At 47.1% G+C, this 144,179-nt stretch overlaps 1 protein-coding gene across 1 annotated transcript; it reads left to right on the forward strand.

Moving 5' to 3' along the window:
• The first annotated feature begins 293 nt into the window (after window positions 1-293).
• Window positions 294-112,406, forward strand: LOC147692487 (avidin-like). The gene is made up of 4 exons (XM_086938697.1): window positions 294-429; window positions 85,539-85,752; window positions 105,175-105,295; window positions 111,138-112,406. Exons 1-4 carry the CDS (start codon window positions 406-408, stop codon window positions 111,175-111,177), a joined length of 399 nt encoding a protein of 132 aa, XP_086794823.1. The 5' UTR covers window positions 294-405; the 3' UTR covers window positions 111,178-112,406.
• Window positions 112,407-144,179: the final 31,773 nt, after the last annotated feature.

The raw sequence follows: 144,179 nt of genomic DNA on the forward strand, positions 1-144,179 counted from the left end.
AGTACTGTTTTGGGAGGGTGATGTTTTAATGCACAAGTTAAAATTAAAACCACAGCACCCACCCTCGGTCAGTTCACTGAGACCATTTGCTCCACGTAGATTCATGCACCCATCTAACTATGCATTCATTCAGCCATGTATCCCTCCATTCAATGATTAGACAAGCTTCAATATTTTAATAAAAATGTGGAGGAAGAACCTCCCTTAACCCCTTTTGCAGTGGCCGGGCAGGCTGGCTTCTCTTTGTTCCCCAATCCGGCCCATCCCCACCCTGGACAAATAAACACGCAACAACTACAAACCGAAAGTAAAACTGGGCGCTGCTGCTTATAAATACTCGGGCTGCATCAGAGAGAGAGGAGTTTCCTTTCAACCTTTGGAGAGCGGTTCTTCACTCTAGCTGCGATGTCCCGTTATTTCAGTACCCAGGTAAGGGACGCGGGTGGGTGCCTTACATTTCTGGGCTCCGGCGCCACTGCACCTGCTTTACGATTGATGCACCGCTCCCGTTGTTATACTGGGGGTGGTTAGTAAGTATTAAAAACAGACTGAACTCAAGATATAAAGATGTGTTTACAGTGAGAAGTTGTTCTTCTTAGTAGTTTTTACCAGCGCTTTAAATAGAAAAAGAGACTAGTCGGATCCTACCAAATTGATTCGAGTGGGGGTCTGGTAGAGGCGTGTCTGGGAACCGGGCTGCGAGGCAATTTATTTACTATCTCGGCATTTTCTTCTTCCACGGAAAGCGCCCTAGTGCGCTGCCTTCGGCCAAGTTCGGCTCATATGTGCAAGGCACAGCCAGTGCTTTTTTTGCAGCTTTATATAGCGCGAACTTGGCCGGAGGACAATAAAGCGCTTTCTGTGCAAATGTTTTACATGAAAGCATAATTTCTGTTTTTTATGGCGTGGGTAGATTAAGTTAAGAACGTTGAGCCGACGCTGGGGTGTGAGCACCCCATGCCATAAAAACAAAAACAAGTTGTATGCTTTCATGTGGAACTTGTGCTTCTCATTAAAAGCGCTTTAATGCCCTCATGGTAAGTCCGCGCTTTAAGTACAAATAACGCCCTGCACGCGTGAGCCGAACTTGACCGAAGGGTGTTAGGCACTTACAGCGCTACGTTGCTGCTGCAGTTCTATACTCTAACGGACAGCGCTACAGTTTCAATGTCTGACCACGCCTCATTTCAGTCGCGTTGTAAAGCTGCAGCTGCAACGCAGTGTGGAATAAACTGGATCTGGACTGTCAGACGGGCGCATGCGCGACTCTGAAAGCCTCGTTTGCTGCACAATCCATACCACAGAGCCTGAGCCCAGCCAGCAGTCACTAGGGGTACTGGTACTCTCCTAGCTCAATGAGAAGTTCCGGTTAGGGTGACCAACTGGCATGGGCGCAAATTCAGGACAGTGAGTGTAAAATATCAGGACAAAGGGTCAAAATTCAGGACAAAATTTCAGGACAGGTGGTCAAAATTCAGGACAAGAGGTAAGGTTTACAAACACATCAGAGGAGGTTGCGCAATAGTATATAAGTAAGTAAACACAACCACTTAAGTACAAGTGAAAATAAGTTTATATTAGGTTGATACAATTATGCACTTCATGGTTTTTCAGTATGCGTGCAGCTTTAAGCAAATGTGCAGGTATTTTTGTGGTAACAAAACCGCTGCCCCCACCCCACCTTTCCAGCTCCCAGAGAAAACGCCCGATGCACGATCCGTCCAGTCTGGCCTTGCTACCACCCTCCAATGGCGGCCCTCATTTTCACCTAGACCCCCTCTCTTGTGTATTTAATTTCTTTTATAGTGCTACTCATACCAAGTATATAGGGCAGAGTGTTGAAGTGCGTTACTACACACATATATTATATAGAGACAATCAATCATATAAATGTGAAAGTCAATGTATAGGAAATGTTGCTTAAGATAATGGGGATTAGAATGTGTAATCATACTTTCATCCATCATTCAGTGTTCAAGTTCAAGTTCTGGAATTTGTATAGCGCACTACTCACCCATAGGGTCTCAAGGCGCTTGAGGGATTGTGGGCGCATTATTTGTCGAATAGCCAGGGGCAGGGGACCTGAGCAAAATTGACCACACGTGTTTTCAGGTGTGTTTCACCAGTGTAAACTAATCCCTTCCCTTTTTATTTAACCTCCCCCTTTAAATTTTGTGGAAAGACAATATGCAAATGTGGGCCACTTTTTTTTAGCGTGCCCGGACCGATTTTTAATTCCAATCCAACCCTGCTGAGAAGTGCCGGTATTTACAAAAATTCAGTCAGACAGGCCTCTCAGGGTCGAGTACTGTAAGGGGTCCAACCAACGGTAAGGATCGGTATGCTGTCGGGGGTCAGTGTTTGGCCAGAGTGAGTTGGGACCAATACGGAGGTTGCTGAGGGGACCACAAAAGTAAAGATAGGTTGAACGCTCAGCGGTGAACTGGGGGTTGTTAAAGTGAAGGCATGGTGAGCTCTCCTGTGGCAGGTTAGTGCTGCTGTGGGAGCTTTTACAGTGAGGCTGGGCTGATTTTAGATATGCGCTTTCTTTGCCTGAGTGGATTTATATCACTATTGGTTAGGCCTCTCCAATGCAAGCTTAATCTCTATCTGTTGACTCTCTCCTCAGCTCAGAGTGGATTTAGCAATTTAGCTAGGGGCCAATTGTTTCTGGGCCCCTCGCCCGGCTGCACCTGCAACCAGGTGCGCAATGTCCATTGGGCTCACCGGGCTTCAGCCGCCCCGTGGTCTTCTACAGCCCGGGCTAAAACCCTTCCCAGGCGGCGAGTCACCTCCCCCACCCTTCTAACTTTCCAACTGCGTCCCTTTTAACCTCTGACATACACCAGTGACCACGTGCTTGGTGCCTTAAAAAGTTGCAGTTAATTATAACATACACATATATACATATTGCCAATTTCCTGCTCATGCATAACATCATGCTGACATTTATATTCTCTTTGCATTTATAGTCCTTTTAGTCCATTCTTGTTTATTGTCTGCCTTCAGGCAGGCCAATCTCTAGGGAGGGTCCAAACCACCTGGGCCATTGTTTCTAGGGTGTTAGGCTTCAACTTGCTACCGATTTGGTGGGTGTCCGTCAGGATCAGCCCGGGCTGCAAGTGCCCTCCCACTCGCCTTCGCCCCCCTTCTTGGCCCCTCCCTGCTCTTCCAGGTCCCTGCCGTGTGGCATCCCAAGAACCCTGGGTGAGCACTCCGTCTATTCTGCCTGGAGCGGAGTTCTAACACCTCGGGCCCAATCCTTGGAGAAGGTCTCAAAAGTGCCCCAATTAAATATGTCCTTGTATTAAGTGCAGCTATACTGCTTTAGTGAATTCCCGAAAATTTACAGAATTTACAGAAGTCGGACCAGAAATAGTATTCCTGGGAAATATTTGTGAACTGCATTTTAGCATGGGCAAATATGCATGTGTAGATCTGCTCCTGCGAAACTCTGAAAGAAGGTTTACGTATGCCATTGTCAGGTGTAATCCTCAAACATATCTCAGTATAGAAAAAGATTAGAGAAGAGGCCCTTAAATCATGCAAGATAGTAGGTTTGCACAGACTCAAAGAGGGGGCATTCTCACCCTCGAACTACTGCTTCCCACTTCCTTTGACCCCAGTATGTAGATCTGCGGAAAAGCAGCAACATAAGGTGATTGCATGTATTCAAATCTAATAAAGTATGAGCCCTGGCCTAATCGGAGAGGCCATATCAGGCCCCTTATGTACTGAGATTGCTGCCATAATCTGTTGCCGCCCTGCACGGCCCCAGCGGGACAAGTGGGGTTTGCTACAGGAACACTGCACTGGGCTAGATTTGCTATTCCTATTTACGTCTTTAAGCTAAGCATCTTTTGGTTTGTTAGCCAACTTCAATGGTGGGAGCCTGGTAACCGAGCCCCAGAGTCTATACATCAGGTGATTACTGTTACCCATTCCCTACTTATAGCCTCTGGGGGTATTGTTACCCTAGAATGTCACCTTGTAGTGGTGTGATGGAGGTAGCAATGTGGCGCTGTATTTGATTGCGCTGGCACTGTCCACTGGTGGTGCAAGCTGCGCTGTTACTGTGTGTAACCTATCCGTTTTAATGCTGCCGCTCTGGGACAGTTAGGGATGGGGCTGGGGTTGGGTTCTTTCTGGAACAGCTGCCTTTTTAATGAGCTGCGATTCTATCATTGTCAATTTCTATTTGTTGCTTAGCATTTTACATCACCAGGGGCAACTTAAGGGGCGGTTGTCAGCGGTCGCCAGCTAAAAGAACATGACCCTTGAAAAGCAAATGGATATATCTGTAGTACTTCATGTCCAGCAGCTGAATCAGCCTTTTTTCTCACTGCTTCCACATCCCTTGCTGTACAAGCACTTTGGACAACAATGCACGTCAGACTAGTGAACCCCAGAACTGCTCTTTTCACTGTTTCCCCTTTACTGAGATAGGACACTATACTCAAGAGATCTCTGTTGGTTGCGGGCAAAAGTGAAGTCCTTTACATGCTTCTGTCAATTTAAAGTAACCAACCAGGTCAATCGTCTCTGGATGACATGTGGAGCCATCGTCATCATGGGAAGATTGCACAGCAGGGGAAAGGGATGGCCAGTGATGGTGACTCTTATGTTGTAAAGGAAATCCTGCTGGCGTCATAGCCCAGGGTGTACTGTCTGTGCACTTGTATGGATGTGAATTCCATACAAGTGCACAGACAGCAAACCCTGGGTTATGACGCCAGCAAGAATTCCTTTAAAAAGGAAAAGCAGCACTGGCCATCCCTTTCCCCCTGCTTTCTGTGCACTTGTATGGAATATACATCCACAGTGCTGCTCACCAGATAAATGGTGAACAGTGCCATGGATCTGTTGCTTTTTTGCATCCAAGTGCACAGACGAAGAAGCAGAGGAGTCCCAGGCAAGGAGAAACCAGGAGAGGTTTGTCCCACATCTATCTACACAGTGACACCTTCAGGATGACAGGGCTGTTGATCAGAAATTGGCAACAAGGAGAAACGTGGAAGTAAATCTGTTCTGCTTCATTTGTTACCAAGTCTGTATTTTAAAATATTTTATGGGATTAAGACACCTGCTGCAGAGATCTTTGTGTGCCAGCTAAATCTCAGGGAAAAATAATAAAGGTAAGCTAACACCTGGAGCACAGGTACTCATAGTACTTCCCGCGGGCCGGCAGCGGCCCGGCAAGCCTTCTGTGGCGGCCCACGGACCATGAGACATCATTATACCCGTGTTTTAAAAAAACATTTTCAAAGAGTGTCTGCAAACACTGCCGGTTGCAGAGACACTCGGCGAGGCCAGAGTGGAGCTGCAGGGGCGCTAAGAGGAGGTGAAATACAGCAAAGCCCCATTCACATGCAAATGGTCTTTTTAAAGACCTGTGAAGTGCTCGGGTGGGGCTTTGTGTATGTGCACGCTGGGGAAGCTGTCTCAGCCCGGGCACACACAGGCAGAGTGAGATGACCGAGGGTGACAGAGGGAGACAGAGGGACATAGAGGGAGGGAGGGAAAGGGAGACCGAGACATGGAGACAGAGAAAGGGAGACAGACAGAGGGAGGAGGGCGACAGAGGGAGGAAGGTAACAGAGGGAGACGGAGTGAGGGAAGGGAGTGAGGGAAGGAGAGTGAGTGAGGGGATGAGGGAGAGAGTGGGGGAAGGGGAGTGAGGGAGGGAGTGAGGGACGAGAGTGAGGGGGGAGTGAGGGAAGGGGAGTGTGGAAAAGTGAGGGAAGGGGAGTGAGGGAAGGGAGGGAGGGAAGGGATGGAGGGAGGGAAGGGGATGGAGTGAGGGAGGGAGTGAGGGAAGGGGAGTGAGGGAGGGAGTGAGGGAAGGGGAGTGAGGGAGAGAGGGAAGGGGAGTGAGGGAAGGGGAGTGAGGGAGGGAGAGAGGGAAGGTGAGTGAGGCTGAGGGAAGGGGAGTGAGGGAGGAAGAGGGTGAAGGGGAGTGAGGGTGAGGGAAGGGGAGTGAGGGTGAGGGAGGGAGAAGGAAGGAGAGGGAGGGAGGGAGAAGGAAGGAGAGGGAGGGAGAGGGAGGGAAGGAGAGAGGGAATGAGACAGTCAGAGTGAGTGCGACAGAGGGAGACAGAGAGAGGGAGATAGAGGGATGGAGGGAGGGAGGCAGATATATATATATATATATATATATATATATATATATATATATATATATATATATATATATAGGGAGAGAGAGAAAGATAGATAGATAGATGCCGGATCTGGTAGCTCAGTGGACGAAGGCGTCCGCTGCAGGGACCTAGGTTCATCCTCAAGGTCACAATTTTTTTTGTTGCTCTAGCCCTGCCCCCTCCCCCACTGACCCCGCCCCCACCGGTGCGGCCCTCGGACACAAACCACACTGTAAATTTGGACCCTGAGAGAAAGTTTGTGAGTACCCATGCTCTGGAGGATAACGTATTTGTTGTAGAGATCTGTGTTTTGTCTAGTCCTAGTTTTGAATCGAAGTAGCATAGAGGGTTATTATGTCTCCTGCAAATAACTTTATGTAACATGCAGATGACAGAATTGATATTTTCTATAAATGGGTAAGTGGGTTGCTGCTTTTAACACAATCTGCATTTGCATAGTACAGCACTGTCACCCCTAGGGGGTATCTGGGTACTATGGGAGCAACGTCTCAGTCAAAATTGCAGGTCTTGAGTTTCTTCCTGAAGTCTGCCAGTGAGGGGGCTGTTCGAAGATGGAGGGGTAGGTAGTTCCAGGTCTTAGTGGCGGTGTAGGAGAAGGAGTGGGTGCGGCTCCAATAGATTTGTGGGGGAAAGGCATGCATGAGGACGTTGAAATGGTACCTCTTCTGGATGGAAAGCCAGTGACGTGACCACGCCCACTAGCTGTATTTGAGCGCGCGCTGATCGAGCTCGCGCGTTCAAAGAACTCCACTCCTGAGGCGGAAGCCGGGAGTTAGCACGCTCACATTTTTAAAATTGTACTTTGTGTATTTGCTGTTTCTGCTTTTAAAAGAACTGCTAATTTCCACCTGAATCCAGCGCACTCGTGGCAGACCGTTCAGCCGATCCAGGGCTGACACGGCATCCTGTTGCTAGGGCAACGCCGCCTCACAGCAGCGGACACGCCAAATCACGTGACCAATCACGTGACCACGCCCACTAGCTGTATTTGAGCGCGCGCTGATCAAGCTCGCGCGTTCAAAGAACTCCACTCCTGAGGCGGAAGCCAGGAGTTAGCACGCTCACATTTTTAAAATTGTACTTTGTGTATTTGCTGTTTCTGCTTTTAAAAGAACTGCTAATTTCCACCTGAATCCAGCGCACTCGTGGCAGACCGTTCCGCCGATCCAGGGCTGACACGGCATCCTGTTGCTAGGGCAACGCCGCCTCACAGCAGCGGACACGCCCAATCACGTGACCAATCACGTGACCACGCCCACATCCTATGCCAGCCTCGTAGACATAAAAATGTGCTGTAACCGGAAGCGCAGCGGACGAGCGCAGCGGGCGCGACGAATGCGCGCCGAAGGCGCGCATAAGGCAAGCTCGTCTGCGCTCGTCCGCGCCGAGGACGGGCCCATGGCCACCCCCCCTGCAATTCCAGACTCACGGCCTCCTTCACTTACGGTGAGATTAACCTATTACGCCGACGAATTACGACAACTGAGACACCTAGCGGATCAACCGCATATACTCCCTCATTTAAGACACTCCAACCACATCGTAGGCCCACTGTTATGTCCAACTTGCATCAAATGTTCCGGTAAACTTTCAATAAATAACATACCTTCTATACAAGCAGCACTAATAAACGCCAGATCCCTCCCTAAACACAAAACAGAAATAGCCGACCTGATCGATGCGTATAAACTTGACCTACTGTTTATCACCGAGACATGGGGCGATGAGGCCTCAGGACCCGATTTTGCAGAAGCCACTCCCATCAATTACAATGTTTGCAGACTTGACAGACCAATAAAAAGAGGTGGCGGCATTGCCATCATTTATAAAAGCCACTTCAAACTCTCGACTAAACCACATATTTGTTCAGAATATGAGTCCCTCACATTCACTTTAGGCTTATCAGCAAAAGCATCCTTCAAGGGAATGCTGATTTACCGCCCTCCAGGCTCAAGAGCTAAGTTCTTAGCTAACATAGGTAATCTAATGGAAGCAGTCGTTGATGCCCCTCATTTTACGCTACTAGGTGACTTTAATTTTCACCTTGAGATTTCAAATAACCATGATACCACGCAACTTATCTCAGACCTTGAAGCTGCAGGCCTAACACAACTCATTAATTTTCCGACTCATCAGGCCGGTCACACATTAGACGGAATATTTACAAACAGTCCTCTTGTAAATATCACCCAGATAATCCCTTTGATCTGGACAGACCATTCAGCTATTTGCTTCACAGTGCAAACAACTGCCACTAAATCGAACCCTGTTGCACCAGCTCGCTCAACATACAGAGACTGGAAAAATATTGATATATCACAATTAGCAGAGATGATACAGGATAAATTTATCCCCATTGAGCATGACCCTACCAAAGCATCTTCAAACTACCTGACCAACCTGGACATGGCCTGTAACAAACTAGCCCCACCTAAATCATCACACCGAAACAGAACAACTCCTTCAGCCCCATGGTTCACGGAGGCCCTACGCATGCAGAAACAATACTGCAGGAACCTTGAAAGACAATGGCGTCGTAATTACAGCCCGGCAGACAAATCCAACTACAAAAATGCCCTCGCTATCTACAAAAGAGCGATAACTACCGAGAAAAGTCATTACTTTATCACTCAGATTAATCAGGCAAAAAACTCGTCAGGAGAACTATTCAGGGTAGTTACCACCTTATCCAACCCCCGACGCCGCCCTTAGAGGCTTCTCAATCACTGACCGATGCCTTGGCCAGCTTCTTCGAGGAAAAAGTTAGTTCCATCTTCCAGACTTTTTCGCGATCTACCCCCCCACAATCTGCGAGTCCTCCCCCTACTAGCACTTCACCAACTTTATTATCTTTCAACCTCGTAGATAAAGATCATATTCAACGTCTAGTAGCCAGTACCAAATCCGGCTCCCCCCTTGACCCTTGTCCCCCTTCTATTCTTAACCGCATACCGGAAGCAATTTCCCCTTCATTATCCACCATATGCAATGCTATGTTCACAACGGGAATATATCCTTCAGTCTGGAAAGAAGCGATCATAAAGCCATTGCTGAAAAAACCCACGCTAGACCCTCTTCTTCCAGCAAGCTATAGACCTATCGCTTGTCTCCCATTTCCAGCAAAGATTTTTGAAAAATCCATGAACCTGCAGCTGTCAAAATACATCAATGACAACAACTTGCTAGACGACACACAGTTCGGTTTTAGGCAGGGACACGGGACAGAGACGGCACTACTGAAAGCCGCGGACGAAATCAGAACAACCATGGACAAGGGAGGATCAGCTGTCTTGATACTCCTAGATCTCTCCGCTGCATTTGACACGGTCGATCATATCACCTTGATCGACCGTGTCGCAGCCCTGGGAATAGGAGGAACAGCTAAAGATCTGATTGCTTCGTTCCTCGCCAATCGGCCACAGACTGTCAAAATGGGTAATTTCACCTCCCAGACCTTCTCTCTCCCCTGTGGCGTTCCACAAGGCTCCTCGCTAAGTCCGACGCTTTTTAATATCTATGTATCGGACTTGGCGAGGGTGATAAAATCCTACGGCATTGCACTGACTACATACGCCGATGACACGCAACTAGTGCTGTCGGTGTATAATAACGGAGCTAGCGTAGCAGCCAACTTCCAGGAGGGTATGAAGGCAATAAGCTCCTGGATGTCATCAAACTGCCTCAAGCTTAACTCTGATAAAACAGAGGTGATGACATTCGGGAGCTTGAAACCAGCATGGTCCCCACAATGGTGGCCACCGGAGCTGGGACCCCCCCCCCAACCGGTGACTAAGGTTCGCAACCTGGGAGTCACCTTCGACAACAAACTGACTTTCCACCACCACGCCAATGCCGTCGTATCATCTGCATTCTATACACTCAAAAAAATCAAGAAACTTCTTCCATATCTACCACAGTCAGCCGGCAAAACACTTATCAGTACTCTAGTGTTTTCAAAAACGGACTATTGCAACTCTCTGCTTCTTAATGCGCAAGAAGGAGTCCTCAACAAATTCCAGACCGTTCAAAACGCAGCTGCAAGAATCTTACTTTCTATCCCCAAATTCACATCAGTATCCCACCGCATCAAAGAGCTCCACTGGCTCCCAATCAGGAGCCGAATAAAATTCAAGGCTCTTTGTATAGCCTACAAGACCCTTAATTACCCAGGGCCTAAGTTCCTAAAAATAGCTCTTCATCCATTGGAGCATCGCAGAACACTTCGATCCTCTACAACCTGTATGCTGTCTGTCCCTCGGACAAAAAAAGCCACTTGGGGAGACAGGTGCTTCACTACAGCCACTGCTAAATTATGGAACACCCTCCCATTGCATATCAAAACTGCCCCCACTCTCATTAAATTCCGAAAGAGCCTCAAGACATGGCTTTTTTCCTCTGTTTAACTACCCTCAAAGAGTAAGGAGTTCTCTGATCACCAGCGCCGAGACACCTGTATTGGTATTTGCGCGCTTTAAAAATAGCAAAAAATAAATAAATAAATAAATAAGTGGAGGTTTCAGAGGTGGAAGGTGATGAGGGTCCGTTTGGGGAGGTCCAGGATTGGCCTGGCTGCATCATTCTGTATGGTCTGGAGTCTTTTTAGGAACTGGGTGGAGATGCTGGCGTAGAGAACGCTACCGTAGTTGAGGTTTAAACAACAAAGGGAGGGACGGTTGGCCTATTTTCCACTCAAGGAGGAGTGGTGAGGTCCAGCATAAAGGAGGCCTCAAATAAAGTACTGCAACAATGGGTTTTATGCTGTTCCGCTATCAAAGGTGCTGGTTGGAGTCACAACTGACTTGGTCTCACTGTACCCTAGAAAGAACATACGTGGGGATCCATATGTTGGATCATAATGCCCTCACACACCCTTGCAGGTGTCATGCTTTATCATCTGGGCTGCTCCTCGTTGGGTCGGCGGTGCAATACCCAACGGGCTCCCTAAAAAGGGGCTCTTTGTCAGAGATCTTCTATCCAAATGCCGCGTCGTGAAGTGTGGGTATGGGACCTGGACTGTGTAGACGCAGTGTAGTGATGTAAAATAGGACCGGGAGTACCTAGAAGGACACATTTTATTCTGGGGGTCTCCTGCCCTAATTAAAAACGGTGTACAAGGCACTCACCCAAAGAGTTTCCACGCGTGGTGGTGTCCTTGTTAAAATACGTGGGTCAACATGTTTCTCGCTAATGGTATAGTAACCCTGCGATTCTTCAGGACCTTAGAAACAGAAAGCTATCTACAATTAATGGTAAGAGGCATATAGTATTGCACACTCGGATAATGTCTTTACCCAAAATTACCTTTAACCTGCCTGGATCTACCTGTTGAGGGAGAAAGAAAGCGGTAATGGAGAGAAATGTCTCATAGTGACTCCAAAGCATATTAATTCTAAATGTGTGTGAGCGCCAGAGGCGTATGAAGGACAGTTTAACAACAGTTACAAAATAAAAACCGCTGTGGTGATTGTCAGCAGTGAGCTATGGTGACTATTGCCCCTATGGAAAAACAAGAAATTAAACGATTGGCAGAAGAAACATTTTCAAGAAGGACTCACCCACTTATTGTTGTCCCCAGGCTTCATCGGTGCCAGGTGGATCCACACACAAGGCTTTGCTCCGGTGTGTGAACTGGTGTTTGGGAAGATAAAAAAACATGGTAGTACAAACATTGTAACCGGTCCATTGTTTGAGCCGTGGCTTGACACCACTAAGCTGTCATAACGAGGTGATATAAGATTGTGGTGTTTGTTAAAGTTCACATTTCAGCATTGCTAAAGAATAAAACATTACATCTACACTTAGTCTACCAGAAGTTGAACTGCATTCAGGTAAGTCCTACACTGCTTTAGAGTTTGCCTGTGGGTGTAGCACATGATACCCACTACACTGTTACCCCTATCACTTGATGGAGTTGTAGGCTGGCATACGGAAAGGCAAAGCGTGTGGTTGATTTAATTAGGCAGGACTCGCCTTGTGGTGGCTATTGGGAAGTGTTTAGCTTAGGCAGCAAGCACGCACACGGGGTTACAACCGTGAAAGGAAGATGCATTTAGCAAAAATTCTTAAACCATGGAGAGGCACAGTTTAGTCAGAGTGCCATTGCGCTGTTACATTTAAATGCGTGCTTGGAAAATACCGTGCTGGCTTGTTTTGACAGCCCGCGGTTATTAGTGTTTCCGTCTCTATATTTTATTATGCCATCCATTAACTGGAGGCATGGGTGTGTCATCGGTCTAAGAGAGAAAATACATTAGCAATGGTGACTTGAGTGATGTGGCGGGCAGGGAGAGCGGTAGTCCATGAACCCGCAGTGTGTCATTTAATCGCCGAGTGTTAAAAACCGTTTTGGAATATATCTGCGTCGGTGTGTTTACGCGTTTATTACCGTGCCGTTCTCTGCCCGGACATGGATTAGCCATAGAGTGCGGGCAGGACGGTACTGCTAACAAAGTCTAATGTGTGACAGTGAGCGTTGAGAATACTGGTGTCTGAACGGCCATGGTGCGCAGTCTTAAACTAGGTGACAGTTCAAAATTTGCAAACATACGTGACAAGAATTTTCAATTCTATTAAGGACAAGGAGGCAAACTCTACTTCGGGTCTGAACCTGAAAGAGACATATAGCCGTAATACCCAAATAGTGCAAGAGAATAAGAATGCAAACCAGGGGGGGGGGAACAAGGAATAAGAGAGTTTTGCAATATCATCAATACAGATTACAGCAATAACAATGCAAATCACTTACAATGGGTGGGATAATCCTCCCCTCCTTGTCCTTAATATAATTGAAAATTCTTGTCACGTATGTTTGCAAATTTTGAATTCTATGTCAGGACAGGAGGCTCCGATTATGCTTGTTCAAAGCTGATCCACCACCACAGAAGCAATATGATCAATTCGTTTATAATAACACGTTTTGAAAACTGAATCAGAGGACCAATCTGCGGCCTTCATATTGTCAAAAAGGGTGACACCGATGGAGAAAGCTTTAGGAGCCATCGCCACTCGTGCAGAATGTGCACCAAACACAGACACATCAATACCAGCTTCTGACATGAGCCATCGTACCCAGCGTGCTAAAGTAGCTGGGGTCACAGGGCGAAATGGTTTCTGTAAAGCAATTAACAATTGACCCTGCAAATCTGAACGGAAAGAAGCAGTACTTACTTCGTAATCCTTGAGACACTGCACAACGCAAAGGTTGGGATGAGTGGGAAAAGATGGATACGTAATCAAAGCAGTATTAGACTTAGTACGTCAGGAAAGACGAAATGTAACACCATCAGGCGTAAAACTGCGACCCGCAAGATCCAATGCGCGGACATCCGACACACGTTTACAAGAGACAAGACACAACAACATGGTCAACTTAGCAGACAACTGCTTGCGGGACAACAACGGATTAGAAGGCCAAGCCTCCAAGAATCGCAAAACGATGGAAACATCCCATAAAGAGACATACTTAGTAGTGGGCGGTTTCGAGAAACGAATACCTTTAAGTACTTTGGAAATGAAGGGGTGCTCACCAGCAGGCTTGCCATCAATCTGGATGTGGCCAGCCGAAATAGCGGAACGAAAATTATTGACTGTCCTATAAGCTAGACCTGAAGAGGCTAGGGACGCCAGAAAATTAATGATCAAGGAGACATCTGCTGAAACGGGATCAACTTCCCGTTGAACACACCAATCACACCACCGCTTCCAAGCACCTTTGTATCGTTTGTGAGTGTAGGAGACCAGGCCTCACTAATGAATTTGGAAGCGTCGCTAGAAATGCCTGGGAACGTCCAGCGGTCCCTGAGATCCGCCAGACCAGCAACTGGAGAGATCTGGACAGAATCGGGGGATGCGGATCTTCGAGAGGATCCAGCAAAAGATTCCACTTCTGGGGAAGAAGGAGAGGAGCCTCGCAACACATTTCCAGGAGAACCGGGAACCACGCTTGAGCCCTCCAGAGTGGAGCAATCAGAATCAGATCCGCTCGAAACCGTTTGGCGAAAGCCAGAACCCTGGGGATCATCATGAATGGGGGAAACGCATACCACAGAGTCGATGGCCAAGCCTGAAGAAAGGCATCCGTGGCTAGGGCCAGCGGATCCGGTCTCCAACTGTAAAATAGCGGAAGTTGCGTGTTGAGGCGAGAAGCAAACAGGTCTATGTGATACTGGCCCCAACGCCGAAGAAGGGAGCGGAACACGCGAGGGTGAAGCCTCCAGTCGCTGAAGTCCCGAAGATGTCTTGAGTGCCAATCCGCAATTTGATTGTGGCGACCTGGAAGATACTCCGCAATAACAGTGATCTTCTGCTGCAGGCAAAAATGCCAAAAATACTTGGCTATCTCCGCAAGCACCCTGGACCGAGTCCCGCCCAGCTTGTTGACATAGCGGACTGCCGACACGTTGTCCATCCGGAGAAGAATGCAGCAATTGGATTGATGGGGAGAGAAGCACTTGATCGCAAAGGAACCCGCTAGGAGTTCCAGACAGTTGATGTGGAGAGAACTCCTGAGGAGACCAACGGCCCCCCGTCGAGACAGGACAGCATCGGGCTCCCCAACCCCAGCGACTGGCATCGGATTCTATCACTAGTTCCGGCGACGCACCGAAGAGAGCTCGACCATTCCAGGCCTCCATGTGGTCTAGCCACCATTGCATCTCCCACCTCACTTCCTCCGACAGAGGAATCTGATCTGAGTACCTGAGGCCTTTCCTGAGGTGTTGGATTTTTAGACGCTGCATTGCCCTGTAATGCAGAGGTCCCAGAAAGATCGCCTGAATGGAAGACGCTAACAGACTTACTACACGTGCCAACTATCTCAATGACACAGTCTGTCTGGAAATAACAGACGTCAATTCCCTCTTGATGTAACAAATCTTCTGGTCGGGCAAGAGAAGCTGGCAGGCAACCAAATCTATCTTGAAACCCAGAAAATCTATCGATTGTGTCGGTGCCAAAACCGATTTCTGAATGTTGATCAGAAAACCGAGAGATTGCAAAAGACCGATGGACCACTCCAGATGAGTCAGGAGCCTGAGAGGGCAATCCGCCATAAGGAGAATGTCGTCCAAGTAAATAATCAGCCGTACACCCCGAGCTCGAAGATGTTCTACAACCGACCTCAGAAGCTTAGTGAAGCACCACGGTGCTGATGAAAGGCCGAACGGGAGAACCTGATACTCGTACCAAACACCCTTCCACTGAAACTGGTGGAACCGATGATGGGGCTTGAAGATCGGAATCGACAGATATGCGTCCTTGAGATCCAGACGGACCATCCAGTCTCCTTCGCGAAGGAGATCCTGCAAGAGATGGATGCCCTCCATCTTGAAGTGTCGGTATACGACCCCTCCGTTGAAGTCTTTCAGGTTGAGAACCAGGCGAGACCCGCCTCCTTTCTTCTCGACCAGAAAGACTGAGCTGGCAAATCCCGTCGGATGACGGGCAGTTGGAAGAATCGCCCCCTTTCTGAGAAGAACCTCGATTTCCTCGGGTAGGCAAGCTTGATCTTAAAGGGAAAAACTTACAGGAGGGGGAGAATGGGTCTGATGCAGAGGGTGATAGAACTCTATCTTGAACCCTTGAACGGTTTCTAGCACCCATGCATCGCTGGAGATCATGCGCCAGTTGTTGAGGAAAAACTGTACTCTGCCCCCCAAAATCACATCGCAAGCATGAATCAGGCTCACCTGCAGAGTTGGAGTCCTGGTAATGGCCCTGTTGTTCTCCGGAACGGCCTTTTCCATAGTGTCCTTTCCCCTTGCGGGAGGGATAGAAGTTCGCTCTGGTGGATTATCCTGAGTCGTGGCCTCCTCCACGTTGAGAGGTGTTACCTCGTTGGGACTGTTGATTTGACCCTCGGCCGAACGAGCGTCCAAGATGTCGTCCGGCCTTTGCAAAAACCGGACGCATAGCCCGGTGCAATGAAGCTTGCGCTTTATCGATGCCACTGAAGGTGGAAACAAATTTGGTAAGCTCCTTCAAGAAAGGCTGCCCAAACAAAATACCTTTCGCTTCCGGACCCGGCTCAGAGGTGGATAGCTCTGCTAGTTTTGGGTCCAATTTAAAAAGAATTGACCGGCGCCGCTCTGAAGATACAGCACAATTGGCGTTACCCAATTGACAGACAGCCCTCTGTGCGCTTGGAACCCAAGATCCAGAATTTTGGTCAGTGGACCAAGCATATCAAGCAATTTGTCTTGGCAAGACCTCCAAGACCCTTTTTAGGGTCCTTAGCGTACTTTTTTAAATAGGTGACCATCATGGGATCGACCTCTGGCGTATCCGCCAAATGATCCGCGAGATCAGGCCTCGGACATTCAGAGCGGAGTCTGGCTCTAACAGTGGCATCAAAAGGTTGACGAATGTGAGCCTGAACATAAGCTGCGACTGCAGGTGAAGGCAACCAAGATGAGGAATTAGGGTGGTGGATATCGGCGGGCTCAAAGTTCAACACTGGGGGACGCTCAGGAGCGTCAACAAAATGTTCCTTGCAGACACGTTTTCTGGGCGGGGGAGAATCATGATCTGAAGAAGCTGAAGTATGAACATTATCAGATTCGTCGGTATCCTGAGGCGCAGAAGACTTGGAAGCCTCAGCCGCCAAAGTTTTCGCCAGTTTCTGGAAATCAGACCTGTGGGGATTGACAGGAGACTTGGTGGACTTTTTAGTCGTAGGCAACCAACCCTGTTGCGCATATTTGTTCAAATGACGCTTGAGAGGATTAATGGCACGTACGAGTGCCTTATTTACAGACTGCTGGACACCCTTGTCCAATTCCTCCACCAAATTATGTTCCAAAGAACCATCATCCTCGTCCCCATAATAATAGTCATCTTCAGCATCATAATAGTCTGCCATGATACACAAGTGTAGTAATTCAGAGCCCACAAGATGACTTTAAGAAATGTGGAGTGTCAAAGACACAATGCAGGGGGAGTGTGAGAACCCCACAGCAGGCCAAAAGAGCAGGCACAAACCTGACTCTAAACGAAGAAAAACGTGGAGGGAGATACGCCTGCTAAGCCCAAAACACACTCTAGGCAAAGCCTATGCTACAAAGTAACTACCGAAGCTCTCACTGAACTCCAGCGTCATACGGGGTTAAATTTCACAGGCTGTGGGCGTGGGTGTTGAAAAACGACCTCTCTCTCAACCGGCGCTGTGAGGAATGTCACAAACCGGAAATGTGGCAATGCGCATGCGCGACACCGCCGCCCGTGAAGACACGGCTCGAGAGCGCTCGTGCTCTCTGCACAAGCAGGCAACCCTTCTCCCGCTCCACAACCAGCAACAAGGCAACACACAGGCGCCCAGGCACAGGGAGGTGAACACACGCTCCCACAAAGAACACGCCGCAAGAACGGGCGGAACGAGAAAGGAAACGGCAACGAAGGCAACCGGAGCTGGAGCGCTCCAACAAAGCGCAAACACAGCGCGCTGCAAGCGCCAAAGCGATAGCTCAAAGTAATTGAGAAATATGCAATATAACAGCGATTAAACAATAAAAGACATGCAAATACTGATAAAGGCACTTAACTGGCTGCGGAGCAGCAAAGAAAGAGGAAGAAGGACTAGCATTATGACCCTTTATACTGTATACTCTATGGTTGTTCCCTAGTGTTCATGGGAAATGTAGTTTTTTGTTGCATTATTGGCTGCTGAGCATTTCATTAAAGAAATGAGAAAAGCATAATCGGAGCCTCCTGTCCTGACATAGAATTCGCCTCGTGTCTATTGTAAGCTAAAATGTCTAACAGATCATAGAGCCCTGGCGGGTTACTCACGGATGCTGCGTTGTGCATGTGTCCTTTGACCTGCCCTCATTCACCGGGTCGTGCCTGTGTAGCCCTCGGTGAGATGTTAAAACAACGTTACAGGGGTCATGTGATGAGCCACATGGTGTAAGGAGGAGGTGGGCGGGGGCGGGCTTAGAAAAGGGAGTGAAACTCGCCGCGTTAAAGTGGTGGCCCTTTCTCAGTGGGAGAGTCTGACTGAGAAAAAGTAAAAGCCGGGGTGGTCTGGGATTATGTGTGTGATTTAGAGTTTTCCACCACTCGGTGTATCACTAGTCACACTCATTATAGCAATACTGTCCATTCATCTCGGTGCCACCTGTATCTGTTTGTGTTATATCATAAATGGTTCTGTCTCCCCCTAATTATGTCTCATGCACCAACCTAAACTCTAGAGTAGTATTGTGTTCTTTAGATTGTGTCTCATATGGATGGTTGGGAGCACGATGTGTGTGGTGGGCACTGCTCCGTATGTACAGAGTTAGTGTCCCTGTGGACTGTGGACTGTTTATATGGAGGTGGCCATTTTAACCTAGTAGTGTTATCGGTTTTGTAACTGGTAATAGATACCTTAGCCAATATAGTCACACATACTTTGAGGTATTATGGGCATATATATCAGGAAGTGTGATATCTATCTAATGCTTGCAAAAACTTCATATTCAATTCCCTTATTGAACTTGAATTTCTGTGCAGCTTTTGTAACAGATTCACAGGGAGCCCCAGGATATATCTTCATTTAAACCATAATGGTGTGTCGATAGACGGTGTATTCATCTTTGTTCTCTGAAAAAGAGGTTTCTCTTCGAGATATTAGGGGAGGCTTCCAAGATGACCCATTTGAGGGAATCTGGTATGTTAATTTTTTCCAGGTAGTGGGTACACATCTTGGTGTTTGTCTTGTGGCAGTGAAAATTTCTGCAATGTTCAGAGATACGTTGTTTAATGGGTTGTGTCGTCATCCCTACATAGTAGAGGTCACAAGGGCATGTGAGCAGATATATACAATTTGCAGTGTTACAATTTGTGTGGGTGCGCATTTCCCACGTAAAGTTGTTATTCAGTGTGATGTTTGATGGTGATTAGGGCCTGAGTGACGGTCTTTCTGATGTTGACTGGAATACTTCTGAAGATTCTGCGGGTTGTGCAAAGGGTGTGGAAGCAGGTGGAGGCACTGCTTTTACTTGTCATTTCATGCCCAATTTGCTGTCGAGGATGATGCGTATGCTGCATGCATGGTCTTTAGGTGTGGGTGTTTGTCAGAGTTCTGCTGGCTACCAACTGTTGTCCCATACAGTTGTGTTCTTCCCAAAGATCAGTAGTTCTGTCTTGTCGGAGTTGAGTTTGAAACAGTTGTCTCTCATCTATGTGGCTACGTTTGTCATGGCGTTGCAAAAGTTGATTCTGTTGGTGGAGGGGTATTCAGTAAGCGAGAGAATGAGTTGACTCTTGCCTGCGTAGAAAATATGCTAAGGGCATGAGATCTGATGATGTCTTCAAGGCGGGTCATGTAGGTGTTAAACAAGATTGGCTCAATGATGATCCTTGGGGTACACTGCATAGGATGTCCTTGGGTTTGGAGGTGAAGGGAGGCAGCCCAATGCTCTAGGGACGTCCTATGAGAAAAGAGGCGTTTTGCTGAATGCTGATGTTGTAGAGTCTGTTGATGATAGTGTGATGGGAAATGATGTCGATAGCAGCAGTGGGGTAGAGGAGGATCAGGGCCACAGTCCCACCCAGGTCTTGGAGAGATCTGATGTCATCTGTGGCAGTGATCAGGGCGGTCTTAGTTCTGTGGTTGGCACGGAATCCTGATTGGGAGGTGTCAAGTAGGTGGTTCGGTTCCAGATATTCGGTAACCTTTTTGTTGATGGCCTTCAAGAGTACTTTGACCAGGAAGGGGAGCAGGGAGATCTGTCAATAATTTTTGAGTTTGCTGGGGTAAGTGGGGGGTTTCTTCAGGAGGTGTCTGACCTCTGTGTGTTTCCATCTGTCCGTGAAGGCTGCTGTGGTGATGGGGGTGTTGATGATGCTGTTGAGTTCCGTGCTGATAGGGTCTGTTCCAAGGTTGAGAAGACGGTGGGGGCAGAAGTTGGTGGGTGCCCCTAAATGAATGGATTGCATGAGGGCTGTGGAGGTCTGAATGGTGAGTGGAGACCAAGTGGTGATCATTTGGCTGATGTGTGCTGGTTGGTCGAGGCTGTTGAGGTCGAGAGTGGTGGGTTGAGGGTCGAAGTTGTATAGATGGTGGCAATTTTGCTGTGGAAGTAGTCTGAGAGGGTGTCACAGAGTTCTTGAGAGGGGTGGATTGTGTTCTCTGTAGCAGGTGGGTTGGAGAAATTCTTGACTATTTTGAAGAGTGTTTTCATGTGGTTGGCTGCTGTATCGATGCAGGCTGTGATTGCTGTTCTCTTGGCTTTCTTGATGCACTGGTGGTAGGTGCTGAGGGCTGCTTTGTGAGCGGCTCTGCCGGAGGGGTTCCTTGTGGCGCACCACTGTTTCTGTTTCCTGAGTCGGTAACTGTTGTGCTCAGTGGTTCTGAGCTCTGGGGTGTACCAGCTGGCTCGTTTTAAGATTTTGTTTGTTTGTGCTTGGTTTATTAGGGCAACTCTGTCGGTGCACTTGGTGATCTATGCGGAGAAGTTCTAGACGGCCTGGTCAAGGTCTGATAAAGCATTGGGTTGGGTGGCGCTGAGGGCCTGTGTCCACTATCTCTCTCTTACCTTGCTTTAGCTGTTTTGGGAGGAGCTGTGATGCTTGGGCATGGTGTGCTGAGCGTGGGAGATGGTTAAGTGAAACATGGCAGGTCAGTCGAGGTGAGTTCTGTGATGTGGATGAATTTGATTCTTTAACTGGTGAACATGTAGTCGAGTGTGTGTCCGGATTTGTGTGTGGGTTCCGTAACCAGTTGGGCGAGGCCGCTGTTGTTCAGATTCTCCAGGAGGGCGGTGGAGTTGGCATTGTTGGGGGTCACAGAGATCCTTTTGTTACCTGCAGTTCATAAATTGTAATCCTTCTAATATAGCACAGTGAGCTATGAAGGACAGGTAGCTCCTATGCATTGTAACCGTCACTCTCTTATGTAACATATACTGTACATCAATTTACCCACATATGATGTAGTGTTAACGTATAATGTGTACATGTCATGTAAAGCACTTAGATACCCTGCATTGGAATGAGTAGTGTTAAAGCTCCATAAAATAAATCAAACAAAACAGTGGGATTTAAATTATTTGTATGAATACTGGACAGACCAACACATCTGAGAGTATTACAGTGCATGCATATCTCCTATATGCAGGCCTGAACCAAATCAAAAGCATGCCTCTTAAGTACCTGTGAAGTGATAAGCTGTGAACCTTTGTTTCCCCTCCATTATATCTAGGTGTGTAACTCCTGACAACTCACTGCCAGGATACTCCAACAAAAGGAGGCCTGATGGGCCTTTAACTTTGGCTTTTGTTATGGGTGCAGCTGAAATCTCATAAGCGCTTTCCTGCCTGCACATTGCTACTCGTAACAGAAGCAGACAACGTTCAGGCACTACTGAAATTGTTCTGGTGCCTGAAAATTACACCTGAACAAGATGTTAGCATATTTCTGTGGAGCCCAACCTCTTGGCTGGGTAGATGGCGTCCACCCTAAGAAAAAAGTGGGTAGATGCCATCTACCCGCATGTACTCTTGACTTGTGCCATGTGCTGCACCAATGGTACCTATTACCCGGAAGAATACATACTCTGCCCACAACACAGCACCTGCTGTACTAGCCTAAGCAATAGTGTCGGATTGGGATCACAATTTGTCTCGAGCACTGACTGAAAAAGTGGCCCACTTCCACGGGGCGTGCACTTTCATAAAACACCATTTGGTTACTCTCAGAGGTCTAATTTGTAGAGACATGTGTGGTAAATTAGACATTTTAAAGCTTATGGAGCAAGTACCATTGGTAAAGACTAGTAGCTCTGCAGTTCTGAAAATGGAATACTTACTTGCTGTCTTAACGACCTGCACAATGTAGTTAGATACTCTTTCTCAACCATATATTTCCTTGACACTGATCATCACATAAATCAGAAATCTAGTACAAAGTCAAGGGGAAATGTTAAGGCGGGAATCTCTGGGAATAGAACATGTAAGAACAAAAGTAAGACAAAGAGCAGCTCTGAACCTCTACCTTGGAGAATAAAACTCTTTTGACAAACAGTAAAGAAATACATTTTGCATATCAGCCATAAAAACATTTTGCAAAAACCTCAAAAGAAATTAAATCTAGCTCCCTCACACATTTAGCACTTTTCCCTGAACTTAAATACCCTTTGCAACCTTGTCCTACCGCCCCACTTTCTTTGTGTGCACTACTCTAGTTAGGCAGTGATCCCCAGTTCTACTGGGTAGTACCAACGGGGAACAGCGTTTACAACGCAACTTTTACAACGCAGTACCTTTACAACGCAACCATTACAACGCAAGTCATTACAACTACTTGTGCTGGGGCGTGCTCTAGGATAGGGAATAGTTTTAATTTACTATCCAACACCTTCCCTACTATCCACGGGGACTGGAGTTGGAATAGTAAATTAAACTATTCACTATCCAGCGCCCCCCAATGCAAGTCGTTTTAACGACTTGCGTCGTAAAGGCATGCGTTGTAAAAGCATGCGTTGTAACGATGTACATCCAGTACCAGCTGGGGGAAAAGAGGAGGTGAACAGAGAGAACTAGAAATCAGGTACTGATGGGTGGGATGGGTAGAGGCATAAGATAAAGACAGAAAGATTGGGTAGCCAGAAGAAAAGGTACATAGCTATATAAAGAGGAAGAGGTAGGTAGATAATAAGCATAAGAGATATAGGTAATACTTTATGGTCATAGAAAAACACATACAAACCTGCAAAGTGAACCTTCTTCACTTTTCCAAAGAGAAAATGTATCAAATGCCGCACAGAATTCAGAAGAAGCAATAAACACCCTCTGTTCTCAGAATCATGGTTCAAATGACCCGCAGACTACTAGTGATTTTGGTTTAAATATTCTATCTGAGTAACACTCCCTCCCAATTCTTCACGTGCCCTGCATGTGTAAAACATATGACGTTGCACCAAAACTGAAGCACTTTTTGTGGGCTATTGCCAACAGCTGCTCAACCTTATAAAACGCGCTTTGCACTACATGGCATTTAATTTATTTTTATTTACAGATTATTTATTTACATATTTTTTATTACACCTGTTCACCTCTTCCGCCTAAAAAATGGATGCTGCACCGTGTGCCACGAGCGCTAAAACCAGCCCTGGTTGTCTTTGTGTTTCTGGTACAATGTTTTCTGTAGGTGCATCTGCAGAAATTTTTCCAGGGGGGGCTAACCTGGCAAACGAAGGGGCGTGCCTAATGTTAATCAATAGGGGCAGGACTAAAATGGCAGACAATCAGGATCGGGTAATGCTCAGGCCAAGCTGAGAAAAAAAAGTGGTGAATTCCCGATTTGAAACAGGACAACAATTAGAGCACACTTATGAACCCTAATATTACCCCCCTGGCCCCTTAAAACTCATACATTCACTGATCCCTAAAGTTAGCCCCATGGCACCCCATAACCCATACCCGCCCTGACCCCTAAAATTGTCCCCCTGGCACCCCAAAACCCATACCCGCCTGAACCCTAAAATGTCCCCCCTTGCAACCCAAAACCCATACCCACCCTGAACCCTAAAATTACCCCTGGCACTCCAAAACCCATATCCAACCTGAACTCTAACATTTTCCCTGGCACCCAAAAACTTATACCCGCCCTGAACCCTAAAATTACCCCTGGCACCCCAAAACTCATACCCACCTTGAACCCTAAAATTATCACTGCCACCCCAAAACCCATACCCACCCTGAACACTAAAATTACCCCACTGGCATCCCAAAAGCTGAACGCTACGGGCAGATTTACAGGCCAACTGGCATGGGTGCAAATTCAGGCCAGTGAGTGTAAAAATTCAGGACAAAGGGTCAAACTTTGTGACAAAAATTCAGGACAGCGGGTCAAAATTCAGGACAAAAGGTAAGGTTTACAGACATACTGTTGCACAACCTTCTCTGATGTAAGTAAGAAAATAGGGAACCACTAAAGTGCAAGTGAAAATAAGTTTATATTATGTTGAGACAATTGTGCACTTCATGGTTTGTCAGTATATGTGCAGCTTTAAGCAAATGTGCAGGTCTTTTTGTGGTAACAAAACTTCCCCCACCTTTCCAGCTCCCAGAGAAAACACCTGATGCCCGGTCCGGCCAGTCGGGCCATGATACCACCCTCCAATGGCGCCCCTCATCTTCACATAGACCCTCTCACATGTGTATTTAATTTCTTCTATAGTGCTACTCATCCCAAGTATGTGGGGCAGAGTTTTGGAGTGCGTTACAGCACACACATATTATAAAGAGACAATCACTCATATAAATGGGAAAGTCAATGTATAGGAAATGTTGCTTAAGATAATGAGGCTTACAATGTTTAATCATATTTTCTTCCATCATTCAGTCTTTCACCATTCATTCTGTCCTTCCATCTGTGCGCCCAACAATGTCCATAATAATCAATTTACAAACCTATCCATCACGTTTCCTTCCAACCATCATTTCACTTATCTATCCCTCAATTCACCCTTTTACTCATCCATCAATCTACCCTTTCACCCTATCCATCCATACACTCATCCATCCACTCTTCCACCCATCCATCCATTAACTCATCCATCCAGCCATTCACCCGTTCAGTCATCCATTTACCCTTCCCCTTCCTCTTTCAATTCCCCTTTCACTTAGCCATCCATCCTTCCATCCACCCACCCATCCATCTATTCATCCACTCATGAATCCATCCATAGAACCTATCATTCATCCATGCTTTCACTCATCCATCCACCCTTTCACTCATTGATCCATCCTTTTGTCCATCTAACCGCCCTTTCACTCACTCATCCAGCCTTACATCCACCCTTTCACTCATCCGTCCTTCCATTCACCCTTTCACTTATCAATTCATCAATCCACCCTTTCACATATCAATTAATCAATCTATCCATCATTTCACTCATCCATCCACCCATTCACTCGCCCGTCATCCACCCTTTCACTCATCCATCCATCCATCATTTCACTCATCTATCCAGCCATCCATCCACCCATCCCTTCACTTACTTACTCACTCACCTTTTCACATTAATTATGAGACCTATCAAGAACTCCACCATTGCTGTAGTTCCTAAAGCAAGGGGTGGGGGTGGGCAGGGTTCACTATGCCCCTGCACATAGGCAATCTGAAAAAGTGGAAGGCATGAATGGTGTTGTTTCCAGAGCGTTAAGTGGGAAGAAAAAACTAGGGGGGTCTCTCCACAAGGGTGTTTGATGTAAGAAAATGCATGGCTTAAAACACATAAGCTAAAAATCTGTGCTTAATATAATGTTCCGCCCGACTGGTATTTTTGATGCTTCTGTCATTGCATCCAGATATATAATACAACAAGTAACGTTACACTTGGAACAAGTAACGTTACACCTACAAGCCAGAACTATTGGCTTTGTCTATGGTTGTTAGTTGCATAAAATAAAAACAAGCATTTACAATGCAATGGTTTTGCCTTTGTTAAAGTTAGAGCTATTGCCATTGCTCTTGACATTATTTTTATTTATGTTTTTTTAACATAAATAAATGGCATTGTCATTTACAATGCCACTAGCTTTATCTATCGCAAATGACACACACAAACACACACAGAGCCGCCCCACACACACCCCCACACAGAGCCCCGCACACACAGCCCCCCACACACACAGCCACACAGAGCCCCCCACACACACAGCCACACAGAGCCCTCCACACACACAGCCACACAAAGCTTCCTACACACACAGCCACACAGAGCCCTCCACACACACCAACACAGCACAAGCAGGCAACAGGGGCAGACGGAGGCACAAGCAGGCAACAGGGGCAGACGGAGGCACAAGCAGGCAACAGGGGCACACAGAGGCACAAGCAGGCAACAGGGGCCCACAGAGGCACAAGCAGGCAACAGGGGCCCACAGAGGCACAAGCAGGCAACAGGGGCCCACAGAGGCACAAGCAGGCAACAGGGGCACACAGAGGCACAAGCAGACAACAGGGGCACACAGAGGCACAAGCGGGCAACAGGGGCACAAGGAGGCACAAGCGGGCAACAGGGGCACAAGCAGGCAACAGGGGCACGAAAACGGAGGCACAAGCAGGCAACAGGGGCAGGTGGAGAAAACACAATTTTCAACAGCCCACTTGGCTCTGCAACAGTTGCCTTTGAAAAGCAATACGGCGTAATGGGCATGATCAAATCCCGTCCCCTGCATAAAAAAAAACAACAGCCTGAGGCGACTGCTAACACAGATGTAGTACAAGGCATTACACGGCAAGGGTGCTGCTGCCGGCAATTATCCTGGTATTTAAACAAATCTCTCTCTCTCACACACAGAGCCGCCCCACACACACCCCCACACAGAGCCCCGCACACACAGCCACACAGAGCCCCCCACACACACAGCCACACAGAGCCCTCCACACACACAGCCACACAAAGCTTCCTACACACACAGCCACACAGAGCCCTCCACACACACCAACAGCACAAGCAGGCAACAGGGGCAGACGGAGGCACAAGCAGGCAACAGGGGCAGACGGAGGCACAAGCAGGCAACAGGGGCACACAGAGGCACAAGCAGGCAACAGGGGCACACAGAGGCACAAGCAGGCAACAGGGGCACACAGAGGCACAAGCAGGCAACAGGGGCACACAGAGGCACAAGCAGGCAACAGGGGCACACAGAGGCACAAGCAGGCAACAGGGGCACACAGAGGCACAAGCAGGCAACAGGGGCACACAGAGGCACAAGCAGGGGCACACAGAGGCACAAGCAGGCAACAGGGGCACACAGAGGCACAAGCAGGCAACAGGGGCACACAGAGGCACAAGCAGACAACAGGGGCACACAGAGGCACAAGCAGACAACAGGGGCACACAGAGGCACAAGCAGACAACAGGGGCACACAGAGGCACAAGCAGGCAACAGGGGCACACAGAGGCACAAGCAGACAACAGGGGCACACAGAGGCACAAGCAGACAACAGGGGCACACACGTGCAAAAGACACCCACAAGCTGACAGCCCAATTATCTTGAGCCACAAAATGTATACAGACCCTTAATTCAAATGTCATTTTTAATTTCAAAATTCCCACTGGCCAGCAGATCACGTTCTGCTTCAGGATCTTAGAAATCTCGCATCTCTTGCCCATCCACAGTAAGAAAATGGTGGCCCAGCCTCCAATTAAATCCCGTTACTTTATGGGAATTCTTTGGACATGGGGGCTTTTAAAACCTCTTCAGGTTACACTTCATATCGTTAGAACATGGTTCACACATTTTATGCCTCAAAAGTAGATTCATTGGGGGTGGCGTTGCCAACAGCATGGCCGGTAAAGACTCACATCTCCGCTCCGGAGAGATGATCTGAAGCAGACGTTAGGAATTGCCTGAAAAGTCCCGATTTCGGGGTAAATAGCCGGCGGAAGGTCTAGACGCCACTGGAGGACCGACACAGGAATACAGCCGCCTAGAACCTGGAAACACGGGGGCAGTAAGGCCCAAGATGGCGGCGAGGGGCGCGTAACCAGCAGAGAGGTAAGGGCCAGAACAGACACCCGAGCAGCCCCAGCCGCGAGAGCCAGACTACACCACCAAGACGCGGCAGCAGACAACAGCATAGGGAGAGAGGCACAGCGGCCGACCGCCGACACCCAGAGCTGCGCCCCGGGGGCAAAGCACGGCGCGACACAAGCTAGGCAGGAAGAGCGGACGCAGGAGCCCGACGGTGAAGCCAAGTGCCGAAGCGGGTGAGCGATATGGTCCAGACGCACAATTGAGCTGGTGTGAGGGACCCAGAGGCACTGAGGGAGTACAGCCGCCTAGAACCCGATATCACTGTGGGAGCAACGGGACGGGACAGTCAGCTGAGCAGCCCTAACCGCGAGAGCCAGATCGCCGGAGCTGCGCCTCGGGGGTACCACACGGCCCGACAAAGCTAGGCCTGAAGATCTGACCCAGGAGCCCGGCGGTGCAGCTGAGTGCAGAAGCGGGTGAAAGACATTGTCCAGGCGCATGACTGAGCTGGCGTGGAGCCCCGGAGGCACTGAGGCGATGGACGACGGGGGGGGGGGCTGTATCTGGTGGAACACTCCAGGGGCACCACGCAGACGGCATCATCGGGAGTCTTCCCACTGCGGGAAAGAGGGTGGACGTTTTCCTGAGCTCCTGCCCGCCGACCATCGTCATTGCCCGACGGTGAAGCCAAGTGCCGAAGCGGGTGAGCGATATGGTCCAGACGCACAATTGAGCTGGTGTGAGGGACCCAGAGGCACTGAGGGAGTACAGCCGCCTAGAACCCGATATCACTGTGGGAGCAACGGGACGGGACAGTCAGCTGAGCAGCCCTAACAGCGAGAGCCAGATCGCCGGAGCTGCGCCTCGGGGGTACCACACGGCCCGACAAAGCTAGGCCTGAAGATCTGACCCAGGAGCCCGGCGGTGCAGCTGAGTGCAGAAGCGGGTGAAAGACATTGTCCAGGCGCATGACTGAGCTGGCGTGGAGCCCCGGAGGCACTGAGGCGATGGACGACGGGGGGGGGGGGCTGTATCTGGTGGAACACTCCAGGGGCACCACGCAGACGGCATCATCGGGAGTCTTCCCACTGCGGGAAAGAGGGTGGACGTTTTCCTGAGCTCCTGCCCTCCGTCCATCGTCATTAGCATCGTATAGGCCCAACGAGAGTGGAGAAGCCTGATTTTGACTTCGGAGAGCTCCCCTGTGCCGTTGCTGCCCTTGACGCCCGCTTTGAGATCCGGCGGGGGCTGAAAGCAGGCAGCGGAGCCCATCGGAGACGACAGCGTCCTGCCTCGTGGAGATTGCAAGGCGGCAGCGACCTCGCTTAAGCGGCGGCCCGTAGCGACGAGTGAAGGTAGGAGACAGGGGGAGAGAGGTTGGGGCAGGAAGGCAGGGGAAGAGAGGAGGGGAAAAAAAAAAAAAAAAAATCGACTCACCTGCACCTTGCGACGGCGGCACTTCTCCGGTCTCCCTCTTCGGCATGGGAGACCGGCAACGTCGACGGCGGCAATCTCTCTGGCACTTCTCCGGTCTCCCTCTTCGGAATGGGAGACCGGCAACGTCCTCCGCATCTCCCGGGGTTCCCTCCAGGCCACGGGAGCCCCGCGGGCGCCGCCATACTTCTTGCCGTCTTCCTTCTTCCCCCGGGCTGCGGGGGGCGGGCACTTCCGGCCGGCCGCGCTAGGATTGGCCGGCCGGCCAGTCACGGGGCGGGAAACGGGGGAGGAGAGACACAGAAGTGCCGGCAATGCCGGACCAGACTCGGGGGCGTTCCCGGCGTCGCGTGACGTCGGCAAAAGCCAAAGAATGTCGGGAACGCCCCCGTGTCTGGTCCGGCATTGACGGACAGGCCCCTCATCCAATGGCTAGGCTCCATTTACGGAGCCAGCCAATGAATGACGAGGGCCGACCCAAAGCACACTACAGTTCTCATCAGGTTTTCGCCTGCGCGAAAAAGATGCGCAGAGCGCATCTTTTTGGCGAGGCAAAACCTAAAAAAGCAGCAACCATGGCTGCTATAATAGAACTATAATCCCTTCCTTTGAACTTTCACCGCCTTCCTTAGGTTAACTAGATTCTCACCTAGCAGCAGCATGGGCGTTTTTGCACTTCCAGGTGACAGAATGCCCCGCTCTGGACTGAGGCTGGAGAAGGCCACCGCATTCTGTGCCAGCCCAGACTGACCCATTGTCATTCTTTATGTGGCAATCAGCCCCACACAGAATGATAATGGGCGGGGTGGGGCTGCTCTTGTGCACAGGGGAGTGCACGACGGCCCAATCAGGGAGCTGAGGCCTTTCACAGGGGAACAGCTCTGTTCCCTGCAATGCCTAAAATTAAGGCGGACAATTGGATGATGTCCTGCCCGAAGATGAGCCCCGGCGTCAGGCCTCCCTTCGGGATGCATTTGTGCACATGGGCATACGCAGTGGGGGCTAGGCAAGCCCCCCTCCTTGCCCCCCCTTGCGAACGCCCATGTGCATCTGTATAGAGTGCAGATGGAATATGTCCCTCTTTACTGCTTCCAGCTAGTTGTATCCCTTCACTTCCCTGAAACGTGAAACCAGGGATCTGGGAGAGGCTGGAACGACTCCTCCACACTGGCTCACAGCTCCTTAGATTTCCGTATAATGACGCAACGTGTTTTGAGAAGTTTACATTTTATCATTCAAACTGCACGTTTTGTTCCATATCAGTAGTGCAAACCAAATCTATTTGATGCTACTTGGCCTTTAAAAGGAAAGGGACATAGTGTCTATTTTAACAATCGGGACCAGAGGGACAGGTGAAACTCTCTCATCTCCACCAATAGGAGAATAAATGAAAGAGTATAGAAAGAAGGGAGCCACCAGTGCTTTAGTCTGCAGCGATCAAGGGCCAGATGTAGGTAATCCCACTTTACCGACTCTTAAATACTGAATCATAACGATTCAGTATTTAAGAATAGGTAAATGGGATGTGGGTAATTTTTTGTTAAAAATTACCGAATCGGTAAGTTTCGGTAATTACCGAATCGGTATGTTCCGATTCGGTAATTGCCATTCATTCCTATGGGCCAGGCCCATAGGAATGAATGTCAATTACCGATTCGGTAAAAGGGGGAAACATTGAAGGGTGGCAGGGTGTCACTTTGACACCCTGTTGCACCCCTCAATTGTGTATGGGTGCACATGTTGCAGACATACATGCCCTAAGGGCATGTATGTCTGCAACATGGCACTGTTGGAAAAGCAAAAAAAATGCTTTTTCAAAGGTTTTCATTATTTACCAACAACTTCTAGTTGGTGGTAAATAACGAATCCTTAACTGAGGAATACACTAACTTGAGTGCTCCCTACATCCTGGATTCGGTAATTTACTGAATCGGTATGTTAAGAATTCTGTATTTTACCGAATCCTTAAATTACCGATTTGGTAAAATACCGTATCCTACAAAAATGCCACCTACATCTTAAAAGCCCAATACCGGTAGGTAACGGCCGAAATTCGTTAATTTCAGCCATTACCGACCGGTATTGGGCGACCTACATCTGGCCCCAAGTGTGGTGCGACCCTCACACAAGAAACCAAGATCACACCGTGCGCCGGCAGTGGGAGGGTTCGCCATCACACCATGATCCACGAACGCACGGTGGACCGGCATTGCTCTATAGGTAGCTGAAAAGCCTGGACAACTGATCTTGCACCGCTCTTTGCCTCTGACTGTGACTGTAAGTTTCTGAACTTGGGAGGTACCGTTAGGTTTTTTAACAAGTATTGGAAAAGCCAATGTCTGTGATGCGAGAGTTATTGGCTTTGTCAATGTTAATGTCTTTTACTACGTAGCCCAAGAGCACACCATTTAAGCTTTAGAAAAGCCAACAGTTATCGCCTTTGTGACCAATTGGCTTTGCCAGTGCTTGTTGTAAATAGTGATCTTGGTCCTAAGAGTATTAACCTAAAAGGGTGAAAAAACTTGCCTGACTTTCCATAGTCAAAGCTATGTCTTGTAGGTTTCATGCAGATTTCATTACATTTACCCACTGAGTTATCCCACGGCTGCACTACCTGTGGAAAATAAAGAAATGTGTCCCTCTTTTCTGATCAGTCCGGGCTTGGTTGTGTGTTCTCCAGTGACGCAAGTGAGACTCTTATGTAAAGTTTACACTGCTAAAGGGAAAAAAGCATGTGGCCTATCGCCGCTGCCAGCAGTTGTTTATTGTCAACAAGTAAACACGTCCAACTGTAGGAACATGAACAAGCATTGATGAGTGGACATTGGAGAAGGCAGGCTTTGAAGTGCTTGGTTCCAGGCTCCTCGTTGCTGCACACACAAGAGGTGACTGCCAGGTGTGTAGAAGAAGCAATGACACATGTTGATGTAGGATTTTCCACGAAAAACAGCAAATGCAGAAAATAAATGATTGCAGACACAAGGCAGCCAAAGAACAATATTAAAGCCAATAGAATAAAAAATACCGACAGTATCAATAATTTATGAACATCAGGCTGACGACAGCACATATCGTATTACTATTTACTGTGTCTGGCTTGTGTTTCTGTGGCCTACGTCGCCCTCTAAAAATATATATTATTTATGTTAAAATGTTACTCCTAAAAGTATAGTAAAATCGAAATAGAAGACGTGCGAGATCATAAGTCCCACAAACAGAGTTCGAACAATTCAGCTTGGCAGTCTGGCTGGGGTTGGGATGGTTGAGAGGGGGAAAGAGGCAACAGGAGAAGAAGGACGGGGCGAGTGCAAACACGAGCACTTATTTCGAGTTTTCAAACACAAAGCAAAAAGTAGCTCCAAAAACGGGAGAAGTGGATGCAGTGGCAGCCGCCACAAAATGAAAGTGGGGAGGATGAGGTTGACGGGGCATTTAGGGGAAAATAATAATTTGAAAAACGTACCTATCACTGCCGCTGCCTCCAGCGCCGACGGCTGCCTCTGTGCATCTCTCCCAGCAGTCTCTGGGAAAGGACAGGCTCCTCACCCAATCCAGACGCTGCTCTCATGCTATAAGAGCAGCGCCAGGATTGGTCGAAGCGGCCTGGTCTGCTGCTCAGACAGTGCCTGGGAGTGTGTGGCTTTTCTACAACCCGGCTGTGCAACACAGCTGGGTTGGAGAAATAGAAGTGCTCATGTCTGTTTGGCCAGCCTAAGACGGCCGGCCAAACTGACATGGGCACTTCTAAGTGTCCACTACTCAGCCCTGTCATGGCTCAGCCATGCCATACATGCATGCCCAAGCCAGAGCCAGCCAACAAAAAATACAATGATATTGTTTTATCATTATTTTATTTTTCTGTGACGAGTGGGCGATGCTCCTCCGCCATTATGGAGGAGCCGCTCCTGAGTGGATGGACTTGAATACTTGCTCCATGCTCAGGCGGAAGGGCTAAACACAAGAAGAGGCACAACACATGCATGCCATGAACAAACGGGAACAAAGGATACAAGAGTGCGGATGGCGAGAACAAATGATCCGTCCACTGTATTGTAAACAACATGTCTCTTTGATGCGCATGTGCTAGCCGAGATGTAAAAACCCCTAGCACAAACCAGCTCAAATGTAGTCCAATAGTGCTCCTCCGAGGAAGGAGGGGCTGAGGTGCTGTACTACAGCTAGGAATCATCCTTAACAGCCTTTCTCCTTCCCTCCAGCGTGACCAGTGAGGCAGGGCTCGGAGTGCTCCCATTCTCTTTATCATGAAACCCTCATCTTGGGCAAGTGGGGGAACAGGCTGTTAACGGGTCCAGGAAATCACACTTCACCGCAAGTCTTAATATTTCCATAAAATGCCACTCACAGCAGCTTTACTTGCAGTTGGAAGACGATGGGATTTCATTTGGCAAACCACGGACCTACTGCTCCAGTGACCAGGAAGGAGCTGAGGGCGGTCGTTGCTGCCTGTGTTGCCTGTTGCCTGCTCCCGCCGCTGCCCCTCGCCGGACCCGCTTCGCGGGTCCCGCTTCGCGGCCAGGAGCGCCCTTAAAGGCAAGCAGGTGTGCTATTTCTCCGACCGGCAGGGCTGCGAGCCACAGCGGGGGACTCCAACTTCCAGGAGCCCCCGCGCGCCCGTGGTCACCTGGGCTGCTCTCCCTGCCGGCTCCGCCCCCACCAGGACGATCAAAGCGGCGTCCCACACCAGAGACTGCGGATTTCATTTGGCAAACCACGGACCTACTGCTCCAGTGACCAGGAAGGAGCTGAGGGCGGTCGTTGCTGCCTGTGTTGCCTGTTGCCTGCTCCCGCCACTGCCCCTCGCCGGACCCGCTTCGCGGGTCCCGCTTCGCGGCCAGGAGCGCCCTTAAAGGCAAGCAGGTGTGCTATTTCTCTGACCGGCAGGGCTGCGAGCCACAGCGGGGGACTCCAACTTCCAGGAGCCCCCGCGCGCCCGTGGTCACCTGGGCTGCTCTCCCTGCCGGCTCCGCCCCCACCAGGACGATCAAAGCGGCGTCCCACACCAGAGACTGCGGATTTCATTTGGCAAACCACGGACCTACTGCTCCAGTGACCAGGAAGGAGCTGAGGGCGGTCGTTGCTGCCTGTGTTGCCTGTTGCCTGCTCCCGCCGCTGCCCCTCGCCGGACCCGCTTCGCGGGTCCCGCTTCGCGGCCAGGAGCGCCTTTAAAGGCAAGCAGGTGTGCTATTTCTCCGACCGGCAGGGCTGCGAGCCACAGCGGGGGACTCCAACTTCCAGGAGCCCCCGCACGCCCGTGGTCACCTGGGCTGCTCTCCCTGCCGGCTCCGCCCCCACCAGGACGATCAAAGCGGCGTCCCACACCAGAGACTGCGGATTTCATTTGGCAAACCACGGACCTACTGCTCCAGTGACCAGGAAGGAGCTGAGGGCGGTCGTTGCTGCCTGTGTTGCCTGTTGCCTGCTCCCGCCGCTGCCCCTCGCCGGACCCGCTTCGCGGGTCCCGCTTCGCGGCCAGGAGCGCCCTTAAAGGCAAGCAGGTGTGCTATTTCTCCGACCGGCAGGGCTGCGAGCCACAGCGGGGGACTCCAACTTCCAGGAGCCCCCGCGCGCCCGTGGTCACCTGGGCTGCTCTCCCTGCCGGCTCCGCCCCCAGAGTCCAATCAGTCAGCAACAAAAGAGGAGTGTCATCCCCGCTGCGCGGGAGGGCGCCGGGAGAAGCCCGGGACAAGGGCGGGACCGTTTGAGGCCGTTCGAGGACGGAGAGGACTGGCCTGGCCCACCCCCCTTGGCTCTTCGCAAGGTTATCGTGCCTGGGCATTGACTCTAGTGAGTACCATATAGAAACTGCAACTGTCACGCATTATGTGTACCCGGGGGAGTCGCAGTAAGACTGCGCTGGGTTTAACCAAGCCAAAAGGCACCTTGGACGATTTCCTCGTAAAAACAAACTTGGCAATAGATGCCGAAATCTCAAAAATGCAGAAGAGGGTCTCCATCGAGTTAGATGCTGCACGCAGACTTTCCCAAACATTTGCTAACTCTAAAAAATCCTCCCTGGGAAATATCGCGTCTGCTGCATCTCCCCAACAGGTGGAACGTCCGCCTCCTTTATTGATCCTTGCCGACGTCCATCATTCCCCCCCTCCTTCCTCTCCTCCAGCATTAGATTCCTCATTTATTTTCTCCCCCATGACCGTCCAACCTAGTGAAAGTGACCCACCCACCGACCAGGGAAATTCCACCACCTTCCCGGTTATAACTGCTCCCTCTTTTTCTGTACCAAAAAGTACAAACCCAGGTCGCCAAGCACAGAGGAAGAAAAACAATGTAAAATCTGCCTATGCTCGTAAAAAATCCAAAGTTGCAAGGCAGCAGTTTTTCAACCATAGAAGACCATTACCCAATGTAGGGGATCATAAACAAACACCACCCCCAGCTATCCATCAAATAGGGGGGAATAGTAACCTCACTATGGCTCCTGTGGTAGAGAATCCCATTACCCCCGCAGATAATCCAACACTGGGAGGGTTAAACAAGACAGAGAGGAACAAGGATAAAGTGGGTGATGACGAAGATTTTCTTCAGACAGTCTGGGTCACCTTAAAACAACTATTGACACCTTTCGAACTCAGACTGTCACGTATTGAGAGTCACTTACTCGAGATGGATAAAACGTTAGTATCCCTGGCCACGCTTAGCCTAAAACAGCTGGAAGCCGCACATCCCCATATCAATGAGAGTCCACCTCTGGTTAGAAATCCCGGCATCCAACCTGCTCCAGCCTCTAACATTGGCACTAAAACAGCTACAGCGCCTAAGGAGGTTTCTTCAGCCCCTTTGACTCTCCCTGCACCCGTACCCCCCCCCGTTATCCAAGCCGACCCCGATCCCCAAACCGAGGACACTTGCAAATGTCGCTGCCAACCCCCCAAAAATAGAGGAAAAACCCCCTAAAAAACTTCTTCAGCCCAAACCCCCTCCTAGAGCCGAGCAGAAGGCGAATAATCCCATCACTCCTCTCCTAGAGTGCACACCAAATTTACACCCAAATCACCAGAACTTTCGCGGAGGCTACATTGATCTTCCCCCTGAGGCTGGGCCCTATGTGGTTATCTTGGCAGGGGTACCACCGCTTGCCCCGGATATTGTTGAAACCCAGTGGTCCTTAAAAAACAAAGTGATCCACTGGTTAAATACTAATAGGCAGATCCCTCACCCTAATAGGAGTAGGGTACTAATGGTCAGGAGAGTCCCTTGGGTGGGCCGTACCCACAAATCGATATCAGGAGACTGCATCGTGGTGTCTTTTGCAGACCCTCATACAGCCCACCTCATTACCACATGGGACCAATACGTGACTGAACAAATCATTGTCACCAAACCCCTAACCTTTTTCTACCCTCCAAAACAGCTAGTAGAGTATCCTGGGGCTTGGACCACTATCCACAACCACAGATGGAAGGGCCAGATGCAGGGATGGCAACACGCCAATGATGGGTGGGAAGGTGTACACACCATGAATAGATTTGGATGCTTAGATCAGGTGGACTGACTGGGAACAGTAGATCAAACACCCCGATCAAGCGATCAGAACCACGCAATGATTACCACTAATAGCTACTCATCGCCACCCATAGCTAAGAACCTGACCCATTCGATGGTGGTTCCATCCACCTCTGCCCAGTACCCGCCCCCTGTGCAAGCTATACAACACCTAGACAGGGCACATCTCCAAGATCAGGTGGAGTTAATAGAGAGTGAGGGCCACATACATCAGGTAGACAGTGAACCGAAACACTCATTATTGTCCTGGAATGTAGCAGGACTAGGCAATAAGATCAAGCATATACCCTGGTTGGAGACGGTCCACAAGCATGGCATACTTTGCCTGCAAGAAACCTGGCTGGTGGAACAAAGGCATATCCTGGGGTTTCGAACGTTCCATACACCTGCTGTTCCCGCCATTCAGGGCCGCAATAAAGGGGGTCTGTGTATATACGTTTCGAATGTGGGGGACATAAAAGTGTATAATTTTCACTCAGACCAATACTTTCAAATTCTTTCTTTTAAATGGGGCACCACACAAAAGGTTATACTGGTGAATTTCTATAACAATATGCCACCTAACGAGATGGAATCCATCTTAAATAAAATGCTAAACCGCATCCATAAAGTGAGGGACCAAAACGCGGGAGACCATACAATTATTTGGGTGGGAGATTTTAATTGTGCAGTCTGCCCACTTTCTGAGTTAGGTTTGTGCGGCCTTGCAGATCGTGAGGAGGACGGTCCTTTTCACTTCTCACACACCAAACTGGGGTCTCTCCTTAACAGTATTATGTTTGCTTTTGACCTCACTTTCGTTAATCAGGCATGCTCTCCCCCAGTTCCCTTTGCCCCAACATATAATGGAAGAGGTTGTGAATCCACAATCGACTTTGCACTGATATCCCCCACCGCGCCCAACTTTATAACCTCTTGGGAGATAGGGGAAGATCCAATGAGTGACCATTACCCTATTACCTTTGGGGTTAGGCTCTCAGTGGAGAAACTAAAGGAACCTAGTGGCCCACTATATCCATTGGAGGTCACCTTAGCAAAGATAAATGGTTATGTGGTAAAGTGGGAGAAATTAAACACCAGCGTTTTCTTCCACAAATTAATTTCATCCTGCCTTGAAGACATATTCGTCTGCTTAGAAGTAGATGCGGAACCTAAGGCGATTATGGCAGCTTTCGCCAATATACAGGAGTACCTAAAAGGTGTTTTAACTAAGAGCCACAATAAGAAGGGGAGATGTGCATCCAGGTGGTTTGATTCTAGGTGCACAGCCGCCCTAAAGAACTTGAAGAAAGTTTTAAACACCATCCCGAAAAATAGGGCCCAAATCTCTGAGGCTAGACGAGAGTACAAGAGAGAAATTAACCTCCGGAAAGCAACCATAAAAAAGGAGGCCTGGGAAGCACTGGGAGAAGCTGCCAGGAATAAGGACACCAACCTTTTCTGGAAAGTGATAAGATCAGTATACAACCCAAAACATACTGATAATTGCATAGATGTAGCAATTACAGCAGAGCTCTGGGTTGAACATTACGGGAAACTCTACACCGACAGACAGGGGAACAGCATGAATCAAGAAAAGGCACTTTCATCACCGAAGAACTTCATGCGGGACTTCCAGCAAAGCGATCCCCTAGTTTCGCCGTATCCAATTGACTTGGTCTTTACCACCCTAGAAGTCGAAAATGCAATCAGGGAAAGTCCTTCAGGGAAAGCTCCTGGTCCGGATCACACACCAGTGGATGCCTATAAAACAAACTTGGAATTTTGGGCTCCGCTTTTAACGAACGTTTTGAACATGGGAAATAAATGCGGCTTAATTAAGACCTGGTCAGATGCCATTGTAGTTCCCATCTTCAAAAAGGGAAACAGGGACGATCCGGCTTGCTACCGTCCCATATCCTTACTAGACGGCCTCATGAAAATTGCAGGAAGGATCGTTCTAAAGAGGATCCAGCACTGGGAGGTAGAAAATAAGGTTATTTCGGAACTCCAATATGGATTCCGAAAGGGACTGGGCACCCAAGAGCAATGCCTAAATCTGTCCTTATTAATGTCCAAATACACTGAGGCTAAAAAAGGGGATCTATTTGTTACATTCGTTGACCTTAGCTCAGCATTTGATTGTGTGGATCATCTGCAGCTCTGGTCAACTTTGGAACTCATTGGGGTGGATCCCACAATAGTGGTTTTTATCAAAGAACTTTACAGAGATGCTGGTGCCAGGGTTAGGTTCGGGACCCAGGGGCAGTGTACACAGAAATTCCCTATAAATAGAGGGGTTAGGCAAGGTTGTATACTCGCGCCCCTTCTATTTAGCTTTTATATTAATTCTGTTGTAGAAGACCTAACAAATCTCCAGAATGACTATCCAGCTGTCAATGGTAGGCCTGTTCCCATCCTATTATATGCCGATGACGCGGCTATTATGTCTAGGACTAGGGTAGGGTTGCAGAGAGCGGTAAGAGAATTCTCGTCCTACATGGGGAAAAGAAATTTGAAAGTGAACATCTCAAAAACTTTCTCCATGCCGTGCACCCTAAAGAGTATAAGGCCACAATGCTCGATATACCTTGACGAGCAAAGAATCGAGACCACAGACACTTTTTGCTATCTGGGTGTCGTTTTTGAGAGAAAAGGAGCCTGGAAACATGCAGTAACGGCTAGGAGGCTTGCCTTTACCCGTGCTATTGGTGCCCTGAGAACTTTTGCAGCGAAAATTGGGGTCAAACCGACTGCCGAGATGATACAGATTTACCAAGCAAAGTGTATAGCGACAGTCACTTATGGAGCAGGCTTATGGGGCTTTGAAGATGTGTCCTCACTCCAAATTTGTGAGAATCTTTTTATCCGTTACCTATTGGGGGTGAGCAAATCTACTTCAACCTTCATTACTCATATTGAGACTGGCCTCAAATACCTTAGCGACTTCATAAAGCTGTCACCATGTTTGCTTTGGCACAAAATTTGGACTACTAGGGAATGCCAACTTAACAGAGAACTAATCAGGGATTGCATGAGCTTGGATGCCGCATCCAAAATCAAATGGTTGCGACATGTCCGGTTGATGTTCGCCAAGGTTGGTTGTCCGGAATACTATGATGACCCAGAGTCCCTTGAAAATCTGTCCAGGTCGTCTCTTAAAAAACTTTTACTTACCCACCTGGAGGGTGTTAGATGGGATGCAGTGCGATTCAAAAATACTATCTTGAGTTACCAAAGAATTACTCCTACCGAAGGTTTGCAATTGTACCTCAGGACTGAAACGGCACCGTACCCTCGTATGCTTCTCACCAGGCTGCGCCTAGGTACCTTTTTTCGCATGGTCACCCTCCCTAAACAAAATGACTGGACTGCCCCAAACCTAATTTGCCCATGCGACGATCACTCATCACAAAGTAATATTCATATTATGTTCTTTTGCAATCTGTATTCTGCCCCAAGGAAATTGTACTTATTACCTCTTTTAAAACACTGGGGCATAAGAACATGCAAAGACGCTTACTTTAAATTACTTTTGTTAGATGAGGCGTATGTCATCTTTGTTGTTTCACGTTTTTTAATTTCAGTAATGAAATATAGAAATTCCATGATGTAACCCTTACATGTTTTAACCTTTGCTTATGTTTTTACATGAGGTCAACTGCTGTAATTTCATCATTGAATCTTATGATCTGGAAAACTGTTTTATAGAATCTCACAAAAACTTCGTTGGGGACATCTTTTTAAACTTGCTGTATAAAATGTACTTGTATGCTTTTATGATTTTATCAAACAAATCGAATAAAGCTAAATTTGAATTTGAATTTGAATTTGACGATGTGATGTTACTGTACACCTTCAGACTTCAGAAACCTTGGGAAACAGGTTCGGGTCTTGGTGTCGGCTCAACATCCTGTGATTCGGTTAAATCTCTTATAATCCCCCCCCCATGGCTAAAACAAAATGAATGTGAGCTTGTATGATGTAACTGGTGCTCATAATGAAGTGTTCCAGTGCCTTCGGGTTGAGTTCGCCCGATGTAAAAAAAAAAAAAAAAAATTGTACCTCAATTACAGCCTGAGCAGCGGACAACGCTGGTAAGCCTAATCAATCTGTACTCGGTCCATGCTCCACACAAGGACCAGGAAGTGACGCCATTGGGAGCACTACCAAACGAGAAGGCAGTAGAGCTGAGTGATAATGATGCCAACGAATGGTAAGTAATGGATAGGCTAAAGGCCCCTTTACAGAGTTTTTTTTTAATAGATACAATAGGTCGCCTAGCAACATTGTTTGCGCACTTCCTGTTTTGTCCCCCTAAAAACCACTAACACACTGACCCTTTTCCAGGTCAGACTCATCCTTTCTCACCTTATCTCACCTTACCTTTGAAAAATTCCAAACCAACTATGTTTGCATGCCTTCCCTCCAACAGGAGAAGTGTGGCTCAATGGTTAGAGCAACAGACCCTGATGCAGAGATCTGGCCGGGACCAGGGTTCAATTCCCGCCTCGGCGGCTCTTGGACTCAATTTCCCCAGATCTGATAATTCTCGCCTTGGTGCCTTGTCTAATCATGCGTCCCACTCTGTGACTCTGGGCAATATCTTGCTTAATCTCCACAACGGCCCCAGCAGCGCTTGGATGCCTGGCTTCACCTTGGGGGTGCCCAGGAGTGGAAATCTCACAGGAAAGCCAGGATGGGTTCCACAGCAGTATGAATACAGCGCTACGAGGCCTCTGGGTAGAAGTGCGCTATATAAATACTCTACATTTACATTTACAGACCTTCAGAACAAAGCCAAATCCAACAGCTATTGGGTAGGGCGTCCCTGCGGTGGTGTCTGGTGCTGGGCCCTGGGCAATGGCTCACCTGGCACATACCTTGCACAGGCTGTGCTAACATCGCCATCTGATAGGCCACCTCCAGCCTCTCCCCCACTGAACTGTTTAACTCATGATTGTTGCCTCCTTGGAAAAAAAAAACAGGACATCAGGAACGTCACTTTATTTTGCTTTTCAATATGTGAACCCATCAGCCACTCCTTGCTTTCCAGCCAACAGCATATTGCATTCGGGGGGTGTATTTTTTTAAAGAGGTCATTATGGGCTACAAAAAATCCACATGCTAAGTAATAAAGACCTAAAAAGAAAAATTTGTCTGACAGTATCACACATGACATGGAACCATTTGGCAGGTATGTCCTAAAAGTTTACAAATTGAGCTAGTGACCAGTTTATTTACACATTTTACAAAATGGTATAGTCCATTTTGAAAATTGTCCCTGTTTCACGTGCATAGTCCCAAATAAACGTTGCTCACATATTGTGTGAGGGCTGAGGCTTCCCTACACACCATACATTCAGCAATTCAAATAAACATTAACAAGTCAAATCATTTTGTCTTTTTTATGCTGTAAAAGTTTATTCCATGCTTTACTACTGCATAACAGACATACAAATAGGGCAGCAGCAATGGAACCTTGCCCTATACATAACGGGCAAGTGGCAAAAGCCGATTCTGTCACAATTGCATAACAGGTACAACACAGGCAGCAAAAGTACAAGCTTCCCTTCCTCACAGAATAGGTCCAATTGGGGCACCACCAGTGCAAGCTTCTTTCCTTCACAATACAGGTACATCTGGAGCAACAGCTGTGGAAAAATCATTTTTATAGAACCAGGATAGCACCCAAAGCTCCCTCTCACAGAACAGATACATGGTGGACAGGAGCACTGCAAGCTTCTCCCTTATATGAAGGATACACATTGGACAGGACAAGTCGGTGCTCGCTTCTTCTCAGTACAGGCAACAGTACAGTATCTTTCTCTCTATCGCTGAAGGCAGCTGCAGTGCAAGCTTCCCTCCCCTGCAGACCAGATTCAGCACAGCAGCAGTGTAGTGCAAGCTTCCGTGGCTCGCAGAACATGTACCCTGAAGGCTTTAGTGGGACGTGGGTTAAACACAGATCTCTAGTGCAGGTGTTTAACCCCTAGAGATGAGTGTATAGGTGGATCAGTGAATGAATATGCATGTGCTGACACTACTCTCACTAGGTGACATTACTTGCTGTCAATCTCTTGTATGCCTTCTGCAGTTACTGGCAATGCTGTCGGTGACGTTTCGATCATGCACTGGAAGTCCTGCTGCGGTCACTCTTGCTGCCACTGCTGTAACTTCCTGTGTTGCCATTTCCTGAATTCTTGCTGCTTTCACTTCCTGCAGCCCCTCCCGGTGCCATTCACATGCACATTTGACATTTAGACCTGGGCACCTTGCTGTACAGTCGCGGCTGGTGACATTTGAAATAGGCGGGGCGTAATTCCTGATCTCAGCACACCTTACTGCACCAGCGTGAAGGAGGCCCTCTGGAGCCGGGTTATATTTTTATTGGACTAGAAACACCTAATTTGCACTGAGTTGCATAAAACGCCTTTTTCTATTAAGATCGGAGCCCTGTTTTAATAAAAGCATTGGACAGAAATAACAGTGTGGATATCTGAGGAAGAATCTACATACATCATGACGTATGTTAATAAATGGCGGGCTCGTGCTGTTTTCCACACTACCCCTGTCTTCTTAGACAGCCAGCACTGTTTGTCGCACTCATCACCGCCAGCCAGTGACGCATGCAGCAGGTTAATGAACCATCCAGGCACTAAAACAGCGTATCCCAGAACTCAGCACTGGCGGAAATAGCGCGAGCTGGCACACCGCCCATTCCACCAATATCTATGATGTAATACGCTGTTAATCATTTGAAAATCGTTTTAAACTGAAACGTCCCGGGGTATAATTCTGCCACGGGTGTCACGATTAAATATGTCTCCCACAGATTGCTTGCACTGTACTCAAGATGGTATGACCGACTCTGATTTGACCATAATACCATCATGGATATACTGAGGGCACCGAGTGATTCAAAACGCCACATTGCATCAAGAGCACATCCCCAAAAAGTAAACAAGGAGACGAGGAGGCTCTTGAGACCCGGAGCGATAATCCCTTGCCTCATAATAATAAAAATAAAAGTAAAAAAACTTACCTTGGCTTGGCTTCCCGCTCTGGCTCGAGTCCTGTCCCGAGGGCCGAGACTGCAGACTCCCGCGCGCCATCCTGGATATTTTTGAAATGCCTCGTCACCAGAGTCGTCAGACTCGTCACTGAAGGCTGCAGGCAGCCTCCCTCCCCTCCATGGCAGCCGGCGCTGATTGGTTCGGCCGGCTGCCCTAAATACGTCATTCCTCTTGGTCTGCATGCTGCAGAACGAAGAGTGGGAGGAGGCTTGGGGGAGCGTCTTGCCCACTGTTGCTAATACTGTCTGTTTGGACAGCCTCTCAGGCTGTCCAAACAGTCCGTATTCACAACAGTGGGAAAGCCACTCCCCCCTGCCCTGAGGCTCGAGTGAACAGAAAGTTTGTTGCTGACTGTTTTCTCGCCGTGCGAGAAGGGCAGGCAGAAACAAATGGTAGTTATAAATAAATAACTACCATTTGTTTCTGCCTTCTCGCACGGCGAGAAAACAGGGGGGGCGGCGCCCAAACGCCCCCATGGTAAAACCGCCACTGTTGCTGTACCTAAACAGAGACCTTGCTTACTCGTGGTGCAAAAGGGGGAGGAGCGAGAGAGGGTGGTCCCCAATGGAAAACTATTAAAGATGACATGGGAAACAATTCCCTTCTTTGCTGCTCTTATGTTCTCCCTTCTTTGTTGCCTCTTCTGATTTCTCATCTCTCCTTGATTTCCCCCTCACAAAACTATTTTCGGTCTATACCCATTTACTTACTCACTCACTCACTCACTCTCTTTTACTGTCTTTCTCTCTTTCCTTCTCTTTCTCTCGTTTACCTCTTCTGGTTTGATTTCTCCTGTTAGAACTGGAGGTCTCTAGTTGGCAGTTACCTTAGTCCAAATAGGGACCTTTGCTTCTAGTCAGGGAAGGAAGGGACACTTACGGTTCCCGACCGGAGTCCAAGCCTTACCCAGGGATGCGCTGCCTCACTCTCTTTCTCTCCCCGCCCGTCGGACATCCTGCTGGGTGCTCCCAATGACAACGCAGCTCCGATGTAAGGTGACGCTGTAGCTGGACAGGTAACGGTGCTGCCTTCTACATTGCATCTTGGGCAGATTCGTCTTGCGAACAACGATCACATTTACCTCACAACTTCATTAGCTTTACGAAATCCTTCAGCATATTTGCGGCTTGGGCTGGCGGCGACGATCTTGATCCGCAGCCTCTGTTCCGATGACGGCTCGGGCCACAAACAGCTACACAGCAGCGTGGACGATGATTCAGGCTGCGGCGGCACTGCAGTCACGGGGTACTTCCCAACCAGCACCACGGAACCCACGGCAGTCTTGGGGTGCACACGCACAAAGCGTCGCTGAGACTTGGTTGGGTTTCGGGCCACACAGTACCTGGGCAATGCTTACGAAGGTCTCAGGCTGCAAAAAGCACAGGCAACAGCATTGCTGAGACACACTTTGAAACTTTGATGTGCCTGAGTTTCCACAACAGGGAGCCAGCTCTCCTCGGGCCCTTGGAGACAAGTTACTTCAGTACACAGCAAAGTTCTTTAAAGCAGGGAGACACAGCACACAGCAAAGTCCCTTAGCCTCTCCTTAGTTAAATCAGCAAACTACAGGCCAGCCCCAGAACACACAGCAAAAGTCATTCCTTATTTTCAGTCTCTTCAGCTGTTCTTCCTTGGCAGAGGTTCCTCTTGACCACAAAGTAGTTTCAAACCTTTTCGGTCTTGATCAGTCCAGCATTCAGGGGTTTCAGCTCTCATAGTTATACCACTAAATGTCTTTGAAGCCTTTGTGTTCAGGGTGCACTAACCCCTGTCCAAACAAGTTCTGGGTGTCTCTCTGCCAGTGAGACCTTCTTCCTTTGGTAGTGGTGGGTCTGGTTCCTCAATCACTTAGCAGGAGGTGGAGCCATTCTTTTATAGAAGCAGCCCAGGCCTCTTCACATCCAGGGGGGTATTCCTCCCCCCTACACTCCAGATACAGGTCAGCCTGTTGCTGTCTCACCTACTCCTCCCCTGGGTCAAGACATTTCCCAGATCCTATCACATTCAAATCCAGACAGTCAATCCACAACCAGGCAGAGACACACAGAATTGTTAGAACAAAAAAAACTGCCACTTCTAAAAGAGTTGTTTCTCAACACACAATTCCAAAAACACCAGCCCAAAAAAATGTGTTACTAAATTCTGAGTTCAGGCACAATAAACTTCACCTCTCCATCTTAAGCCAATGGGAAGTTAGGCTGGAAACATATAACACAACCATCCCCATTCTGTCCAATGGGCAAGATGGCCTTGCAACAGTGAAAAACGAAATGGAGAGTATTTCACTGTTAGAACATGGTACACACCGCAGTACATGTCCTACCTTTCACAGACACTGCACCCTGCCCCCTGCCCAAGGGGGGGGGGGAGTACCTTGGGCCTATTATAGGGGTGTCTGATGTGCATGGAAAGGTAAGGCCTAGCAAGTGGGTGCACGTGTTAGGACAACATGGCAGTTAGCAAACTGCGCGCAGGCACTGCAGTGGCAGGCCTGAGTTCTCTCTATAGGGCTACTCGTGTGGGTGGCACAATTAGTGCTGCAGGCTCACTAGTAGCATTTGCATCACCAGCCCTGGCACACAAAGTGCACTTTACTAGTAAGGCAAACATACCAATTATGGACAACCAATTACCATAACACTTTATAAAGGGAGCACTTGCACTTTGACACTGATCAGCAGTGGCAAAGTGCCCAAAGCATGTAAGTCAGCAACATAATGTCAGAAAAAGGTCTAGGTGGAAGTCAAAAATTTTAAGGAACATAAGCCACAAAGGGCCAAGTCCAACATCTCCCCATTCTCATCTTCCTCTTGTTGCACCTTCATTTGGTTTTCTGCTTGTTCACACCCTCCATTGGCAAGCCCCATCTCCCTCTCCATCCTCACACAGCATGCTCTGCCCCTCCCTCTCACCTTCCTCTAGGCTACCTCACACATACCCTCCTCTCATCCTGTCATCTCACCATCCGCTCGCATCCATTCCTTTCACAGATCTTCTAGTGATCCCTCCTCGCATCCTTCTCTTTAAAGATCCTCCTCTCGGTCCCACAAACTCCTTGTACCATCCCACTCTCAGCTGTCACTGCAGGCATGGCTTGCGGGTGGGGGAGGTTTCATTTAACAATGAAAAAAAATTACCTTTCTGCTGGCCGGGTCCCGTGTATTCTCTGGAAGAGGAAGCAAGCAGCCAGGTACCCTCCCCTAAGTCAATCACAATGTTGCAGGCAGTGTTGTGATTGGCCGGGACGCCGCACAGCCAGAGGCTTATGGGGAGGCCATGTTCTCCATGCAGGCTGCATTGCAGCCTGCATGGAGAAGGGCAGAGTGCGCATGACTGGTTCAGGTGGCCCCAGAGGGCCGACCAAACAGTCTTTGTGCACTTAGGAGTGGACACACCACTCCTCCCCTGCCCTGCTTGCAGAGCAGCCCCGCCCACCACCAAACAAAATGGCAATGACTGAAATTATTACCATTTTATCTTTCCGCTTCTCGCACTGCAAGAAAGCAGTGGGATGACGCTCCACCGCCCTAGTGGAGGAGCCGCCCCTGACTCTCAGGCAGATGCAGTGTCCTACACCGCCCTCTCACTGATACACCCCCCGTACCCATAGATTTCTCTCTCCCAATGCTCTTTTCCCTCGCAGACCCTCTTCCCCCATACTTGCTTTTCTCATATACACTGTCGCGCACCTAACCCTCTTACGTTCTGCCTTCTCTCTTTCATGTCCCTCTCTTTTTACCTTTGTTTCTCACACATTTTCATTTTCTCTCTCTCTTATTCACACACACAAAGCCCCCTCCCAAGACTGGCAGTGCTTTATACACCCCTTATCACCAGTATAAATGTTGACTGAACACTTTTCAATCGTCCTTTTATGAAAACAAACCTGTGCACCATAATTAGGCAATGTTAACTTAGAGGGCCTGCTGATCTTTGCTGTCTGAAGAGAAAATCCAGTGCGGGATTTAGACTTAAATCAATGCAGTGATGATTTCAAAGTAAACATGTATCGTTAATTGAAAAAAATAAAATGATAAATAACGTTGTGGGACAATTTACACGCTACTGGACTTCCATTGCTTTTTAAAGCAGTCCAGCACCTCCGAAGTGACTACGCTCAAGTCAAGGACCCGTGTGCTGATGCACACGACCCCTTATGATTCAATTCCAACCTCAGTATTGCTACTGCTTCACATTTTAAGAAAGCTTGATTGTAATTTTCTTTCAAGATCCAATCAATATTTTTTTTGATCCATTCTCGCCAGGCCGCTAAAATGAGTGGGGCCCATAGGCCATTGTCTACTTTGCCTACTTTGCCTATTTGGTATTCCGGAACTGGCAGGCAGATAATATTTTGGCCCCATTGTATGTTATGGGCCATTGACGTCAGTATCTCACGGATCAGTTGTTCCTGGTGGTAGCTCATGCTGTTGTCTGAAAAATTGGTTGCTACCTCAGGTTCAGCCTCCTCTCCACAGTTGGAAACTGGTGCATACTAGAGAACATGCAAAGTGTGCATGACTGGTTGGCCAGCCCGAAAGTCATTGCGCACTCACAGAGTGCCCACCACTTCCCCCCTCTGCTCTGACAGCAGAGCTGATCCACCCGCCCCTACAAAATACCACAGCAGGAACAAATAAACCGCTAATAACGTCATAACCTTTTCCTCCATGCTACTTCTTTTGACCATCAAAGTTCTTGGTCCAAAGTTCAGGAACAATTTCAGTCCCACCTCAGTGGCATGGACCAGCCTAATGGGATTCAAGAACGCTTTGAATACATGTCTTATTAAGGAGGCTTTTGTCACTCAAGTTAACTCCATTTGGATGACATTATCTTTGAAGAACACACTGGACCGCACCAGCAACAATCGAAAACCCTTCTGCTAAAGTCACAGTGGCCAAATTCTTGAGACGCCTGAGATGTCTGCCTGACCTAGAGACATCTCATCCAAATACACTACCTGAAGTGCAACTCCTGTCACTTTAAGTATGGAGAAGTACTTTATAAAACTGCTTACATACATAAAATCCATTCATACATAAGTAAATAAATAAATACTTGAACCAGAAGAAATACTTGCTGTGCATCTATGCTGTGCCTCATCTCAGGTATTATTTCAAGATGTTTGACGGTACAACGCGTACTGTTTCAACGCGTGCCTTTACAACGCGTCTTTAACAATGCAAGTCGTTACAACGACTTGCGTTGTTGGGCGCGGATAGTAAATTGTATAATTTACTATTCTAACACCAGTCCCCGTGGATAGTAGGGAAGGTGTTGGAATAGTAAATATACTATTCTTTATCCTTTAGCGCCCTCCAGCGCAAGTCGTGGTTACGACTTGCGTTGTAAAGGACGCGTCGTAAAAGCACTGCGGGGTAACATCCGCGTTGAAAAGGATGTTCCCCATTATTTCCTTCCAACTGATTAACAAATGTATTGCCTCCTACTTTTAAACTTACCTTGTCATGTTTGTTTTTATTGCTTTTGTTCCTAGATATAAACTATTAAATAAAATATAATGCAGGTTTTGATTATGCTTTGTTCAATGAGACCCCATTTATGCATTTCTCAGTCACAGGATGTTATTTTGCGTGTATTGACTACATAGGCCATGACTCGTGTAAAAACTTCCTAGGGACAATTCTCAAGCTGCACCAGCCTTATGACAAACCACCTTTTTCATCCTACTTCAAGCACTGGCTGACAGACAGACATTGGATGCCGATGCTGCACAGCTTCTTGTTTTGTTTAAATTTAATGGGTTCCCACTTAGGAATCAAATACAGAGCTCCCATTTTTTCTAATTCCATGCTGGAGTAGCAAATAGACTTTTCATTTTAATTCCGATAGTTCTGAATTTATATTGCTGCACTCAAGACTACAACTACCAGAATGCTTAGGTGGCTTTCTCCCTGCTGCACCGCATCAGCTTCCACATTTTTCTGTACCTTTACCCCCCTTATCCTCCTGCCCACCAACATGCAAAGTTTAACTGTAGCCCACTTGGCCACTGACTAGAGATTTGCTCAGATTTATATCCACTGATGTGCCTCCATTCTTAAGGAACTTCATCCCATGGGATGCTGAGTTTTCATAGGCAGCCTCATACAACTTCATCCCTCTGACTTCTAGTAAGTAACTCTAAACTGTCAGGGTCCCTGTACCCTTGAGCTGCTGCCAAACCTGGCAAATCATGTACCCCTTCATTTTAGTGGCCTCCTGATGGCCCACTAAGTCTTTAGCCCCAATACCGACCACTGTTGTGTGTGTTTTTTGCATTCACCGATCCCATTTTAATCAGACCCGGTATGGGAGGCCACAGGAACGGGCTACTGGACCACAGCCATGGGGCAGTGGCATACCGAAACTTGAGGGCCCCCCCTGCATGTTACATGGAGGGGGACCCCCATTCTACACACCAGTCAAGAGCTCTCGGGCCAGCGACCCGCCATACTGCAGGGGCTGTGGGGCTATTGTTATGTCACTGTCACCAATACAGCCGTTATAAGTAACCCTGGATAGTGGAGTTAATGGTTCGGCTTAGTCTGCCGACAGTCTGTCACAGATGGTGGTCCATCCACTAGAGGGTCCCTATTTTGCCCTATTTCAGGTGGGTTTCCTGATGCAGATTCCTGTCATGATATACAACATCGGGCCCACTCATCGTTCAGTTTTGCCAAAAATCCATCCACTGCTCCTTCTCTTTCACATGTCCTTCCTCCCTCTTGCTTCTTATCTCTTCCTTTCCATTATTTTCTGATCATCCTATCTTGTCTTCATTCTCAAAACAGCATTTTTCTTTCTATTCTCTGTCACTTTTATCTCCTACTCTTTCTCTCCCATCCCGTCAAAATCATTCCACTATGCTTTTCCATTCTCCTGTGCAGTATTTCTCTCCCGTTCTCTGTTCTTTTTATGCTATCTGCTTTGTATTTCCTGTGTACAGTTCCTCACCCTTCCAATTCCCTACCTCACTTTTCTCTTTTCCTCTTTTATACCCCACCCTCTCTTCCTTATCAGCTTTCCAGTGGCCTTGTCCTTATAGCACCTCGCGATTTCTTTCCTGCATACGTTCTCACAGTGTCCCTTGATTAGAGCTTCCAGTGCATTCCTATCTAGCACTATGCTCTTCATCAATCCTGTACAGACCTGGAGGGTGGATCTCTCGTTTTGTGTTCTCATTGCCATTCTTCCTCCTCATACTCTCCCAGAACCCCTAGCCTCAAAGGTTGTATTTATTTACTCTAGTCTTCACAGGTGTCTCTAGAGAGGCCAGATGGTGTCCTGGCTCCCCTGGACCCCCCACCACAGCTGCTCAATGTATTGGGTGACGTCACCAAAAAAACAGACACTGCACTTTGCCACAAACATTAAATTGTCTAATTACCCTTTGTAGCAACTCGGTGTTGTTTGATTAAAATATTTGGATCTCTCTCCATCTACATACACGCACACACACGTGCACATACTCACACACATGCAAAAAGGCCACTGATGGAGCACAGGATTTTGTTAGAGTTGGGGACACATCCTTACTTCTGACCCACCACAAGCACTTTTTGTTTTGGATAAATGTATAATAGCCTTGTTCAAACCCCTTTACTTCCCTTATCACTTATACAGTATTCTAGTTGTATTCTGTACATTGACATAGCAATGTTGTAGTGGACTCTTATGCAGAAAAAGTCCCCATTAGGGCAATACCTCATACACAGAGACATCCACATTGACACAACTCCCAAAATCCCCCAGGCATATTGCAACACAGGAAAAGGTAAGAAAGAGTATAATCCATGAGGTGTGTCATTTAGGTCAGCACATTGGCTTAAAGAGGATGCACACTTCCACGCCACTACCTCACAAAGCCATTTACCGATAAGCACCACAAAGACCAAATCACCCCAAAAAAGAAGCTGTATTCCAACCCCACACTGTCTTCCCAATAACTCACTTTAAAATACTCTGCAGAGGGCTGATCCATTTAATGTTTGACAACAGCCCTTGAAACCGACTTCCTGTAGCGCATCACAACCCATCCAACCTACTACTGTTCAGAGAACAACTCAAGGATGTGCTGCAACCCCCCAACTTATCAACATGTGATGCCGCTACTCAAGACTCACTAGTTTCCCCAACTCCTGACTTATTGATCATCAGCACAAACGTAAGACCTACCTCTTTCTCCAACCTACTGTCCTGCAGAAAAAATCCATGATGTCTTTCCTAAATTTCTCTAAATTGATAAAGACAACCAGTCACAACGTAACCTTTCACTCTGTGCTGCCTTCTCTTCCAGGATGTCTGAGAGACTGACAGACACACACACGTTCGCTGTAAGGTGCGTCCCAGCACTTCTATTGTCAATTGACAGAGACAAGGCATTTGATCGAGTACACTGGCTATTTTTTGTGAGAAATACTAGATAAAGCGGTTCTGGGTACACAATTCAAAACATGGGAATTGTGCAACTATTCTAGCCCTGCACTTCGAAAGCTGAGCTGGACCTTTACTTCATCCAAACAAAATGGACTGACATCCTACACAAAATGAACACCTTCTCATTTTGTGCCTTGGGAAATGAAGCAATGCTTAAGATAACACACTTTTGGTACTACACCCCAGCCAAAAGGTGAAATGGAAACTCAACAGTCATAATGGCGGTTAACGCAACTGCGGCCACCCAGACACACTGACTCCTCTCCTCTGGCTCTGCCCGAAACTTAAACGCTACTGGTAGGCGGTGCTGAAATGTATCTATTAAATGATTGCAACAGATATACCCTGTCTTTCTAGCTACATTCTACTGCGACTCCCCAATGCCCGACACACCCACTACACTCTAAGAAAGGGAAGGAAATAATTGTGGCTTTAACTTTGTATGGGGCGAAACTTGTCATCAAAGCCAAAAGGGGCACAGATACATTGTCGTCTCACTTTGACTGGCTGCATAAACTGTGGGACCTCACAGGGGTGGAGACCTTTACTGCTTCCCTGGAGAACAAGTTGCTAAACTTTGACAAAATGAGGGGCCCATGCATCCAATCTCTGGCACAAGACTTTTAGGAGCGTACTAGTCCTCTTTACTTATGAGTACACCAGCTTACAGGATGAGGGGGCACGCCGGACCAGCAAGACAAAGACTGACCACAATGGGTACAACATGCTAAAATGCCCAGCCTGCTGACATTGAATACATTGCGAAAGAGCTAATTCTGTCGAGAAAGGCTATGCTCCCTGGGTTACAACCCCAAATATTTTATACCTCCCCTCCCACCTTTCCCAGTCCAGCCTGCTATCCTCCCGTCCTTGCCTTCTATATCCTTCTTCTGTTCTCCCACTGTTCTACCTCATCAGCCTTTGGATTTAGGTAAGAGTATTTGTTCCTGGATAAATGAATACAAAGATTTGAACCATAAAAGATCAATGGCTCTGCAAAATATTCAAATTTTAACATTGTTAATATAATATTCCATCAACACAGGTAAAATTCAAAGTGTTGTACGTCAATAAGAAGCACTATTTACAAGGAGAATGAAGCAAATTAAAATGTTTTAGGAAAAAGCCAAGACCTCATTATATCAAGCAGAATAGAATATATCACCAAATACTTAGATATTTTATAAACAAAGATATTCTAATTGCACCACGATTGAAGAAAAGTACACTGACGTTGATTGGTGTGATGGTATATGTAAGCCTTAAATGTCAAATCATCAACGCATCAAGAGTTATCAGCTTGTAAAGTTTAATCCCTGACACAGAGTTGGATTTTAATTATGGAATATGCAGAAGTGACCCATGAGCCTTAATGACTGACTCTAGATCCCGCTGAGCAGTCTGAGAAGGTAGCACTGTTGGGAGATACAGCAGTGGCTGATCAGACAAGTGTAAACTATTCACACTCAACTAGAGAACTTCAGGCTCTGTGCTCACAGTCCAGCACATCACACATGCACTGCACACTGACAACCAACTAATGTAAAGGGGATGCTGATCTCCTCTTCCTCAGTGTTTCCTTTATCTAATTTTTTTCCTGTGTGTCTCCTTTACCCATTGTTTAGGTGGATTTCTACTTCCACATCATTTCTCTCTCCTTTGCAAAGTCTTAATACTTTTGAAAAGCCTTCTCTCTTTTCCCTTTGTCTTTTACTAGCTTTCTCTTTTACTTTTTCACTCTCTTTGTGGATTCCCGGTCTCCTCCACCCATTTTCCTATTTGTGATCTTTCGCTCTTTCGCTCTTTCTTTCTTCTGGCACCTAATTTATATATTTCTATGGCTTCTCACATTTGTTCCCTTCACATTGTTATTCTTCTCAACTACATATTTCCCTTCTCGCATTTTTTTGCTCTGACAAACGCGCCTCCAGCTCTAATTTGATCATCCACTCTGTTCCTTATATTTTTTCTCTTAGTGTTTACACTTCTTTATGTGTAGACGTCTCACTTTGCACTTGAGAATTAAACTTTAAAATGAGGTTAGAATCCCATACCGGAGTAATATGTCAAATAACTCCAAGGGCGGCATCACCTCATGGATCGGCAGCATTCTAATATAACACTGCATAAAGGATTTAACAACATAATACCATATGAAAAATACAAATTGCAGAATGTTTGCCCCTACGTTCAAATATACTGGCCGACGCTTTGTGTGCTTGGGTCCTCTGCAGTGTTTACCATGGAGCTCAGGTCAAGGAATCTTTCTCTAGCACAAGTGCTGTACCCAATTGGACTGCTGTGAATCTAAACACATTTCTAGCATTGTGGTAATCTGGCATCCCCCAAAAAATGGAAAAGAATTTGCACCCCAGGAGGGACTCTATGTACAGAGAACAAAATATAAGTTTAATACCAAGTAGTGTCTAAGTTTCTAGAACAAGAACAGAAGCGCTCACCCTTCGTTCACCCTGGAAAATCACTTTGTCTTCCCTAGATGTGCTTATTTCAACTTTCCACTACTGGTTCATTTTTATAAGTTCTTCTAGTTTTTAGGGGAAAATATGCATTGAGTAATTGAGCTTGGGAGTGGTGAGTGACGAACTGGAAGCATTGCATATGCCAAAAATGCTTACCCTGCCTTCTCAGCACCTCCTCTAAAGTGTGTTGATTATGAACAAGCTCTGTCCTTGATGGCTGATGCTGCACCACTCACTTATTAAGCTTCACAACTCGTGAAAAGCAGCCAAAGCACCATCACGATTCAGCCTCTTAGAAATAATCTACAAATTAAACCACTGCTCATCTCTGATGCCTATCTGCGGCCAGTCTTTGCTTTTCTACCTTCCCTTCCATTTTCTTTCCCTCTAGCGAGAAGAAACAGTGAGGTTGGTGCAGGGCTGATACGAGGAAAAACACTGATCTTTGTAGCCAACAAGTAAAATAAATGCAGTCTCCACAGGTCAAGCTAGACAGCGTAGCTGTCTCTTTGAAACCTGCTGTAATCAGTCTGTGTGCATCAAGTGCATCCCCTTTCTAGACATTGCTTTTCATTTGTCTATGTCAGTGTCCTTTAAAAATCCTTGCTTGATAGTGATCAGTCCTGCCTATTTGACACTCATTTTTATGTCTTGCGCCTAGCATTGCTATGCGCAGTACTGCGTGCAGTGAGAGGCTTCTTGTAGGGGGTTTGACAACGAACCTAGGAATCGCACACACTCGTGCGTGTGCTTTTTGTTTTGGGCCACTCTATTGCCTTTGCGTGCGTCTTTTTAACAAAGACAGCACGCAATTGGCCAAAGGCGGGCACATTGCTCTGCCCATGGCCTATTGGTGTTGGTTACCCGCACGGCAACCATGTGGTTTCAATTATCGTGCCCAGAAACAGGCGTGATAATTTAAACCACATGGCTTGCTGTGGCGCACACGTGCACCACTCGCGTGCTTGTTATTCTTGTTTTATTATCAACTCACATTAGCTTAATGCACTCTCATACCTGAGAATTAAATATGACTTTATGTTACACACTATGGTTCATACTATTCGACTTGCAAGGAAACATTTGTCATGTTATAGCTATCCCAGGGAGCTCATGCCTCTCTTGATCAAGAAATCCATTGCGCAACCTTGCAAAAGTCAACGGGATTCAGGAAGTCGGAGCGTTGGGCAGGAAGTGACGGACGTGGACAGAGGGAGTAGCGAGACTCCAAGGAGGAATGTGCCCACCTACAGTGACTCCCGTACAGGGTTCTCGTATTATCTGCCCCTAAAATCATTGTGTATAATTTTGTTGCATTTTGTGCTCATATAGCGCTCCTACTGCTTCAGACTGCCTTCAAGGAGGTTCTCTTGAACAAGGATTCCGATGAGGCCAGATGGTCAATCGCAACTGTTTCACAGTTCTTGTGTTACCCTGGTCCTTGTTAGTTCCCAATTCAGTACATTCTATTCATTCTCATACAAAAGTCCTGCATTTTTAATGGATAGAAAACTACAGGGCCCAGAATGCACTGTTCTCTGGACTGGATGAGCTGCTTGACAGTGGAGTTGAGAAACTGACTCGTTGGCGTCTTTTCGAACTTGAAAGGGCCCTTCAGTATCTGTCAATTTCTCTAACCCAGGGTTGAACCTACATTCCCTTAACAGAGATCATTTTTGCGCCAATTCTTTTAGTGATTTTCCCTATTTCCCCTCTCTCTTCGGGACCTGGGGAAGGGGCCCTTAACAGATGATTGGCTTTCTGTGTTAACGGCTGCAGCTGTCTTGTCTCCCTGTGTTTTTTGTATCACACATATTTATTGATTATTTCCACAAATAAAATCAAGGCACACAGATTAGAGAACAATTATTTCTACAAAAACATTGTCTGCAGTATATCAAAGTACATATGGTAATGCTAAGGCCTGCAACACCTGTTTATTAATTCGTGATTTTAATATAGCATTTTAAATACAGTGATTATAAGCTAATCGATAGGGGTATTTGTTTTTTGACGTCAGACTCGACCTTACTGGGATTTCGCCTGCGACCTGCGCAAATGCTTAAAACCAGCACTCATCTTGCTGAGTTATCTTGTACACTGGACCGTTTACCTTGGTAGGTTTAAGTGCAGGCGCAGATAAGGTGCAGGGCGGTTTACCAGGAAGAGAAAGTAGTCTGTTTATTTATTCCATCACGTATTTTATATGACATTCTCGAAGAAGGTTTCCCAAATGGTGGGACGGAAAAAAACAGGTTTGCTGGACTACCTAATATAAGCTACTCATGCATAGAGTCCGGACAACCAGAAATTTAGGTGAGGTGGGTCCCTCCGGATCGCAGACCCGAAAGTAATTCATAACGGACAATGAAATGAGTCCCCATATACCATGTCCTTAACTTTATGGGTAAAAACGCTGATCAAATTCTCAACAACAAATGTAAAGCGCAGTGTGGTAATTCATGGCAGTTTCTTTAATTTCACGTTTTAGTTCATCTCTTTTTAACCCGATTAAAGCCCTGAAGACAACTGCGCCTCTTATCAAGTGCTAAAGCAGTTCTTCTGTTTCACACTCACCCTGATTTGTCCAGAAAGGTGTAAGACAATGCCGAGGTGTGCGTCACTGATGGAATTGCGACATGTTTACAGTGAAATTGCTCCATGCCTCAAGCGGCCAGAGCTGCCAAATTTGGACCTCAGGAAGCGGGTTCAAGTCTCTGCATCGGCTCAACATCCTGTGATTCTGTGATCCTGTGATTCCTTCTTGCCGTTTAGCTGTCATCAGTGGCGGAGAAGAGCGCAGGACTACGAGATACTGGGGGTCGCCTGCCGTCATTGAACCGACCCTATAGCGCCTACACCCGGGGATAGGACTACACTCCCCAGGGTGCACCTGTGCCACACACCTGTACTGGCTCAGGGGGAGGCGTGGACATTGCGCACATAAGCGCAGCCTCGACCCCTGGGAGCGGATTCCTTCTTGCCGTTAGCTGTCATCAGAGGCGGAGAAGAGCACAGGCCTACGAGATACTGGGGGTCGCCTGCCGTCATTGACCCGACCCTATAGCGCCTACACCCGGAGATAGGACTACACTCCCCAGGGTGCACCTGTGCCACACACCTGTACTGGCTCAGGGGGAGGCAAGGACATCGCGCACATAAGCCACTCCCCTTTTTCCGCAAGACGCGGCACGGGCCGAAGATCAGGACCAAGGGTGGGCCTGTTTGTACCTGTTCGTGACCTGGAGGGACTGGTCTGGGCTACCCCCTTTTCTACCTGGTATTTTCAATGTGTTTTTGGCTAAAAGTTACTGAAATCTTGATTTGCTGGTCAATATATATGGCTAGAAGGGTTTGCTGATTGTATAGCAAAACCGCAAGTCATTGAGCGAGGTTCTTCTATTACCCACATAACCGAAGGGGTATAGCACCTATTTAGCCTGTCTTACTCCTTTGGCTAGATTATGGGAAAATCCAACCCCCCAAATTCCTGCCCGCAGACCCGGCAAAAAACCGTATCAATGGCCTGAATACCCAGCGCAACAGCCATTGATAAAATGTTGCACAAGGCAATTGGAGCAGTGTCATCGGCAATAGAGAATACCGAGCAACACCTCTCAATTACTCCTGTAACCTTAGAAGCCCCAATATTACAAGGGTCCCAAGTTGTGCCGTCTTTGGATATTTCTGGGACACTGCATGACCCACTGACCAACGAAATCCCTTGTGCCCGGCCCTTACAACATGCTACTTTCAGTCCCACCCAACTTCCCTCCACAGTCCAGATCCCCACCAAAAGACACTATAAGCGCCACCCCAGACCAATGAAATCTAAAAACTTGAAGACAACCTTTACAGAGGAATCCAACCAACCAGAAGGCACGTTGGTTGCCTCTGCACCCGCAATCAACTCCCACTACCTCCCCTTTGGGCCACACATCTCCTAAGCGACATGCAAACCCATCTAGAGCAATTTATCATGACCCAGTTTAAGTCTGTAACGACTCGGATCGACAGGGTAGTCTCACTGTTAAATAACAGGCTTGAGGGTAGTAGTAATCCTCTTCCCCCCAATAGGAACAGCGTAGACGACACCGAACCCGACAGCATCCCACAACCAGCCCCTGGATCCCCCCTGTAATGGTCTCCACGCAGCAAATTTTGTACCCGACAAGGCGGAGAGGAACATTAACCCAACAGCTCCAAGAACGAATCAGATAGTCCCCTCCACTACAAATGAGGCTATCTCCACAAAGCTATATCACTCATCCCAGGGAAAGCACCCCCACTGTAACTATCCGAGGCAAATGGAATCACCAGAGGCAAACCAAATTAGAAATTCACAAGTGGAACCCTCTGAATCTCGACGCCCACTACCATGCCTACACTTGCCCCCTGCTGCCTCACCCTACGTAGTTGTTCTTGCGGGGGTATCCCCCCTACCACCAGATCGGGGCGAAAATTTCACTGAGCTCAAGAATAAGATTGTACATTGGCTCAGTAGGAATAGACCACTAACGGGACAAGGGCAAGGAGAAATTCTGTTTGCCCGTAGAGTTAGGTGGTTGGCATCAATAAATAAAGACATCGAGGGGGATTGTGTGGTAATAAATTTCAGAGACAGGGGAGTGGTCAAACACATACTCAAGTGGGACAATTTTGATTCATACGGTCCAATTCACACCCTCCCCTAGCCTACCTATACCCCTTAGAATCATCATCAAGTACTAACACCATTACTTATTATCCTTGTGGAGTTCAGGGAAAAGATTTTACTCTCCCACTAGAAAACAGATTCAATCCTTTGAATGCAGTAGACTGACTAACTCCGCTATTTACCCACAAAAGCGACCAAATTGTACCCGGGAGATGTCAGGGATAAACAGGTGGCTCTCCTCTATCAGGAATAGTGGTCTAGCTGGGAGAAAGGCAATGCCACAAATTCGACCCTCATCCGATCCCCTCTACCCACAGACAATATCCAAACAGAGATGGCGAGCCCTAATCTAGTGAGTTGTTTGTTTCCTGCTCTCACCGCTCCACAAGAAGAGTCATCTACCCTTAGGCTCAACTCATGGAACCTATCAGGGATTAACTCAAAATTGGACTACCCAGAGTGGGGGGAACTAATAGACCAGTATGACCTTTGTCGATTTCAAGGATTCTGGGCCCAGATCGCCCCTCATAGAGTTGGTTTTGCAACCTTCTGTACCACGGCTCTTTGGGGGACCAGGGGTAGACCCTATGGGGGACTCTGTATCTGGGTGGCTACCCACTTGGGCTGTTCAGTGAAAGTGTTAGATACCCATTCCTCTGACATCCTTTCCATCCTCCTCAAATTCTCAGACGGCCTAAAGGTGGCAGTGGTCAACGTCTATCTTCACTCCTCACCATCTACAGAGGCCTTAACAACTCTAACTCAGCTAGAAGAACTTCTTCTATTGCTTCCTGCTCGTCCCATAAAATCATAGGGGGTGACCTTAATTGCCACTTTTAACCCTTAGGAGGAACTACATCCGTCACCCAGGAGGAGGACTTAGTTTGGTCCATTCCTGATTGTTCCATGTATCCAACAAAGGGTTGGACCCCGCTTGTTCTCCAACTAAATAGATTAACTATCTCGCACTCCCTTAGAGCCTGTAACTTAAGATTCCCTACAGACACCCCAGGCAAGGCAACATTCAACAGACCAGGAAAAAGTACCACCATTGACTATATAATGGTCAATCTTGAACTCTTGTCACATATCAGGGCCTTTGAAGTTATCTCGAGAGTAGTTAGTGATCACAATCTTCTATCCTTAGACCTAAAGCACCCAATGGGTTTTACTCAAAATCCCCGAAGTAACGAGGGATCCCACCACCACAATTTAACCGCAACTGGTGGAGGCAGACGAATCAGATGGAGGAATTTTGTGCAATCACACGATAAGGCAGCTGAAATGTACCAGCAAGTCGCAAACCCTTTACATAGAGTTTCTACCCTTCCTGTAAACAAGTTAGAAACCGACCACCTAAACGTCTTGCAAACTACTCATTTATAGCTTATTGACAAAATGGCTACTTTCTTCTACTCTACTGCGACTAGTAAGGCCCGGCCACCTCGCCAAAATAAATGGTACAGCAAAATAGACAGGCGAAATCCATTCTCATAAGGGAGGTTAAGAGCGGTTCCACTGAAACTATCAGACTAGCTAGATCTTACTATAAGAACATTGTCGCAAAGTCTAAGCTAGAATGGGAGGAGGACAGGTGGGCCGAAATTAATTCAGCACTGGACAATCGCGACTACAGGGCCTTTTGGAATTTGGTAAAAACAGGTAGAACTGATGACTCGCTTGCCATAGCCCCTAACATAAGTGAAGAGGCCTGGATCTTACACTTTAAAAAATTGTATTCTCAAACTAACAGTTTTTCCTCTGACGACCCCATTTGCCTCACAGAAGAGTTATTAGACTGTAAAGTTCCTGAAAACACCGACTAGGGTGTTCCTCTATGCACCTTGACAGAAGTTTTAGCGGCCTTGAGGGCCTTACCCCCAGGAAAAGTGCCGGGCCTAGACAGGATCCTGGGCGACTTGTTCCTTAGTGAGCAGAAGGTATGGCCCCCATACATTAGGATGCTGTTTAATGCCATCCTCCAGGGCATGGAGGTTCCGCACACCTGGCTAGGAGCAGAAATCATTCCCATCCTTAAAAAGGGCTCCCCCCTTGATCCGGTGAACTATCGCCCGATCAGCCTTATGACACCTTGCAAAAACTGTTTGCCCGAATACTACTCTCAAGTCTACAGTTATGGCTAGACGACCATGAGATTCTTACCCCCTTCAGGCGGGGTTTCGGGCTAAGGTTTCCACCACGGACCAACTTTTCAGACTACAACTAATCCACTGGAAAGTGGTGATCAAGGGGGGAGGCAGCCTGTACTTGATCTTCGTAGATATTCGATCTGCATTTGACCTCATACATAGAGATAAGCTCTGGGCCATACTGCAAAAAATGGGCATTCCTCCCTACTTATGCCATATGCTACAACGTCTGCACCAAGGCAACTATGCAAGGGTGCGCTATGGAAAGATGGGGAGCTTTCGGCACCATTTAGAGTTGAAAAAGGGGTAAGGCAGGGTTGTGTACTGGCCCCCACACTCTTCTCCCTATTCCTCAACAGCCCGGTTGATCATCTCCAAGGAGTGAAGGACTTAGACTCTCCTCGCTTGGCAGATCATCTCATACCAGCTCTAATGTTCGCTCACGATACTTTACTTCTTTCCAAATCATTAATGGGCATTCAGCGAACATTGGAAGCATTTTGCAACTTCTGCTCAATAAGGAACCTGGCGATCAACCTCTCCAAAACCAAATAAAGGGTTTACAATGCAAGAACAGTAATTTGTCCCCATCCTCATATGAACGGTCTGGCCCTGGAAAGAACTTCCACATTTGACTATCTGGGGATTACTCTGAATGATCGCATGGATTGGCGGTCCCATGTGGCTAAAGCAAATTTAAAACTTGCACAAGTTTCAGGGGGTATCTTGAAGGTACACAATGACAGCCCACAAAAAATCCTAGGCCCCCCATTAGAAATATATAAGGCCCAAGCAAGGGGGGGTGCGTTGTATGGAGTTGAGCTTTGTGGACATGCCAATGCCAGCTCACTGGACACGATCGAGAATGGTTTTCTGGGACGTCTAGTACGTCTTCCCCAGAGCACTCCCTGCTTCCACTACGCTTAGACGTAGGTTTGACTCCAATTAGGGACATAATTGCTAATCGCCCCTTACTCTATTGGAGACGCCTTTGGAGCACCCCGAGCTTATTCACTACAGGGAGGAATTGAAGGACTTCCTACTTACTCAGGGCGCAGGGAGGATCCCCTGGCTCATGCACATTAAGCATCTATGTCACTCATTGGGAAGGGCTGACTTATGGCTTACACCAGAACAGACATGTCCCTGTACCTCCAAAAAATCCCTTGCACTGACACTTAAGGATTATCATCTGGCCAACCTATATCAGAATAGCGTTATAGGAGTGTTAAGCTCAAGATTTTTAGAGGTCAAGTGCACATATCGTTTTGAACAATTTTTGGATAGTATCCCGCCCCCTCTAGCTAAAAAACTTTATGTGCAATTCAGACATGGAACACTACCAGTAAGGGATTTCGCGAACAAGTGGGCAGGTGTAAATTCACCACCCAAGGGCAGCCCAGGCTGTAACACCAGTGTAGAATCTGATCTACACGTTTTACTTTTCAGCCCCTCTTATGCCAAAGCAAGAGCCAAATGGATCATCCAACTGTGTAGAAACCTAGGTATCAGGAACTATCAGGAAGTGTATCGCATCTTAAAATTCGATTCCTCCCCATTATTGGTGTTCGTGACCTCTAGGTTTTTTTTCCATGTGGTGCCTCAGAAGGGCCAAGCTTAAGGTACTTGTTACATTCTGCATAACTAGGTTTGGTCTGTTTTGTATCTCTTTCACTTTAAGTGCATGTGCCATGTTATGTTTCTTATGATGTTCTGTATTCTGAACAGAGCTTTCCTCACACAGCATTCTGCTGCATTTGTCAGTTGTATCCTGGACTTCCTTTTGTAATGACTTGATGCTGTGCTGTAAATAAACCTACTTTAAAGCTCTACTTTTCCTGGATTATTACAATTTTTGGCGACGAGGACAGACCTACTCCAGCCATCTTCAGCACAGGAGCGGAGTTTGAACCCAATTTCTTTAATTCTGGAAGAATTTGGCAATTTTTTCTTCATTTTCCACATCTGAGGAACCTTTTAGAACCTCCTACTTCATCTCATTTTATTGGATATTATTTTTCTTAAGCAGCCTTCTTTTCTGGAGAATTCTACGTGCTCTACTTTTATTTTTATACAATTTGCATCTTTTAATTGGCTTCTACCTGCTGGATGTATTCAACTCATCGCGTGGTGTCTCTTGGCAACCTCCTGTTTGCTGATGCCTAGCAACCGGACTTGTCCGTGATCCTTGTGACGACTGTGAGGAGCGTCATTGCACCGCAGGCTCTTCGAATAGTGGAAGCGTCATTGCACCGCTATCGCTCCGTAGAGGCATCAGATACACCATCGCCTTACTCCATTGTGTGCGCGCTACAAGCTTCGTTTGCGCAAAAGTAAACACCGGCTTGGACTGTCATCACGCTGAATTTGAAACGTCATCGCGCAACGTTGAAAACGTCATCGCGCAATGTTTCTACGTGATATTCATCACGCAGCGTCTACGTGACTCCATTTTCTGTTTACCTTGAGCCGAGTGTATCTTAGCAACCAAATACACGCGACTCTCTTCTTCGATATCGGTTTGCTTTTTCTTCATTTAAGTGCGTTTTTGGAGTTTATTCAGCATTTTTGAAACATTTTCACTTAGTTCAGCAATTCTATTCCTTTATTATTCGGGTCACAATGGTTATGTTATTTTGAACTCATTGTCCATTTTCAAGTACATTTATTTTTAAGCATTTATTTATTGAACTATTTCAGCATTTTGGAAATAATTAGCTTTTGTGAATTTTTTTTTGTTTTTACCAGCATTTCCAGCTCATCTGTCCCAAACCTGTCCCCTGCTACCCAACGACATTGGTACCGATGAGCTCTATGGGCTCGTGGCAGACTGGCTCACTACAGCCAGTGACATTTTTGCTCCCCCTACTAAGTTCCCCCAATCTCGGCACAGCAATTCCCACAAATGGTTTACCGCCCATCTTAAAGCCCTCCACTTGGAACTTCGCCAACTTGAGCGTAAGTGGAGGAGAGACTACTGCCCTCCAAGCAGAGATGCCTATGTGGCTGCCCGCAATAGGTACAAACTTGCCATTCTTGCTGCAAAAAAAACTTACGCCTCAGGTAAAATCTTATCTGCCCCCTGCCAGTCTAAGGAAATTTTCAAAGTCCTTAATGAATTTACTTCCGACCCTAGGACGCTCCCTACTCAGGCCCCCACACAGGAAGCATGTAATACTCTCAGCACTTTTTTCATCGAAAAAATTGTATTGATTAAGGACACCATCCCTGTCACGTCTCCTGGCGCTGGATCTGTTTCCCCCCCTCACAACACCTCCTCACTCACACAACTTCCTCTCCTAGACTCCACTTCTCTGGCCACTCTTGCTACCCGCATCAAGTCGGGATCCCCAGACGACTGCTGCCCCCCCTCTATACTCCGGGACATCTGCCACTCTCTACCCGACTGTATTCTCCCCCTGCTAAACTCTTCTCTTTCCTCCGGTACGGTGCCGGGCTCCTTCAAGGAGGCCGTGTTGGTGCCCCATTTGAAGAAGCCGGGGGCTGACCCCGCCGTCCCGGCGAACTACCGCCCTATCTCTCTCTTACCTTTCTTTTCAAAAATCCTGGAAGCCCATGTCACCACCTGCCTCTCACAGTTTATCGAGAGCTCCAACTTTCTCGAGGCCAACCAGGCAGGCTTCAGACCCGGCCACTCTACGGAGACAGTGATCTTGGCCGTGCTGGACGCCCTGAGAGACGGTGTCGACAAGGGTGCCCCCCAGGCCTTGGTATTATTAGATCTGTCAGCCGCCTTCGACACGGTGGATCATAACATCCTTCTCCACCGTGTCGAGCAGGCTGGCATCCAGGGCCTGGCGTTGGCCTGGGTCAAATCCTTCCTGACCGGCAGGTCTCAGACCCTTAGCCTGGGCACCTTTAGGGCCCCTAGGGAGCACTCGCTTTGCGGGGTCCCCCAGGGTTCTTCCTTATCCCCTCTTCTTTTCAATCTTTATCTTCGCCCCCTTCTTTTCTCCTTGAGGCAGTGGGACGTTACCGTGTTTAATTACGCGGACGACCTGCAACTCATCTTCTCTCTCAATTCCCCCTCTGCTATTCCCAACTTTCAGGCAGTCATGTCCCACATTCTCCAGTGGATGGGCCACAACCAGCTAAAGTTGAACCCCGGTAAGACGGAGCTCCTCCTTCCCGGTAGGAGCGCCACCTTCTGGGGGCCACAATTCTGGCCGGCTGAACTGGGCCCCTCTACCACTCCTGTGGCTTCGGTGAAGAGCCTGGGGGTCACAATTGACTCCGCTCTATCCCTTGGGCCGCAGGTGGGGACTGTGGTCTCGTCCTGTATCTACCAGCTGCGCAGGATCAGGAAAGTGGCATACCTCCTTACACCTGATGCCCTCCTGCAGGTCATCATGGCCCTCGTCCTCTCCCGCTTAGATTTTTCCAACGCGATCTATCATGGTCTGCCTAAAACATCGATGGCCAGACTGCAAGTGGTCCAAAATCAGGTGGCGAGACTGGCCCTAGGGATCCCGAAGTGGCAATCCGCCAGGCCCCTCCTTGCCAAACTCCACTGGCTCCCTGTCATCTCAAGGGCAGCCTTCAAGACCAGCTGCCTCATCTTCAAGTCATTAGCTGGGCCCTGTCCCGCCTTCGTGAAATCCCTCATCAGACCCTACTGCCCATCCCGTAACCTGAGATCCTCTCATCTCCATTTCTTGACTGTCCCCTCTTATAAGCTCTGCAGATCTGGAGGCCGGAGATTTGCATACCTGGCCCCCAAGCTCTGGAACTCTTTTCCCCTTTCTCTTAAAACCTCTAACTCTTTGACCCTCTTTCGTAAGTCTTTAAAAACTTGGCTTTTTCCCCAATCTGGTTAGTCTTTCTGTCCCCTCTACTTCCAACCAGCGCCAGGAAACCCATGGTGTCAGTGCGCTCTATAAGCACCCCTTACAATACAATACAATACAATACAATACTACATTGGATTTATGATATATACTTCGTTTTGCTTCCAATCTCAAGTACATTTGTCTGCTATTAACCTTTGACTAATTCTGTATTCTGTATATTTTAAGTACATTTTTGTGCCAATATGCAGTTTGACCCTCCTGCTAAGTTTTTACAGGTCAAAGGTGACCCTCCCATGCCAAGGTCAAGGTGGAAGGAGGAGTTTTTCAATTATATGCGGGCTATTGATGGAGAACGCATGGGCGCAGAGAGAAAAAAGAGTATTCTATTACATTGTTTAGGGTCTGAGGGACAAGAGATCTTTAGAACTTTACCCCATTTAACTGTTCCTTCTAGTAGTGGTGATACCATTAATGTTTATACTGGAGCCCTTGGTAGATTAGAAAAAAGATTTAAACCTACTGCCAGTATTGCTTTGAATCGCTTTAAATTTTATACCAGGGCACAAAAGCAAGAAGAATCATTTGATGATTTTCTCACGTCCTTAAGAGCGTTAAGTCTTCATTGTAATTTTGGAGCCATGTGTGATGAAATGATCCGGGATCAAATTATTGTTCATGTCAAGAACAAAAAGGTGCAAGATAAACTGTGGTGTATAGGTGATCCTAATTTAGAAGAAACCATTGCTATTGCTAAATCAACTGAAATGTCAGAAAAGTGGATGGACATAGTTGATAAACAAGGCTCTCATTCTGGCAAAACTGTAATTGATGAAGAAGTGTGTATAGTTAAATCTAAGAGTGATGCTAAAAATTCTTTCCCTACTCAATTTAGAGCGAAAAATTCTTACAATCCCAATTTTAGGAGAACAGATTTTCCTAATAATAATACTTCTTTTTCATGCTTTAGATGTGGTAGCAAATCACACATTGCTTCTTTCGAGGGTTGTCCTGCCTTAGGGAAAACTTGCAATATTTGTAATAAATTGGGACATTTTAGTAATGTTTGTAGAGAAAGACGCCCTAATTCTCAGTATCGTTCAGGACAACCACACGTGTCTTCTAATACCAGTACCTCCACTAAAATATCTACAATTAATATTGCCAATGAATGTAAGCAAGATTTGGATCGTGGTTATGTAGTTTCTATTCTTCAAACTGGACATATAATGTTAACTAGTAAAAAATCCCCAAAAAGTATTTTTAAAGTTTTTACCACTGATATTGAGCTCATGGTGGACTCTGGGTCCCCATGAACTATAATCACTAGAGAATATTTCAATGAGAAACTGCAATCGGTATGCAATATCTCTACTCTGCAACCTTCTGATATAATTGCCGAAGGTTTCAATGGGAATAAGATTGATATTGAAGGATTCTTAGAAGTTCCATTAAGTTTTAGAAGAAGGTCTGCCTTTATTAAGTTGTATATTGCTATTAAGGGAGTCAATGTTTTAGGTTGGCATGACCAATGGGAACTGGGGATCACTTTAAACCCTAGGGTCAAAGATCCTGTTTCTCTATGCAGTGAACATGAAATGATTAACTCCATTTGTTCTAATGAGGGAAAAGAAGATGTGGTTTCCTTTTGGAGCAATAAGTTTAGCAATGTTTTCTGTGAACGTTTAGGGAAATTAGAAGGTTTTTCACATAGTTTTGTTTTAAAAGAAGGTGCTATTCCTGTTAAACAAAAGTTAAGAGGAGTTCCCCTAAATGTAAGAGAAGAATTAAAAGAAATGTTGAGCGATTTGCTAAAGGACAACATAATAGAACCCATTGAATCATCCGAATGGGTTTCGCCCATTGTTTTGGTGCGCAAACCAGACCAAAAATTGAGGGTTTGCATTGATTTAAGGGCACTTAACTCCAACATTATCATTGATTGTCATCCCTTACCTAATATCAATGAACTTGTGTCTCTTTTTGATGGTGCGCAGATTTTTTCTACTTTAGATCTTAGATCTGCGTACCATCAAATTGAACTTACAGAAGACTCTAAGAAGTACACAGCATTCATCACTCCGATGGGTCTTTTTCAGTACAGAAGAATGCCTTTTGATTTGGCTTCGGCCGCTTCTGTTTTTCAACGGGTCATGTTCCAAATTTTTAGAGATCTGGATTATTTCGTTAAGTGCTTCCAAGACGATATATTAATTTTTTCAAAAAATGAGGTTGAGCATGCTTCACATTTAAACGAAGTTTGTTGCAGGTTAGAAAAATACTCTTAAAGCACACAAATGCAAACTGTTTAGAAAATCTGTAGAGTATTTGGGACATACGTTGTCTGGGGAAGGTTTAGTTCCGAAAAAGTCTAATGTTGAAGCTATTCTCAATGCCCCTGCACCAAGCAATAAGGAACAATTGTTGTCCTTCTCAGGAATGTGTGAGTATTACAGCAAATTTGTAGTTAATTTTGCTACCAAAATGGAACCATTAAGGAGGTTATTGAGACAAAGTAATGAATTTGTTTGGAATGCTGAACAAGAAAAAGCTTTTACTGATATTAAGCATGACATTGTCAACTCACCAACCTTGAAACCTTTCAGAATGGGTAACAAATGCATAATCACCACTGATGCTAGTTTGTACGGTTTGGGTTGTGTATTATCTCAAACGGATGGTGTCATGGAATGGAATGTGGCTTTTTCATCCAGGACATTATATGAGACGGAACAAAGGTATGCTGTTATTGAACGGGAACTACTTTCCTGTGTATGGGCAATTGAACACTATAGGATTTATATTTGGGGCAGTGAGTTTGTTTTGAGAACCGACCACAAACCGCTTGTACATATTTTATCTGTTGGTGGGGGGTGGAACTCTACAGCAAGGATTGCACGGTTGGCATCCAAGTTACAGGAGTATCATTTTACTGTAGAATACATTCCTGGAAAAAAAAAATGTCACTGCTGACTGCCTCTCACGTCTTCCTTGCCAAGATCAGGAAGGCAAAGTTAATAGTGTTAGTGAAGTTGATTTTATTGTGAGTTTGTCTGATGTGGTTGATTCCCAATATCAAGATATAACAGAACAACTTTGGGTGGAATGTGAAAATAAGGATGAGAAGTTTGGGATGCTAAAGAACTACATTTTCAAAGGTTGGCCTAATAAGACTAATGTCAGGGATGATTTGCTTCCTTTTTATAATGTAGCTGATGAGTTGTTTTGTGATGGGGATTTGGTTTTCAAATCTGGGAAATGCATTCCACCAGTAGGTGTACAGGAGCTCATTCTCAAGTTAGCACACAAAACACATCCTGGTATTTCAGCCATGAAGCGCTTAATAAGACTGAATTTTTGGTGGCCAGGAATGGACAGGTATATTGACCGTACCGTCAGAGAGTGCAATGAGTGTTGTACTAAAGACAAAATGTTAAAATTGCATATTCCTCCACTTAAATCTGTCAAGTGGCCTGAGTTTCCGTGGAATAAAGTAGCCTTTGACATTTCAGGTCCCTTCCATATTTTACCTGAAGCCTCACGGTTTGCTTTGGTCATGATTGACTACCACTCTAAATGGCCGGAAGTGAAATTTGTGGCTAAGGTTACTTCTGAGGTGGTAATTACGTTCTTTAAGGAAGTTTTTGCAAGGGAAGGTTGCCCATCAGTATTAGTGTCAGATAATGGTGTACAGTTGGTGTCATCCGAGATGCAGTCTTTCTTGCAAATTTGCAACATCAAGCATATACGGACATCTCTTTATGAACCACATGAGAATGGTCAGGTTGAACGCTTTAACCGAGTTTTGAAGAGTTTTGTTGTTGATGCCATTAGAGAAAAGAGTAATTGGTTGAATGTTCTTAGGGAGAAACTGTAGACTTATCGCATAACTCCCCATACCACTACAGAGGTTAGTCCATTCAAGTTACTGAAAGGTAGGGATCCCGCATCCAACATTTGTCCCTGGTGGTTCAAAGAAAAATGTAAAAATTTAGGAGAAGATGAAGTAGATGTCCAGAGTGTTGCCAACAGGGTTGTTTGTAAACAGAGTAAGTCTGCTTTATGGTACAATAAAAGATGGACGACAAAGGAACATAGTTTTTGTGTGGGTGATTGGGTTAGAATTCTGAAACCTTTTATTGTTAGTAAAGGAACGAGTAAGTATGGTAGACCCATTCAAATTAAAAGAATTTTCAATAATTCTGTCATCACTCAAGATGGCAAAGTTTGGAACTTGAGTAAGGTTGCAAAATGCCCAACGCAAACTTTTTCACAATCTCAATGTCAGGATAATGTTATCCAATGTGACAATTCCGATGGTATTTGTGTTCCTGGTACTTTTTCTGATTCTGTTGCATCAAGAGTTAAAGGTGATGTGCGCATCAGAAGAAGACCCACTACTTTACAGAATTTTGTATAAATATGTTTTTTCTTTTTGTCTTTCTTTTGATAAGGGAGATGTGTTACATTCTGCATAACTAGGTTTGGTCTGTTTTGTATCTCTTTCACTTTAAGTGCATGTGCCATGTTATGTTTCTTATGATGTTCTGTATTCTGAACAGAGCTTTCCTCACACAGCATTCTGCTGCATTTGTCAGTTGTATCCTGGACTTCCTTTTGTAATGACTTGATGCTGTGCTGTAAATAAACCTACTTTAAAGCTCTACTTTTCCTGGATTATTACAGTACTTCATATTGTTCACAGTGCCTAGGTGGTTCTATTCTTTCAATTAATGAAGGGGGCCGGTAAAGCGGCTAGACTTATAAACTCAGTCTTCCCGCCTAGTATTTAACGTTTTAATTTAAGTAATCTAACAGCGTGTGATCAATCATTTTATCAAAATTTTTAAAACCAACCCTAAGGTATTTTATTGATATTATTCTGTTTTTAACCACTGTGTTTTATGAAAAAAATGTTTGTTCCTCTTTGTACGCTATGACCAGTCTAATGTTGTTTGTTTTATTCTTGTACTGCTTTTATGGCCTATGGCCGATAATAAAGCTTGAGGACTGACTGACTTATTCTCCCCATGCCTAACCCCCCCCCCCCCCGCACACACACAAAAATCCATGTGTACTTCTGTATTGTGCCTGGTGCTCATGTAAAGCGCTCAAACCTTTCGGTTGTGTTTGCACTATCTAAAACTGAAAAATAAATAAACAATACCTAAATAATCAATCAATCTGAGGTCAGAGCATTCCTTCACTTACCTCAGCAGCTCAGCCAGCACCATATCACCTTTCTAAACAAGCATTTTCAATGCAATAGGTCTCGCATTTGCGAGAGTTTAAGCTATTGGCATTTTAAATGGCAATTCCTTTAATTTATGTTTTAAAAACTAACACGTAAATAAAAGGCATTAACAGTTACAATGCCAACAGCTCAAACTCTCGCAAATGCAATACCTATTGCATTGCAAATGCTCGTTCTCTTCTGTTCCTCCCACAGAGCAGGGACTCAGTACTGCCTCATTCGGCTATGGTTCTGTATCTGTTCTCTGTTTTATTGTCTGTGTTCCCTGCTCTTTTACTGTTTGTCTGTGTTTAGCTTCAGAGCCCTAGCTGATTACATTCAAATATAGCATTCTTCCTCCCACTTCCTCTTAATGCCACAATTATGTTACTGCTGCCTTTATTACTGCTGCCTCCCCCACGGTGGCTCCTGCTCCTTGTTTGTATGTTTTTTTATTAGGCTTTTTGTACTTTTCGTTCGCCACAATCATTTGGGCTTTTTCTAGTAGGACATTTGCTTGGTTTGGGCTTCCTTTTAATGGGAGATTAGGCTTGTTTTTTAGGTATGGCCTGCACAGGGTTTACATCCCGCCCCCTCTCTTTCCTGCCTTTTGATTGGTTCCTGTGCGGGCCACTTACTTTTCCTCCAGTTTTTTGGGCTGTAGCATATTTTCTTGCATTGACCCCTGCTTGTTTATTTTTGTTGGCGTGCATCTGCTCTTTAATTTGCGCGAGTTTAAGCTATTGGCATTTTAAATGGCAATTCCTTTAATTTATGTTTTAAAAACTAACACGTAAATAAAAGGCATTAACAGTTACAATGCCAACAGCTCAAACTCTCGCAAATGCAATACCTATTGCATTGCAAATGCTCGTTCTCTTCTGTTCCTCCCACAGAGCAGGGACTCAGTACTGCCTCATTCCGCTATGGTCCTGTATCTGTTCTCTGTTTTATTGTCTGTGTTCCCTGCTCTTTTACTGTTTGTCTGTGTTTAGCTTCAGGGCCCTAGCTGATTACATTCAAATATAGCATTCTTCCTCCCACTTCCTCTTAATGCCACAATTATGTTACTGCTGCCTTTTTTACTGCTGCCTCCCCCACGGTGGCTCCTGCTCCTTTTTTGTATGTTTTTTTATTAGGCTTTTTGCACTTTTCGTTCGCCACAATCATTTGGGCTTTTTCTAGTAGGACATTTGCTTGGTTTGGGCTTCCTTTTAAAGGGAGATTAGGCTTGTTTTTTAGGTATGGCCTGCACAGGGTTTACATCCCGCCCCCTCTCTTTCCTGCCTTTTGATTGGTTCCTGTGCGGGCCACTTACTTTTCCTCCAGTTTTTTGGGCTGTAGCATATTTTCTTGCATTGACCCCTGCTTGTTTATTTTTGTTGGCGTGCCTCTGCTCTTTAATTGTTCTGTTTAAATGCTTTCCGCAACTTCATTTGCCTTCCCCCCAGAGGCGCTCTAACAACACTGCTTGACTGCCTCGCTTCTTGCAGTTTTATTTGCCGTTTTCCTTTTAATTTTAAAACCCGCTTCACAGTTTACATCCTTGTGTCTCTCCCAAACTCCTCACCCCTCCCACAACATTCACAGCCACCCCTCCCTAATCCAGAATGAATGTCACCTAGCAGTTTTGTGGCACCATCTTGTTATAAACTAATTCAGATTGACTAACAGTCAGGGAACATCATTAAAAGGCTACACTTGCATGCTTTTTTTGTAGTCTTTCACTTTCAATGTCAAGAACTGGCTTTTGTTTTAAGAGACCTATTACATTGCAATTTGTGTGCGTGGTTCATCAAACTTTAAAAAAAATATTATACTTCATTTGTAAGCAGCCCTGGCGTGCTTTAATTTTGTAATGCGCGGGTCAACAAATTTTTATAGAAATTAATATTATATTTGTTTTTTAAACAGCCTGGCACACTATTTTCATTTGCATGGCTGCTGTTTGGGTTGTGCTTCAGGGAGATGGTGGCACAGGAAGGACAATATATCCCAGCTCCTCAGTGCAATACAGCTGCCCTTGGACACCCTGCACCACGTTACATTGTGCTGACCGCCATGGTGCGTCTACATTGAGCTTGCTGCTAATGTTTATTGCAAATGCTTTTCTTTTAACTCCTTCGCTGCGGCGGCTATTCCGCCGAAGCGCTAACGGTCGCGGGTGGGCGCGCGACTCACCTGCGCTGGTGACAGAACCGTTCCGTCACGGCTCGCGGGTGAGCTGTGCTTGTGACGGAACGGTTCCGTCACGGCCCGCCCGCTTAATGAAACCCGCCGCGCAGGCGCGGCGGCCGGGCCGTGACGGAACCGTTCTGTCATGAGCACAGCCCATCCGAGGGGCGTGAAGGAACCGTTCCGTCAGTAGCGTCGAAGTAGTTAATTATTAGGGGGCGTGGCTTGGATGCCGAGGAGGTAGGCAGCGTGAGCTCGGTGCTCCGCGCCCGATCCTGAAAAATATCCTGAATATTTGGTCGGACCCCGACGAAACTGATATAATCCGATACTGGAAGGTGCCAGGGAGGGTCCGGCGCCGACGGCGGACGACTCGAGACCGATCCCAGCCCGGTATCTGAATCTGAAAGCCGGACTCAGGCGTGAAGTTATCGAGCTAAGATGGCGGCGGTGGCATGAGGCACGGAGACGACGGAGTCGCAGGCCCGGAGCCACTTTAAGGGCTGCTACTTTTCTCCGATAAGAGGTGTTGGCGGCTGCATCGGACCTCTCTCCGGGTGCTGGAGTGGACCATTCGAGCGCCACTGGCTGTGGATGGGACAGGAACCCTTGATAGTGGCGGCGACAACGTGGCGACAACCCAGTGACGATGACCCCGGATCTCTGAGCACGACTGGCGCCAGCCGGATTAGCGGTCGGTCGAAAACCCTGATTCCGAGAGGCAGCCTTGGCCCCGGAGACTAGAGTGGTGCCCAAGGCGTGAACGCGGCGGGCCTTTCCCACTACTGTTACGGGGGGACCTTCCTAGGGGCGAGGCCCAGCGACGTGCGGAGCGGGAGCAGAAGCAGCTTTGGAGGCCACCACTCTTTCCAGCCCAGATGGGGAAGCCGAAAGGGAAGGGGGATGGTGCGACCGACACCGAAGCCACGGAAGGAGCGGATCGAGACCAGTCGGCGCTGCAGCGTATGCAGGACCGTATCCTGGAGGCCATCGCCACCACCAAGGACGCCTTGCAGCAGGACATAGCCCAGGTGGCGACAGGCTTGGGACTCCTGAAAGCTGACCACGATAAGCTCAAGGACAGGGTGAAGTCCGTGGAAATCACGGTTCAGGAATTAGCCCCGAGCCATGCAGCGGTGAAGGCGCAGGTGGCGGATGTGATGGATCGTTTGAAGGTGATGGAACGGAGGGCAGAGGACGCGGAAAACCGGAATAGGCGCAATAACGTACGCCTTGTAGGCCTGCCGGAAAAAATTGAAGGAGACGATATGGTGGGCTATCTCGACAACTGGTTACGAACTGAGGTGGCACCAGAGGGATTGTCCCCCTTCTTCTCCCTTGAGCGAGCACATAGGGTCCCGGCGCGTCCGCCGGCCCCGGGCCTCCCGCCTCGCCCAGTGGTGTTCAAGTTGCTCCATTACAGGGACAGAGACTGGTTATTACAGAGGGCGAGGGAGGCAGGACCCTTTCAAGTGGACAACAACAGGGTCACTATGTTCCCAGACTATACGTTTGAGACGCAGAGGCTCAGGGCCAATTTCCTGTCTCTTAAGCGGGAGCTCCGTGATGAGGGCATCCAGTACTCCCTGCTATTCCCGGCGAAGCTGAGAGTGGTGGTAGATGAACAGACACTCTTCTTCACATCCTCGGCGGACGCTTGGGCCTGGTGGGACACTTATAAAGCGGGAACAGATGGCGCCAAGGCCAGGGAGGAGGAGGCTAAGGTGGCACAACCGATCAGGAAATCTCAACGGATCAGGAAGAACCGTAGGAGGACCGGCAGGCCTTCGGTGTCGCAGACGGAGTCGGAGAGGCAGGCGGCCCTACAGGCAGTGGCGGACTTATCCAAAAATACCAGAAGCCAGTCCGGGAAGGGCACGGACTCGGAGGGCCCGGGCACGGGCTCAGAGACGGGACTTTCGGAATTTGGTGGAGCCCGTGGCCCCATCGTGACGCCGCAGACTTCGGAGGAGATACTTGAGGCGTGTTAATCTGGACTAGTGGAGCGGACTCGCTGGTTGGACACCGGGGCGCTGGGCCCATGGCTGCGGAACACTGTTATTTGAGGTTTCGGGGCGCTATGATGTGGGGATTGTGGGGTGGGGTGTGCGGGAATGATTTGCTTTCACGAACCTTTCGCATCGAACCGCGTCCTACTGGCCCTTAAGGTCATCGCAGTGGAGACTGCGAATATTACTGCCTTTCTTTGAGGGGTGGTTGGGAGTGTTGGTTTGGATGGGGGTACTTCCAGTTGCGGGGGGGCCTGTCCTGGGGGGGTGGGAATTGAGAGCAGTTGGGGTTGCTCTGGGTGTTGTTGTTGGAGGCGGGGTTTGGCTTCCTGTTTGGAGAGGGTGGGTGGGTTGGTCCGTGGTCGCGCAGCGAGTAAGGTCAATGATCTTTATTGTTCGGGCTGGTTGTGCGAAGGGGAATGGCTAGTACCGGGGCATTGAAATGTGTGTCCTGGAATGTGCGGGGTATGCAGTCCATGACACGCAGGCATAAAGTTCAGGCATACCTCAAGCGTAGGGGGGTTCACATAGCGTTCCTGCAAGAAACACATCTTAATAAGCAAGAAGGGATAGCGCTACAGAGGCGTTGGAGGGGGCAGCTGTTCAATACGACGTTCTCGGCCTTTGCAAGGGGGGCGCTGATTTGGATACGAGCGGGGGTTCCCTTCCAGGTTACTAAAACATTGGTGGACCCTGAGGGCAGATATGTGGCGGTGGAGGGGAGGCTAAGGGGCAGGGTAGTGTCTCTCTGCAGTGTGTACGCTCCCAACGTGGATTTGCCCGCATTTTTGTCCCTACTCTCGGGTAAACTGGCGGGTTATTTGGCGGGGCCGGTGCTCCTGGGGGGGGATTTCAATTCGGTTGAGGATGTGGTTTTGGATAGGTCCCATCCCCCACTGCGCGCGTCCCCAGCGCATAGGGTGGCCAAGCGCAGGCTGGAGTGGCAGGAGAGTTGGGCCCTCACGGATGCATGGAGGGCGTTACACCCCACTACTAGGGACTACTCCTTTCACTCGCAATTGCATGATCTACATGTTAGGCTGGACGCGTTTCTGTGTTCCTCATGTGTACTTTCTGCGGTGGGAGGGGCGGAATATTTGGCCCGGACGATGTCGGACCACAACCCTTTGTTGTTGTCCCTGAACTGGATGGTGGCCGTTAACTGCGTACCAACATGGCGCCTGCAACCTGACACCCTGGATGACTTGTTGTTCAGGGAGGCCCTTGGAGAATGCATGGAGTGTTATTTTGAGGAGAACAGTGGCTCGGCCTCCACGAGGGCGGTGGAGTGGGATGCGTTTAAGGTGGTGGTGCGAGGGCACTGTATTGGACACGCGGCTGGGGCTCGCAAGACTTTGTTGGATGATTTGGATAAGGCTGAGATGCGGTTGAGGGATCTGGAGAAGGGACGCCCGAATCACCCTGAGTTGCAGGAGGGGCTTAGTGGGGCCAGGGAGGGGCTGGCAGTGGAACTGGAACGGCTGCGCAGCTTTGATCATAAAGCGTACATGACGAGGGCGCATGCGGAGGGCGATAAGGCGGGGTCTATGCTGGCGTGGCTCGCTAACCCAGTCAGGAGGGGTATGCCGATCATGATGATCCAAGAGACAGGGGAGGAACCCTGCCATACTCAACCCGGGATACTGAATAAGTTTCGGGCGTATTATGAGGGTCTCTATGAGAGTGGTGAAACAGGGGGGATGGATGAGCTGTGCGAGTTCTTGGACGGCCTACAACTGCCGAGGGTGGAAGACTCGGAGGCGGAGGAGCTGGGTCGGCCCATTACGCTCGGGGAGATAGGGTGCGCAGTAAAACAGATGGCTAGAAATAAGACCCCGGGTCTCGACGGACTCCCGATCGAGTTTTACAGTAAATATCTGGAGTACCTTGCTCCCCGGCTGCGAGAAGTCTATAATGAGGCACAATCGAGGGGTCGGCTCCCGGGCTCCATGTGTGAAGCCATCATGATCCCGCTCTTAAAACCGGGCAGAGAGGGGGCGGCCTTATCCTCTTACCGTCCGTTGTCCATGCTGACAACGGACTACAAGATCCTGAGTAAAATTCTTGCCAACAGACTGCTGGTGCACATGACTGGCCTTGTTCATAAGGACCAGTGCGGTTTTATCCCGACGCGCAACACCGCCCACAATATCCGCAGGCTTACGAGACTGATGGGGGAAGACTGGCCAGGTGCCGTCTCTCCGTTTGTTCTCTCTATTGACATAGAGAAGGCCTTCGACAGTCTTGAATGGGGGTACTTGTATGAGGTGATGCGGCGCTTCGGGCTGGGGGACGGATACATAAACTGGACCAAGGTCCTGTACACTGACGCGGTAGCAAGAGTCCGGGTGGGCGCTCTGATCTCGAGGCAATACCCTGTCCGGCGGGGCACTAGACAGGGGTACTCCCTATCTCCTCTCCTGTTTGCCCTGGCGATGGAACCCTTCGCTGTGGAGGCCAGGTTGGGCCGCCACTATGCCGGATTATCGTATAGGGGCAAGCCACATTTCATTTCTTTGTATGCAGATGATCTGCTGATGTTTTTGGCTAACGCGGGCCCCGAGCTAGAGGGGGCAAGGCGGTTATTGGAGCGATTCGGCCGGTTATCAGGCCTGAGGGTCAACTGGCCTAAGTCCTGCTTATTCCCCCTGAGATCGGGAGAACCGTGCCCACTCACCGCGCAAGAACTCCGATGGGAACCGCGCTGTCTGCATTATCTGGGAGTCTATATCTATCACACCCCGGCAGATCTGCTGGAGGGTAACATCACCCGTTGTATTAACGCTCTGCGGGGGAGTATGGATTTCTGGTCTACACTGCCGCTATCCCTGGCTGGTAGGATCTCCCTGCTCAAGATGGTGGCCCTGCCCAGGTTGTTGTATTATTTTAGGACGCTCCCGGTGTGGGTCCCGAGTTCTATTTTTCGGCGCCTGAGGTCTCTGGTCATAGCGTTCTTATGGGGTACGGGCAGGAGGCGCATAGCGCTGGATACTCTGCTACGCCCCAAGGATGAAGGAGGGTTGGCAGTGCCTGATTTTGAAGGGTATTATCTGGCTGCGCAGCTGCAGATTTTTACTCAGGAGGTCGCGAGAGTCTATAGAGGCCCTGAGGACGCGAGAGTTGAAGGTACCCCACGACACGTGCTGGCGTACATCACACTGCACCAGAGGCTCCTGTAGAGAGACCTGACGGTTGAGGAGCAGACGTTCCGACTCTGCTGGAACCGCGCACGTAAGCGAGCGGGGGTCCGCCTTATGTATGCTCCTGAAATCCCGTTGGGGATGGTCACGGCCCTTCCTCATGGAGGGGACTGGTCGCGCTTGCTGGGATGGGAGGAGGCGGGGATACACATGCTGGGCGACTTGTATGAGGATGGGGTACTGCTGCCGTTTCAGGAATTGCAGGAGCGGTTCGACCTACCGAGGGGCGACTACTTGTTGCACGCAGCGGTCACGGGCGCCATGCAGGCTCACTGGGGGGAAGGATTGCAGGAACCGGGCACCTCTATGGCATGCCAATACACGATGATGGCAGCGGGGACCTTTAAGGCCGTCACCTGCTTGTACTCCAGGATGCTGAGGGAGGCCCTACAGCCTCTGGCGGTTCTGAAGGCCAAATGGGAGCTGGACCTCCAATTGGAGATCCCTGACACGACCTGGGGCCAGCTGCTGAGGCGCGCACGGAAGAGCTCGAGAAACACCAGGTTTCAGTTAATCCATTTCTACATCATTCACAGGGCGTACCTCACGCCGGGGAAAATACGACAATATTTTGGGGTGGAACACGCTGCTTGCCCCAGGTGCAATACAGTCGGGGCGGACCTGGGTCACATGTTGTGGGATTGCCCCTCTCTGGGTGACTACTGGCAGGAAATTGGGAGGGCCCTCAACAGTGCAACAGACAGGGACATCCAGTACACGAAAGCAGTGGGGGTCCTCCATTGGTTTCCACACACGCCTAGGAATAAGACTACCAGCAAATTTATAGACTTGGGGCTCATCCTGGCTAAGCGGGAGATAACGAGAAATTGGAAATCGAGAGTGGGGCCCACGTATAAAAGATGGTTTGGGGAATGCCTGCGGTGGGCGGCATGTGAGAGCACCTTGAGGTACCAGATGGCCTGGAGAACGAATGATGAGAAGGCTCTGAAGAGGGCGACTGCGTGGGAAATGATGGTGCAGGCGCTCCGAGACACAGCTGACGAGGAGCAGGAGGGCGAGGAGGGGCTGGATATAGCTAACCCTGTCACCTTACCGGGGGACACACCTTAGCGTATGTATGTACTTCCTACACCACAACAGACGTTCTTACGGCAGTGATTTAACATAGCGCGACCACGGGGGGGGGGGAAGGAAGCTGGAATTGGCGGGCTGTTGGGGATCGAAATTATGGGGCGGCGGAGGGGCGAAAATCACAAAAAGCAACCCAGCATTACTTTGGTAATACTAGTGTCGGACGATCTAAGGTATTACAAGGACTACTAATGAACGGAGGTCGAGCTGCGCCCAAGGACGGGGCGAACCTCCCGGACAGGAGTGCAAAGGACAATGCCATGTCTTGTTCTCGGAGAACTTATACATTTGGTTATACTGTCTGTACAATTATATTGGTGATGCAATAAAAATGATGTTAAAAAAAAAAGTAGTTAATTATTAGGTTTTCAGTACATTTAGTGAACATGTTACTGTTGGAGGATAGCTGTTCCACTCAAATGGACATGCGCCCTCCTCCTATGACAGAAGAGATAGGGAGCAAAAAGAGACAGGAAGGGAACAGCTATAACTATGCCTTGCAATGTTTATTTATTCTGTAGCACTTTACTTCCCTGTGTACAGTTCAGCGCCTTCACCCTCTCTGATGTGACAAGAAAAAAAAAAAAAAGAAAGGTTCCCTGAGCAAGGGCAAAATATTTGTTATATAGTCAAATGTCAAGTTGTTGGTCCATATACAACAATAACATCAAATGTTAGTTCATGATCTTTATTCTCGTGTCTTGTGCTCTCAAGAAGACTTGTTTGTACACAATTCAGTTCTTTGATGAAACAGCCAACAGCCAACACGTGTTTCGTCTATAGGACAATACCCAAAGACTTCCTCAGGGCGTGGACTGCTTATTCAATATTGGAAATCACAGGTAGTCTTACCACAATCCTATTGTTATTGTGAGCATAGTTCACGTAATCATTGATCAATAGTAAAAATTCCTCAGAGTAGGAGAGTCACAAGCACTCTTCCCCTGTAAATTGTGGCCATAATATATCCTAAATCCAAATATTGTCATTGAAAGAGTTATTGATTAGTAATAAGATTCCTCACTAGGACTTTTCTATAATGTAAAGTCCAAGGATTGCGGCACGTAGTACAGGTATTTTGGCGTGTGACGGCTATTTCAAAGTGGAGACAACAGATTGTGATGTCATTTCCCCAAATGCCTTTTCCTTCCCTGCCCTCTCATCAGAACTCGGAGCCTCTCATCCCGGCCATAAAAATAGATTCTGGTTCCTCCAATGGTCACATCCCCCTCTCATCGGGTGATTTACATACATCAGTAAACACTGCTGCTGCGCCCTCCAGCAAAGTTACAGAACACTGCCTCAGGCCGGCCCACCAAACACATCCTCCTACTTGATGACCCACCTTCAAGCGAAGCACGCTCAGTTAACCACCTCCAAACACAGACCACTGCCGTCGTGCCTGCCACTAATGCATCTATTACACTTTACTCTCACCCCTACGAAACCAGCAGTTATGCTTTCCCGCCCACCTTTAAACACCACCCCTCGGATGTCAGTGTGATCCTGTCACCTCCCCCCACTGCTCCCCTGTACACCAACGACAGAAAGACTGATGGCCGGTCCCCATCTAACCACTGCCTACCAGTACAGACAGAGACTTTCAGCTGTTGCCCTCCCCAATGCCACTGTGGTAGTTTAAAAGAACATGTTCAACAATCTCTTCAAATGACCACCCCTAAACAGTTCTTCCTGCTGACCTCTACAGCACCAAAGCCGTTCCTGCTACTTTTCATCGTTTGCAAGATGCACACAATAATATTAAATGTACAAAGGGTCCAATTTTTGTTTTGTCATGCCAACATTAATTTTTGTTTCCTCACGCCAACATTAATTTATACTATGTACCCCACTAAACCATACCTCCTGTCAAAGGCAAACCTGAACCCATGTGTAGCACCAGTCAGCAAGTACCCCAAGGACAAACACCAGAGAGAATGTGTGATTCATGATCTTAAACCTACAGTGACAACGTAGAATTTCCTCACCCACTGTCAGCCCAGCGAAGTCTGCAAGCGCACAGTAGCCATTAATACCGGCAAAGTCTAAAGAGTATTTCCACTTTCTTTCATTGGCAGCTCCTTATACATATACCTATGTCTTCTGAGCAGCATCTATCACAGACCACAGCATTGATTGTCCCCCTAAGACTTACCGAATGCTGTCGGTGAACGCTACTCTTCCCCCTTCCTTACTAATACTAGTGGAGAATAACAAAAAAATGATAGTTTTTTCTTATGCAAATACCGTATCAAGCACTTGCTGCCCACAGTCCTCTCCAGATCCACACGTATCAATATTCTGCTATTGCACCATCCTAGCAACCATATTATTATCTGGAGATGTTTTTATCCCTTTTGTGAACTGGTGAATTGGGAAAAGCAATACCTTGTACGAAAACAAGTTCCTTTAAAATCTTTGCTATTCATACAGGCTGGCAAAGCACTTACGTTTTTTTACTAACTGTTGTTGTAAAGAAAACAGGTAACTCATTCTAGGATTGGTATTACTGTTTAGAAGTGTGGAAGTTAATACTAGGAAGTAGGATGATTTTGCATGCCTGCCATAGACTCGTTCTTCCCTGCATGCGCACACAATGCAATAATACAATTTAGCTTAACAAATTGTTCAGAAATGTACCAGAAGGTAAAGAAACAGCCCATATTATTTTTACAAAGAAAAATAGACAATCGTCAACTTTATACTCTATGACATAAAAGCCTTAGCAGGCACAGCTTGTCCAAATCGACACCATTTATTCTACCACACACAGCACATTTGAATATGTCATAATTCTATGCCAGCAAACCAATTGGTTTGATTGTGAAGCCCTCACCCACCAACCTGGTTGGTGGCATGCTTCATCATCGGGCCCACCACAGTGACACTGAATGTGTCCCGGGTGTGCTTCGACTCCAGATTACTGAGGAGCTGGTATACTTGCTGAGTGTGCTGTGTTGTGGGTGTGAAAGTGATTTAAAAGCTATGCAGTGGGTCCCAGTTCCCGAGGGTATATGGATAACTTTAATGTCTGGGCCCCTGCTAGCAGATAAAAAGGCAAACGGACGCAGTGGAGTGAGTTATGGGCTCCCACGTCCTATGTGGTCTACATGTTTCAGCCAGGCCTTTTATTTACATCTGGCTTTCCTCAGGACCAATGAGTATGTGTGGGTGAAAAATAAACTATATTAAGTGTTAGGTGTTGTTTATAAAAGTGTCGCACTCACTAAGGTGCTATACGTGTATAGAGGGGGATTCCCTCTGCTTTAACTTGCTGTTTGCTGTTAAAGCTTCCTGGGTCACCTGGCAGGGGGAGAAGACCAGAATTGCCGATCTGCGTGCTCCTGGGACCTATCGTCCTGCTGCGGTGTCCCAGGTCCCAGGAGCACGCAGATCGGCAATAGGTAAAATGCATTGTCCTTTACATCAATAGCTGTAACTCTCACACATGCAAGACCAATTGCATTGCAAATGCTTGTTTGCCCTCCAATGCATCCCAGCAGATCCTGTTCCTGGAGCTGCAAACATTCCCCTGCCCCAGTCAGCATTGTGCTGCCTCCTCCCTTCTAAGAGGTGCAGTGCCCTGTGGAGAATGCTCTCTGAGGGCCCCCAACCCCCATCCGTGACTGAAGACAAACAATGTAAGTTGTTACTTTGTTTCTCTTCAGTCCTGGGTCAACACCAGGAGCTCAGAGCAGGCTGCACATTGTGCTGCTTTAGAGAAAGACACAAACAGCTCTCTACAGATGAGCTTAGGGGGCCCCCCTTCACCTTTTGAAGACTGCCCCTCCCCGCAGCATGGGGGCTGCATGGGTGTCTGTTACGCCCCTGCCATGGGGCCTGGTGTCAATTGCCTATACTGTCCCAGGGCCTTCCTGCTTTGGTTCTTCAAACAGGGCCATACAACCCTTTCAGCACTTGACTCTATGTGGTAGCGATGGCAAACCATTAGGTCTTCTCTGAAGATGAGTGTGGGAGCACTCAGGCTTGGCATTCAACACCACCGGCAGCAGTTCACAAAATAAATATCCAACCCACTGCTTCTCTTTATAAAAGACAAGTACTTTATTACACATAAAGCAGAAATACCACACACTTATTTGAGAACACCTTACTTACAGGTATTCACTGCTATGAGTCTTAGGCACTTCAAAGTGGGATCTATCCCTCTAAGCACTATACTTCTTCCCCCCCCCCCTCTCTCCTCAGAGTACGTGGCATATTTTCTACTAAGGTGCAGTGGGTTCCCTCCCACTTCCCCTAGCACACAAAGGGTTGGTTCGCATCACGTTTGCACCATGCAAAGTAGTACATGTGCAACGCAAACTTTAGATGAGTTTTATGAAGCCACTCAAGGCCATTTTGCTTGGCCCGGAGTGGCTCCATAAATCTTGAGTAAAGGGAGGTAACGCGCATCATCGCATTGCCTTCCTCTGTGCCAGGGAGGTGTTCCATGGGCGTTGCGTGAGTGTTCCCATGCAACTCCCATGATTTTTTAATTTGGTAAACCTCGGAATGTGCCCAAAAGATACGCCTTCCCAGGGAGGCGTAATGAGGAGAATTATCTTTATTTCTCCTTGTTACGTCATCTTTCTGTAAGAGGAATATGCCTCTCCGGATTGTTTTTGTTTAGGAAGTGTCTGTTCCTGCACAAGAACAATCATGCATGCAATGCTGGCGCCCTTGTACCATGGTGCAAGGGAGTTTGCATCGGCGCTAGGCTGTGAAATTGGCACCAGCGCAGGGGAAAAGGCAGGAATGTGCCATATGACCTTGAATACAGCCTATTCCTGCCCTTTCCCTATCACATAGTGCAGCGCAGCTGCATCATCTTAATCCTTTTATCACGAGTGGCTCCTGGAGCAAATTATTTCAAATTCCCCATGCTGCTTCCAAGTCCTTCAACGTGTGGATGTCCCGTAATAGGCTCCACCATCCTCGCAGATACTCTGGGGAAGAATGGAGGATGCACAAGCTTCCCGTTTCTCCTGTCAGCCCTGCCAAGTACCATGCATCAGGCATTAGACTAACACATTTTAATATGGTGGTCCGCATCACCTGATTAAAATGCATTATTCTCGCATTATTAGCATCTTGACGTCTCTAGTTTGGCACTAAGTAACTATTGCCGCCCGGCCTCCGGGATGTGGGCTAAATGGCTGTGTGAAGTTTATTTTACGAATGGTGTGGACCATTACTGGGAGATGAGGTGCTCGGAACAAATGTTTGTATGTCATTTATTTATCTGCAATAAAAACACAGTATAAGAAAAATAAAAAAATAAAAATTATTAGCATCTTGACGGCACCTGCGCGCTCAGCCTGGGTGAAGCAGGTGGTGACTGTGAATGAACTGTACCTTTCACAAGTTGTCTTCTGACTGGTTTGGGAGGGAGGAGCAGCTCGCTCCTACACTTGCTCGTCTCCTGCTAACTGCCCTTTCTTCTCTTTTATTATGTCTGGGTCTATTCTTTTTTTTGTTCTTTGCCTCAGGCCTGCTGGCTTTGCTATTTGTTGGTGGGTGCCATCCACACCCTATCACTTGCCTTTTCTTTTAATGTTGAACTACAGTTTCTTGTAGAGCACAAACTTGTCCTGTGAATGGTCCCAAATATCTGCTCTTCTTTCAGTGTAACCTGACTGGAGTCTGGGAAAATGAACTCGGATCCCAGATGACATTCTCAAAAGTGGATAAAGATGGTTTGCTCTCAGGTTCGTATCAGACAGCTGTGTCTGTGTCTGACGACCCTGTCAACGCCTCTCCTCTGGTTGGCTATCAGCAGAAAAGCACCCGAAACGCAGACGGGCCAACGTTCGGCTTCACAGTGAAATGGGCTTCAACAGGTAAGGTCGCATCAAGAGTAAAGCTAGCGACTTACAACTCCATTTTCCAACAGTAAATTTTACTTCAAGGTTCACATTACTGTCCAGGATGCACAACGGCTATTTACCGCCACTTCTGCTAGAGATCAGGAAGAAAAGAGGTAAAGGCCAAAAATTGGTGCAACATTTGTCAGATTTCATACCGTTGTGGTGCAATGTTTGTTTTCAGTGTCATTTGCAGTAAAAAGGCAAAGTACAATGTTGCCTAACAGTCAAGAAATTCATATTTCTTCATTTTCCTTTGTCCTTTCTCCGTCGTTGCCAAATCATGATTTGTAGTAGGGTTTCACATCTGAGTGTTCTCACAAAAGCTGCATGGAGAAAAAAGAAAAAAGAAAAAAAAATGACATGTTCTTAAAAAAGTCAAGACCACAGTTTTTCATTTCATCCACCTATCAATGTATCAGACATACTCCCTTCTCCATTACTTCATCAACCTAAGTGTATCCCTCCACGGTTGAGCGCAGGCATGCCTGTATGTTTGTTGTTTGTGACTATGTGTATGTTTCTGAACCTGTGTTGTCTGTGTGTGTGTGTGTGCAGAATGAATACCTCTGTGTGCCCCTATATTTAGCAAGTATGCTTGTATGTTATTTATGTGTTCATGTATGCCTGTATGTTTGCATGAATAGTTAGGTCATTTGTTCTGCATGTCCAGGTCTTCCTGTATGCTTGGTGTGTCTGTGCGAAGCAGAACCTACCGAATCTGACAATGTTTGTTAGATGGAGCCTGGGCAGCGCATGCACTGCTGCGAGGCATGCAGTATTGGAGGATGGCTTTGAAGCCCTGCCCACTTTCCGCCCATATTTTTAATTGGCTTGTGTCATTGTCCTTCGTAAATGCTGGCTATTGAATGTTTATTTGGCTTGTTAGTCTCTCCTTGGTACCGCCTTGTCTGCATTTGTTACCTCCCATAATGACTGGACCTTTTACTGGTGTTGTTACATGGTCTCTTTTTAAAGGTCGGTGAGCACTATTTTATTTAATGTTCTTCCCTATTTTACCCACTACCTCGCAGCAGCCGTGTGCTTTTATTTAAATCTTTAACTACAACGGCCGCGTTTTAATATTTATTTATTTTAGCAGCGCGGTCCGCATTTAGCGGCCACGCTTATTTATTTATTTATTTTGTTAACTAGCGCCCATGCGGCGCTTTCACATTTATGAAGGCCGTGCCCCTTTATTTACACAAGCCGCATCTAAAGAAAGGTACGCAGCTGACATTAAAGTAAAACCGCGGCATGGGCGCTTTTACCAACCTGCGGCTTCACTTTAATGTAGGACACGCCCCTTTCTTTAGACACGGCGTGTCTAAAGAAAGGAGCGCAGCCTCCATAAATGTGAAAGCGCCGCATGGGCGCTAGTAAAACAAATATTCGCAAGCCAATAGGTCTCACATTTGCGTGAGTTTAAGGTATTGCATTGCAAATAGCTTAAACTGTCGTTAATGCGAGACCTATTGCATTGCAAAATGCTTGTTTTATATTATTAGCCGTTCCATATTAAGGGGGCGTCTATAACCGTCTTCGTCCACAATAAGCCATTTCTAAGCCAACATTGGAGCCATCATTTGAGTGAATGAGGATAACTGGCAATTTTCCATTTAAATTCTTGCCGAATGAGCAAACTGAGGGGCAGATTTAGTAAGGTTTTGGGCAACAAAGCCCAGCAAGGGAAGTTGTTGTGCTAAGTAGCGTGAAAGGGAGAGACAAGAACTGAAAGATTTGGTATAGTTCAGCACTCTCCTTGCGCTAGTGCACTGTGCGCTGCTTAGCACCAACGCAGGCACCACTGTACCACACCAGAAGTGTGCTTGCGTTATTGTCAGGATAGTTTCCTTTGAGGCCTATTGCTCTTTGTCTTTGTGCCACAGAATCCAGCATTAAGACGAAGTAATATTGAGGAGTGAAAAAGATATTTCTCCTCTATATTCCAGCCTTGGGGAGATGCACCATTTTGGCACAAACCCATGTTAATAAGTCTGTTTCAATATGGCTTTGCATTAAAATACAAGGGTGGATGCACGGGAACACCCATGCTCCACCCATGTAATGCCTCCCCGACACAAGGTAACGCTATGAGCTTCCTTACTTTTGTGTTAAAATCCCACATAAAACCACACAAACATTGATTGTACCAATTTGGATTTTGCTTCGGGTCTGCACCACAAAAGTTGAACAACCTGGACACCAAACCTTACAAATTTCTAATTCCAACACCAAGTTTTTGCCAAGTATTTGGGGACACTCCCATGCTTCATTCACAAAGATTGCAATGTTATGTTGTGCTGAATGTATTGATGGCCTTCAAATTGCACCATTCCATCAATGGAAGAGTGAAAAAGAATAGAGGAAAACACTCAATATGCAGTCTAAATTCTGGGCATAAGCTCCAAGAAACCTACTTGGTGTAAGCGGGCTATATAAATACTAGTAACATAACATATGTCAGGATTCTGATTGATGATATATATGTCGCTCGTAAGTATTTAGGCACAATTCTGCCTTCTCTCAACCCTTTTGGGATTCTGTGGTTGGGCGATCAATGGCTCTGTCCCTGGAACTATTAACTTGTGCATAGGTCTGGCTTGAGAAATCTGTAGCTGGCTCGCTGAGGTTTTACATTCATTCCCTTCAAACAGTGGAAAGGTCACCATCGTCGTCACCCATTGGTTATTGCAAGCAGGCGCTGCCGGTACAGGTTAGAGAGGTGGGGCCCGGGCGGGGTGGTGGGTAGTTCACAGATGACGGGATAGGGAAAATATAATAAAGAAATAACTAAAACTACTTACCTTACACTCACTGCATTGCCAAAGGTAAGTTGTTTTATTTATTCACTTATTTATTTTACCTGTTCTGTCATCTGTCGACTCAGCCCCCCTCTCCCACCCCCCCCCCCCCCCCCACCGCCCCACCACTCTACGCCTTTCGGGATTGCCTGGTTGCAAGTATTATGACTTGCATGTATTATGATATGGCATATAAACATATTATTGGTACACTAGCTGCAAGAGACCACATAGGGAGATGAGCTGTTTCTTCTCCTAGTAAAAAAAAAATGATCTATTCAATGGACTATTTGTAGAAAAATAATGCTAAAGGTGTTCAAATTAAATTGCTAACAACAATTGATATAGTGGGCATACCTTGCAGTGGTGTTTGTATTTGAATAATATTGAGTACATGATCGAGCCATGTTGGCTTTTAACTTGCTTTGAAGCAAAGACTCTCTTGCCTGCCTATAACAGCCTGCACCCCTTTAGATTTTAGCTGCAAATCTCACAGTGGGTTACATTTACACTTGCTTCATGAATTTGACTAACTAGCCAAAGTAAGACCAAACACACCAAGGTCTACAAAAATGAAGGCCTTATTTAAAGTTTTGTGGACAGCGTATTCCGACAAAACGTGGTGGATATCCAGTTTCCTGGATTAAGAGTATGTTAGAAATGGGGGTCTCTAGTTGGCAGAGGTAGGTACCTTTGTCCAAATAGGGGCCCTGGCTTCTAGGCAGGGTAAGGGGGATACACTCCTAAAATAACCCCTGCTCACCCCCTTGATAGCTTGGCATGAGCAGACAGGCTAATCTCAGAGACAGTGTATAAAGCATTAGTGTGTCAAGTTCCACCTTCTTAAATCCTCAGGGTTGCGCTGATGCTCAAAGGGGTCCACCTCTCGACTGCCCCAAGTCCGGAATACATATATACACAGACTAGTGAGATAGTCAAGCGAGGGAAGGAAAGGGTAGGGAACAGCAGGGAAGGAGATCTGCGAAGGACACAAGAAAAGTCAGTCAACACCCAGTAGTTTGCTCACTTAACACCTTCAAATAAGGCACACAGATATATGAGCAATAGTAATGATTGTGTACCCTACCTGTAAAGAAAGAGAGAAAAGTGGCGACACCAGAAGAGAGAAGAGGGTGATTGTAAACCTCCAACATGGAACTAATAGGAAAAGAGAACACACATTGATGACATATTCTACATTACTAGTACCATCCCCCTCTATAACAACAAGGAAAACAAAGAGTTCTCTCTACCTACCCAAGGGTATCTGGGGAACCATCATGGTTGTAGGAAGGGGGAGTCTCTAGTTGGCGCAGTGCAGCACTAGCGACAAGCAGGGACTCTCCTTTCCCCGTCAGGGCTGAGGGTTACCTTCAAGACAACCTCTGCTTACCCTCTAGGTAGTGTGGCTTAAGCAGTCTTAGGCTAATCTCTGGGGCACATAGGGTTAAACATTTGCAATATTTACACCATCACAACCAACCCACCACACAATGACACCAAACTGTATTTGTAAAAATATATATTCTTTATATAGTTTCAAGCAGGCTTGTAAATACAGTTTTAGGCACTTTCAAAATGTCAGATTCCAGTTTACTTTATGTTGGGTTGCCACAGTTCTTTCTAGCAATAAGCAATCTTAGCGTTTCAGAACAGTTCTTTATCAGCTTCCAATTCCCCAAATATGATATTGTTTGGGGCCTTTCTGTTCACGTTTTATCAAAACAAAAGGCGGAGTTGCCTGCTGGGGGCCTTGGCGCACCTCCGAGGACTGAATGGGCCCGACCGGCCCGGGCTCACGCTTCTAGCGGGAGCGGCGGCAGTTTGGCTCGAGTCCGCCTCTCTGTGCGAGCCGCACGGCTGTGCGCGGCTGGCGGGGGAGAGAGCGGGGGCCCTGGGAGCGCTCCACACGCGGCTCCGAGGGCTTGGCAGGTCAGAGGGCGGTGCGAGCGAACAGGCCAGATGCTCTCACCGCGGGGGCAACAACAGTACCTTTGTCTTCGATGAACAGGGTCGAGGCAGTCCGGCCACAGGTCAGCGCGGTGGTCCGCGTCGCGGTGTCTTCCTCCCGGGGTTGGAGCGAGCGGCGGCTCGGCTCGAGCTCGGAGGTTGGCGTTGCGGCGCGGGCCGGGCCACAGGGACAGAGCGCCTTGAGATTTCCCGACCAGGAGGGTACACGCAGAGGGCAGCGATCCTCGGCGCAGACCTCTATTAATCCAGGCGACGTTCAGGCACCCCACGCAACAGCTGTTTCTCGGACAGCGGCGGCGCGTTCAGGGGCACACAGACACGAAGGGGTGCAAGCAGGCACCGGGCGCCACCTTTCTTCACGTTGCGAGCTGCAGCTCGGGGTCAGTCACGGTGTTCAGATCAGCTGGGCTGGTCTTCACGATGCTTCTGGGCCAGGCAGGCGGCAGTCACTTTGTTTAGAGGGAGGGCAGCTCCCAGAGCGTTGCTGTAGAGCGCGATGGACACAGCGCGCTCCGCTTTTTCCTGGAGAGGCTTGCAAAAGGAAAACAGCGTCTTCCAGTGGTTCCTTGGTCAGGGGGTAGCGCCCACTGTTGCTGGGGCGCTGGTCAGGGGGCAAGTTCACAGGCAAGCCCTTGGAGATCTTTCAGCAGAGTTTGGCACAAAGTTCAATAAAAGCAAAAGTTCAGCAATCTGTTCCCCTGTAGGCTCCAGGGCATCCCCCTCAAGGGCTGCTTCCTCCTGGACCGTGGGAACTTCAGGGGCCGGTTTCCCGCGCCCCCTGCGCCTTCTCCCTAAGGCCGGTTCCTGGGCCTCTCCTTCAGGCCCCAGGATCTCTTGATCACCCCTACTGGCTGCCATCGACCGGGTGGTCACGCACGCCCAGTCAGGTAGACCCACCATCTTCAGGTGAGTCGTCTTCTCCACCTTTTCCCAAGGGGAGTGCTCCAAGTCATTCCCTAGTAAACAGTCTACAGGCATGGCCGGTCTCACACAAACCTGCAGAGTACCAGAGACCCCCCCCCCCACTCGAAGGGAACTTGAGCCATCGGACACTGACTCTCTGAATTATCAGCATTGATAACCCTACAGTAGGCATGGGGTACAACCTGCTCTTGAGACACCAGGTGCTGCCTCACTGCAGTCACACTGGCTCCTGTATCTCTAAGAGCCTCAGCTTCCTTACCATTGATGGTAACCACCTGCCCATATTTTTTAGTGTTAGAGGGCAGGTAGTTTGTAGGGACCATCTCACTGTCTCCTAGTGAGACTAGGGTCATCTGGACAGGATCTCCACCCCCCGGGACCATCACTTCTTCTCCTAAGTGAACACTAGTCACTTGACGGGGCGGAGCACCAGTGGGTGCTGGTTTTCCAAACAGGCGACACTTGGGGTCACTGGATATGTGCCCCGGGTCACCACATTTGAAACAATTGAAGGGCCCCTTTGGAACAGGTCTACCTGTCGGGGCCCCATTCTGCTTTGGGGGTGGGGGAGGCTGAGAACCTTTCTGCTGGTCCCCTTGGGGATTACTTTGGGGGCCTTTTTGGAACCCTTTCTGTTTTCCCTTGTCCCCCCCACTCTTCTGCTGGGGACCCTGCCCACCCTTGGCGGAGTCTCCCACTGGACCCTTGTGGACCCTGGTGCTGAGCCAGCGGTCCGCCTCCTCAGCAAGCTTCCTCGGGTTGGACAGCTTGCTATCAATCAGGTGCTGGCGTAACTCAGGAAAACAGTGATCAGACAAGTGCTCAAATGCAATTAAATCAAAGAGACCTTGAAAATCATTCACTTTGTTACCCTTCACCCAACCATCCAGTGCTCTGCAAAAAAAAGTCACATACTCCACATACGTATTCCCAGGCCGCTTAGTACACCCCCTAAACTTCTGTCTATACATTTCAGGGGTAAGCCCATACCTGTTCATTAAAGCTTCTTTCATGTGGGAATAGGATCTCTGGTTTTCAATGGGCAAATCTAGCAGGGTGTCCCGCCCTTCGCTAAGGAACCTTCCCCACAACCCCGCTCCCCAATCCTTGTCAGGGACCCGGTGAGAGGACATGGCTACCTCATATGCCCTAAACCATTGTCCTATGTCATCCCCCTTAAAGAACTCCTTTACTACATCTTTGGGGATGTGCACTCTTGACTCTACCTGCACCGGCGTTGCGCTGCCACCAGAGGGAGGATGATCCAAGCTTTTCTCTTTTAGACTCATCTCCCTCATTTTCACCTCATAATCCATTTGGTGTTTTCGCTCTTCCAGAGCCAGTCTTTTGCTCTCAAGCTCCAGTTGTCTCTTTACTTTTAATTCTGCCAGCTTCATTTCATGATCCCTGGTTTATTTCCTGTCTGCCAGCTCCTCTGGCGACAGGCCTCTGCCAAAGCTATGCACGCTGTCTGGTTTTTCAAGATCCCCCAGATCCCCAGGTGCATTCTGATCCTCAGGTGCCTCCCTAGATTCAATCCAGGCTTTCAGGGCCTTGTAGAACTCTGGTTTGTTCCTGCACCCTGTGTGTGGAACCTTGAGTTTCTTGCAGAAAAAACTCAGTTGCTTTTTTGTGTAGTCATCCAGCTTTGATGCACCCCATTCAAGCTTCGACGCACCAGAGACTATGGATTCTCCTCCATCAACGCTGTTGGTGCCAGGCATGATTTCAACACTAGGGATCTTCTCTTGGCAAAATTAAAAACAAAGTCTGTGGCTAAGTTACTGGACTGAAATCACTATGCAATGGTCAGTAGCTAAGGTAAAACACTGCAAATGTAAATTCGTGATCCTCACCGCTGCGTCCAATGTAGGAAGGGGGAGTCTCTAGTTGGCGCAATGCAGCACTAGCGACAAGCAGGGACTCTCCTTTTCCCCGTCAGGGCTGAGGGTTACCTTCAAGACAACCTCTGCTTACCCTCTAGGTAGTGTGGCTTAAGCAGTCTTAGGCTAATCTCTGGGGCACATAGGGTTAAACATTTGCAATATTTACACCATCACAACCAACCCACCACACAATGACACCAAACTGTATTTGTAAAAATATATATTCTTTATATAGTTTCAAGCAGGCTTGTAAATACAGTTTTAGGCACTTTCAAAATGTCAGATTCCAGTTTACTTTATGTTGGGTTGCCACAGTTCTTTCTAGCAATAAGCAATCTTAGCGTTTCAGAACAGTTCTTTATCAGCTTCCAATTCCCCAAATATGATATTGTTTGGAGCCATCCTGTTCACGTTTTATCAAAACAAAAGGCGGAGTTGCCTGCTGGGGGCCTTGGCGCACCTCCGAGGACTGAATGGGCCCGACCGGCCCGGGCTCACGCTTCTAGCGGGAGCGGCGGCAGGTTGGCTCGAGTCCGCCTCTCTGTGCGAGCCGCACGGCTGTGCGCGGCTGGCGGGGGAGAGAGCGGGGGCCCTGGGAGCGCTCCACACGCGGCTCCGAGGGCTTGGCAGGTCAGAGGGCGGTGCGAGCGAACAGGCCAGATGCTCGCACCGCGGGGGCAACAACAGTACCTTTGTCTTCGATGAACAGGGTCGAGGCAGTCCGGCCACAGGTCAGCGCGGTGGTCCACGTCGCGGTGTCTTCATCCCGGGGTTGGAGCGAGCGGCGGCTCGGCTCGAGCTCGGAGGTTGGCGTTGCGGCGCGGGCCGGGCCACAGGGACAGAGCGCCTTGAGATTTCCCGACCAGGAGGGCACACGCAGAGGGCAGCGATCCTCGGCGCAGACCTCTATTAATCCAGGCGACGTTCAGGCACCCCACGCAACAGCTGTTTCTCGGACAGCGGCGGCGCGTTCAGGGGCACACAGACACGAAGGGGTGCAAGCAGGCACCGGGCGCCACCTTTCTTCACGTTGCGAGCTGCAGCTCGGGGTCAGTCACGGTGTTCAGATCAGCTGGGCTGGTCTTCACGATGCTTCTGGGCCAGGCAGGCGGCAGTCACTTTGTTTAGAGGGAGGGCAGCTCCCAGAGCGTTGCTGAAGAGCGCGATGGACACAGCGCGCTCCGCTTTTTCCTGGAGAGGCTTGCAAAAGGAAAACAGCGTCTTCCAGTGGTTCCTTGGTCAGGGGGTAGCGCCCACTGTTCCTGGGGCGCTGGTCAGGGGGCAAGTTCACAGGCAAGCCCTTGGAGATCTTTCAGCATAGTTTGGCACAAAGTTCAATAAAAGCAAAAGTCTCTTGTAGTCTCGTCTTTTCCTCTCTTTCTGCAGCAAGGCACCAGACACAGGCCAGAGACAGCACTCCTCCTTGTCCTTCCAGGTCCTTCTCTTCGGGCAGAGTTTCTTCTGTAGCACAAACAGGATCTAATTTACAAGGAGCAGGGCTCCTACTTTTATACCCAGTTCCTTTTGTTCTTACAGGCCAGGGGGGCCTTTGCATAACTGTTCTCAGTCCCTGAGCACTTGTGGTGGGTACTTCTGCTTCTGCATTCAGTGTGAGGGCAGGCACATCAGCCGCTCCCCAGGGGGGCGGAGCCGGCATTGTGAAGACAGGGGGCAGCTTGAGCACTTTGTTGACAAGCTTCGGTCCTTCCTGGGCCAGGTGCAGGCTGAGTCATCAGTCGCTCCCCAGGGGGCGGAGCCAGCATTGTGGAGGCAGAGCACAGCCTGATGCATCATTCAGGGAAACTCCCACCTCCCACTAAGGTGTCATCCTGCTATTCACCACCTGTCAACACCCAGCCCTGTCACTCACACAACTCAGACAGTCAGATACACACAAGAGCAGAGGCAGGCTGAAATGGTTAGACAAGCAAATGCTAACTTTCTAAAAGTAGCATTTGCAAACCCAGGATATTAAAATAAACTTTACTAAAAGAAGTATTTTATTATTCTGAGTTCAGGCATACTAAACATGACTCTCTACCATGTTCCCTGAGCCTGCTGGGATTATAGAGTGTAATAATTCCAGCAGCCCATTCTGGCCTAGGGGGAGCAGGTAGCCTTACAATAGTGAAAAACTAATTTGGTTGTAATTCACTACTAGGACATGCCACACACATCAGGGCTTGTCCTACCTTACACTTACAATGCACCCTGCCCTCAGGCCTACCATAGGGGTGACTAATATGAAGTTAAGGGAAGGTTTAGAGGCTGGCAAGTGGGTGCACTTGCCCAGCCAGCATGACAGTACCAGACTGCACGCAGGTTCTGCAATGGCAGACCCTAGACACATTTTAAGGCTGCTTCTGTGGGTGGCGCAACCAGCGCTGCAGGCCCACTAGCAGTATTGGCATTTACAAGCCCTGGCACTCCTGGTGCACTTTACTAGGGACTAACAGTAAATCCAATGAACCAATCATGGACATCAATCACATGTACAATTTTCAGTAGGGAGCACTTGCACTGCGGCACGGGTTGGCCGTGGCGCAGTGCCCGGAGTAGCGGAAAACCAGCAAAACATCTGAGGCACAACAGCAAAAAGTGGTTTTAAATCAGCGGAGGGTTAGGAGCTTCATGCAAGTCTATGATGGCCACGTGAGCTTAGGGCTCCCGAGACCCCCGCCACTCCCGGAGTCATCCTGGACATGTTCCTGCTGCCAGACGGCAGAATCCCGTGCCGGAAGAGAAGCGGTGCCGGGCGCTGGTCTCCGCGTCCCGATCTATAGCCGGGGGCGGAGATACACCGCCAGGAAATCAGAGGCCTACCCACCCAGAAGCTAGGGCCTCGAGTTGGTTCCCGACCCCGGCGCGAGTATACTATAACAGCGGGGCCAGTAACCGGAATTCGCCGGTCCGGCCCCACATCATATTTTGACCTCGCCTGCCCTGAGTGCTGGGGGCCCCCCCATGCATATGTCGCCTGCAGGAGAGACTGCACTATCTGCCCAAGCTGCCAAAGGTCGAGGACAGCAGCCGCTGAGCCGCAGATTAGCCGGCAGACACTGCCCAGAGAAGTGAGGTGCTGATGGTGGCTCGTGACCCTGGGGCTGGTGAGTGGAGCCGAGGGCCAGGTGCTCCCGCCCTACTGCGCGGCCGCTGAGAGCAGTAGAGAGTGCCCGCCCTGATATTGTATGCTGGCCAGGGGGCTCGTATGTGGTGTAGTGGCTTGAGTCCTAGAGCAGCAGAGACCCGGATGAGGCGTCTTGGGGGCCCTACGCGGCAGAGAGTCATCGGGGTTTGGCGGTGGGCTAAAGAAGTAGTGACCCATCCTGGAGGCCGAAGATCCGGCCGGATGGTGGAATGAATCGCTGCGGATTGCGCAGATGTCCTGTCGTGGTTCCGGACAGCCCCCTCCAGATTCTTAGTGGGCAACGCCGGCAGCAAGGGATACTGATATGCTCTGAGAGAGACCAAGAGCGCCCTGCAAGCATTGAGCACTGTCCTTTGATATCGCTGCGAGAACCGAGTTGCTTGTCCTACGCCCACAAGTGAAATGGCGACTAAGCCGAAGCTGGAGAAACAGCAGTCCAAATCCACCAGAGGGTCCTGGTATGTCCAAACCAACAAGTTAGACCGGTACACGCAGCCCAGAGGCTCGCCTACCGGGTCTGGGAAACCGCAGGACGGAAGTGGCGAGGTTTTGGGCCCTACATCGGAGCCTACACTACAGGATGTGATAGCTGCTATACATGGGGTTAAAACCTCCCTTGGACAAAAGATGGAGTCACTAGACCAAAAGTTGGACGCTTAACCATTGAGGTTAATTTGATCCGGGCTGACCTCACCAAAAACAAGTGAAAAGGTAAAGTCATTGGATATCAAAACGGCGAGTTTGACGGACGATGTGGCGCAGCTGCAGCGGGAGGTCCGGAACCTTTAGACATCTAGCGATATGGCAAGTCGCAAGCTGGACGAATACGAATGAAGGGCCCGTAGAAACAACATGCGCATTATTGGTGTCCCAGAGAAAGCCGAGGGTCTGGCCCCTGACCTCTTTGTGGAAGATGACATGGTTCGAGAAGGGGACATGTTTATGTACCTCCCTCGTGCACAGCTCTGTGTAGCATTTATAGCGTCGTCCTCTGCGTGTAAATTTAATCCAATTCTTTTCGCTTTCTTAATTCAACTTATTAGTCTTTGGTTATTTTCTTGTAATTGACATCCACTTGCGGAATTAATCGCTTATTTTCAAAGTTTCATTTATTTAAACTGTGCCCGTCTGGACCTCTAGAATAAATAAGATAGATGCGAGGCTCGTCACAGGCAGCGTTTATTCATTTAAAAACCCAATGCATTTCGGGCTGCTTGGAGCCCTTCTTCGGGGGTCACTGCCGTGTATCTTAACACACTCTTTGTGGAAGATCTCATACTTAAACACTTAAAACCGAAAGGACTGGGGAACTTCTTCACGGTGGAGCGAGCACATAGAATCCCGGGAGGAAAGCCGCGACCGGGGGCTTCACCTCGACCAATGATCGCGAGAGTGCTCAACTTTAGAGATAGAGACGCTATCCTGAAGGCCTCTAGGTCGGGGGGCCCTCTGAAGTATGAAAATTCCACCCTCAACTTTTTTCCAGACTTTACGCAGGCGGTTCAGAGGCAGCGACAAAGTTTCCTTGGATTCAAGAAGCGGCTTTGTGATAAAGGACTTAAATACGCCATGATGTATCCTGCTAAGTTGCGTATTGAGGCTGAGGGGAAGGTCTGGTTCTTTGACAATCCGGAAATTGCCTCAGACTGGGTGGAGAGTCTTCCTTCCCGGGTAGAGCCTCCGAGACGGAGCGGCGACGACGGAGACGGCTCGCATGAACAGGAATGATGAGTAACTCTATCGTTTGTGGGGCCGGACATTGTTGGGTGGGGGTCAAGTGCATGATGTGTCCACTGGACTGCTTTTTGAGATGTTAAGTTAATATAGGTGTAACATTATCCTGATGCGGGGATGTGGAGTGCCGAACTCCTCCTTAGATCTACCTTTAGATAGTCGGTTAGTTATATATTGGGCGACAGGCACACTGCGAGTTGGGGGTTTGCGAAGGCCGCGAGCAGGGGTGCAGGGTGGGGGGTGGGAACAGGGGAGTATGGTTGTGTTTGTTGTTGTGCGATGGGTGCTGTTGTTTTTCTTTTTGTTTTCTTTTTCCCTTCCCTTTCGCCTCAGGTGCCTTTAATGTAGCGAGACGTATTACACATGGGTTGAATGGGACAGAGTTGTAGAGACTCAGGGATGAGAATTCTGAGCTGGAATGTGAATGGTTTGGGTGACAAGATCAAGAGGGGGATGGTCAGTCAACTTATCAGATGACACTCCCCGGATGTGGTATTACTGCCAGAGACGCACTTGGTTGGTAATAGATGCATGGCCCTCCATAAAGGGGGGTACAAGTTGGTGGTACATGCTGGGTTCACCACCGGCTCCCGGGGAGTCGGTGTACTGATTAAAAACTCCTTCCCTCTGTCGGTGCAAGCACTTGGGTGGATCAAAGGGGCAGATATGCGGGAGTCTCGGGCTGGTTGGGGGTAGAACGATCACCTTTTTCTCTATCTATGTGCCGCCGGGCCTCCAGGCCGAGACCTTTTGGGACTTGGCAGCGGTTTTCCTCACTTTGCCCCTCGGCTTATCCTGGGTGGAGACTTTAATGCGGTTTTAGATGGAGAGATGGACCGTTGCCCCCGCGTGTGCTTAGACCAACACAGAGGTGGCTCCCAGATTTTCTGGACATGCTGGGACTGATTGATAGTTGGCGATTGCGTAACCCAACATTGACACACTACACCCCTGTATCTGCAGCTCATGGTAGTTTATCTAGGATAGATTATATTTTGTTACCTGTGGCGCTGGCGAAAATGATCCAAGAGGTGAAGTTTCTTGGGAGGGGCATTTCTGACCACTCTCCACTATGGGTGCGGCTGCCCTTAGACCTTCCAGAAGTGGGGAGGATAGCTCCCATTAGCTATTAGCACTTGGCAGTTGAAAGACCCAGCCATTAAGAAAGAGGTGCGGCAGATGTCGAACCGTTATTTCCGGGAAAATGTGGGGTCTGTTGACTCGACTCGACGCAATCTCTCTGGGAAGCATACATAACGGTGGCGAGAGGTGAGGTCTTGTCCCTAGTGTCAGGCAAGAAGAAGAAAAGGCAAGCGGAGGTGGCCCATAAAGAGACCGAGGTCCTTCTTTTGGAGGGAAGGGTCGCTAATTAACCCACCCCTGAGGGGCTCTGTTAGCTAAAACTCCGGCAGGAGGAATATTAAGATCTTGTGAGAGATAGAGCAGTGGCCCATAACAATGCCGTCCAGAGTCGTATCTATGAGCACGGTAAAAAAGCCGGTAAACTGATTGCATGGCTTGAACATGGAGAGAGGGCATCCAGTCTGGTACCCGAATTGGAAGGGTGGGAGTCAAGTCAAAGAATTGCTTTATTCGGTTAAAAAGTTTAAAACCATCAAAGCACACCACAATATTACATTTCACAATTGATCCAATTTACATACAACGGTGACACATCTAAATACATTATAATAATAAAAGTAGTTTACATTTGGCAGACACATGGGCAAGATAAAAAATTTGTCACACACTGAGGATTATTGGCTTACTGAAAGATCTAAAATTCATATAAAAATTGTCACAGCATAAGAAATCTTTACATCCTGAGGACAGCATTCCAGATGGGGTGGAAAGAGGGTTTTTAAGGTATCGATAATTTCTTTCTGTGTCTCATCGCCCCAATAATGTAACTCGACACCCCAAAACATACCACAGTGGTCCCAAACATTTGTAGGTAGACCAACGCTGATCTAACCTGCTCAAAACTATACCCTCTTAACAGTGGCAAAATGAATTTCTTACGTAAAGATACGTAAAACTTGCAGAAAAAGATCATGTGGAGCACGTTTTGTTCAGAATTATTGTCACATGGACACGGCCCCAAAGTCCCCCTATTAGCAAATCCTCTGGGAAAAGACAACAGGCATGGTAGCATGTTATGCTTAAACCTTAGTAAGACAAACAGATGGAATGGCTTGCTTACAAAGGTTAGGTACGGCTGTATCTCTCTCCCTATACTCAGCATAACAACATTTCTGACCGAGGGTTTGACCAATTCTTCCTCCCTTTGTAGCATCGCCCTGCTTAAAAATTGGGATTTTACTGCCCTAATTGCAATTTTACTTAAAGCCCTAGGGTTTGTAAACAAATCCGGGCTACTCATTGCATCCATTTGCATTTTAATATACCGGATCCAAGGTATAGCTAGGGCCTTGTCTAGGGACAGACAGTCTTGGATAATTAGTTGGTTTAACTTCGGGGATCCTCAGGCGCTGGCGGCCGAGTTTCCGGAATACTATAGGAAAGTTTATACGACCGGTAATGGATTTACAGAGGCCGACAATAGCGAAATGATAAGGGATATCGCAATGCCGAGTTTGTCAGAGGAAGACAGGAGCTTTCTCAACTCCACTTTTTCTGACGACGTAGTTGCGCAAGCGATCAGACAGATAAAGTCCGTTAAAGCGACAAGCCCAAATGGGATACCGATGGAGTTATATAAATTGAATGCTGGTAGACTCACCCCTTACGTCACAGCCATGTTTTTGGAAAGCAAGGAGAAGGGTGAGCTCCTGTATGACCAACGAGTGGCCAATATTGTGGTCATCCATAAAACTGGTAAACCCCAGACACAATGCCCATCTTATAGAACCAAATCGCTTCTTAACGCAAAACCTAAAATCCTAGCGAAAATCCTGTCCACTAGGCTGGTCAAGGTGATCTCATCCCTTATTCACCCGGATCAGTCCGGTTTCATGCCTCGTCACAACACAGCGTTGAACTTACGTAGGCTACATGGCGTCCTTGGCGGCACCTCGAAGATCCATGAGCCGGCAGTGTTGGTATCTTTGGACGGCACGATGGCCTTCGATAGAGTGGAGTGGCATTATTTGTTTGCGGTGTTGGCAAAGCTGGGCTTTGATAAAGAGTTCATTGATTGGGTTCGCTTGCTGTATGCTAAGCCCCTAGCTAGAGTGGTGGTCAATAATTGCAAGTCTGCTGACTTCTCTTTGGGTAGAGGCACGAGACAGGGATGTCCGTTGCCCCCTCTGCTTTTTGCACTCGCGATGGAGCCCCTGGCAGCCTGGGTTAGGTGGGATGGATTGATTCGGTTCTTACGATGGTCATCTGACTGGGAAGGCAAGATCTCGCTTTATGCGGATGATGTCTTACTGTATCTCACTAACCCTAGAGACTCCTTTAGCAATTTTCTGGATGTACTTCCTATTTTCGGCAAGTACTCCAGACTGGCAATAAACTGGACGAAGTCGGTGCTATTTGTTCTGGCGGGCGGCCCCCCAGTGGTTCCGCAGACGTGCCCTATTCATATTGAGACCGTTGGATTAAAATACTTAGGTATATTTATCATCCTGGATCCGCAGTTATGGTATGCTAATAACCTGGCTTCCCCATTGAATAGGTGTAAGAAGGATGTGGAGCACTGGAAAACTCTTCCGCTCTCCATGCTTGGGAGAGCTACGCTATTCAAGATGATGGCTTTCGCTCGGTTTTTGTATGTCTTACAGAATTCAATGGACCCGGTCCCGGCGGCGTATTTCCGGGAGATAGAGACTCTTCAGAGACAGCTCCTGTGGGACGGTAGGGCTCGAATAGCGTTTGGTAAATTGACTCTCGCATGGTAGGACGGCGGGATCGGGATTCCAGATCTGAGAAAGTACTATTGAGCCTCGCAACTGGCCGCGGTGAACCACATTGTTTATGGACTTCCTGGAGATCCAGGCTATGCTATGGACTGGGGTCAGGCCCGGGGGGGGGGGGGGGGTGTTGGGTGGGGGGGGGTGATAGAGAGAGCTTTGTATTCCAGGCCCAGCAGGTTTCCATTGACTGGCCCAACTGCGCATGCGATCCAGGTGTGGCACGCAGTTAATAAAGGTCTGGGGTGGGAAGGCAAATAGACGCTAGCCACTACCCTCCTAAACTCTGAGAAGCTGGGTAGTCTGTGGAAATCGAAGGGGTTCGACAGGTGGGATCTAATTGGAATTGTTCAAATAAAAGATGTATGGGGAAACATACGGTGCACACCTTTGAGTCCCTTAAACAGCAATATAGTTTACACGATAACGAATATTATTGATATTGACAAGTGAGGCATGCCCTACTCTCCCACATCCCTAGGGGTAAGGTGCTCCTGGAGACATCGCCCCTGGAGGACTGAGTACTGGACGGATTTATTCCCCAAAAAACCATTTCATTGATATACAGGAAACTGATCAATAACATGGAAAACCCACTGGTGCGGCTTAGAGCTCAATGGAGTGCGAATGGGCTAGAACTAGATGATGAGGATTGGGCGGAGGCAGTCTCCTCCCCAAAGGTGGTTGCCATACAGATGCGGCTTCGACTGGTGCAACTGAAAATACTTCATAGATCCTATATAACTGGGCCCCGTTTGGTACGTATGGGACGAGCTGTAAGCGGAGAGTGCAGGAGAAAGTGCGGGGAAGTTGGCACTCTAATGCATACTCTCTGGCATTGTGTCGAGATACAGTTGTATTGGACAAAGATCCATGATGAGCTGGGGGGAGCCTTGGGGGTGGAGCTACTACCAGAGTCCCGGAGGTGCTTGTTGAATGTGTGGGAAACTACAGATTTAAATGCATACCAGAAACAGTGGGTGACGCTTGCGTATATGGTGGCTAAACGAAACATAGCTCAGCTCTGGGGAGCCAGTCAACCGCCCGAGTCACCAAATGGGCGGAAGACCTCGACTGGTGCATGATTAGAGAAAGAGCTGTTTATCTGGTCAGGGGCTGCCCAAAGAAGTGGGGTAAGATTTGGAACACATGGAATAGTCATAGAGGAGACATTTGTGAACCACCTACGCCGATACTGGTGCCAGAGTCACAGGACTCTCCAAGCTCCCTGCATTAAATGTTGGTGTATTTGATTCTGTACTATGCCACAATGCCTCATGTGTTGGAAATGTAATGTGCACACCTGAGCTTTATTTTTCCTTTCTGTAATGTCTTTTTCCGTTTTCAATAAAAAGAGTTAAAAAAAAAAAATCAGCAGCGTGTTATGTATTTTATTGCAAAGATTATCCTTGGCATCATAAGGTTAAAAGGCTAGAGTGAAGTAGTGTGCAAACAGGCAGCAGCATTACAAACCGATACTTAGGCTCAGCTGTGGCTCCTCTGCTAAGGCGGAGGAGCACCGCCCCACTTCTCTTTTGACCAGAGGAAAAAGTGGAAAAAGAAAAATTATAATAACACTATGTTATTATTATGATATTTTTACATTGCCAGGCAGGTTTATGGGAACGAACAATCACTTGGGGGTATAGGGGGGAGGAATAGGTAAGGCGGCCCCCCACTCACACAGTATTTAAACAAATGGAGCCTCACCTATATTTGTGCACATCAACATAAAAGACCAACAAGAAAAGGGACCCCTTCTCGTTAGTGTCCCCAGGGATTTGTCAATAACATAAATCCTTTGGTCAGGATGTGTATAGGTACTAAAAATCACACAGGACCACAATTACTTCATCCACAAGAAAAGTGTGAAAGATAGAGAGAGTACCTCATGGTAGCACCACCCGAGGGGGTTCCCGGTTAGTAATTACCGGGAACTTCTCATCATTGGCCACTCTCTCTATGTGAAAAGACAAAAGTGCACTAAGAAGAGATAATAGTGCAAACGTGAGAAATAGTGATGTGAAAAACACAAATAGTGACAAACGTCTCACCACTAACACACACTTTGTAGTGTACAGAGAAAAGATATAAAGACCCCTAACCAAACACACAAACAATATATAAATGTGTGGTAGGGTTATGCTTGCTTTACCGTTTTATTCTGATGCAGCAGAACCCCACTTCTTAAAAATGGTAAAATTGTACCATAACACTTTCTGTTCTCAAGCCGACATGTTTCATCGCTGCTTTTTTAGCGATTTCATCAGGGCAATGAGGGGTAAGAAATTCTCAGTCTTTTCATGCAATTATGGACCTTGAGGGTGCTACGTTAGCACATACCAGCACCACTCATGGGGGCACCGTGTCAAGCGTCCACGTGTCCCAGCATGTGACCAACAATAATCACAGCCACTGTCGCCGAGTCCCTCCGGCGCTTCCGACGATCCACGTTAATGGGAACGGCCTGGGCTGTCATCTCATGCAGCAAGGGAGGAGTGGTTGGGGCACTTAAGTGCGCAGGATGGGTTGGCTGGCCATCTTAGGCTGGCCAAACAGTCATGTGCACTTTGCATGTTCTCCACCGGCTGCATTGTACAGCCTGGGTGGACAAAATGCACAGGCTCAGAGTCACCATTTGGGCGCCGAACTACGGCGCTCAGACCAACCACGATGCTGCTGTCATGGTGACAGCAGGGTTGTGATTGGCTTAGGGGAGCCTGTGTGTGCCTGCTGCTTCTGGCCAGAACAGTAGAGGATGGAGGCGAGGCATCGAGCAGTAGCAAGGTAAGTAGCTTTTAATTTATTTTTATTTTCCACCCTCTGCACCACCCATATACTCGGTGGTAGCTGCAACTGCATAGGCCTAAGACCCAGGACTATGCAGGGGATCTGGAGTCTAGCTCTGCTGGTTCAGTTATTTGCAGTGATCCTTTCTGGGTACTATATTGGGCTGTCAAGCTCAAGGAAGAGCCCCAAATCAATACTTAGCATAAAATTCAACTACAGGTAACAAAGATCAAGACTAACTGCACCCATTTCCTTTCCTTTGGCAGCCACAACAACAGCATTCGCAGGGCAGTGCTTCTTGGACCAGAATGGAAAAGAGGTGCTGAAGACCATGTGGCTGCTCAGAGACCATGCTGAAAAGTGTAATGATGACTGGAAAGCCTCAAGGTGAGTGGAGTCAGTCTTTCATTAGAAATCTCAGAGTTTAGGGCACTGTGTGAGCGACAGATACACATTCGGTTTACAGCAGCCGGCGAGCTTGCAGGTGAGTTCAGCAGATGAATTGGAATAGGGCAATTTATAAAAGCATAACATGCTGTCAAGAAACATAAAATATACTGTTAGAGTGGAGAGACACTCCTGGGAGGAGCTGACAGTCATTCTGCCTTCATAAGATTGAAGCTCACACTTTTGCAATCATCAAAAGAATAACCCAAAAATATCAGACATGGTACATGAACATTCACAGTACATCTATGATGGTCATCAGGCTCAAGAAAACACTCTGGGATTCTCACGTGGTGCAATGACAACACAATATGCAAATGTGTATTTACAGAAAGCTATCCAGGTACAGAAAGAAATGAGACACATAACTTGTCCATGGGTTTCAGTTCTTCTGGAAGGCAGGGAAACATAGCATTCAAAGATCTAAAGAGTATATCAGTTATATAGACAGGTCTGGTACCAAATGTTTGCCATATAGCCCAAGCACCAGAAGGCAAATGGATTCAAGAAAATATGTACCAAGTAAGAACATTCACATGATCACAGAGCTATGAGTTACGGTTTATAACCAGCAAGCCAACCTTCAGGATAGTTAACAACAGTGACATTCACATGGGCAACATAGTTTAGTTTTCTGTAAGTTTCATATGAGATACTATAAAGCCACAGGTAGTCATGATGTGCAAAACACATTCACAGAGCAGAGAAAACAGCCTTACTAGTAGTGAAAGAAAGCAAAACTATACAGGGAGGATACCAACAAAGGTCCATACTACCAAGGCCAGTATCCAACATGCAACTTGAAGAGCTCTAACAAACTACCTCATCTTCATAAAAATGATAAAACCCAAACTCATCAAGGAATTTGAGTGCAATTGTCCCTGCCGGACTTACATCAAAGATATTCTGACCGAAATGACCTATTACATGATACACAACCCCCAAATTTACCGGCATCCCCAACCGTTCAGCATTTCCCCTTAATCTTGTTTCCTACAGTAAAACAGCCAAATTGACTATACCATTTAACATTAACGGTTGTATGATACAACCGTGCATGCCTAAACCACGCATTCCTAAACAACGCGGTCTGATGAACGACCGTGTCTTTACCACGCATGCCTTTACTATGCATGCCTTTAAAACGAATTTCGCTGTAAAGGCCTGATTTCTAAAGGGCCATGCATGGTAAATTGCACATTCCAATGCTCCCTTACACAGATACCCCAGCCCTGCAATCCACCTTGCCCCAGCCCTTTAAATTACCTTGAGAGCTCACACCTGCTCTGAGGCCTCAGATCGACCCGACCAGCCCTTGAAACTACCCCCCCACCCCCGCCCTGAGCCCTCAAATCGACCCAACCTTCCCGTAAAACTACCCTGAGCCCTTAAACCCTGCACCTGCCAAAAAACGACCCATTCCCCCGCCCTGGACCCTCAAACCGAACCCGTCCTGAAAACTACCCTACCTCCCACCCTGACCCCCACCCCTGTAACCTGCCCCTTCCTCTCAACCCTGATCCCTAAAGCCCGACCCCAGTCCTAAAAACTACCCCTTCCCCTCGCCCTGAAGCCTAAAACCCTGCCCCCTGACAAAACTACCCTGACCCCAGTCCCCTTGCCCTGAGTCCTAAAACCAACCCCCACCACTAAAACCTACCTCCCAGCCCCACTTACCTGGACGTGACAGAATTTGCTTTTCCTCTCTATGCCCAACTGTACATCTAGACCGCTGTCTGCCTTAACCACACATATGCGTGTTTGAGGCAGATGCGTGGTTTATGCATCCACTTTTTGGGATTTATCCGCTGCTGGGATATAGCATGCGTGCCTCAGCCCGCGTAGTAAAGGCGTTTCCCAACATCAACATCAAAATCATTGCTGCCACTTATTATCTAGTGGTCCACCATTAGGCTGTCTCCAGCCTCCTTTCCTTATATTTATAATCGTGTTTGCATGTACTGTGAAGTGTCTGCAAGGCATTATATTTGGTACTGGAATAAAGTCCACATTTGGGAGTAAGTAAATCTCCCATACCTTTAGTATCAAGGAAGAGGATCTGTCTTAGGCAGGGGCCAGGATACATGTGAAAACTGCTTCCCACAAAAAACCTAAGCTTGGCCAGTAGATAGATAATACAAAAGCAGAGGGTGAAACAGCAAACGTTGTAGGAGCAGTTCATCAGAAATACAAGCCCTAAACTTAAGAACAAGCTGAACTGGGTTCTGAGATCACAACCTTCCAAGTAGGTCTTGGGATAAGGAGCAGGACTGGGAACAGCGTGCATGCTATGCAACTAACCTTTAAATGAGACACACTACACCTACCTTTAAAAATGCAGCATAAATTGTACACTTTCCCAACTATCGGCAACCGACCCTCCCAAACTCTTATCGCCTATCAAAGCTTGGCACTAAATGCTCCTAAACGTCTAGGAGCGGTAGTCAACTCACGAATGACAACTTACTATCTACAGTGGTGTAGGCATGAAAGCCTCTCCCATTCTGGCTGCTAGCACAACCCCTAAGTAGGGTGTTGTTTTTTAAACGGATGACTATGGTCCCCTAAGTAGTGACTCTCTAGTGTTCATACATATGGCTACATATTGCACTATATTGATGCAAAATTATCTAGAATTTTGCCAATATCAGATAATGAGTCTGGAACCCTTGCCCTGCTTACTAGGAGTATCAGGCTGTCTAATGATGGGCCCGCTGCTCCCAACAAAAGACGTAGGGGCTTATTTACAAGACCCCCCGCATCGCTGAGGGGCAACTTTTAATATGGGAAAAAGTGAAGCACCGGCGGCGCAAGGGGCTTGTAAATAAGCTTTTTAGGGCCTAATTTATGAGGTTTTGGTGCAGGGCAGCGCCGCAAGGAATCTTGCTCCGCTGCCCTGCGTCGAAGGAAAAGGGCATGATTGTGCCGTATCTTATAGATACGGCGCATTCCTGCCCTTTTTTCCTGTGCTAGCATTCAATGGGCTGCCATGTACCAACGCAGGCACCCTTGCACCTTGGTTTCGGGGATGAATGTTTTTGTGCAGGAAGGGACACCTTCCTGCACAAAATCTATCAATTCAGGAAATTTCCTCTCAGAATGCAGCACACATAGTAAAAGGAAAAAAACAAATAGAAATGAAAACATTTCTCCTGGTTGATCCTCCATAATGCCACCCCTGGGGTGGTGTTAGATTCTGATGCATTCCCAGGTTTATGATTTTTTGTAAATCTGGGAATGCTTCAGATTCCATGGGTGTTGAGTGGGAACACCCACAGCAACACCCATGGAACGCCCCTTTCACGCAGTGTTCTGCGTGAAAGAGGCACATATTTGCAATGCCATGAAAAGCCACGTAAAATGGCTTTACGTGTCCTTGTAAGTCTGCTATGGCACATTGCACCACCAGAACGTCAAACACGTGACATTCTGGCACTGCACAAGTGCCACAAGGGCCTCATAAATGAGGCCCTTAGCGATGTGTGCATGAACTAGCATTTCTTTAGGGAAACATCTCTGAAATGGACCACACATGTGGGACTAAGGAATGGGCAGAGGCGGTGTTCCCAATATGTGGCACCACTAGAATTTACAATTTCCCGGAATCTTGCCTTTCATCTTGGATCTGGTGAGACAAATGCTGGGAATGGCCTCTCCTGTCTACCATAAACAAATATTTCAGCTTTAGTCGAGGTTTAATGCTGGAGCAGAGCTTTGCATCCTTTTTTTTCCTATTTATTGGAGAACCTGGCACCTGATTTGCTTATTGTAGCTCTGGAGGTGAACACATGGTTTTGTTGAGAGCAGCAACTTTAAATAGGAGTGTATTTTCAGTTTAGTTTGGATATTTATATATTAACCTCTTCGCTGCTGATGACGAGCTCAGCTCATCATCAGCTACGGCGGTCATGTGCTAATGACGAGCTGAGCTCGTCATGTAACGCGGCACACAACGGGAAAAGCCGCCGCAGCAATGGGGATATACAAGGGCAAGTGCAACTTGGATAGGGGTGGAAAGAAGCACATGGACAACAGAGAGCAACCAAATCATTGTTTCCACAAGCAGAGAGTGGTCTTCGGCATGTGGAGGACATTTGGGAGGGCGACTTCTCCAGCAGCATTTCCTCCAGCACTGTCTGTGCAAAAGACTCATGATAAACACTTTTACGGTGGATATGCTATAATGTCTGCACATCTATTGGTCAATTTACTACTTTTCAACACCCACAATTGTAGGAATTCACTTGTTTAGTGGTGCTCTCATGGCGCTGAATACCTGCCCACCTTAGGTATAAATCTACTAAGCTGCAACACAAATGCAGTCTAGTATAGTATAGAGTCACAATTCACCGAAACACACACAACACTGTTACTCTTATAAAAAAAAAGTCCCATTCATCAACAGTAGTTTCTTTACGGTCGTTAATAGAAGTTCAAGTAGATGACGGTGAAAACATCCGGGAAGACGAAACACGTGTCAGCTCCTGCCTCTTTATCTACTGTTGAAATCAAGAGAAAGACTTTATGTACCGTCATCTGCTTGGACTTCTATCAACGACCTGAAAGGAACTACTATTGATGAATGGGACTTTTTTGGGATGGGAGTAACAGTGTTGTGAGTGCTTTGGTGCATTGTGAATCAAAAGTCTCATAATGGAGGAGCTTGCGGTCGCTCCGCTATCATAAAAACTGCATCCCCACTGATGGCTGAAGAGGGTGAGAAAATTGAGAAGTGGAGGTACAAATCGACCTCCAAGTTGCGAAAGATGTCCTTCTACTGCTTGCCTCTAAATAAGACCCTCAGAGTTCGGAGTAAGGGATTCAGCTGATGTGTGACTGCATTCAAACTAAAACTAAATATGTAGTTAGTCAGGATTTGAGAAATTCGTCCACTTTCTGACACATTTTACATCCACACTATCTATGAGCCCAAATAATGAGAAGAAAAAAGGTGTTGAGAATGTTATGTTATATGTTAGATTTATTTCTATACCGCACGACTCACCCTGGGGCATCTCGGCGCTGCCTAGAAATAGTAACCTGAGGATTAGAAGGACCACAGCGAATCAGAGGAGACAACTTAGAACAAAAAGGCTTTCAACTGTTCAATTTTGCGCAGGGCCACGGGGAGCTTATTCCAATATGTTGGAGCAAGATATGAGAATGCTCTGCCCCCTGTACGAGTCAGGCGAATTCGGGGAACCTTGAGAAGGCCTAGTGTTGAAGAGAGGAAAAGAAGGAACACTGAAAAGACTGATCCACTGCAAATGGACCACAAAGAGAATGCAATTTGCAGTATGAGTACGGATTTTGGTAAATGTATATGTACTCTAGTTAAGGATAAAGCAGCAGGACACGTTGTGAACTCACTGTGGATGCATTTGTGTGCAGTTTGGGAGTAGTGGAAGGTGTTAGAAACACAGTGGGTAAAAGGTGATGGAGCTCTTCTTAAACAAAAAAATAAATAAAAATTCTTAAACAAAAAAAAAAGGTGATGGAGCTCATGTAGAGTACCAGGGAGTTCTTTATAAGTGTAGTGGGGTTCATCTAAATATATGGGCAAGTATAGATTTACTATTCTTAACTCCACATCTGCTCACCTTGATGAAATAACAATACATGGACTAGATATTCTTGTATGTGGATATTTCGAGTGGGATACTATGATACTGCGATCCCACCCTTCTTGGGTGTTGCATGCAATTTCACCATACATTGTCTAAAAGTGAGGTGACATCTGTGAGTTTCTTCAACAATTCTTCTTGTTTTATCCTTTATTTAGAGTTGGGTCCAATGTCTTCACCAGAGCAGCAAAACAATGAGTCTCCCGGAGCAACAGTATGAAAATGCACAGCTAATGGAATGGCCTTGTAACCCCTCACCCAAAGGATGCTCAGCCGCTTCTTCCACCACCAAAGAGCAGAAGCCACTATTTAAATGTTCTTTGATAAGTTGGTTTTAATATTTCACTTACGTTTCCCCTCATTTGTAGGAGTTCCCTACTTCTTGGTGACTGAGCTGCCACCTCTAAGATCACACCCTCCTCTTGGATAATGGCCTCTACCAAAATGTTAATCCCTGAAACGTTGTTTATTTGTGCCGGTGTCACCTATCCAGATATCTGACTCCCAACATAGTGTCCCGCTATGCAACTACCTCTCTTATGTACCCCATGGAATACCCCTCTCATTGCCCATACAGCAGCCCTCTTCTATATACTCGACTCACTGTGTAATTTAGAAAACCCTTTTCTGTAACAGCTGAATTTATTCTCTGCACTGTATAGTGCTACATTCTTATGTAGCTAGGTTTTCATTATATAAGTTCTGTAAATTAATTATTCATTACTATGGACATGTTACTTCGCCAGCTGTCACTCTAGTTTTCATGAGGCCCTACATAGTCTGAAGCTGACCGCTTTTCTATTATTGCCTGTGTTAAACAACCTGGGGCAGATGAATCAATATTTCATGCAGAGCAGCAAGTCAACTTGTGCGATGAGCTGCATGAAAGGGCAGGAAATCGCAGTGTTTAACATCATACGGTACATTCCTGTCCTTTCCTTGCGCAGACACACAATATGCTGCCTAGCGCCAATACTGGTGCAGGGGTGCCTGTGTTGCAGACAGCATTGTTTTTGTGCAGGAAGGGGCATGTCACAATTTCGACACTCAAAACTTTTCGGAAATGAAGATATCACAGCAAGAATATCAACCCAAAAAAATCTGAAAGGTTAAGTATATGTTTATAAGTACATATTTACTATTCTTAACTACACAGCAGCATAAATTGAATATAGATTTATATAGCCTCAAGATACATATATATATTGTTAAGTATAGTAGTGCTATGTGTATCTCCATCGTATACTTACTGTCACAATATTTTATTGTCAATGTTTTTGCAGCAACATTTTTGAAGCACAACATTTATGACTCAATATTCTGGTAGTATGCACTGCTAAAGGATATGGAATGTGTCTTATTCCAATTAATTCACTATATTTATATGAATTTTGTAAACCGGCAATAAAAAGAAATTTGAAGAATTATGCAATATTTGTGTGTTTTTCTTAGCAGAGAAATGTATTTTACTGTAAATAAATGAGACTGAAGCAAAGAAGTGATGATTTCCATTTTTGGTACATTTAGGAAAACGTCCATGTCACTAGTACAGTCATCCGAGAACAAGCAACCATTTGTGCTCAGGAGTGGGTTTATTTTCAACTTGAAGGAACTGATCACTAATAGGATAGCTTGAAACCCTTTATTATACAAGTTGAACCATCATGGTGTAACTGGCACCAGTTCTATATGTGCTGCATTGGAACTCGGCGTAGCCAGGAGAGGATCCTGTCTGGATGCACTAATTTTATGCTCAGAATCAATAGAAACTGTTAATATTTCAATGTTTAAACAAAAAAAATGGTTCTGTCTGGTAGAACAAGAGTGATTTAGGGGTGCTATTAATGCAACCAGAATAAACAGCTCTCTAACACACAAAGATCTAAGATCTAGCAATTAATGAATAGGACGTGGGATCAAAGATTTAAATGATAATGTGTACTTTATATCAGATTTACTTAATTCAATGATACATAAATTACATAGGTAGACTGTCAAGATCAACATTAGAGTGCAATTGGGTGACATGTGCATGGTGTTTAGGTGGTGATCATTATATACAGTGAAAACAATTTCATATATAGATATATATACAGGTGTTCAGATAGGCCAGATGCTTGATTTATATCCAAAGATTCCTATCCTTCCTAGTATGGAATCCTGATGGTACTGGACCTAGGTCTTAGATCTTTGTGTGTTAGAGAGCTGTTTATTCTGGTTGCATTAATAGCATACCTAAATCACTCTTGTTCTACCCAACAGAACCATTTTTTTGTTTAAATATTAATTACCCAGGTTCTGAGGGACACAGGGTCACCCCTTTTTCTTAAACTGTTAATCTTTCAATGTCAACAACTCCAACAGTGACCATATACACAGAGGTACTAGAAACAGTAGTAGAAGCAGGGAAAGTAGGCTGGAATAAGATGGAGAACAGAGGCGCAGGTCCACTCAGACTCATCACTTCTGTTGGTCAGGGATATCTGTAGGACGTAGTGGCTATCTTCTTACGTAATTTGTAATAAAGAGTTATATGATTAACTGTACTAGTGAATGGATGGACCTTAGTACAATCTCTGTGTAACCAAGTCTCTGTACTTTGATACAAAAATTGTAATTCCTGAAATCTAGACACATGTAAAATAGTATCCTAAATAGATATTTACTCGTACTCGGCCCTAAGATTTGAATAACTACCTTGAGCTGTGTCACTGTGCACTCAATTATAATTTCAACTTGACTCCTGTAGGACAGCTAGATAACCAAAAACATTAATATTCTGCTTTTCCCTATTCTTGCAATTCATATGTTCATTCTAGAACTCTAGTGAATATGCTACTTCCTTTGGTATCACACTTCCTGTAGGATACTTTAGCTGCAGATTCCTATCATTTAGAATATCCCCAAGCACCAAACTGGATCCGTAGAGTTTTCCAGAAGTGTTCCAACATGCCGATGGGTAGCACCATGTAACTCTGCTGTTACTCTATACTAGCCCAGAAGTGATAGAGATGGGCCGCAAAATAGTGCCATAAATGTGCGGTGACATCAGTTTCATACTCTTTCTCCTAAGCCATCAGACGTGGAGCACTTTGAACAAATTGCTTGTGACAATATGTCATATTCTAACCTAAACCTTATTATGATGTTCAGTAATCCTCTACACAGAATGGGGTGGTAGGAGAACAGTAAGGAATCTGCATTTAGATGGAGCATCGTCCAGAAAGAACATTAAGGTAGGTAAGCAACATTTTTCCGATGGATAATTCTAACTGTAGACTCCTACCTTTAGAAGCAGTACCTCCCAAAGGTGAAGGGTCTGGGAAGTGGACTCAGATCAGAAAGTCTTGCAGGACAGAACAAGCAAAATGACCCTCCTGTCAGATCTGACGATCAAGGCAGCAGTGTTTAGTGAATGTGTGCACCACGCCCAGGTCGCAGCCTGGCAGATGTCCAGGACCGAACCCTCCCTTGCTATTGCCATTGTAACTGCCGTGACCCTGGTGGACTGAGCCCATAGGCCCTCAGGGGATTGCTCTTTCCAGATGCTGAGGACTATCCATCTTGACAGGGCCTTTTCTACACCACCGTCCCTTTCTTTGCTCCAGAGAATCATTCAAAGACAAGATCATCCACACAATAGTCTTTTGTGGAGCCTACATCAATCCAGAGCCGCTCATACTCAAAAAGTTGTGGAGGTGGAGTTCTCATTTGCAAGGAAGTTGGTACACAAACCGATCAAAGAACTGACAGAGATCTATCAGAGCAAATATGATTCTGTGGCAACTTATGGGGCAGGGGTCTAGGGGTACAAAGGCCCCGGGCCAAATTAACAACTAGAAAATACGTTTTTTCCGTAGGTTATTGGCTGTTCCCCAATCATGCCCTGCCTTTATGTGCCTATCAGAGCTGAGCTTAACACCTGTAAGTGATAGGATAAAGCAGGCCCCTCTACTCTTGTGGCTGAGGAGGTTGGTGAACCCTGATGCCCAACTCTCCAAGGAAGTACTGGGGGATTGTCTTCCTCTGGATAATGCTCTAAATGTACCCTGGATTAGTTTTGTAAAAAAAGGATTCATAGAGTTGGGCCTGTAGGAGTATGCAGAATATCCAGCAAGCATTGACTCCAGGGAAAAGGAGGCATTTTGGTATAGGCAAGACAGAGTCCTGCAGGCAGCTTTTGATAATCTGCTTGTAGGCCGCACTTTTAACCCAATTAATTTGACCCAGGGGTGTGAGACTTATCTCTCCTGGTTTCCAAATGGGAACCTCAGGTTTTATTTATCAAGACTACAATTTAGTCTACTGCATCTGATAGTTGCTTTTCCCAGGAATATAGTCTGGGGACAACCACTGCCCAGATGTCCGTGCAACAATACTGCCACTCAAAGCACACTGCACTTTATTGTATTTTGCACCCTGTATGCTAATGTTAGGAAGCGATTTCGATGTCCTATTTTTCAGTCCTTTAACACAAACTCCTATAAGGAGGCCTTTGACTGATTGCAAAGGCCGCAGAAAGAGAAAATGTGCATGGCAGTGGATAATTTTGTCCGCCTTTTATAGGGGGTAAGAAAAAAATATGGCTCAATATAACTTCCTATCCCTTATCATATTTGTATGTTAGGAACTGATCTCTTTTAAGTCCTTTTAAAACATTTTAGTTTTTAGCCGGCGAGCCATTGGCCTTTATATATGTTTTATGTATCTTATCATTGGTATGTACCTTATGGAGCATCCTTTTTTTAAATAATTGATTTATCCTCAGACGTGCCTGAATGTTGTAATGCTGCTCTATTTATTCAAGAAATGTTTTTATTATTTGTACTTTTATGGATGTGTTTATTCGACTAAAATTACATGAATGACTGACTGAGTCACTGTTGAAGCTGAACACCCTTTTAGAGTCGAGCCGCAGGAGCATCTCCCTCTCTTTTGCAGGGTAAGGTGGAGTAAAAAATACTGGCCAAGTGATAGACTGTACACAGCTGTGCTCTCGCAACTACAATGGGGTGGTAAAGTTTAGTACAATGACAATTGTAATGCAATAAATAGAAGCAGATTCTTTGGTGTTTTTCTTGTCCCAGCAAGATGAAGTTTTAATGTATCCAGACTTGAAGAACAGTCACAGTAAGCCGACACGTGTTTCGTCGTGTACAGATGAGTCAACACGACTCTTCAGGGCTGGTGATACAAAATTAACGTATGCATATTCAGTTATACGTCTTATGACTTAAACATACTGCATTTGGTGACAAGGGTGCATCACACATGCAGCTGTGGCGTGCGTTTTCTTTCACACGTTGTGGGTGTGATTAGTGATGACGTAATTCATGGTTGGTGTGGACCACTGTGAGGATGTGAGTGGTTATCCTCGAGTGGTGGTGCACTAAAAGTGATGTGAGGTGAAGGTTCCATATTGTGTATGTGACAAGTGTTATCTCGTACACGGTGATCCTGCACTGTGAAGATTATAAACGTAAGTGACCTAACATGCAAGTGTGAGCTGTTCCAAGTGCAGCTAGTGTTCGAAGAATGATGGTGATAAGTTCACAGAAAGGTGTGCGAGCGAAGTGGGCGGTTTAAAAAATATTAATCGTGTCTAAAGTGAGGTAAAGGAACTTCCTCTCTCCCTTTAAGGTAGAATCATTACCTTTTAACTCAACTCCGAGCAAATGAGTTGAGAATAGTCTGGAGTTCATAGAGGTATTCTATATGGATAAACTAGAGGGAAGAGAGAACATAAAAGGACTCATGAGGAAGGCATAGAGAAGGGGCAATGTCCGAAGACAACTAAGTTGTCTGTCGAGAGTGGAAGATTAAAGACAAACAGGTGAAATTAAATCTTACCACTGAGTGTATATGTACATGTATACTAGTCAGTAGGACTAGTATATCCAGTGGGTAAAAGCGCAAGAAAATAATCTTGCTGCTATGTTCCGTCCAATAAGGTGGGTCAAGTTTATCAGAGTTTTGTACTGTAAAAGAAAACATAAGGTACAATTGCCATCAGGCTAGCCAAGCAGTCTAGTGCATCATTTTCACTTTCGTTTTTAGAGCAAAATTCACAGAATACAGAGGTTAAAATCGGCATGTACCTTAATACGGGTATGTTTAAGGCAGTAACCGGGAGGGGATCCATCTGCTGAGGCACTTTAGAAAAACGGGTACGTTATTCTTCAGACGCGGTGTGCTGTTGAGGGAACACATAAGTATATGCGCCTGTATTAGTTGTAACATCAAAAACATGTAAAGGTTGTGATGTTAAAGTAAATGAGAAAGGTATATGGGTAAACACGGTCATTGCCGGTTTGGTTGTCATAGACGGTTGATCACAGGTTACGTGATTATCTGGGGCAGAAACGAGTAGTTAACGTCACACTCGTGAAGTCAAATGGAAGGGAAAAAGTAAAATAAATGAGCTCACTTGAGCCGGTCTATATGAAAGGCGGTTTTGTATAAAAAGCGGTTAAGCCCAGGTCATATATAGTTCACAGACCCACAGAGAAGGGGATTAAGTGGAGCGTGGGAATAGCAACTTACCGGTAGTGCAGTATCCCTCCTCCGTTGTTTTCCCGGTCGCCGTCCTTCGTGAACGGACACGTGATCGGAAGGGAGGTGGCTATTTAATGGGTTCTAACCATAGAAAACGTGTATATCGTACTGTCAAAACGGCGCCGCCATCTTTAAGAGGGGAGTCGATGTGGAAATAACTTAGTGCTCGAGTAATCTTGTGGGTGTCGGACACATAGAGCTGTGCCGGAATGTCATGCCTAATGTTAGAAGATATGGATATGTATTGTAGCAGATTGTGGAAAATAGCTTAGCCTCAATGGTGGTTGAATTAAAGTCACATCATAGAGACCACGGTGTTGACTTATTGAAGAAACTAATGTGGTTACCAGCCAACCAAACCGGCAATGACCGTGTTTACCCATATACCTTTCTCATTTACTTTAACATCACAACCTTTACATGTTTTTGATGTTACAACTAATACAGGCGCATATACTTATGTGTTCCCTCAACAGCACACCGCGTCTGAAGAATAACGTACCCGTTTTTCTAAAGTGCCTCAGCAGATGGATCCCCTCCCGGTTACTGCCTTAAACATACCCGTATTAAGGTACATGCCGATTTTAACCTCTGTATTCTGTGAATTTTGCTCTAAAAACGAAAGTGAAAATGATGCACTAGACTGCTTGGCTAGCCTGATGGCAATTGTACCTTATGTTTTCTTTTACAGTACAAAACTCTGATAAACTTGACCCACCTTATTGGACGGAACATAGCAGCAAGATTATTTTCTTGCGCTTTTACCCACTGGATATACTAGTCCTACTGACTAGTATACATGTACATATACACTCAGTGGTAAGATTTAATTTCACCTGTTTGTCTTTAATCTTCCACTCTCGACAGACAACTTAGTTGTCTTCGGACATTGCCTCTTCTCTATGCCTTCCTCATGAGTCCTTTTATGTTCTCTCTTCCCTCTAGTTTATCCATATAGAATACCTCTATGAACTCCAGACTATTCTCAACTCATTTGCTCGGAGTTGAGTTAAAAGGTAATGATTCTACCTTAAAGGGAGAGAGGAAGTTCCTTTACCTCACTTTAGACACGACTAATATTTTTTAAACCGCCCACTTCGCTCGCACACCTTTCTGTGAACTTATCACCATCATTCTTCGGACACTAGCTGCACTTGGAACAGCTCACACTTGCATGTTAGGTCACTTACGTTTATAATCTTCACAGTGCAGGATCACCGTGTACGAGATAACACTTGTCACATACACAATATGGAACCTTCACCTCACATCACTTTTAGTGCACCACCACTCGAGGATAACCACTCACATCCTCACAGTGGTCCACACCAACCATGAATTACGTCATCACTAATCACACCCACAACGTGTGAAAGAAAACGCACGCCACAGCTGCATGTGTGATGCACCCTTGTCACCAAATGCAGTATGTTTAAGTGATAAGACGTATAACTGAATATGCATACGTTAATTTTGTATCACCAGCCCTGAAGAGTCGTGTTGACTCATCTGTACACGACGAAACACGTGTCGGCTTACTGTGACTGTTCTTCAAGTCTGGATACATTAAAACTTCATCTTTCTGGGACAAGAAAAACACCAAAGAATCTGCTTCTATTTATTGCATTACAATTGTCATTGTACTAAACTTTACCACCCCATTGTAGTTGCGAGAGCACAGCTGTGAACTATTGCTAAGTCCTTGACTTTTTAGACGGTTAAGGGTTTTTTCCGTCTGCTCTTCACGCACTACTCTTTGACTATCAACACCACACACTGTAACGTATCAATTGAGGCAGAGCGCCCTTAATATCTGAATTCTCTCAAAACCCCCATCGCAGATTTCAAGTGATAGACTGGCCGATGTGAAAGGGTGTCACAACTTTTGATAAGAAAGTTACCCAGATCATCATTAGATCTAATGTGCCTGAGAAAGAAAGTAGTGTGGGGCAGATGCACCGAGAGTGAACGCAGTTTGTTTACGCAGGACTCCGAGGTGAAGGAAATCAGTCAAACTGTTTTGATCAACAAAAGTTCCAGTGGGCAGTTGTGGATGAACTCAAGGAGCATGCACATAAAAAAAATCAGCACTAAGATCAAGCCCCATTATGGCATGGCAAAAGGCTACAGAGAAAACATGTGGGTTAGTACATTGATAAAACACCTCTAAACATATGATCAGAAAGGGTTGATAAAACACAGAAACAGAGAAAGGACCAACAGATAACCCTTAACTGCACACTAAAGCTGTGCTGGGCCAATGATAAAGTTAACAATAACATACCCGTTTGGCCTGCAAAAGGTCGGTATAACAATTGCAATAAAAGGCAACCCATTTTCCTTGTGCTCAGCACAGATGGACTTAGTCAAAGAACATTGAATTGCGAGGATAACATCTACCACTGAAGCCGGCATATCAATCTTGTTAAACTGCCGCTGCTCAATCGCCACACCTGGATGTGTAAATTGTGGGGATTTGAGTGCAGGACCCTCCCCTGTTGCTGAAACAGGAGGTCCTCACAAAGAAGTACCTAGATTGACTGCCACATGCTCAAGAACTCTGGGTACCAACCCTCCTGACCCAGGCTAGGATGATCAAGATGACCCCAACCTGGTCCATCCTGAGCTCCCTCAGAATTTGAGGCAGGACGGGTAGCGGAAGGAACGCATACGGGATACCTGAGCCTCATGGCTGGCAGAACGCATCTACCGGCGACTTTCCTGAAGGACTCTCTAGCGCACAGTAGTCTTCACAGTGTGTGTACTCAGGTACTCAGTGGTGGCAAACAGATTTAACCAGGGCGTTCCCCACTAACCTCCGGATGGAGATGCCATTGCTGATAAATCAGTCATCTGCACCACTCATCTACTCTGGCCTTCAGAGAACCTGCTACATGGTAGCTCTCCTGATCCAGCCACCTCCAGAAATGTAGGGCCTCCTGGCACAGGATCCAAGATCCCACTCAGCCCTGCTTGTTGCAGTACCCTATGGCAGATGTGTGATCTGTAAGAAGCTGCACCATCCTCCTCTTAATGAATGGCAAGAAGGCTTTCAGGGACATACAGATCGCCTTATGCCTAAAAAGACTGATATGGAGCTGGCCATCTACTGGAGTCCAGAGACCTCAGATCACCACCAGCCCCAAGTAACACACCCAACCCAGTAATGTTGAGTCTGGTACAGCCTTGAAGTTTAAATGAGGTGGGGAAAGTGCCTGGCCGCAGGTCAGTTTGGCACTTGTCCGCCCCCTAGAAGATCTTGAGCAGTCTCCTGTGTGATCCGGATAGGATCACAGAGGCAGCCCTGATGTCGGGACTACAGAAACTTGATGCTGCATTGTGGAGCCTCAGCCTACATATGCCATCTGGGGAATGTTCTTCACTCTGCTGAGGAGGAAAGGCCTTCAATGCGGCTGTGTCTAGGACAGGGTCAATGACAGGAATTTTCTGTTGGGGGCTCAGGTGGGTTATCTGACATCGTTTGCGTTTCCATCAATGAGCCAGAGCTAGGCTACCATCTAAAGGTGGTCAAAAACTGACTCAGGCAAGCCCGCCTTGAGCAGCCAGTTGTCAAGATACAGGAACACATGTATGCCAGGCCTCTGAAGAAGAGCAGTGATCACTGTCATGACGTTTGTGAACACCCGAGAAGCTGCGATAAGGACAAAAGGGCGCACAGCAAATTGGAAGTGCTCCAACCACACAGTGAACCACTGATAATGCCCATGGAACTGCTGGATGGTTATATGAAAGTATGCATCCTGAAGTCCATTAACACCATCCGGACTCCTGGGGCCAGAATAGAAAGAATTTGAGACACAGTGAGCATTTTGAACTCGTCTTTCCTCATAAGGGCATCCAGGGTGCCAGTAGAGGCCAAATAGGCCTGATGCCTTCATCTGTCTTCGGTACAAGGAAGAAGGAATTCAAATCAGGCACTCACTCAATGCCAACCTTGGGCAGAAAAAGGTTGACTTCTTTCAGCAAGACTGCCAAATGGCCTGATGTGCATTGCTCTGATGTTGGGGGAAGACAAGGTGGGGAGGAAATGACAGGCAAGGCACAGCCCCTTTGAATGATCTGCAAGGCCCATCTGTCTACTGCAATGGATCACCGGTCAGGGAAGAAGTGGGAGGAAATGCCGTATCCTGCCTCCTACTAGTGAAATGTATAGGTGAGCTGTCCCTTTTGGTGCGAATGACCTTGGCCACAGCTCATACCCCTGCTACAAAATAATTGGGTCTACTCTTGCTCCACAGTGTGATAGGGCTGATGCTGCCTGTAAACCTGCACCCTGGAATAGCCCCTATATTTTCTGTACTGTTGGTGGATACTTGGTGGGACAAGAGCCACAAGGATCGTGCTGTGGCTCTACTGTCCTTGAATTGTTCAAATGCCGAATCAGGTGTCTGGCCAAATAATCTGGCGCATCAAAGGACATATTGATTAAGGGCACTTGGACATTACCAAAAAAGGTTGATTTCATCCAGGCATGCTTTCTCAGCACATCACTGATGCCAGTTGCTCTGCCTATGCAGTCTATGGGGTCCAAGTCAGCAAGCAAGGCATACTTCACTGCGCCCTGACAGTCATGTATTGTTTGAGCCATTGAAACTCTGATATTTTCCTGGAAGGCCAGCAATCTCTGACTGGCCTTGTCCCATAAATCAAGACACACTGCATTAAGGATGTTAAGGCTAAACTACCTGAAGAAACATACTCTTTTCAAAGGCATCAATACGTTTCAATACTCAACGTGGAGGTTTGGTTGAAAAGGCATTAGGAGTGACTCTACTTGTCGACACCTGTACTACCAGACTTTCAGGCATTAGGTGCCTTATTGAAAAATAAGGATCAACAGGGGTTGTCTATGTCACTTGGCTACAAGTCAACTGACTGGAGGCCCTGAGCACAGCCTAGACCAAGTGTCCGTAAGAGTGTTTGCGAGCAACTGGGTAAATGGCAATAGTTGTAATGAAGAGTTTGGACCTGGTTGAATGATCTCAGTTGATAAATTTGCCTTAGTTTAAAAAGAAGGAAACTGTAAATCTAGCACTTTTGCTGCTATTCAAGCTACTACAGCGAAAAAGGCACTTTCTTCCATTTGTGACCCAGATGGAGAATCTGGCTCAGTCTCTGAGGATGAGCCCAGCCCACCGGAATTCTGTAAATCCAGGTGTAACCCATCCTCACTATAGTGAGGGTTGAGCTGGTTATCCACCTCCTCATCATCATCTTCAGTATTGGAAGGAAAACGTTTTGCATACCCTGAACTGACCAGTGTTGGATCCAAATTGGTCCTCTATCAGAGTCTGGTTGCATGGTGACTGGTTATGCCTTTATACTCTCATAGACCTGGAGCGAGCCAATACTACTTTGGGATCGGAGAATGGCATTGGAGGCAGGTCTGAGGATGGTGTAGGCAAAAAGGTAATTTCATGGACCCGGGAGCCAGGGAGTATTTCTGAACTGCAGTCTGCACTGGCCGAGGAATGGGCCTATGCGAGTTGGTCAGGTCCACGGGAGGGACACCCGCAGACGTCCAACTGGAGCCCCTCACAGTTCCATGAAGTTGTTCCTGGAGTACGATCTTTTGACTGATTCCCTTGCACCTTCTAAACTGATTAAGAGTGGTAGGATGGAGTTGAGATCCGTTTAACTTTCTTGAACTTAATGGCATGTTTGTGAACTCGACTTACCTGAAGACTTCAACAGGGATTGGGATTTCATGAGGGACTGGCTCCTTCAGAGAGATCACTATTGACCCCGCGACTTGGAGTGGAAATGGAATGTTCGAGGCATATGAGCTGCAGATTACACACTATGCATAGATGGCCACCTAGTGTTGGGCCCGGATGTTTGCAGTTTGTTTTGTTGTAGAAAAGTCTTTGGGAGTCACGGGATAGGACTCCTCCTTAGGATGATACTGCGCATGGGCATCGGCTCCATCCCCAGATTGTTTTTTTCCGCCACCGGGCTCGTATGTGTTTCCAGCGCTCCGTGTTGGAACCAATTTCCTTCGGCGCGCAATCATCACCAAATTACAAAACTTAGTTTCGAATGTTTTTCCAGTCGACGCTGCTCTTCAACATCGAGGATCTCGATTCCGGTCGTCGTCGACGGCCTTCAGGCCTAGCTAGGCCTCGACTCCAGCTCATGGAAAGGATGCCATTTAAAAAGTGTCCTCAATGTGGGTCGAAGTTTCCCCACACCGACCTTCATGAGGTGTGTAACCTCTGCCTCTCTCCGGAACACGAGGCGAAAGGCTGTTCAGCTTGTGGCTCTTTCCGCTTCAAAAAGACTATCCGGGACCGAAGAGCGAGGAGAACAATGGCTCAAAGATCTTCAGCTCCGATTCCGGACGACATCTTCGAGGAAGGCGTCAACGTCCCAGAACAGCACGACGTCGACAGCAGCTCCGAGGCAGAAGATTCCGATGTCGAGGACATCACTCCAGCGCAGCGGGTCGTAAGTAAGACCGTCGACCCCGACCCCTCCTCGACACAGAAGGCCCCGGTCACGCCCTCGGGTTCAGGTGCACACCGTCACTCTGCTTCTACTGCCCCACCTTCGGGCCCAGCTAAGAAGGCAATTAAGCCTTCAGGCGTCTCGAGCTCGAGTCGACCATCACACAGTGCCAGCGCACATATACCGGCACCGAAAAAGACAACGGCACCAACATCCAAACCATCGGCGCCGAAACATACCACTACTCCTTTGGCACAAAACCCAGGTCGGAACCAAGCAAACCCGCTTCGGATTCCAAAAAACCACCGGAACTGAAAAAATCATTGGATCCGAAAATATCATCGGATCCAAAAACCATACCGGAACCGAAAAAATCCTCAGAACCGAAAAAAGCTTCGGAGCCGAAAAAGACTGCTGCTTCCCAGTGAAAGACATTGTCAAGAAACCAAAACAAGCCACTTCGGTGCCCAAGCCTTCCTCCGCACCACAGATCAACCACCTGCAGAGGATTTACCCTATCCAGACTCTGCTCAAAAGACTCTAGCTAAGGATCCAATCACTGGACACTTAATTTTGGCTTCAAAAAAGCGACCACTGGACACACCAGCTCCAGCTCCGCATTCAAAGAAGAAGGACATGGCTACCTCTCCCCTAAGACTGCCTTCCCCTTCTCTTTCACCTGTACCATCACCACATCCTCCCATACCACAGCATTCCCCAGCATCCTCTATCATACCAGACAGGGATGATAGCTCTGATGATATGGGGGTAACATACCTGATCCAGCCCTGCCCACAGGATCCCCAGACCCGTGGGATGATTATACCACTCCAGATGTCCCAAATGTCCCTCAGGATGACATATACCCCTCAAGGCCTTCCCCACCAGAAGACACTGTAGGGTTTAATGAATTAATTCACAGGGCTGCACAATATCATGGGGTAGACATACATACAGACCCTGTTGAGGAAGACTTCCTAATGGATACATTTGATAACGCACAAAGGTCCTCATCCATTTTACCGATGCTTAAAGGAGTGATCAAGCATGCCCCTGAAGTCTTCAAGGACCCAGTCAGAACTCGGGTCATTAATCCTCGTATAGAGAAAAAATATAAAGCTGCCCCCTCAGACCCAGCATATATTAAAGGTCCAGTACCACTAGACTTACTTGTAGTTTCCAATGCACACAAGAGAGCAAACTCACAAACATCAGGTGGGGCTGCACCACCAGATAAGGAGTCTAAGCTACTTGACGCATCAGGGAAAAGAACAGCGTCTCATGCAGCAAACATCTGGCGTATCGCCAATACACAGGTCTTACTAGCCAGATATGACAGGGCACATTACGATGAGCTAGAGTCATTAATGAGGCACCTCCCTGACAAGTACAAGGATAGAGCAAACAAGCTTATCCAAGAGGGGAAAAACATCACAAACACCTCTATTTGGTGTGCCCTCGATGCAGCAGATACTGCCTCTAGGGCAGTTAACACCAGCGTTTTACTACGCAGACATGCCTGGCTGCGTATATCAGGGTTCAAACCTGAGGTACAAAGTGCCATTCTTAATCAACCCTTTGACGAGCAACACCTATTTGGACCCGAGGTAGATGTATCACTAGAGAAAATGAAAAAGGATACAGACACCGCCAAATCTATGGGAGCCCTGCAGTCGCAGGCTCCCAGACGTTCATTTAGTCGCTAATCCTATCGAGGTGCCACCAGGGGATATACTTCAGACACAGCTTGTACCTCGTACAAAGCCCCTACACAGTCTACTTACAGCAAAGGCTACCAAAGGGGTGGTTACAGGGGTAACAATAACAAAGGCAGAGGCAAAAACAACAACTCACGCTCTGCCTCTACCCCTGCCCAATGACTCCCTTCCCCTTCCTCCGTCCCATTCCACTCCTGTCAGGGGAAGACTCCAACAGTACCTGCCAGCCTGGGAAAACATCACATCAGACAGGTGGGTGCTCCAAATAATTCAATCAGGTTATTGTCTGGAACTAACATCTACCCCCCAAACATACCACCCAAGCAGCATCCAATGTCACAGGAACATATAACATTGCTCAGACAGGAGGTTATATCCCTACTGCAGAAAAATGCAATAGAAATAGTTCCAGACCATCAGAAAAACAAAGGAGTATCCCCCAGATGCATCAAGCCCAGATTCTGCGAATTCTAAATTGCGAAAAATACCAAATCGCAATTTAGAATTCGCAGAATGGGATGCATCAAGAAAAGCGATTTAAAAAAGCGAATCGCAGTTGGCCGCAATTGCCAATTGCGATTTTTGCAAATCGTTCAAAATTTGCAGAATCACCTGTTTCCCATGTTGAAATTGCGATTTCGCAATTACCCAAATCGCAAATTGCGATCTCGCTAATTGCGAGATCGCAAAAACGGGAAGTCGTATTTCGAGCACAATGATGTCATCACAACCAGGAAGTAGGCAGTTCCCTCACTCATTCTGAACACAGAGCCTGAGAGTGGAAGAAGCACAGCACAGAGCTCCACCAGACACACCCTGCAGCACCACAACAGGACACACTCACTAAACCAGAATGTCCGAGGAAGCAGTGCACCTGGCACGAAACGCAAAATCAAGTTTTCTGAGCAGGAGTTGGAGTTCCTCATCGAGGGTGTAAGCAAGGACCATGACAGGCTGCTTGGCAAGGAATCCCGGAAGGTGCCTGAAGCAGACAAGAGGCGCATTTGGCAGCGCATCCGGTCCAAGGTGAACTCTGTTGGAGTGATCCAGCGCTCCATTGATGAGCTGAAGAAGAGGTGGTACTACCTCAGAGGTCGTGCCAAAGAGCGCATTGCAGAGAGGCTGGGGGAGCAACATGCCACACGAGGAGGCGACCCCACAGTTGCGCCCAACACTCCACTTGAAGACCTGGTGGAGGACACAATCAACCCTGCAGCTTGCATGGGGTTCACCCGGCTGGACACCTCCCAACCCACCCAACAATCCCAAGGTAAGTGCCATGCAACTGCGACCCCGTCCCCTAAAAATGCCCATGCCTCCAGAGCTAGCCATTTGATAACCCCACTAATGCAGGCCATGCACATCTGAAATGCCATATTGCATTGTGGGTCCTGTAGTGTGACAATAGTTCCCTGTAACGACCGGATTCTCGAACCAGATGGGATCAGCTCCTGAGAGCCCCTCCAACCCAGTCGGAACGTAATCACCTCCCTCTTTAGAACGTATTTACAATGGGTATATGTATATGTATGTACATCTCGTACCTAAGGATGGGGAAAATAACAATACACATGCATAGGTTCTCTACAATATCCCATTCATACCAGCTAGTCTCACGGCCACTTAGGCCCAGACTAATCTACCCTGGGGCAGTTCTGATTATGTACCGTTACACACTGATCACCTTCAGTGCTTACTCGACACGCAATCCGGCGTGCCATACACACTGAGCTGCAGCCCCAGTGCTCTCTCTCTCTATTTGGTCCACAATCCGGTGGACCTACACACTGGTTTCCCTCCCAGTGCTCGCTTACTTACAACCCGATCCGCAATCCGGCGGATCTAAGCACCAGTATCCCACCTGGTGTTCTCATTAACGCCGCTTACCAACGACGACCACTCTCCTATGAATAACTTTGGAAGGAATCTCTCATTGGCTACTTAGGATGATGCTACAATAACATGAATTAGTATAGATTGCCAAATTGAATTATGTACCTTCTGCTCTCAGCATCAAATGGTCCCTCTCTCCCTCATTATTCAGTCACCTCTTACCTGACCGGGATTTACATCCGTTCATGAAAACGATGTCTGACTAGAAGACCAGGTTACCCTGATTGAACAAGAATACAAGGCACATGTTGGTTCACTAAGAACTGGGGTATTTTATTACAATGATTATAAACACAGCACTATACTATAACATATATCCTGCAAAGAAAAGTGAAAGGTTAGAATGTGCACATGATAGGACAGAAGTCACCTTGTGAGCACGAAGTCGGGGTTCAACAGTCATCTAGGTTCCCTTCTCGTCTGTGCCTTGGCTCTTCTCTGAATCACACCTCAGCAGTCACGAGTACACGTCTGCACCGCTATGCTCGGTCGTCTCTACTTTCCTCCAAGTCACTGGAACCTTCCTCTTTATTAGCTGCTGTCTCTCTCTGTCTCCACTCGCCCTGCGCTACTTCTCCTTCAATCTTTCTCAGAGAGTATCAGCATCATGATCTTTCTCGGACTTCAAAATGGCGACTGTCTGCCTGGAAGTAATTAATGGCATTGATGCTAACGGCTAGCTGCCGCCTACAGACTGACTGACTCACAGCCTAACACTTTCGCTAATATAGAAGCTTGTCCTTTCATGGAAAGTTACGGCCAGTAACCTGCCGCCCACCAAATTCTTGTACCTCCCCGTACCAAGGACACGTTCCCAGCCGGCCGGCCTGATGTCTTCGGAATGGAGAAAAATACAGTCTTTCGATAAGGGCCAGCCTGAGCCGGTTCTCTCCAAGCGAATAACACTTCGAAACTAAAACATTACACTTGGCCTAGAAGCATCTCAAGCTGCCGGGGCAGAAAGCAAGATGGAGTCTCTCCCGTTTAAGGCCTACAAGGCCCGAAATAAGCATAAGTTCATAGAAGGTATACTAGCACTCTTGCAAAAGGACGGATTATCACTAATACTAATGAATCTATCCCCTAACTTAAGTTTATAAGCCCTGATCTAAGGAAAAGGGTACTAAAGTGTATTACTATGCCTTATGAATAGGCCCTGTTTATAGTTCTAATCCCTGCACTAAAAGGATAATAGGCTGGAGTCACCTTCACTCATTCTCCCTCAAAGGAGGGCCGAAAAAGTCGGTCAGAACACTTCACCCTTGACTCCAGTCTATTAATCATTTTTTTTTATATAGAACTAACATCTGTGGAAGAATAATAGGAAACAAAACTAACTGATCTATTCCTTTTGCCAAACCTACAGTATTGGAATAGAGAAGGAATGCACTGAATAAAGCAGCAAATAGCTACTAAAATACAAATAGAAATCATAATACCCCCTAATATCTGTCGTAAGGAATGCAAGTCAGGTAACCAATTGAAGAGCCAGTCAAACCAGCCCTGATCAATATGTTTTCTAACCTCTGCAGTCAAGTCATGGAGTTTATCAATATGGGCCTGGATCGATTTGGTGTGGTCGGACAAATTGAAGCAGCAAAGACCCTCAAAGTCAGAACAGTCATGTCCATGCTTTAGCAGGAGATAGTCGATAGCTGCACGGTTCTGCAGAATTGCTCTGCGTTCACCCTGAGCATCTAATAGCATATCAGAAAAGATGGTAGAGGTTTGATTGATCGATTTCACCATCCAACAGGCCATTTTTCCGATGGACTTCGCATTGTAAACAGCTAATGCTGGGACACCAACAATGGAGATAGCTAAACTAAGATATCCGGGATTTACATCCGTTCATGAAAACGATGTCTGACTAGAAGACCAGGTTACCCTGATTGAACAAGAATACAAGGCACATGTTGGTTCGCTAAGAACTGGGGTATTTTATTACAATGATTATAAACACAGCACTATACTATAACATATATCCTGCAAAGAAAAGTGAAAGGTTAGAATGTGCACATGATAGGACAGAAGTCACCTTGTGAGCACGAAGTCGGGGTTCAACAGTCATCTAGGTTCCCTTCTCGTCTGTGCCTTGGCTCTTCTCTGAATCACACCTCAGCAGTCACGAGTACACGTCTGCACCGCTATGCTCGGTCGTCTCTACTTTCCTCCAAGTCACTGGAACCTTCCTCTTTATTAGCTGCTGTCTCTCTCTGTCTCCACTCGCCCTGCGCTACTTCTCCTTCTCCTTCAATCTTTCTCAGAGAGTATCAGCATCATGATCTTTCTCGGACTTCAAAATGGCGACTGTCTGCCTGGAAGTAATTAATGGCATTGATGCTAACGGCTAGCTGCCGCCTACAGACTGATTGACTCACAGCCTAACACTTTCGCTAATATAGAAGCTTGTCCTTTCATGGAAAGTTACGGCCAGTAACCTGCCGCCCACCAAATTCTTGTACCTCCCCGTACCAAGGACACGTTCCCAGCCGGCCGGCCTGATGTCTTCGGAATGGAGAAAAATACAGTCTTTCGATAAGGGCCAGCCTGAGCCGGTTCTCTCCAAGCGAACAACACTTCGAAACTAAAACATTACACTTGGCCTAGAAGCATCTCAAGCTGCCGGGACAGAAAGCAAGATGGAGTCTCTCCCGTTTAAGGCCTACAAGGCCCGAAATAAGCATAAGTCCATAGAAGGTATACTAGCACTCTTGCAAAAGGACGGATTATCACTAATACTAATGAATCTATCCCCTAACTTAAGTTTATAAGCCCTGATCTAAGGAAAAGGGTACTAAAGTGTATTACTATGCCTTATGAATAGGCCCTGTTTATAGTTCTAATCCCTGCACTAAAAAAATAATAGGCTGGAGTCACCTTCACTCATTCTCCCTCAAAGGAGGGCCGAAAAAGTCGGTCAGAACACTTCACCCTTGACTCCAGTCTATTAATCATTTTTTTTTATATAGAACTAACATCTGTGGAAGAATAATAGGAAACAAAACTAACTGATCTATTCCTTTTGCCAAACCTACAGTATTGGAATAGAGAAGGAATGCACTGAATAAAGCAGCAAATAGCTACTAAAATACAAATAGAAATCATAATACCCCCTAATATCTGTCGTAAGGAATGCAAGTCAGGTAACCAATTGAAGAGCCAGTCAAACCAGCCCTGATCAATATGTTTTCTAACCTCTGCAGTCAAGTCATGGAGTTTATCAATATGGGCCTGGATCGATTTGGTGTGGTCGGACAAATTGAAGCAGCAAAGACCCTCAAAGTCAGAACAGTCATGTCCATGCTTTAGCAGGAGATAGTCGATAGCTGCACGGTTCTGCAGAATTGCTCTGCGTTCACCCTGAGCATCTAATAGCATATCAGATAAGATGGTAGAGGTTTGATTGATCGATTTCACCATCCAACAGGCCATTTTTCCGATGGACTTCGCATTGTAAACAGCTAATGCTGGGACACCAACAATGGAGATAGCTAAACTAAGATATTCGGATTTGGAATAGAGATGTAGGGAAGAATCACAGTCCTCACTTAGCATCATAGAATCACGGACTACACGGGAATAGGAATTGGGATGTGAAGAAAACATTAATAAACTCAGTCTAGTGATGGCACACGGGCCTCCGGAAATATTTGCAGGAATATAGGGCAAAGTGGAGTTGCCGCACGAAAAGAGCCAACCAGCAGGTAGCAACATTGTACGGTAATGGCTAGGGGCAACAACTATACTTTCACAGGTCATATTATTTTTAACAGAAATACATGATTTTGGGGATCTTCGTGAGCACAGCAATCGTTCATGAGCCGAAAAAGAAGTGGCGGCTCTCAGTTTTAACTTTACACATTCAGTAATTGCATTAGGATCACAAGTCAAGAAAAAGCACAAATCACCCTGCGTGATATTATGCGTGGTAATCTGAGAATAAATTGGGGGAATGGACTCTGAACGAATAGTACATAAAGGACAAAATTCATGGGCCGCGAAATCGCCCAGAATAACATTGGGTCGGGCATTTGATATATTGAAAATATGTTTTAAAGTCTCTAATGAGGCAGGGACAGCAACCAAACAGGTCGCTAAAATGTCAGTTACTGAGCGCATGGGTGTCAGGCAAAAATGCGGAGAATTAGTGACGCGCTTAGCCAGGGTGGTCCAAAAGTTTGATGATGAATCCCACGCAGCAAAGGAACGCGGTACTCGGGTTCTCGAATCAACCAAAGTCTGTGGGTTCCCTCCTCTCCTGACGTAGCAGACCAAAAGGAGTCCAACGCCGGCACATCCTGCAGCAGCAGTCCAAAGAATGGTCTGAAAGAAAATCAAATACAGGCATTATTCATTCTCGTAGGTAACATTTGTCAGCCGGGACAGCTTCCCAGCTATCTTTCCCTGGTCTCATCACCAAAATGGTGTTATCATGACCGGTTGCAATAATTTCAGCTTGTTCAGGGGGATGTTTAGGCGATTGCACCCACACTCTCGCTCCAGGATTATCAGAGGAACCAAATCCTTTTTGGCCTCGCACAGTTAATAAAGTTGGGGCAGTGCCTTTCTGAATCTCACCACTGAAAACAGGCATGATTAGCAATTGAGCAACTCGGTCAGTCTTTTGAATTGATAAATCAACCTCACTGCTATTTAGCAGGAGGACCTTAATCTCTCCCTGATAATCACTGTCAATCACTCCTCCGAGTATTTGAACACCTTTTAAGGCAAGGCCCGATCTAGGGGCAATCAGGCCAAAACTTCCAGCTGGTATGCAGACACCAACGCCGGTCTCGACAATGATTCGGTCTTTACTTTTAAGTACAGTGTCATTCATGGCATGCAGGTCCAAGCCTGCGGAACCTGGGGTTGCTTTGCATGGAGCCAAAGCTCCGGGGGAAATTTCCCAATACATTACAGTATTGCCAATGGTGTTTGGTTTTGCATTTGTGGGAAACAAACGCATCAAAGGAGATTTAGCATGTAACAAAGGACGATTATTCAGAATTAACAATGCTTGAAATAGATAGTCCCGCCAATTTTTATATTTCTCGTTAGTTAACTTTCGCAACTGTTCTTTTAGCAAACCATTCATTCTCTCAATAAGACCCGATGGTTGTGGATAATAAGGAATATGAAACACCCACTCTATATTGTTTTCCACGCAGAATTCCTGTACCAATCTTCCACGAAAGTGGGATGCATTATCAGATTGAATTTGAAATGGAATGCCATAATATAATATGATCAATTCCAATGTTTTAATGGTATTCACTTGAGTAGCTCGCTTGCAGGGAAAGGCCACCAAAAGGCCACTGTAAGTATCGACAATTGTACAAACATATTGACAATTCTTGCTCATAGGGAGCGGGCCAATGTAATCAATCTGCCAAATTTGAGCGGGCAATTTTCCTCGATGTAAATGGCCTTTAACAATTTGTGGTATTTTTCGTTGTCTAGAATGTTGACATATGGGACAATGCAAAATAGCATCTTTAATGGAATTTAAAGGAATATAAATTCCTCGATCGGCGGCCCACCTGCTAGTGGCTCTCTCTCCAAAATGTCCTGCTTTCTGGTGGGCCCATTTCGCCAATCCCGCCAAATCAGAATCTTGCATGTCCACCACTGGGTATACAACGTTTACAACGAAGTTTTTACCACGCACTACCACTACAACGCAGGTATTACCACGCATACCATTACAACGCATTGCACTGGGGGGCGCTCTAGGATAGGGAATAAGTATAATTTTATATCCAACACCTTCCCTAGTGTCCACGGGGACTGGAGTTGGAATATAAAATTATACTTACCACTATCCAGCACCTCTAAGCGCTATGCGTTGTAACGGTATGTGTTGTAAATACCGCGTTGTAATGGTATGCGTGGTAAAAGTATGCGTTGTAACGTCATACATCCCCACCACTGCCTCAGCAATTTTAGATTTCTCATCTGCAATGTTATGAAAGAATTTGTCAAGGGAATCTATCGGGGTATGAGCATCCACATAATCGTCGAATAACCTCGAATTAGCTAGCCTGAAAAAGGAATGCAAGAAGGCAGAGAGGGCATGGAGGAAGAACTACGATGTCAATTTAAAACTAGACTATGTCATGCTCCAAAAAACCTACCATCGTAAGATCTGCAGAATAAGGGCGGCATATTATGCCAAGGAAATTAATAACAGCCTTAACACCTCGAAAGCTGTATTTAAAATCTTGAAAGATCTCACCGCAAAGAAAACTGTTAACACCACTATCACTTCCCCTGACCTCTGTAACAACATGGCCAATTTCTTCACCAACAAGATCCTGAAAATATACGACTCCTTTCCCAAAGGCCCGCAGCCAGTTGCTATCTTTGATCCTACTAGGCCCTCTCTCTCCTCTTTTCCCACGCTTGAGCAAGAGAGTTTCCTAAAAATCTGCAAAAAGATTAAATCAGGCTCTCCGGCAGATCCCCTTAAACCGGATACCTTTCGCGAAGCCCATGAATCAATCACTGAGCACATCCGAGAAATCATCAATCGGTCCCTTCTGACTGCTAAAGTTCCCTCCAAGTGGAAGCAGGCTTGGGTTTCTCCCATTCTGAAAAAACCCACTCTAGACCCCTCGCTCCCTGAGAACTTTAGACCTATCTCCCTGCTCCCCTGGCCTGCCAAAATCATCGAGGCACACGTCAATAATATTCTGACAGATTTCCGCCTTACCAATAACATCTTGGATGACTCTCAACACGGGTTTAGAGCTGGTCATAGCACCGAGACCGCCTTGCTCAGTGTTTCAGAGGACCTCCGTACCATCCTAGACACCGGAGGCACGGCAGCACTGGTCCTGTTGGACCTCAGTGCTGCCTTTGACACGGTGTCACACGAGGTCCTCTTGTCGAGATTGGAGGAGATTGGGATCACAGGGCCAGCGCTGGAATGGTTTAGAGACTTCCTTTCCAACAGGTCTTTTAGAGTCTCTACCCCTCCTTACATCTCGGAGGAACATAACATTGGACAGGGAGTGCCGCAAGGCTCTTCCCTGAGCCCCACCCTGTTCAATGTATATGTCCGCCCCCTGGCAGAGGTAGCTAGAAGAAATGGACTTGCCCTGGTTTCCTACGCCGACGACACCCAGTTGGTGGTGTCACTTAATGACAACAGTGGTCTGGAGGCTCAACACTTCAAACAGACACTCACTGACATCACCAACTGGATGACGGCGAATTTCCTTCAACTAAACGCCGGGAAAACGGAGATTCTCCTCCTGGGCAAAAACACCTCGTCCTGGGGTGACAACTGGTGGCCGGATGTGCTAGGCCCTCCCCCTACGCCTAAGGAATGTGTCAAAAACCTGGGAGTTTGGGTGGACTCTGCTTTAAAGTTCACGCACCACACCAAAAAAGTTGCCGCCACATGCTTTGGCGTTTTGCGTAACATCAGGCCCATTCTGAAGTTCTTTGATTGCCGCACTCGTCAACTTATCATCCAGGCGACCATTCTCTCCAGACTGGACTATGCGAGCTCCCTTTTATTGGGAGCTAACCTAGCTGAAATCACTAGATTGCAAAGAGTTCAGAATGCGGCCGCCAGGGCTCTGGTTGGTCTCCCGCGCCATTCCTCTATATCGGGAACCTTGAAGAAACTGCACTGGCTCCCGGTGGGCAAAAGGGTCCAGTTCAAAGCATTGTGCTTCGCTTTCAAAATTCTTAAAACCTCCTCCCCCCCAATGCTTCGCCCACTTCTGTCAGAGTACATCCCTAGGAGATCACTCCGGTCAGAGGGGCAGCATCTTGCGATCGTCCCCCGCACCAGACTGGCTAGAGTGGGCGGCCGCTCTTTCAGTTTCCTAGCGGCCAAGCTATGGAATAGTCTCCCTGAAGCTATCCGCGGGATTCAGGATCTCCTAGTCTTCAGAAAGGCTATCAAAACACACCTCTTTCAACAATAGTTCCCTCCTTAGCGTCTCCACCTCACTGTACTCTGTCCTTCCGCAGCGCCGGGACGCCCCTTTGCTGAGGCAGCCGTGCGCTATATAAATTACTATAGCATAGCATAGCATAGCACATGAAAGATTGTCACAGTACTCTGTGGGAGCAGTTCCCAAATTTCTTGCCATAATTCCTTTCCCCACAATTCTTTTGAATGCAATTCCCAATTATGAGAATGCCAAGCTGGTAACCAGACCGCCAGTCCATTAGCAGTGGACCAGGAATCAGTAAAAATATGACATGTGGCAGGTAACTCCTGTTTCAAAACTTGGTAAACTGCATATAATTCAGCAAACTGACTGCTCTTTCCTTCCCCAGTTGTACTCAACAATTTTTGTGTGATCGGATTATAGGACACTGCCTTCCAATGCCGTTTCTCTCCAATGAACCTCGCCGAACCATCCGTAAACCACACATGTTTTCTGTCCTCCACGGACAAATCATCAAATGGCTTACCCCACTTGACAGGAGATTCCTGTACTACAGGTACGGAGCAATTACTTCCAGTCTCATCCGATGGCGCCTGCGCCACTTGCTCATGTAATGCTGCCACACCTTTCGGACCCGCACGTGCCCGGTCCTGAATGTACCATTTCCATTTAATCACACTCGCCTCTTGAGCATGTCCAATTCGATGAGTTTTCGGCGAACTCAAAACCCACTGCATAATAGGAATTTCAGGTCTCAGAATCACATCATGACCTAAAGTCAATTGCTCGGTATCCACCAGAGCCCAATAACATGCAAAAAACTGTTTCTCAAAAGGTGTATAATGCTCACCAGCCTCAGGTAACTTTTTAGTCCAAAAACCTAATGGCACTTTTTGTCTGCCTTGCTTTTGCCACAGACTCCAATTTGCATACAGACCTTGTACAGACACATTTAAATCCACATCACCCTCGCTCACAGGCCACAAATCCAAAGCATACTGAATCGCCTCTTTCGCCAAGTTAAATGCATTCTGTTGTGGTTCACCCCATTCAAACGCATGCTTTTTACGAGTGACTCGATATAGAGGAGCCAATATCTGACTCAAATGGGGAATATGTTGACGCCAAAAACCAAACAAGCCAATAAAGCTCTGAGCTTCTTTTCTATTCCTCGGAACTGCAAAATCTGAAATTTTTTGTTTAACCTGCGGGATCACCTCTCTGTGACCTTCATGCCAATTGATACCTAAAAACTTGACATTTTGGGATGGACCTTGTAGCTTGTCAGGATTCATTTCCCAACCTTTTTCACGCAAACAATCAAGGATTTGATCCAATTGGGTCTGAACTTGATCTTGTGTTTCGCCTTGAATTAGAATGTCGTCAATATAATGACACACTTGAATTTGCGGGTGTACAATTACTTCGGACAAATGCTCCGCCACCAGCCGGTGACAGATCGTAGGACTGTGTACATAACCTTGAGGAAGACTTCTAACATCATTTGACGTCCATTCCATGTAAAACTGAATTGTTCCTGACACTCAGGGGCAATCGGAATTGAAAAGAAAGCATTCGCAATATCAATAGACGCATACCAAGTACCTGGATGCTTTTGGATTCTTTCAATTAAAGTAACAATATCTGGTACTGCAACAGTCAAAGAGGGTGTGTGTTTATTCAGTTCTCGATAATCAACGGTCATACGCCATGAATTATCGCTCTTGCGCACAGGCCAAACGGGATTATTCCAAGCAGAAGTAACCGGAGTTATAACTCCTGCGTCAATCAAATCCTGAATTGTGGCACTAATCTCTTCATGGCCACCTGGAATACGATATTGTTTCTGAGAAACCACCTTTGTAGCTTGAGGAATTGTTATGGGGGGCATTCGTAAACGGCCAACCCGTACGGGTCTGGACGATATTCCCTGATAGCCACACACAGCCAGACCTGTCAAGTGAAACATATCCCTAAAGCCAGTCAGGGAATGCAAGCCTGCATGCATGTTGCAACATCCCATGTGCAAGATACATATCATTAATCATGCACCCATTTACATCACAGGTGCTGCAGAACAACCCAGCACAGACAGCGAGGCACTCCAAATTGAGGAGAACCCTGAGGACACCGAGGGAGAGGGCCATCCTGCCCCACGACCTGAACCATCACAACCACCAGCACCAGTACCACAGCATACCCATGAGGACAGGGCCACCCCTGCAGCCACAGGAGGACAGCAACCACCCCATGTGACACCCATGGCATTGGTACAGGCCACACCACCACCCATGAGGCAGACACGGCGCACAGCCACTGTGCGTTCGCAGTCCAGCGGAGTGATGAGGCAGCAGCGCAACGTGGCAACACGCGCTGGCAGGGGGGAACATGTCCAAGATCCAGGGCTGGGTATAGAACACCGGATGATAGCTGTCCACCAAAAGCAGGCACGGCACATGGCAGCCATGCAGCTGCAGATTTATAAGACAGCGCGCAACGTGAGCCAGCTCACGGAAAGCGTGCAGGTGCTGACGGCTGCAGTCAGGGAGAACAGCCAAATCATGGTGTCACAGCAGGACATCTCCCGCTGCCGCCACCGCCAGCTTCTGACCCGGCTGCCAGCATATACCAGATCAAACCACCTGATTGGTAATGCGACCTCCCAACTTTCACGCCGGTCCCTGGCGATGCAAATTCAGATGGTGCAATGCTGCCAGGACATTGCTAGGGCTTTGGAACAGTTCACAACCGCTGTCCAGAATCAGCAGGCGTGTGGCCATGGCCATGCAAGGGGGGGATGATGCCAGTGGGGGCACATCAAGTCTCAGCAGCCTGTCCGTGCCAGTGGTAACCGAACGCCGCCGCAGCACCAGGCCCAGTGCAGCATCACGGGCCAATACTGACGAGGAGGATGTGGAGAGGCGATTGGGTGCGTCCGGCCGGAGGCGCCTTTGATTGCATGTACTCTAGCAGCAGTGCCATGCTGATATGACAAGCACGCCTGCTTCGCTATCATAGGGCTGTATGAGGAAATACAGTTTTCATGTATTGTGAAAAAAAAATTGTAAGAAATATTTTTGTGCAAAAAACAATAAGAATTTATTTCAAACGTAAATCCGACTCATGTCATTATTTCATTTGGCATGCATGAGTGCTGTGTTGTGTGAGGGGTATGGGTGCACTAGAAATAGTTCATTGTGATGTTGTTGCGGTGCCTGTGTCCTTCTGCAGAATTCTCCCCGCGTGCATGATGCACATGTGCAGGTGGGCGGTTGTCCCCCTCCGACTCACTGCCAGAGGTCTCCACAGGTATCCTCCGCTTGGTAGCAATATTGTGGAGTATGGCACACACGGCCACGATGCGGCAGCAGACCTCAGGCTGGTATTTGAGGGCCCCACCAGTCTTATGTCGGATGCGGAATCGGCTCTTTAACAGCCCAAATGTCCGTTCAATGCAATTTGTATTGCGAATGTGTGCAGCATTGTAACGCCGTTCCTGTGGTGTGGCAGGGTTGAGGTATGGGGTGAGGAGGTACTCACGGAGGCCGTAGGCGCTGTCACCTGAATGAAAGGAGCAGAGGGTCAGTGCCTGTTATGCGCAGCTACATGGTCTCGACGTACTGTATGTGGGCATGTGTACTTACCTAGGAGGTGTCCTTCGCCATAGTCACCTCTGGCCAAGAAGGTGTGTATGCCACTGTGCCGGAAGATGAAGGAATCATGCGTGCTCCCCGGTTATTGGGCCACTATGTCAGCGATGATTGTCTTTGCATTGCAGACCATCTGGATGTTCAGTGAGTGGTAGGACTTGCGGTTCCGGTACATGTACTCTGTCTCAGCGGGTGGGCAGATGTGGATGTGGGTACAGTCAATGCATCCAATTACATGGGGAAATTGCGCAATGTTGTAGAAGGCAAGCTTTGTTTGATTTAAGTCCTGTTGGGTGGTTGGGAAGGTTATGTAGTGGTGTATCCGGGTCAGCATGGCGTCCAGGAAACACCGTAGGCAGCGTGACAGTGTGCTCTGGGAGATCCCCCCTGCATATGCAACTATCCCCTGGAAGCTTCCGGAGGCCAGGAGGTGCAGACAGCACAGGACCTGGACATGGGTGGGCACGGCATTTGTCCTCCTTGTTGGGTGCTGCATCAGGGGGTCAAGGTCTCTGATGAGCTTGTGAATCATTGCCCCATTTAGCCTGTATTTAGAGTATATCTTCTCTTCAGTCTGGCCCAGGAGTGTTATCCGCAGTCGGAAAATGCGCTCCTGAATCCTGCGCTGATTCTGGGCTGCGCGCTGGAGCCTCAGCTGCCTTGCCACGATGTATAGACCTGGCATTGTGAATTTACTCCTGCTACTACTGTGTCTCCTTAAGTGTGTTTGTTTTGCTCCGCGCATTGTTCCTGGTTGAATTTCATTTTTTTTCCCAATTGAACTTCATGGTTACCACCTGGTTTGAATTCTCCTTAAATTGCGACTCGCATTTAGCGATTTTGGTTTTTTTCTCGCAATTTGCGATGTTTGATGAATTGTATTTGCGATTTATTTGCGAATTCGCAAATTAATCCACAGAAATAGTGGGAAATCGCTATTACAGATTCGCTAAGGGGGGTCCACATTGATTCTGCAAATTTATGTTTGCGAATTCGCAAATTGGTGGGTTTTTGCTTCATGAATTGCGGAAGCTGAAATTGCGATCGCAATTGCTGTTTCGCAGCGATCCCAATTTCGGTTGATGAATCTATGCCTATATTCCCTATATTTCCTAATACCAAAAAGGACGGATCTCTAAGACCCATCCTAGACCTCAGACCTCTAAACATTTACATACAGTCGGATCATTTTCATATGGTCACACTCCAACAAGTCCTCCCATTACTGGTAATAAACGACTTCCTTGCCACTCTAGATCTCAAGGACGCCTACTTCCATATTCCCATCCACGCAGCGCACAGAAAATATCTCAGATTTGTTCTAGACGGACAACACTACCAGTTCAAAATGCTCCCATTCGGAGTCACAACAGCGCCAAGTGTGTTTACCAAATGCCTAGCAGTAGTAGCAGCACACTTAAGAAGACAACATATTCATGTCTTCCCATATCTGGACGACTGGCTCATAAAAGCCAGCTCATATAGCCAGTGTGTGCAACACACTCACGCCACTATTCAACTGCTTCACGACTTGGGATCCACAGTAAATCACGTGAAATCGCATCTGCAGCCCTCGCACATACAACAGTATCTCGGCGCTACAATAAACACCCAACTAACACTAGCTTATCCCTCTCCAGCCAGGATAACAAGTGTACAAACTCTCCTAACAAAATTCAAACCGCAACACTCGCTACCAGCTCGAGTGTTCATGCAGCTCATAGGGATGATGGCATCTTGCATATTTGTAGTACCTCACGCAAGACTGCAATGGGTCCATTTCACTAGCACGCCAATGGAACCAGGCTCAAGGTCAATTAACAGACCTGGTGTTGGTAGATGGTTGGACTCATCGTTCTCTGCAATGGTGAAACACCAAAAACTTTTCCAAAGGGCGACCGTTTCTAGAGCCAGTTCCTCAAATAGTCATGACAGCGGACGCATCGCTCTCCGGATGGGGAGCCCATCTAATGCATTACACCATGCAAGGCAAATGGACACCGCAACAAAAGCTACTCCACATTAACCACTTAGAGTTGCTAGCTGTGTTTCTAGCTCTGAAAGCATTTCAAACTCAAGTGTCAGGCAAAGCTGTCTTAGTCCGCACAGACAATATGACAGCTATGTACTACATAAACAAACAAGGGGGGACACACTCTCTGCAGCTCTCTCAGTTAGCACAGCAGATATGGAGATGGGCTATACCGCTAAAAATCTTACTCTTAGCCCAACACGTCCCAGGAGTACAAAACACTATCACAGATCTGCTAAGTCGACAAACACAGCAGATCCACGAGTGGGAACTTCATCCGCATGTTCTTCTTCCGTTCTTCCAAATGTGGGGACAACCTCAGATAAACCTCTTTGCCACCAACGAAAACGCAAAATGCCCAAGCTTTGCCGCCAGATACCCACACCCATTGTCCAAAGGCAATGCGATATGGATGAACTGGTCAAAACTATTTGCGTACGCTTTTCCTCCTCTCCCACTACTTCCGTTAGTGGTACGCAAGCTACAGCAACATTCCCTGACGCTCATTTTAGTTGCTCCAATTTGGGCCAGACAACCGTGGTACACCACGCTGTTGCAAATGTCTGTAGTACCACACCAAAAACTAAACCTATCTCCACGCCTACTAACACAGAACCATGGCGAGATCAGATGCCCGGACCCAGCTCAGCTTAACCTGGCGATCTGGCTCCTGAGGTCATAGAGTTTGGTTACCTCAACCTTCCTCCAGAATGCATGAACATCATTAAAGAAGCTAGACGTCTCACTACTAGAGCATGTTATACTGCTAAGTGGAAACGCTTTGTCATATACTGCCAAAATATCCAAATAAATCCCTTAGACGTGTCTATTCAACACATCATAGGATATCTATTACACCTTCAAAAGTGTAATTTAGCCTATACGTCTATCAGACTACACCTTGCTGCTATTGCAGCATACTTACAAAATATACAACATCTATCTCTTTTTAGAGTACCAGCTATTAAAGCTTTCATGGGAGGACTCAAAAGAATAATTCCTCCCAGAACGCCACCAACACCAGTGTGGAACCTGAACATTGTTCTTACAAGGTTAATGGGTCCTCCCTTTGAACCATTACATAAATGTGAATTGCAATTTCTAACCTGGAAAGTAGGTTTCCTAGTAGCAATTACTTCTCTCAGAAGGGTTAGTGAACTACAAGCATTTACCATTCAAGAACCTTTTTAGCAAATGCATCATAACAAAGTGGTTCTTCGTACTAATCCTAAATTCCTTCCTAAAGTCATTTCACCATTCCATCTAAATCAATCAGTTGAGCTGCCCGTATTTTTCTCGCAGCCTCAAACAGTCACAGAAAGAGCTCTACACACCTTAGACGTCAAAAGAGCACTGCTGTACTATATTGAAAGGGCACAACCTTTTCGTAAAACAACACAACTTTTTGTGTCTTTTTCACCGCCACATAAAGGCAACCCCATATCAAAATCAGAGCTCTCCAGACGGATTGTTAAATGCATACAAATATGTTACCAGAAAGCAAAACGTATGTTAACAATTCCTCCAAAAGCCCACTCAACAAGAAAGATAGGGGCTTCAATGGCATTCTTAGGGAACATTCCCTTAGATGACATATGCAGAGCAGCTACATGGCTTACACCGCACACATTCACAAAGCATTACCGTGTAGATGTGCAAACTAAACAACAAGCCACTGTGGGCCAGGCTGTACTCAAAACACTGTTTCAAACAACTGCAACAGATACTGGTGGTGGCCGCTAGGTGTGGGTACTGCTATACAATCTATGCATAGTGTGTAATCTGCAGCTCATATGCCTCGAACGGAAAATGCTACTTACCAGTATTCATCTGTTCTTGGCATGTAGAGCTGCAGAGTTACACACGCCCACCCGCCTCCCCGGCTACCTTTATCTGTTCCAGTATTATCTTAATTAGATACAAATCACATGGACATCACTGCCTCTTTTACAGCTCCATCACTTCCCTAATGGCGAAAAACAATCTGGGGATGGAGCCGATGCCCATGCGCAGTATCATCCTAAGGAGGAGTCACCTATCCCGTGACTCCCAAAGACTTTTCTACAACAAAACAAACTGCAAACATCCGGGCCCAACACTAGGTGGCCATCTATGCATAGTGTGTAACTCTGCAGCTCTACATGCCAAGAACAGATGCATACTGGTAAGTAGCATTTTCCTTATGTGTCAGTTGCGACCTCTTCTTGTGTTCGGTGACAGAGTTGTTCCTCCCACTCCCAGATCACCTTGGATTGCATAACTGCACATTTATCATACAACTTTGAGTTGTGACCGGAGGCCAAGTACTTTAGACACTTATCATTCGGGTCCATACCCGACATGTGCTTCCTGCAATTATGGCATGGATTGAATCCTTTGATTTTCAGGGAAGACATCTTCTCTGGCACTCTGTTTGAGGTCGATTTGGAGTTGTCAAAAAGGCAACAAACTTAAGAGCGAGCTCCTGAACCACATAAGAGGGGCAGAAAGAAAGTAACTGAGCAGGGGCGGTGGTTATACGCACCTCTGATCCATCACTTCTGGGGAGGTACGGAATAACTTTGGAGCCACGTGGCACCACCTATCAGTGCACTTGAACATTGCTGTAAATTTCCCAGATCATGTCTGGTGCCTGGGAATATTCTAAAGGTGAGAAATCCGTGGCTAGAAGTATCCATCAGAAACCTTGTGTGTGACATTCAAGTAAACATGTGCAAGATAGTCCAGTGTAAGAATCCTTCCTAGTTCATCACAGAATAGCCCTTATTATAATGTAACAACCTCTGTCTTAGAAGAGTTCATATAAATGTTCAAGAAATAGTTTAAAGTTCACTTTTACCAACAACACAACTTTTCCGAATACTTCTCTGTATTCCCAATGTCCATCAATACAAATCCAGAGAAAGAAAAGGAAATTCGAGTTCTGTGTAGCAAGGTCCTGGCTGCAATCAAATTGGATCACAATTACATA

Source organism: Lissotriton vulgaris, chromosome 9 (assembly GCF_964263255.1).
Source record: "Lissotriton vulgaris chromosome 9, aLisVul1.2, whole genome shotgun sequence".
Taxonomy (NCBI): Eukaryota; Metazoa; Chordata; class Amphibia; order Caudata; family Salamandridae; genus Lissotriton; species Lissotriton vulgaris.

Excerpts from the sequence above, each read along its gene's own strand:
- LOC147692487 (XM_086938697.1), top strand. The coding sequence starts at position 406 with ATGTCCCGTTATTTCAGTACCCAG. Across the intron at positions 430-85,538 it reads CCCGTTATTTCAGTACCCAG|TGTAACCTGACTGGAGTCTG; the intron begins GTAAGGGACGCG and ends CTCTTCTTTCAG. Across the intron at positions 105,296-111,137 it reads GATGACTGGAAAGCCTCAAG|AGTTGGGTCCAATGTCTTCA; the intron begins GTGAGTGGAGTC and ends TCCTTTATTTAG.